General features: G+C 35.9%; 1 protein-coding gene across 1 annotated transcript; it reads right to left on the bottom strand.

Moving 5' to 3' along the window:
* Nucleotides 1-18,974: 18,974 nt before the first annotated feature.
* On the bottom strand, nucleotides 18,975-95,254 carry Gabrg1 (gamma-aminobutyric acid type A receptor subunit gamma1). The gene is made up of 9 exons (XM_028862545.2): nucleotides 94,981-95,254; nucleotides 66,697-66,845; nucleotides 54,260-54,327; nucleotides 43,060-43,280; nucleotides 41,543-41,625; nucleotides 38,625-38,762; nucleotides 38,350-38,502; nucleotides 36,346-36,557; nucleotides 18,975-21,444 (listed from the first exon to the last, which is right to left on the bottom strand). The coding sequence occupies exons 1-9, from the start codon at nucleotides 95,085-95,087 to the stop codon at nucleotides 21,175-21,177; spliced, it is 1,401 nt and encodes a 466-aa protein (XP_028718378.1). The 5' UTR covers nucleotides 95,088-95,254; the 3' UTR covers nucleotides 18,975-21,174.
* Nucleotides 95,255-144,179: the final 48,925 nt, after the last annotated feature.

The following is a 144,179-nucleotide window of genomic DNA, read 5'->3' on the forward strand; positions in this document are numbered from 1 at the left end:
CATATTACTGCTACCCTGTTAACATGGATTCCTGTTTAGCTACAAAGAATGCAGCTTCCAGAAATTGTAAGTGAAAAATTTACAGTCACTATTCAGATTTTGGTATTGTCATCACACAGTTTATTCACTCTTGCAGGTACATTGTGTGTATCTACTCTATATAAATATTAATACTGGGTAGTAGGTAAAGTTTATGGTTTGTGCATGTACATACAGCTTTCATGTAATGGATACCAATAGATATCTGCCTCAAGCTGTGTTCTATATTACATTAATCGTTTATTAATCTCTTAAAATAAACCAATAAAGCAAACCAGTTTCCTTTTTTTTTTTTTTTGCAACAGTCACATTCTTGAATTTGTACAGCAATATTTTCTAGAACTTCCTCTGGGATAAATATAATAAATAACTTCCACATGGTTCATGCCCCAGGGTCACATGATTCCAGGAAATCATAGGTTCTTAGCAGGATTCAGAATTGAAACAATACATGTCAGGATGCTTTATAAGTTAGGATCTTTACTTAAGGAAGATAATATGGTCAAGACAAAGGAGTGAGTTTTTGTTATGAAAATATGTCTAAAAAAGCTGATAGCAAGTATATTTGAGGAATAAAGAAAACAGTAATTGAGAGAAAAGTGTGAAATACATGAGTAGAGTACATACTATGTACCACAATACATCCTTAGTAACTAGTTATAGGTAAATACTTACATTTGTTAGTTTTCTCATCAAAAATCTAATAATATGATTAAAAATAAACAGCAAATGACAGTAAAAATATTGCAGTTTAGGCTATTCACATTTTTCTTATTATAACATTTATATATTTGTGATACAACTATCTGTGTGTGTGAGAGAGGGGGGGGAAGTTGGAAGAAGTCTATCATATATGCTAGAAACCAGTCTCAGGGTCTCTGTAGCAGTAATACATGCATATTACTCTTACTCATAACTACTGGACATGTCCCCATCCTCAAGAGAATTTTTTTGCATCAATAATTTCATCCAGTCTGTGGTGATATATTGCATAACCTAGTGAATTTGCCTGAAGATCAGAGAACAGAACAAGGCACTAGATTAAACACAGATGCCAGGCAGTGGAAGCCACATCTTTAATCTTAGCACTGGGGAGGCAGAGATCCAGACGGATTTCTGTGAGTTCAAAGCCACCCTGGACTACATGAGATTGGCTCAGTCTAGGAGAGAAACAGAGCCAGGCAGTGGTGGCATACATTTTTAATCCCAGTAATTGGGAAGCACACATGCCATTATTCCCTGCACTAGGAAGGAAGTGAAGGCTGGGTGGAGAAAGGTATATAAGGTGTGAGGAGACAGGAACTGAAGCCTTTTCAGGCTGAAGAGTCCTAGAGTAAGACGAGGCAGTGGCTTGTTCCTTTGTCTCTCTGATCTTTCAGCATTTACCCCAATATCAGGCTCTGGGTTTTTTATTCTAAGACCTTTTAAAATTTGAGCAACACTTGCCATAATAAATTGTACAGACTAGATGGGAATAACTACATTTGAATCAGTAAATCATCTCTGGTTTCCCATAAGCATTATTTGGATAAGACCAAGAGATAATAGGTGACATAGCTGATACTTCTTATAAATGGCAATCCTTTTTACTCACTAAATAGAGAAACAGGACACTAAGCATTCTGTCCAATGTTCTCTCAAATGCAAAGGTATCTGTCACTACCAAGAAGCATCAGTGCAAATTGCATATTAAAGAAGAAAGTGGAGTCGGGTGGTGGTGGCACATGCCTTTAATCCCAGCACTCGGGAGGCAGAGGCAGACAGATCTTTGTCAGTTCGAGGCCAGACTGGTCTACAGAGAGAGATCCAGGAAGGGCACAAAGCTACACCGAGAAACCCTGTCCTGAAAAAAAACAAAAAAGAAAGGAAGGAAGGAAGGAAGGAAGGGAGGGAGGGAGGGAGGGAGGGAGGGAGGGAGAGAGAGAGAGAGAGAGAGAGAGAGAGAGAGAGAGAGAGAGAGAGAGAGAGAGAGAGAGAGAGAGAGAAAGAAAGAAAGAAAGAAAGAAAGAAAGAAAGAAAGAAAGAAAGAAAGAAAGAAAGAAAGAAAAGGAAGGAAGTGGGCCATCTCAGTATGAAAGAGTTAAAAACCAAATAGTAAATAAATAAAGTCTGCTAAGTTTTTAGTTGAGAAATTTGGATGAGTCCTGGATGTAAAGTCCTTAATAGTGCACTGCACAGATCTCCCAGTCTGGAATTAGTGCTAATTGTAAATTTCTCTAAAGTGATTCACAGCTGCTGGATTAGGATGACAAGACCACCAATGTATTGTCACTCTTGAGTCTCAGAATTTTTCTAGCTAGATAAATGGTTTAGTATTCTTCTTTGGTGTTAACAAATCTTTCTTTGCCTTGCACTGCAATTTCAAGTTGTTCCAACCCATGTCCCCCCAGTCCGTTTCTTTCATAGATGTTCAACACCCATGGTGATTGGATGCTCTTCTCCTCTTGCTCATTTCAATTGGTACTTTTTGGGCCATTGCTCCCAATGATCTCTTGTATGTTTATTCTCATGGAGCTTCCTTGTATGTTATAAATCAACTATACAATTATACATTTTTCCTGCATCACACCATTGCATATGCACCAACAAAAAGCACTTACTTTGTAGAATAGACTTCCAGAATTGACCTCAAACATACACCCTATAAATATGTGAAATAATTTACAATGTGGAATGCAATAAGAGAAATTCAAAACTATTGGCCCTTTGGTCTGGTGAATTTATTGTGCTATTCTCAAAAGTATGTATTATATATGAAATTGCTGGGTTGTTGGATGTTTTATCTAAAAGTTTCAAAGTACATGAACATATTCCATGCTGCTTTTCTGTTAAAAAACAGGAACAGACCATCCCGTTCCCTCATGTTCTCTTACCCCATTGCCTCCCCTCTATCCCCCTGCCTCATCCCCAGTGTGGGAGAGCAATGAAAGAGATATCTTGATAGAGGGAGACATTATGGGGTAAGGGAGAAACCTGGTGCTAGGAAAATTCCCAGAAATCCACAAAGACAATCCCAGATTAGATTACCAGAAATAGTGGAGAGGGTGCCTCAACTGGCCTACCTAGCTAATCAGATTGGAGAATACCCTAACTGTCATCACAGCACCTTCTTAACTGATGAAAGCAGATGCAGAGATCCACAGCCAAGCACCAGGCTGAACTCCAAGAATCCAGTTGAAGAGAGGGATTATATGAGGGAAGGTGGCAAGATCATGATGGGCAAGTCTACAGAGAAAACTAAACCAAGCTCATAGGAACTCATGAACTTTAGGCCAACAACTATAGAACCTGCCTGGTACCAGACTAGGCCTTCTGCATAGGGGAGACAGTTGTGTAGCTTGGTCTGTTTGAGGTGCCCCTGGCAGTGGGATCAGACTCTATCCCTAGCGCATGAGCTGGCTTTCTGAAGCCCATTACCTATGGTGGGACACCTTGATGCATGGGGGAGGGTCTTTGTCCTGCCTGAACTAAATGTTGACTCCTCATGGGATGCCTTACCCTTTTGGAGGAGGGTATGTGGAGAGCAGATGGGAGCAGGGGAAAGCTTAGGGAGAATGGGAGGAGAGATGAGAGGGGGAGCTGTGGTTGGTATGTAAAATGGATAAAAAATAAAAATACAACCCAGAAACATGACCATAAGAAGCTTGTGGAAGGAAGGGTTTATTTGAACTTGACTTCCACTCAGTCCCCATGAGGGAAATCAGGGCACTTATCCAAGCATTAACTGAAGCAGAAACTAAAGAGTAATACTGCTTACTGGCTTGCTAAGCCTGGCTTGCTTTCTTATATAGCCCTGGCCCAGTACTCACTAGCTGAACCCTCCTTCATTAAATAGCAACTAAAATGTCTCACATGCATGCACATGGGCCCATATGATGGAACCAATCCACTGAGATTCCCTCAGAAAACTCTGGGTGATTTAGAGTTGACTATTGAAGCTAATGGGGAGAGAATTAGTTCCTGTTTTATTGAAAGTGGTAAATGGGCTAGTCATAACCCCATCTGTGAGGCTTGGTGAAAATAGGATTTCCTACAACCTTCTGGCCACTCTAGTCAATTAATGAGTCCTGGGCTCAGTGAGAGGCCTCTTAAAACTATGAAAGTGAGAAATATGCAGAAAAACACCTGACACTGACCCTGTGTGTGTATGTGCACTCTCAATGTGTGTACCAACACACATAGTACACACACTCAGGAACATGCACTCACTCATACAATATATTCACATGCATACATACAATGATAAAGTGTATTTATTGTAACTTAATATTCTAGATGAATACTTTTTTATTTGGTGCTAATGGGATTTTTTTTCCCAGAATTCTATAAAACTTCTAAACATACTACATATCAAATAATTACTGTTAATAGAAGTATAATTACTCTTATCACTCTGGGTTTAGGAATATAAACCAACACAAAACACAAATGTAATCATCACAACATTGGGTTTCATTCATGAAAATTCAGGGGATAATTTTATATTTAACGTTTAGTATTGCAAAAGATCCATAGGGAAAGCTAATGAAGGCAATAGAAAAAGAAGTGAGTTGAAGGATTGTGTTTATTTATTTGTCCATGTTGGCTGACCATCTCTAAAAGTCATTGCACAAAGAAGCTAAATGTAGATTATAATGATTTTAATAAGAATTAAAAGTGATATCAAGATTATTCAAATATTTAATGCTTATTAACATATCCTATCCTTTTCCACTTCTCACTAAGAAATTTAAAATTTGTTAAATTACTGTCTTTGTGTGTGTGTGTGTGTGTGTGTGTGTGTGTGTGTGTGTGTGTGACTTTTAAAGGTATCATTTCATTAGCAGCCATTCTCACCAACCCTGAGGCTAATCTACCTTCAATCTCTTACTTTGTCCGTGTGCTTTGGAATTGATGGTATCTTCGTGTTTATAGTTGTTTGATAATTTGGAATAAGATATCTTTCTGAAATAATATCATGTAGAAGAATAATGCATTGTTCACATTACTACTGTTTATTGAATCTTCCTGTTTGTCGTAGTTTGAATGTAACTGGTCTGCATAATCTCACAGGGAATGACACTCTTAGGAGTGGGAGTGGCCTTGTTGGAGGAAGTGTGTCACTGTGGGGTGGGCTTTGAGGTTTCCTATTGTCAAGATACTGCCCAGTGTCTCAGTTGACTTCCCTACTACCTTCTGGATAAGTTTTGTAGCACTCTCAGCTCCAACACCATGTCTGTCTGCATGCTACCATATTTCCCACCATGATAATCATGTACTAAACCTCTAAAGTGTAAGTGAGCCCCTTCAATTAAATGTTTTCCTTACAAGAGTTGTCATGGTCATAGTATCTTTTCTCTGTAATAGAAACTTTAACTAAGACATTGTTTCCAATGAGGATGTACAGTCATTTATTTTGCTCTTTATAGTCCATGAATTTTTAATAGAAAATATTTTCACTTTATTACACTTTGGAAAGAATTTGTTTTTGAGAATTTCACACATGAGTACTTTATTTACATTATTTGCACCCACCCATCCTTCTCAAATTCACCTTCTCTTCAATAATTAATATTACATATATACATACACACATATTACAATTATTTTATAATGGTTGTCAAATGACAGATTATGGGGTATAGAGCAAAGAAAGTGGGTATGGTTTCTGCCATGAGGTTAACTCCAAATACAGATCTTACTTAACCTCTTACTACCCTTAACTGATATCTCTGGTACCAAAGATTTTGTTTCTAATTTTAGAAGATCACCTTCACAGGAAAGAACTGAAATAATGAAGTGAAACGGTGAAGTAATATTCAAACCTGTGAAACAAAGTGCTGTTTCTAGGCATGGTTGTTTTCTACCTTCATCCTCATTCCTCATTGCCCCATTAGACATTTTTAAGAGATTGAACCAAATCATCCACAGATAGAGTTCATGTGTTTAAGATGACTTTGAGAAATAAAAATGTAACTTGCTGCATGAAGCTTATCTATGGGAAAGAAAATTAAAGAGTAAAATTTTAAGGTTTGATAATTAGTTTGATTTAATTTTGTGAATGAAAAATATATCTTAAAAATCCATTAAAACATGTCTTTACTTGCTTTTTTAAAATTTAACAGTTATAATATTGTCTAAAGTAAAGAGCAAATTGGATTTATATAATTTTCTTTGAAATGCTAAAGGTAAATTTGTAAATGAACATATATATTACTATTGTATTTTCTAAAACTTTAAGCAAACTAAGCTTTTTAAAATTATTTCTCTTATTTTTTGAAATTATAATATAAATGAATCATTTTCCTCTTTAGTTTCCTCTCTAGACCCTCCCATATGCCCTTGCTTTTTAAAATTTATGTCTTTTTCATTAATTATTATATATACATACACATATCTCACATAGTCACAACCTGCTCAGTCTATATAACACTGCCTATATGTATATCTTCAGGGATGACCCTTTGGTATTGAATAACAAATTGTTGTGCTCTTCAATGGAGAAGACTATTTCTTCTCTCACCATTTCTTCGTTGCCTATAGTTTTTTATGTATAGTTGAGTCCTCTTGGGCTTTGCTCCATCCAAGTTAACATGTCTATTATTGTCCTTGTTGAGTTCACATTTAGTTAGTCATGTACTTGAGACTTTAGGATTGTAGCTTTTGATATTCCTAAACTTTTACAGAAAACTACAACCAATCAAAATACAGAGTTATAGAGCCCAATCCTAAATATGTACTTCAATACACCTTCTGCACCTAAGGCTCAAGGATCATCATAGAAGATAACGTGGAAAATTATAAAAGCCAGACAAACAGGGGTTTGCAATTAGATTGTGTCTTCTGTGAACAATATGCTTTTATTTGTCATTGTAAGTGACAAGTTATCTCAGTGGGTAAACACACTTACTGCCAGGCCTGAAAACCTGTGTTAGATACATGAAACACACAGAGTAAAAGGAGAGAAAGGACTTCTGAGAGGCATTTTTTTCTTTTTTTTTAATTTATTTATTTTTATTTTATTTTACAATACTATTCAGTTTTACATAACAGCCACAGATTCCCTTGTTCTCTCCCTTCCTGCCCCCCTCCCCTTTCCCACAGCCCACCCCCCATTCCCACCTCCTCCAGATCAAGGTCTCCCGCGAGGACTGGGATTGACCTGATAGACTCAGTCCAGGCAGGTCCAGTCCCCTCCTCCCAGATTGAGCCAAGCATCCCTGCATAAGCCCCAGGTTTCAAACAGCTAACTCATGCAATGAGCCCAGGACCTGGTACCACTGCCTAGATGCCTCCCAAACAGATCAAGCCAATGGACTGTCTCACCTATTCAGAGGGCCTGATCCAGTTGGGGGCCCCTCAGCCTTTGGTTCATAGTTCATGTGTTTCCATTCGTTTGGTTATTTGCCCCTGTGCTTTATCCAACCTTGGTTTCAACAATTCTCGCTCATATAAACCCTCCTCTTTCTCACTAATTAGACTCCCAGCGCTCCACCCGGGGCCTAGCATCCAGATTCCTCAGTCTTTGGATGGGGTTTCTGGCACAACTCTTAGGGTCCAGTCATCCTTGTTCCACATCTAGCATCCTCCTATGAGTGAGTACATACCATATTTGTCTTTCTGAGTCTGGGTTACCTCACTCAGGCTCACAACCAAAAATATAAGAGTTCTGAGAGGTATTTGCTGACCTCCACAAGCCTGCTAAGGCAGCTATGTGAACACACACACACACACACACACAAACACAAACACACAAACACACACATAAACACTACACTATATAAAATCAAAAAATTTTTGAAAAGTTAAATCATCATTTGCATGAGGTGACATGTTGAATATTCAATCCATAAAGTCAGAAATCTAGCCTCAAGAAAATGTCTGGGGAAGCTACAGCTTTTTGATCTCTATGAGTTATTGCTGGTCACAGACTTCTTAGTTGTCATTCCAGAAGATCATGGTAATATTTAGGCCGCACTTTCCCCGCCATGAAATTCTATTTGATACATTTTATTTGATGGAATTTTATATAAGGATGCATTGCCTACATGCATTAATGCTGCAGCATGAAGCAGAGTGAAGTTTCCTTAGATCTGTTTTTTTTTTTTTTTTCTCTTATGTATTTTAGGAGGCAATTCCCATGACAGTTGAGTTGTTTAGTTTTGAGTTCTTTCCTAAGATGCTCATGGAGATGTAGTAACAACTGTTGAATTTATCTGGCCCCAGTGCCCTTGTCTCTTGAATGCACTGCTGTTGTTACTGCCCCAGTTAATGCTGTCCCATCATCCCTAGATCTTCCACCTTTCTGTTACTGATACTACTGGGAAAAGCATTTCAGGTCTCTCTGGTCCAACTGCAATGCTTTGACATCCTTTTAAGCCTCTCCAGATTTTGAAGAAGCATCCCAGGTCTGACTTGACAGGAGACAAGCCAAAGTCCTACTGTTAGAACATACGCATTGGGAAATGTTTTCTGTAGCCATTTCTGGAAATTACACTGGAAGATGCTAGTTAAGTAAATAATGAGCTCTGAAATATGATAGGGTCCATGTGTCTTTTAAAGAAGCAGAAACATCTTTACTTCACTGAATACCATATTTTAATTTAAATGCTATCTTAATTTTCATCTTGGAAAAATGAAATCAAGGTCATGGTTGAGAGCCACACCATTTAAAAGCCATTAGGAAGGACACATATTCCAGGAGAGCAGAAAAAGCATCTGAGGTTTTCATTAGCTTTTCCCATGATGAATTATAAAATGAATCAGCTTTACACTAGGAAGTCAGCATAGCTCAATAAACCAATCAATGAGCTAAGACTTGAGCATATGGCAAGGACATTCTACTCTCCACAAGATATTTTAAGATTCATCAAAATAGTCCAAACCAGATGCACTTTGAATATTTTTAATGCAACAGTGAAATTCATAACCAGGATGATTTTTTCAATCCCTTTGGCAGTCTTTACATTATATTTTCATGATCTTGAATATCTATTTCCATAACTTTCCAATGACTCAATCAGAGTCTATTGGCAATGTGATAGTGTAGGCATGTATAGGAGACTGAAAAGGCAGATCCTAAGTCATCATGATGATGTAGTAAGATGGTGTCATGAAAATAAGGGCAGACAGCAAAGGCTGGCAATGTGACTAATGAGCCTAGGTTCACTATCCAGTACAACAAAGACAAAAAGCAAAATAATTGGTGGGAATAAGCTCCAGGGAAACTGACAAAACCTATGGTACTATTGGCATTTCATGGCACTATGAGTTAAGAGGTCAATACAAATATTGACCATCACATAATTACAGGTTTCTTGTGAACACATTTTCTCACCAGTGCTCAGCACTAAAGAATGTGAAAAATAAAGCACCTGAGGGGCGCCTTCCCCAAGCATGCCTGTCTGCTGTGGATGTGAGTTACCTGAAAAGTGCCTTCGCCTAGCATGCCTGTCTGCTATGGATGTGAATTAAGTCACTATGCTCGATGCTCTCGACCTTTACTTCTGTTAGTCTTATAGACTTCTACTATTTCAAACACGTATTACTTTTTATTTAGCCCATAAAGACAAGAAATTCTAAAATAAGCAGTCTAAGGTTTAAATGGCACTTACAAAGTAGCTAAATTTACTCTTTCACCTCTGGGGCTTATGTCTTAATTCTAGAAAGAATGAACAGGTAAGGCAAGAGCAAAATAAATTTATTAAGAAAATTGATAAACACTTGGTAAGGAGAAGCCTAGATCTTGCCTTATGTGCTGTTATTTGGTACTAGATTGTGTACTCATCCTTATACAGTAAAATTGTTTGTTTCCTTTCATTTTAAACATTTGTGTGTGTGTGTGTGTGTGTGTGTGTGTGCGTGCATGTGTGCGTGCATGCTCGCTCATGTGGAGGTGAGAGAAACATTACAGATTTTGGTTTTAACCCTTCACTATGTGAGTTCTAAATCAAACTCTGGTTAGTTGACAGCTTGTTTTCATTGGTTAGTTGGTTTGTAATTTATGCCATTTGATTTGATTTTACTTTTGGAGACAGGGACTTTATGGCTCTGGCTGACCTCAAAGTAACAATGTAGTTGTAGAGGGCTTTGAATTTCTCTTCATCCTATGTTTAACCACCCAATATTGGGATTTCAAGCAGATACCACCACACATTTTATGGAAGCTAGGATATGCATGCAGGGCTTTTGAGATGCTGGAGGAACATTCTTAAAACAGAGATTTACCACAGTGGCCAGGGAGAGATTTAGGAGATATTTGATTTGCTTCCGTTTAGAGAAAACCAGGAAATGTATTTCTTAGGCCTCCATGTACAGTATCCATCCTTGGTGCTGACTGAACTACACTTCTGAATCAAGAGATCACTATTTCCAAAGGTCTCCTTTTTCTAACGTTTATTATAAAAATCAGCAATTGTCCTTGAAATCTTTGAGTGTCTGCAGGATGCTGAACATTTTCACAAATATTAGCTTTTTAAAGTTATCAGGAATATATATTACTCAGGTTTAGATGAAAAAAAAAAAAAAAAAACACCAAGATTGGAAGGCTAGCTGATTTGTTTATAGTTATGTAAATAAGAGAACCAACAAGAATTTCACTCTGCAATTTTTCAATTTTGCTTCCTATAATGGGATATCATGGGTATATTATGAGGACAGCACTTGCTGAGTAATCACAAAGTCATGAGTTCACGCTAAGGTGTGGGAGAAAAATGAAGCAAAGCAAAGTTGTTTTCATTTATGCTACACAGCAAAACTTATAATTTTACTAAATACAATAGCTAATCCAATTTTACTAAAAATAATTCTTGATTGCACATACCTACATCTAGTATGGAAATAATATGGATATGACTATATATATATATATGCATATCTATATACACATATTTCAATGTATGTATAAAGCTAGGCATGGTGACAGAAGTTTTTTTTTTTTTTTTTTTTTTTTTATTGCAGGACTTTAGGAGCCTGACACAGATGATCATGAACTCAAGGCGAGCCTAAACTATATTAGAATATTCTGTCTCACAAAGCAAAACCTGAAACAAATAAAATATATAATGTATATCTTGCAAGACTGAAACCTCCAGCATATCCCCTAGCAGCTCCCATTTGCTTTTCAATTCTATAGTTTGACTACATAGATCCATAACGTCAATAGGATTGCCCACAGATTTTCTTTTTGTAACAGAATTAATTACTCTAAATACTGGCTTCAACATTCACTATGTTGTCGCATGCATCATATTGTCTTTCTTTGTAAAGAAATAATAACATTTCATTGCATATATAACCCACATTTTGGTAATCTAATCAGCCTTATATGAGCATTTGGAGTACTTGGAGAGTCTGACCAATTTTCCAGTGAATGCAGGTATACAGTATCTTTTTGATATTGTGCTCCATATAAGCATACACGTGTGTGTGTGTGATTGCACATACACACACACACACACACACACACACACACACACACACACACACACACAAATATGAAACTCCTGAAACACTAAAGAGGTCATTTTAACTAGCTACAGAATTTAAAGCCAGACTTGATGTCTCTTGCCTGTAATCTCAGAAGAAAAATGGCGAAGGCTTTAACTGAGAAAGGGGAGGAGAAATAACACTAAGGAAATTTTAAAAAGCCATAGGGAAACATATTTTATAGGCCTACATAAAACTACAAAATGTGTGTGTGTGTGTGTGTGTGTGTGTGTGTGTGTGTTTTATAGAATTATGTCACATGAGTGATAATGCTCCTGTCCAAAAAGACATAGACTGCCTTAAAAAAAAAAATAACCCTAATGTTAGCTGTGATAAACTTCTACAGTTATTGGTAACACAAGAGACTTCCAAAAACAATACCAGCCATTGCTACTGCCCTTGATTACCTTCCAGAACATGAAGATAAACTGTCATTGTTGAAGGTATTACACACTTTGGACACTAAGGTTGGAGCAAACAGACTGAATATGTCCTGAAAGCCTCCTCCCTGAGAACTGGCTCTCATAGTATCTGAAGTTTCCAGGCAAGCTCCCAAGGGACAGTAGGGATTGTTAGTCCTAGGCAGACATAAGTCCTAAGAACTACAGCTGTACTTTAACTCTTCCTCTACCTTCTTTCTGTCCTTTAGGTCTATGTCCCAATTTTTTATATCTAACATGTTTCTAGACTTCGAAAATTCTTTGTGTAGATTTCCTAACTCCTCCCTATATCTTCTAAAGTGTGTGATTTATGAGTTTCAACTCACACAGTTTCAGCATCACATGGCACTCCTGAAAACACATTGAAAGCATTTTGAGATGAGTTTGAATTTTCTAATGTTCCTTACTCATCCTTGAGTAGCAAATTCAGGGAGGGTGGGATGAATAAAGCAAAGCCCTACACCCTTACATGCAATGGTGTGTGAGACCTCAGGCTCCCTACTTGTTTGGAAAATGAACTACTTCATATAGGTTCATTCTATCCAATAGATTAGCTGATAGTAATGTGAAATCAGTAACAGAAAAAGCAAATGTATTAAAACACTTAACATTTGTGATTAATATTTTATGTAAAAAGCATTTCAAATTCTAAATTTTGAATTGTAAGTAAGCTTTGAAAAGACATGATATTCGGGGAGATAGGGAGGAACTGAGAGTAATAGAGGAAGCAGAAATTATAATCAAGATATATTGTTTAAGAAAAGAGTACACACACACACACACACACACACACACACACACACACACGGTTTCTCTGTGTAACAGCCCTGGCTGTCCTGGAACTCACTTTGTACACCAAGCTGGCCTCAAACTCAGAGATCCACCTGCCTCTGCCTCCTGATTGCTGGGATTAAAGGCTTGCATCACCACTGCCTGGTTAGGAATTTATTTTCAATAAAAGAAAAAATGTAAGTAAATAAACTTAAACAAATAAAAACAAAAGACAAGTGAAGGAAGAAGCATCTTCAGAGAAAGACAGATAAAAGTAGGGGTTTATTTTAGACTTTATATCTGGTTTTGACATAAACCCTAAATATTTTTTTAACATTTTAAGATTAGAGGTAGTTTTTTAAATGCCCATTAATTTTTGTAACTGCCAGTTTAATTATTTTCCATAATTTTGAATTTTAATTAAAATATTTGTCCATTAAAAAATTTGCCAACGCAAAACTACACAGAGAAACCCTGTCTCGAAAAACCAAAAAAAAAATAAAAAATAAAAAATAAAAAATTTGCCAAGCTAGGCAGTGGCAGTGCATGCCTTTAATCTCAGCATTCAGGAGACAGAGGTGGGTGGATCTCCATGAGTTACAGATCACCCTGGTCTACAGAGTGAGTTCCAGGACAACAAGGGCTAAATAAGAAACCCTGGCTCAAAAAACAAAACAAAAACAACAACAAAAATTGTCAAATTATCTGAAGCCAAGAAGCTAAAAACAATACAAATCTAAGTACTACATTGGAGCAGACTACCTAACTTACAGCATTAATTCAAGAGTGTCTCCTACTTTTTCATAATGGTGTTCTCTGGTGCACTCTTTTGTGAATATTTGAAATGTAAATTGGATTAATTAAAATATTAACTAGTGAAGTGAAGATAGAAAGCATGATGTTGTACAATATGAAATGAATATTATGTCAAAAAAGTTGTTCATATATAACTGCTTGGATTTTTACTGTTGTGAAGAATGATAATATTTAATAGATATTGTCATAAACTATTTTAATGACAAAGACTTTATGTTATCTCAAGGGAGAAATCATAAAAATAATATTTATAATTATCACTTACATTTTATTTAAAGAATCTTGTGTCAATTTAAGTTGCAAAGAAGTTGTAAACCCACCTCTAGGTTATCCTACTAATTTATCTAGGTCAAGTAGTATTGAAATAATTTTAATCAATCACTTGTTCCTATTAATGAAACAGACATATATGTTGATTTACAGTTCTTTTCAAAAAGATATAGAAGTGATTAATCAGTCTTTGCAAGATGAATTGAAAGGCAAGGGGGAAAAAATCAATTGCACTGCTTCCTTACAGGAAACTCAATTTAACCAAGATCTTTAAAAGTTTAAAATTTAAGAAAAGTAAAAATAAGTTATATTTTAGATATGGCACTTTGTAATTGACACTGTAAATCTGTTGTGAAATGGGTATTGGCAAAGTTCTTTTGTAAGTTGATAAAGAGTAAGTAATATTCTAGTTGTCTGGTCTATTTGATTCTGGTGTACCCACTAAAATCTCCTTAAGGCCAAGTAGCTGCCTGGGTGTTATGTAAATGAGCAGTTGTTTGTATATACCTAAGAAATTGGTAGCCTGTATTTTATAGTGTCTTTTTCAAAAAGTCATAAAATCCGTATTTTGTTTTGGTTCATAGTATTTTTGCTTTTTATTAGTTTATTGGTTTGTTTGTTTCTTTATTTCATTACAGGGTCTACTTGGGTAGCCCAGTTGCCTTCAACCTCATGATCATTTTGACCCAAGCTGTCCAGGGCTGAGATTCAAGGCATATGCTACCAATCAGTCTTTCTAAAAGCATATTCACTATAGGTGGATTTCAGCTGAAACAAAATGTGCTTTGGAAAATAACAAGGGAATAACAAAGATGCTCTTATGCTATCAATGAATACCTTGGGATGTTGGTTTTACCCTTTGAACAGAATGGAGCAGGCTTCTCTTTAACTCACTTCGCTTTTGTAAAAGCAACATGTTCAATTGTTAGAAAATGAGCAATCACTTTGCCATCAGGATGATTCCATATAATTGAAAGACAGTTTATATGAGCAGAGTTACACAAATTAAGTTTTTCTTCCAAGTACATGAGCTTGGAGACCTGATCTTCCATTCTGAGCCTCTGTCTGCTCATTGTGAAACTGATCTCTTCTCTTTGGAAATTAAAATACTATCACCCAACTCTTTCAAGGTTCAGCACCTTTATCAGAAGATACCTGAGAAACACCACACCCTGCTTCCTGCCTTTGGATTCACCTAGGAAATTCTTACTTAAATCAAATCACCAATTGTTAGAATAGTCCAGAAATACATACTTAGCAATGCCAATCATGAACAAATATGTTTACCTCTTATAGCTCAATTTCTTTAAAATTTTTCTACCAAAAAGTGATTGGTTTTCTTGATTGAGAAAACTATGGAACAACCTAACCTGGATTTGACTTTGTGCTGACGTCACCGGAGCAAGGGAAGCATGTGCGAAACTATCAAAAGGACACATTTTAGGAAAATGCAACCTAGAACTCTTTATGTCATAAAAAGTTACTGAATTTACTTTATATTTAGAATCAGAAAGGTACAAAATGTTTTCAAAAATTGCAATTTTTTTGTGAGGCATTTGCAAATGTTCCCTAAAATGAGGAGGCAGAAGCAGAACAAAAGTCACTGTAATCACAAGCCTGCTACTTTATTATGCGAAGTGGCTGTGCACACTTAATGGATGCAAATAACTGTTATTACAGTGACTTATCAAGACACAGACTAGTTTCTTTTAAGTAAATTCTGCTCTACAATCTTTGTATAATCCCCATTTACTTACCCACTTTCCAGTTATCTCAATCTTCTCCCAGACTCACCAAGTCCTTGTAAATTTCACTGTCTAAGGATGAAATATTCACTTATTTCTTGTGACAAATAATCAGAGGTTGTTTGTAGGCTATTTTTTTTAAATCCACTTCCTGGATTTATTAGGTCCAATAATGGCTTATTTACATATAAAGCTATGTGTGCTTACGTGTGTTTGTATGAAACTGTATGTGTGCATTTGATGTATGCATGTGTCCATGTGCTTGTGCTTGTGTGCTTGTAAGTGCATGTGGGGGGTGCAGATGTCTACACCAGGTGTTTCCTTGATTGGGCTTCACCACACTATTGGAGACAGGCTTTCACATCTACTCTGAAGCTTCCTGATTTGAGCATACTAACTACACAATAAATCTCAAGGTTCTGCCTGTCTCTGGCTCCCAACATTGTGATTTACAAGCATGTACCACCATGTGTAGTATTTTACAAGGGTGCTTGATGACCAAAATCAGGTCATCAAGTCTGTGCAGTAGCCACATTACAACCTGACACACAATAATATTTGCTTTCTTTTTGTCCAAGTGTGTTTGAGGACCGAGGGTGTATTTCTTGGTTGTAAAGAAGTGATATTTGGAGTGGAAAACATTTAATAAGGAAGACATTTTTTAAAAAATAGTAATTACATGGGTAGATCACCTATCATTTATATTTTGGGATATAATCCTTTTTATTCATCCATAATGAGACAAAAATAGATTATGTAAATTAAAATAAGATTGAAGTACAATAGTAAACCAGACTGCAGTACACCCGAAATTTGCTTTAGTATCTAAACACAAACATGCAAGTACTGAACTTAAGATGTTCATGCCAGGCCCCAAAACACACTATATCTTAGTTAATTAGGTTTATTATTTGAAATTTAATATCTAGCCTTTTTCTCTTGTATTCCATGCTAACTACTGCTGTGGAACAATCCTTTTGTATACTGTGAAGCTTTGTCACTCCGATTGGTTTAATAAAGAGCTGCCTGGCTGGTAGCTAAACAGGAAGTATAGGTGGCACAATCAGACTTAGAAGAGGCTTGGAAGAAGGTCGGTGGAGTCTGAGGAGTTGCCAGCCAGTATCCAGGAGAGGTAAATGCCATGAGCCTCTGGCCAACACAAAGATTAATAGAACTGGGTTCATTTAAGTTTTAAGAGCTAGTTAGCAATAAGCCTGATGGCCGGGCGCTGGTGGTACATGCCTTTAATCCCAGTACTGAGGAGGCAGAGGCTGGTGGATCTCTGTGAGTTCGAGGCCAGCCTGGTCTACAGAGTGAGATCCAGGACAGGCGCCAAAACTACACAGAGAAACCCTGTCTCAAAAAAAAAAAAAAAAAAGCCTAAGCAATTGGCCAAACATTTATAAATAATTTTAATTCTCCATGTCAGTTATTTGGGAACAAAAAGTGCATCTACAAACTAGCCATTTACCGCTGATAACTTCTGTCAACAGTGTGATCTCCACCTCTCAGTCCTACAGTGTACTTCATTATTTTTCTGTCCCTCAAAATCCATGCACACCTGTAGCATAACACCTCTGCAATTTAATTAATGGCACTTTTGTACTCAAACATGTCAATGCAATGTTAATTAATCTAAAATTAATTAATCTAAAAATTAAATTAAGTTATTCTAAAATGAAATATTTTTTAGTTAAATCCCTATAGGTTAAAATTGTTTTAGAATAAAATATGGATTAGCATATCAGAAAATTCAGTAGGAAGACAGGAAAATTCTCCAACTAACCTAAATAATAAAGTTTTGATGTAAAAATTAGATAATTTATTGAAGACACTTTAAAATTAAAGAGAGAATTCACTAATACATTTTTAAAAGTCATCAAATATACTAAATGAGTTGAGCAAGTAAGCAAAAAATTCCTTTTCACTGTGTTCCCATATTCCAATAACTTTGTTCAGTGATAAAATGGTTGATTCTATTTTCTTAAAGAACAGACAACATAGAAGGTTGCCTTCTTGCCAATGGTTCAGCAGCAGAAGAACAGAGAATAATTTCATCCAAGAGAAACCTCTCAATAAACGTATTTAAAGTTAATACATTTTAGGGTTTGACTAATTATGATCTATACTTTGATTATACAAGAAAATAACCTTAAACTGGATCAGTAAAATTTAAACTATTAACCGGTGATTGGATAAACAGCAAAATAGCAAATGTGTTTATGCCTGTAGTCACATAATCTGTATCTCTCTCTCTCTCTCTCTCTCTCTCTCTCTCTCTCTCTCTCTCTCTCTCTCTCTCTCTCTCTCTCTCTCTCTCTCTCTCTCTCTCTCTCTCTCTCACACACACACACATATATATGTATATATGTATACACACACACACACTTAACTAATTTCTGTGACAATGCTTACTTTCATCCTTGCCACAACTTCTGCAATAGGAAAACCCAATTATAGCTATCAAATGGTTATAAATTTGGGGTTGAAATGTCACAACAGCCATTTTAAGATATTTAGCATTTGTACCACTAGAAATTGGGAGTAATTTCTTCATACTTTTTTTCTGTACATCATACATACAAAATATTCAGCTCTTCAGAGTCCTACTATACAAAGGGCAGACCCAGTTGGCATTGTGTTTCTGATTGCCATCATTTTATTTCAGTTGCAGGATGGTATGGGCATGTCACTTTAAGTTGAGAGAAAAAACACAAGTCTTTCCCAAAGGTCATTCCAAATGGCCAGGCTTTGCTAGCAAATGTGAAGCCAACGCTTCTTTTGTTTGCATTTTAACATGTGTGGGGCACATTACTGTTCAAAATAATGTTCTGGGTACAAAGGGGTAGACAGAGAAAATCACTTAGGATGCAATTCCACAGAATATAAAATGCTGTGGATAAAATACTGCTATGCACATTCTGCTTTTCAAAAATTTTAAATACTGGTTGTGTAACTAGAAACTGGGACTATACGAATTAACACCCTTTCAAGTGATTTTTACATCTCCCTGTTTAACATTTACTTGTTATTCCTGGTGGCTATGTTTCTGGTTTATGCTATTATTAAACATCATTTTCCCACGAGTGTAGGGGGGGAAAGGGTCCACATGAACCTAATAAATTACTTCAACTCATGTAGAGAAAGAAGATATATTTATTTAAATAGTTCATCATAGTTGACTTTAAATTTGAAAATAAGAAGAAAAAAGAATTGGGTTTTATTCCCTTAAAAATAAACTTTAAGCTCTATCTGATTCCTTAAATATCTAAATAAAATTTTATCTTTTTGTTACTATATGTAGAAGAAATTAGGTTTGCATGCCTCTGTTTCTAATTTTACTATTTAAATGCAATACCACTGGCTTTAAAACAAAGTGCTTATTTCATGATCTATACATATGCAAGGAATATATGTAAAAACATAATATTTTTAACAATTTTTATTTTCACTTGTAAATATTGTCAACATCAATGAGAAACTCGAGGGTACTTATATCAAGCATTTAAAAATATTTTAACAAGTAGTCATGCTTAGATACATTTCAAAGAGCCCCGAAATTAAACACCGTTAACAATGAGCAAGCCACCACTACAAATATGTAAATAGCCATAAAAATATAGTGAAGCATGTTATGCCTTAAGGGATGCTCCATACCTCATTTATCCCTTAAATGAATGTTCATCTTATTGACATCTACTAATATTTAATGCTGTCAACATAAATGAGTGGAGTATCTAAAAGTTAATATACACATAGTCAAAATTTTATATTTGGCTCTTCGTATTTTTAAAAAAGTCAATATTTTAGTGTCCCTCAAATCCTGTGTGTTTTTAAGAGGTTTGTGAGAAAGATGAAAGAGTTGTATTTAGCTGGGGAACACACGTTGTTTTACATTTGAAGCTTCACCCCGACACCGCTACACCACGTGGAGCAATTACTGAAATAAAAACGTGTGTCAAACGCTCACATGACAGCTTCCTCTTCAAACTCAACAAGCCTTTCCTCATGAAACCTTTCATTGTGATAGCTACTGTGAACCTTGAGAATGTCCTCCTTTCTAAGATTTATTTATTTTTATTGTATGTAATCTCCTGCATGTATGTATGTGCACCAATGTCCATGCACTCTCAGCCACACCAGAAGAGAGCTTCAGTTTCCCTGCATTACAGATTGTTGTAAACTGGGAACTGAACCTGGGTTCTCTGTAAGAACATAAGATGCCCTTGTATGCTGAGCCACCTCTCCAGACCCACAGTGAAAATGTGTGCTCTTTATATCCAAACTGAAGCCTCTGCTCACAGATGTAGCACTGGCAACTGTGATGAGCTTTCCCTACAGTGAGACTCTCTAGAATCTTTCTTCTCCTCTCTGGAGGGATTTTGAGATGTCCTCACTCAAGTTCATTACAGATGCCACTCACAAAGGCCATTTGTAAGATGAATTTTGAGGCTTCCCACATTTCTAAAAGAGAGAACACAGTGATTGCAACACAGTTGTAAAACTCACCCCGGAAATCAATGGGTATATTCCCAAACATATCTGCTATATGAAATGTCAATAGAATATATTTAAGTCTATCTTCAAGACAACCTGCAATTAGTTTGCCAGATGATTCTTTAAGCACTGTTAAATCAAGCACTTTAACTTAATGCTTTTTTGAACTTGTGACACTCTTTTGTGGCACATAATGAAAAAACAGAACATTTCCCACTTGATTTCTTTGTTGTTACATTGTAACATTTAGCATTAACCTCTTTATACCTCGCAAATCCTACAAAGCAGAAAATAACTTTCATTTTTGTCCACACCTTGCATTGCAAACAAAAATAAACAAAATGGCTTTAGTATTTTCTATCGAAGTTTGAAAATCTTCAAATTAAATGTGGCTTGAGTTCTGTTTAACCCTTGAGCAGGAAATCAACTGGATTACAGATAAAACTGGTCATTTAGAAACTGTAATTGTCAAGTAGATTGATTGAATTGTTTTACATTTCAAACATAAGACATAACAGCACTGTTTATTCTGTAAATCCATAAACATGTACAATTACAAATTAACAGTTCACAAGGGAAATTATTTAAAAAGGAATTAATACACATATTATTTTCTTCTTGAGAGTTACATATCCTGGAAATAAATCAGAGAAAACCATGGCTTTGTTTCAAACATTCTATATCCCAAACAGGGCAAGTAAAAACAAGAATTAAAATCAAATGAATGACTAATCTAGGCAAAGAACACTTTAATATTAGGCATTAAGTTCATTATAAGCAATAGTTATATTTAAATAAAATATGTATTAAAATTATTTCATATTCAAAATATGTCTCACAGAAGTATTAACTCCCAATATTAATAGTATACAAGCAAAATAAAGAAAAGTAAAGTAAAAATATATGCTAAGATTTCAATGTGTTATACCTGACAATCAATTTCATGTCCACTTAGATAAGTTAATCTGAATACTTCTGTCTTATTCATGTATGAATGCCCTAGTCTTTTAACAGTACCATTCAGATTTTTACCAATGGACTCCTTCATTTTAAATTTAAACTTCATTGTTACTGGAATACAACTGAGTATATTGGACTAAACCAGGCTTTTATTTATCTATGAGTAGGATTTATAAGTAAAGATATCCAACCCAGTAAACCAGATTGAACAAGGCAAAAGCTGTTGGGAAAAAGATTCTCGAGTAGGAATCAATTTTGGCTATGCGTATGTGTATCCGTCCTTCCCTCCAGGACCCTGTCCTGCAGTCTTCAAAGCAGCAGAAAAAGCTAGCACAATCTTTGCCCTCCAAACACTGGTAGCCATAATCATCTTCCCCTTGAGGCAGAGAAATACTGTTCATGGGTATCAGCGTAGATCCAGCATGGAGACCTGGTGATACCTGAGAAAATGATAAATGAGACTGTAAGACCAAAAAAACAGAATCAAGGAAGCTAAATATACCCCTGCCAGAGATGCAGGAAGCAATTGATAATGAATTTAAAGACAAACAAACAAAAAACTTGCTGGGCTGTGGTGGCACACGCCTTTAATCCCAGCACTTGGGAGGAAGAGGAAAGCAGATCTCTGTGAGTTCAAGGCCAGCCTGGTCTAAAAAAACAAAACAAAACAAAACAAAACTTCCAAATATTGATTACGTTGAATTGTAATATATTTTTTAGACTTTAATTTACTGCTATAGTTAACTTTTTTTCTATTCCAAGACACATATAGAAAAAATACACTTAGAAATAAAACTTCACTATATTAACTTTGTAGAAAGTTAATCTACAAAAAATATTGTTGTTGGGTGGTGGTGGTACATGGCTTTAATCCCAGCACTCGGGAGGCAGAGACAGGCAGATCTCTGAATTCGAGGCCAGCCTTGTCTAGAGAGCAAGATCTAGGACAGGCACCAAAATTACACAGAGAAACTCTGTCTCGAAAAACCAAAAAAAAAAAAAAAAAAAAAAAACCAAAATGTCAACCATCAATCTAAGTATAAAATGACAGTAAACTTAATGTTTCTATGGTGTTGAACACTCATAATCATAATGCCACAAATATTTTTTGATGTTGAATGTTATATAATTTAGTTATTTTAGTTATAATGAGAATAAATAACAAGAAGAGATATTCTGATAGAATAGTTTGAAAAGCCAGAAAGGACAGAAAAAAATATAGTAAAATAGGAGTAAGTGCAAAGAGCCACATTACAAGGATTTTAAAAACTCAGCTTTCTGGGCAATAGATGTACAAAACTAGGCTCATTTGAACAATACAGCAGTCCTCCCTGCGGATATCATATCATAGCCTACGTAAATTTTATAACATAATATAAAAAAATCAAACTCTGTTTGATGATACCGATAACTACTATTTTGAGATAAATATCAAATTAACATTTCATAATAGGTTCTGAGTAAGAATTTTATTGTACAAGATCACTTTGTTTGTGTGTGTATTTATATGCACGTGTGTAAGAATGAACATGCATATGTTGCAGGACAGACGTAAAGTTCTTCAGGCCTGAGATTGAACCCAGGTTGTCAGTCCTTGTAGCAAGTATCTTTACCTGCTGAGAAACCGTACTGACTCAGGATCTGGCTATTCATCAGTGATAAAAATAATATTTGAAAATACTGTAGCTCAGGCAAGAGTCAAATGCTGTGTAACATATATCCAGCACTTTAGAGTCAGGTGCAATTGGGAGAGACGTCTCCCAGGAAACAGTGCTTGTGTGAACTTGAACAGAAAATGTGTCTGCTCCTCTGCCTCTGAGATGCCTGCTACACCAAGGTGAAAATTGCAGTACTACAGGCCAGCGTGATGGATGGGGTGTGTACAGCAAGCATTTGGAGACACGTGAACAGCACTTACTGCTGGTCCTTTTCTGTTGTCATCGCTTTCTGAAAATTCCATGTCACAGCGGACTATAAAATTCACGGTAAAGCACACATACGCACATGGCTAACAAGAGGGGTTACCAGAAAAAAAAAAGAAGAATCCTTTAAAATGACAAGAGGTCTGCAGCTTTAGTCATCCTTTGTCCTTCGGGACTTCTGAATGTCTTGGTTTAACTAAGCCATCAGATGGAAATCTCACTAAAATCACTGCTACATTGTCATCTAAGCAGTGAATTAGAAAGACAGGACTATAAAAAATCATTTTACTGAGCTCCATTCTTTCTAATGTAGATAGTTATTCATTTTTCTTTATGTTATGTTTTAAAAAGCTATATCTCACAGACATGAAATATTTTATGGGAAATATTGAAAAATGAAAAAGATATCAAGTTATTAAAATTTGAACTTTCATTCAAAGCTACTGCACTTCTAAATAGTGAGAAAATACAAATAAATATGAAAAGTCGAGAACATGTAGGTTGAGAAACAGATCGGTGGACAGAGCATTCACGCTTCAAGTCTGAGCAGGAAAACATAGATTTTCAGGATGCAAGCAAGATGCCAGTCAGGTGTGGTGGCTTCTGGTGACCACAGAGCTTGGGAGGCAAGAGACACAGGGCCCCCGGGGCAAGCTGGCTATCCCTGCTAGCATACTAGGTGAGCCCTAGACGAGGGGAAGACCTCGTGTTAATAAAGTGGAGGGCCCCAGCTTTTTATCTTCTGTTCTGGAGCACATGGAAAAGTTAGGTTACTAGAAATGATCCATGAAAGGGGATTCAGTCAAGGAAGATGGGGAGGGAGAATTAAAGGGAAATGAAAGTAGAGAGGAGGAGGGGCAGAATGATTCAAGCTGGTGGGAAGATGATAAGGATTATGCAACAAGGGGTGAGGGAAGGCTTAACAAAATGAATTTTGTATAAGAAAGCTAGATGGAAATGTGATTTTTCCCCAAAAGTAAAATTCATGAAAAGATGATAGAACACATATGATAGGTAATCCAGGGTCTGGACAATATTGGGGACTGGGGATTTATGTAGGCATGAGGGCAGGAGTTGGGAACAGGGACAGGAAAAGAGAAGGAATGGGCTAAAGAAAAGGTAAGATATATGAAGAATCCTTAAAAAAAATCCTTCCAGTTTGTAAGCTAATTAAAAATATACTTAGAAGGAAAAGATGACAAAAAAGAAAACCTGGACTGTGTGGTGCCTAGGAAATCAAAATATGTAATTAGTGTGCCTCTTCACCCTCATCAGTGAAGCCTTCTTTTGCAAAGACTTAACAAAAGTTCAAAGGGCAGAAAATAAGAGCTATAGAAGTGGGATCTCGCACCCACCTTCAAGGCTCAGGAATCTTTGTGGGAAAGGGGGAGAAAAGGTTATAAAACCAGAGGCAGTGGACATCTGCTATGAAATGATTTCACCAAGTGTGACAGGGCTGTTGCACACAGGAATTCACAGAACCTATGAATGAGTGCACAACACCTGTACAAGATGAAGCCTGCTAATCCCAGGGTAAAGTGGAGAGGGCCTCATGAGGGCCCATTCATATCTTCAGGCGTGTGGTCCAGTCAATGGCCATACACCTCTGCACATATCAGTAGCACCAGTACTTACTAGCAGACTCAATGAGTATGATAAAAGAACACACAGAGTTAGGAGAGAAAATGGTCGAGAAGCATAGCATAGAATGAGATGAGGCATTGGGGACTGACCTGATCAAAATGGACAACAAACTGGTCTTTATTTATTTATTTTTTTACATTATAAAACATGATAAAATTTAGAGGTAAGAAGAAACAGAAGTGGCATTGGAATTGTTCATAAACATAAATTTAAACTTTAACCAGTAGGGGAAATGCTATGTATTTTCATATATATGGATGTGTTATATATTTCATATATATATATATACACAAACACACACATATATACGTATACATATATATACGTATATATATGAAAAGAAGATGGTAAAAAAGCCATCTTTCATATAAAATAAGTTTTTTCTTTTCTATCGTTGATGTTTTGAAATTTTCTACACTTATATTAGAAATAAGTGAAAATATCCTTGAGAAGAAAACCACAAAAAATAGATATAATTTTAATTCTGAAATCTGTGACCAAGAGTGCTAAGCAGAGTGGGCCTTCATTCCTCACATACACTCTATTGTTCTGTTTTTGCCCCAACTATATTCAAATACTATGAGTATAAATTTAGATTTTTAATGAGAGTCTTATTTAATCATCAATCTATCTATTTAGTTTGAGAAGAGTAACATGAAAGGATGCTACTTTGACAACAAAACAGAAAACTCGCTGTGAGTGGCCTAGTCGCACGCAAAAGCAAATCACCTGTTTTTGCAACTGACATTTACTGATTACTGTCTCATAAAGCATCCCACCATCCACTGACATTTTTATAATTATTTAAGCAGCCCTTTTTTGTTGCACTTTACATATCACCAATATCATAAAACACCTCCCAGGAGCTTTGTCAAATACCCTTTCAGAAAAAGAAAATCTTTTATGATTTGTGAAATTGCAAATTGACACAGGTGTTTGTTATTCCATTACATCCTCTGAAGGATAGATGAATGTTTATTCTTGCAGACATGTACTGGCTGGGAAAGATATTAGCCTTTTATGGAAAGGAGACTGAGAATTGGAGGCTTAGGAGGCCCTTCCAACACATTATCCTCCCTTGAGGTTCCAGTTCTTATTTTCACTAGTACATTGTTTCCCAAGCTATTACAGTAGTCTCCGAATTGAGGCCCCACCTCCTCCACAATTTAAGACTACACACTGCGTACTTATCTCTAGTTATCTTTACAGTACATAGATGCCGCTATACCATTCTGTTAAGAAATTTCTGTGACTCACTAGAGTGGAAAGGACAAAGGCTATAGTTTTAACATGACGCTAGTGATGCACACGCTGTCCACAAACTCTGGTCTATACTCAACATGGATAATTTTGTCCCTAAATCTCTTGTGTTGTAAGCCAGTGATTTCCAAGGGAACTTCAAAAATATGGTGTATTGATTATGGCCAGTATATAAGTCACATGTGGCTATCAGACCTGGCACACGTGGTACAATAATGCTATGGAGATATTATGTATTGAATCTTGTTCAGCTTGTATCAGTTTGACCACCTAAGCAGTTTTGAACAGCTACTGCATTAGATATAATATGGATGGACATAAGCTAGTCTTCCCCAATTCCAATCTACAAGCCTCAACTCAGTTCCTGTGGTTTTCTCAGTTTTAAATATTCTCCCAAATTTATTCTTCTGAAAATGTCAACTTATTCTCCAAACTACTGCTTGAACAGTGAAATACTGTTTCTGAAATTTTTCTCTACCAAACTTCCTTTAGATTTAGTTTAAATGCTTTACAAATGGATTCTTTTCACTTGAAATGAAAGGAAAACTTTCTGAGTGCTGTGTGACCCACATTCGCATAACCATCTTTTCAATACTATTTGTCGATTAATCTGTACCTCACAGACCATGTGTCACAGTATCTTCTGTACTCCATGGATGTTAGATATAGTTAGAATAGGCCCAGATTTGTGGTGGTTGTCTGTTTCAGGAAGAGCAGCTCTCATGCTCTTTTAAAAATAACCTTTCACCCTGAATAGGCTTGATCTGTTTGGGAGGCATCTAGGCAGTGGTACCAGGTCCTGTGCTCATTGCATGAGTTGGCTGTTTGAAATCTGGGACTTATGCAGGGATGCTTGGCTCAGCCTGAGAGGAGGGGACTGGACCTGCCTGGACTGAGTCTACCAGGTTGATCTCAGTCCTTGGGGGAGGCTTTGCTCTGGAGGAGATGAGAATGGGGGGTGGGCTGGGGGGAAGGGGAGGGGGGCAGGAGCAGGGAGAACAAGGGAATCCATGGCTGATATGTAGAACTGAAAGATATTGTAAAATAAAATAAAAGGAAAAAAAAAGAAAATATTAAATGAAATAAATAAAAAAAAATAACCTTCACTTTACTGGTATTTATTTTACTTAAACACCTTGCTTTTGGAAAACATTTTAGAAACTACAATTCTTATTGATAATTTTCTCATAGCCAATAGGATTACTTTCAATCTGTAAATTATTATTATTTTATGTGGAAGTGTGCATATGTTTACACATGGATACACATGAGTGCTTAAATGAATGTGCACGCATAATGTGGGTCCTAAATTGGCAAAATAGGAAGGGCGATAAATTTGGAGATATTGTAATAGCTCAAGGAACAATGTGCTATTGAAAATAGGAACTGAAGCAGAGTGAAGATAATGTGGATGAGTCTCCCAACCCTATAAATGACAGTCTCCATTCTGTGAAAAGCTGATGTATGTCTGTAAAGGAGCTAGAGGTCAATCTTGAGCTAATGCATATGAGCTATCTACCTGTTTCTTTTTCAAACAGCATCTTCCACTGGAGTCTGAAGTAGGTAAATGTGCAAGGCTTCCTGAGACAGCAGTACTATGCCCAGTATTTACATGAATGCCAAGACTAGAACTCTGGACAACACGCTGTCTGTGAAGCTTGTCTACACCTAACTCTAAACACTCCTGGAAGCAGAGTACACATTCAATATCTTTTTGTCTCCCAATTACCTTTACATTGATGAAAATAAATACCTGTCATGTTACACTTAACAAATTTGAGAGCCTAAAATTAAGCAAGTATTGTCTTCAGTTTTATACATCAGTCTCAAAATGTAGGTATTTCATGGCTTGATGAGATTGTGGATAACCTATACATATTGAAGTTTCAACATAAAATGTTCATCATTGGTGATGTGATGGCAGGTTTACTGATACTATAGTTTTTACCTCTTCCACAAGAGTCCTGATTTTACAGTCCAGCACTGTTAACCTAAGATTCTTCTTTCAATAACTGTACCAAATCATTTAATAGTGCCTGTTATTAAGAGATAAAACCCCCATATTCCCTCATATTTAATGGGATGTGCATTTCTTTAGATGTCACTGATAGGCAGAATAAAAACAATAATTAAAGAAAAAACAGAAACGAGAAAGAAAGAAAAGAAAGATTAAAGGGAGAAAAAAGAGAGAGGAAGTAAGACAGAAAGATAAAATCAACTACTTAATGTGAAAAGTAGAAGACATCTTAATTAAATTGCATAATGTTTTTCAATATATTGTACTCAGATGTCATCTCTTTATACAGAACTATACATTCATATGAATCAATACATGCACATAAATATATAGGTGTATTTTCATATACATATATATACACACATATATTCAGGGCAGTCTAGATTTCTCATCATAAACAATTGAGAGGGAAAATGGTGGATTACAGACTATTCAGACTTTTTAGCATCTTAATGAAAGCACAATCTTTTATGGAAGGAGAGAGAGAGAAGGGAGAGCAGTAATTCTAAAGAAGACAATCATATAAGCATAAGATTCAGCAGGAGCTCAGTCTGGGCTGCATTGTTGGGTTGGGAGAAATGGAAAACACAGATCTCACAATGTGTTTTATGGAAAATGTGAGACAAAATGGATGGATGGACAGAGCTGTCTATTCTCAATTTCAGTGCATTAGATTAACAAGACCATGTGGCTGAAAACAAACCAGGCAGGAATACAAATTTGATTGCTGGTCCCAGTTTTTCAAAGTGTCATTTAATGCTGTAAGAGCTAATGAAATATGTATCTCAGCAAGTATGAAAGACAGAGAAAGGTTGTATTGAATGTCTATAAAAATATTTAACACACTCCAGTCAATTAATATGTCAAGTGTGAACTATTGCTATTTGCCACTTAATACGTCAATACTGTCATCTCGTTATTTCTTTTCCATTTTTAGTGTTTAATTTGCTGAGGTTGTTGCTAAAATTAACAGACTAAACATATGATTATTGTTCTTGCATAACTACAGTAAAATTATGTCTAGACTTTCATAGTTCTTAATATTGTAATTTTAAGTTTCCAATTTTATGCTTCAGCTCTCCTGAGTCGACATTACACTTGGAGCTGTGCTCTATATTTTATGACCTGGGGTTGTACTGGATAACTGTTCAAACACACACAAGGTATGTTTTGGTTAGTAATACAACTGTGTTATATATTTGTGTAGAGAAACTATAAAACTCACATGGCTTTATATATTACATGTGTGTTAATATCAGTTATTTTTTTTATTCTGAGACTCTCTAACAAAAATTTTAAAAATTAAAGACAATTACTACACACAGTTGTGGGCATTTAAATTTTAAAATTAGGAATAAATGATGAAATGGAAAACAGAGAGGAGGTTTGGTCTGAGTTATAAGAAAATAGAAAAAATGTCCAGTTTTCTTTCTTTAAAACTTATCAGCAAACAAGCAGCAAAAATGGCTCAGTGTGTGAAATTCTTGCCTTGGAGACATAACAATCTTAGTTTGATTCCCAGAAGGAGGAAACCCACACTGTTTTCCTCTGACCTCTTTTTTTAAAAAATTTTATTTATTTATTTTTCAATACTATTCAGTTCTACATAATAGCCACAGATTCCCTTGTTCTCTCCCTTCCTGCCCCCCTCGCCTACCCCTAGCACACCCCCCATTCCCACCTTCTCCAGATCAAGGTCTTCCCCGAGGACTGGGATCGACCTGATAGACTCAGTCCAGGCAGGTCCAGTCCCCTCCTCCCAGATTGAGCCAAGCATCCCTGCATTAGTCCCAGGTTTCAAACAGCTAACTCATGCAACGAGCCCAGGACCTGGTACCACTGCCTAGATGCCTCCCAAACAGATCAAGCCAATCGACTGTCTCATCTATTCAGAGGGCCTGATCCAGTTGGGGGCCCCTCAGCCTTTGGTTCATAGTTCATGTGTTTCCATTCATTTGGTTATTTGTCCCTGTGCTTTATCCAACCTTGGTTTCAACAATTCTCGCTCATATAAACCCTCCTCTTTCTCACTAATTAGACTCCCAGCGCTCCACCAGGGGCCTAGCCGTGGATGTCTGCGTCCAGATTCCTCAGTCCTTGGATGGGGTTTAGGGCACAACTATTAGGGTATTTGGCCATCCCATCACCAGATCAAAACAACCAACAGTCCAATTGAGAAATGGGCATTAGAACTAAACAGAGAATTCTCAACAGAGGAAACTCAAATGGCTGAAAGACATTTAAGGAATTGTTCAACATCCCTAATCATCAGGGAAATGGAAATCAAAACAACTCTGAGATACCACCTTACGCCTGTCAGAATGGCTAAGATCAAAAACACTGAAGACACTTTATGATGGAGAGGATGTGGAACTAGGGGAACTCTCCTCCACTGCTGGTGGGAATGCAAGCTTGTATAACCACTTTGGAAATCAATATGGCACTTTCTTAGAAAATTGGGAATCAATCTCCCCCAAGATCCAGCTATACCACTCCTGGGCATATACCCAAAAAATGCTCAATCATACCACAAGAGCACTTGCTCAGCTATGTTCATATCAGCATTGTTTGTAATAGCCAAAACCTGGAAACAACCTAGATGCCCTTCAACTGAAGAATGGATAAATAAATTGTGGCACATATACACAATGGAATACTACTCAGCAGAGAAAAACAATGACATCATGCGGTTTGCAGGCAAATGGATGGATCTAGAAAAAATCATCCTGAGTGAGGTAACCCAGACTCAGAAAGACAAATATGGTATGTACTCACTCATAGGAAGATGCTAGATGTGGAACAAGGATGACTGGACTTCTACTCACATCACCAGTGAGGCTACCTGGAAAACGGGACCCCAAGAAAGACACGGAGAAATGGATGAGATCTACATGAACAGCTTGGACATGAGTGGGAGCAATGAAGGGCGACAGTCGAGGGAAAGAGAGCGGGAGATCCTAGCCAGATCAAGAAAAGAGAGGGAGAAGAAGGAATAGGAGACCATGGTAAATGAAGACCACATGAGAAGGGAAGGAAGCAGAGAGCTAGGGAGGCCCACGGAGATCCACAAAGATACCCCCGCAAAAGACTGCTGGCAATGGTCGAGAGACGGCAGGGACTGTCCTCTGACCTCTTAATGCATCCTCTGGAATGTGTGAGACCACACCCCCACATAACCTGTATTCACAATGATAATGATATTTATTTTAAATCTAGCAGTGATCATTCAAGTGTAAATCATCATTCTTTTGTACTTTGTCCATTTAGGCAGGATATCATGTCATCTACTTGATCTTTTAAATTGATGCAAAGTTGTGACTGACACAGATTTGTGGGTTGAAGCCAGTCCTTATATTTTTACATCTAGCAATGTCCTCTTTGACATTGAACATCATAAGACCTGAATGCAGTTTACTAGGCTTTAACTCTTAAAATATAAAATGAAAAATAAAAGGAGAATTAAAAATACATCCAATTTTCTAAAGTGAATAGCATAAAAAAGAAGAAAACAGGACCAAACATTGAGCCCCCAAACTTAAAGTAATTTGATCCCGTGAACCTTATGGTGCACACATTATAGCAGTTTTTCAAGCTGCTTGTCCAGGATGGATGTCTTATGTGAGTTTTGGCATAATCTGTCCTGAAAGTATTTACTGGCATCAGTAGCATACTGTCACGTTGTCAATATTGGTAAAATGAAACCCTACTTTTCTAAGTGCTTTGAACAGAGGAAGATGTTAAAATGAAGAGCAGAGAGCTGTAGCTCTGGGCTCCCAAAAGACCTGCGAGTGACATGGATCACCCCAGGAAGGGGAAATAGATGAGATTTCCTGGGTAAACTGGGGGTGGGGGTTGCAATAGAGAGGAGGGAATGGAGGATGAGAACATGAGGGAACTGGATGGTAGAGCTGGGGGAGGGATGGAGTGGAAGAGTAATGAAAGAGAAAGCTCGATAGAGGGAGCCCTTATGGGGTTAGGGAGAAACATGGTGCTAGGGAAATTCCCAGGCATTCACGAGGATGACCCCAGTTAAGACTACTAGCAGTAAGGGAGAGAGTCCCTGAAGTGGCCTTCCCTTGTAATAAAATTGATGAACACTCTAACTGTCATCATAAAACCTTCGTTCAGCAACTGATGGAGGCCTTACCCTTTTGGAGGAGTGGATGTAACAATTAAATAATTGACTGTAATTTAAATTTATAATAACAATTATAACAACCTGAATGCGATATCTAACGTTCATTAGGGGTTCCAGGTAGAGCTGAGTATTTTACATGGTTTCATGTAAACCATGTTCAGTGATTTTTACAAGGATAGTTTTGTCAGTATTAGAATTATTAAAATCAATTTTAACGTTGAATTTGATGCCATCTGAATGTTAGTCACTGTGATTGGGAATGTGGAGTGAAGGAGTATAATTCTACAGAAACCAGAAAAAAATGTAACAGCTAGTCTGCTCTTTCTGAGTTTTAACCTTAAAAGATCCATTACTCTCTAAAAGTAAGTTAATTGTGTGTTCCACTCATTACTGGAAATCCACATGTACTTGTGAAATAGAAATTAAAGAGAAATCTTTGATGTATTAATATTTTGTTTGGTTGTACTGATGCAAGGTCTTATTTTATTGCTCAGCACACATGACGGTCCCCCTACCTCTGCCTTCCAAGTGTTGGGATAACAGGTGTGAAAAAACACAACCAGCTTCAAAAATATGTCTTAAATAAATTTAGATACTATTTCACTTATAGAAAATTATGTAGCATTAAAGAATCTTGCACTAATTGATTATAAATGGTGAGAACACATGTCTTCTCCCTGATCTTAGTGGAAATGCTTTGAGGTTTTCATTTAGAAGAATGTTTGGCATGTGTTTGTTATACATACCTTTTTTACATTGAAGCATGCTCCTCCAGTCTTAGACTCTGTAACTTTTATCATGTAGAAATATTGAATTAATTTTGACAAAGGCAGTTTAAGTGCCTACTAAGATGATCATGTGATTTCTGTCTTTGAGTCTATATGAATGGATATAACACATTGATTTACATTTGTTGAACCATGCCTGTGTCTGGAATAAACAGAGGTCTTGGTCTTGAGGAATGATCCTTTCATATAATCTTAGATTTTTTTGTCAGTATCACATATTAATAATGGAAGTACAAACTAGTTCAGCTACTCAGAAAACCAGTAGTCAGGGTTTTCCAAATGTTAAAAAGAGATCTACATATGACCTAGCTTAAATCACTCCTGCACATACACTCAAAGCAGTTTATATGTTACAATAAAGATATTTGTACTTTCATATTGACTGCTGTTTTATTCATAATAGCTAGGAAATGGAATCAATCCATATGTCCATCAACTGACAAATGAAAATGTGATGCATAATGTGGTACATATATACAATGGAATATTACTCAATTCTAAAGGAAAATAAAGGATGAAATTTGCAGGCAGAGGATGGAACTGGAAATGTTATACATGATGAAGTCACCTAGGCCCCAACAGACAAATATTGCATATTCTCTCAGTTATCTTTCTCTGTAAGTTTAATATGTAGCATGTCTGGAGACTAAGAAACATGAGGAGGGCTTTCAGTGTGGGAGATGCATTTAGAAAATGGGGTGGTAGAATACATTTGAAATGAAAATAGAGAAGAGGAATTCTTGGGGCAAAAATACTAAAGCACTTAGTGGATTAACAGGGATTGTAGACAGGAGGCCTATGGGAAGCCTTAACCAAAATGAAGTGTGCATGAAAAGCACACTGGGAACCTATGGTCTTGCAAATCAAGTAAAAATGCAGTAAGATAGAATAATAGGAAACATAACAGAGAGTCTCAATAAAGGATTAAGTGGGGATGGGGGACTGTGGCGGCTTGAATAAGAATGGCCCCCAAAAGGCTCATAGATTTGAATGTTTCCTTCCCTGTTGGTAGACTGTTAGGAAGAATTAAGAAGTGTGGCTTTGTTGGAAGAGACCTGTCACTGAAAATGTGATTTGTGGTCTCAAGAGTCATGGCAGTCCAAGTCTATCTGTCTCTGTCTCTGTTTCTGTCTCTGTCTCTGTCTGTGTGTGTGTGTGTGTGTGCTGCCTGTGAACTAGTTAAAGCTCTTAGCTACTGTTCCAATTCTATGCCTCTCTGCTTCCTGCCATGATGATCATGTACTAACCCTCTTAAATTCTAAGCAAGCTCCCAATTAAACGTTTTCATTCATAAGAGTTATATTGGTCATGGTGTCTCTTCACAACAAATAGACCAGTAAATAAAACAAAGACTGAGGGGGTAAAGGGGTAGGGAACGGTTTAGCCAAAACTAAGGATGTAGAAAGAAACCTCATGAAACATCATCATTCATTTGTAAGCTAATTTAAAAATATATTCTTTTAAGAATGAGTTTGAACAGAAGCACTCCACATTAGTGGACATTACTACTCCAAGCAGAGACAAGTTATTAAAATAAAGTCTTAGTTGAAGAAATGAAGTTATCTCCCTAAGAGTTTTGGTCAGGGAGGCCTCAATACCATCCCAAACAATACAGTCTTATGTCATTACTCTTGGTTGTTCACCATAACTGGACCCTGTTGTAGAAGAAACCATATGCATTGGTGACGTTTACGGAGAAATCATTCCTGAGCTGGCCAGGAAACTCTACCTGCTGCCTATCTTTCATAGCACTGCAAGGTGTTATGCAGACTGGTGGGGAAGAAAGGACATGGGTGGGCTTACATAACTCTGTTACTGACCTTCTAAACAGGGCCTGTGCACTATACAATAATGAAATTATATTCATGGGGTAACCAGCTGGTCTCTTGACTGGACTTGAAGCCTGTTTCTTAGTAGAGGCACTGAAAACAGGCTCAAAACTCATGGACAGGGAAGTACTAGACTGTAGAGGAAAACTTATTAACGCTGTTCTCCTAAATGATCATGTTCTCAAACTTCCTTATAAGTACTTATATCTAGATCTGTAGATTTGCACTGTTCCCAACTTTTGTCAGAGAAGTTCCTTATTTCAGTGGGTAGTGGTCACTATTCAAAGTGTTGGGAATAACCATAAGCGACTACATCACCATCACACCCAGAATGACTACATCACCATCATCACCCCCACAAAGATTCCTGGAACATTTCAGGAAAATGAGGCAAAAGAATGTAGAGTAGAGGTTGTGTTGAAATGCTTGTCCTCTGGATGTGGCTTTTCCACACACGAACTCACAACATCTGTGATTACCTGCACAGGATCCAGCCAGTTAAAAATTCTAGCTTGAAGCAGTTTGTGGCTTCTAAACCCACCCACTAGATGAGGAATTATTGTGAACTGATGGTTGCCAGAAAAAGAAGGGTCATTTTTCCTTAGGTCTATGATCATTAGAAAATTATCTAGGCCACAGTAGATGATCCCATGTATGTGTGAAAATGGGCCAGACTAATAAGTCTAAGCATGTTAAAATAAATCAATAGTTATACAAGAACAAGGAGTCGGGAAGATGATGTGATGGTAGAATCTGGGGGTGGGGGAGATTGAGTAGTAGAAATGAAGGATGGTAGCAGCAAGATTGGATATCGTATAAAATATGTTTAAAAAAAATAAATGTCAAGTTTTATAAGGAAGACCTAATAGAGTTTATTGGAGACTAAAAACAAGGTTTTCTGACTGGATAGTTATAGATAATCTAGTTTTAATTTAATTTTATGTATATTTTATCATAGTTTCTCAAGCATCCCATTTACATAACAAAACACAGGGTAGATATTAAGAAAAAGATATCTAACTAAAATGAGGTGTTGATACGGTATCCACAGTGGTGAATTAATGCCAGCTCTACATAAGGGAATTAATTCATGGTGGTGATATAAATGTAGCCATCTACCAGTGGCAGAAGAGTTCATAGACTTGAGAGAAAAATCTGTTATTCTGTTTCCTAATCTAATATGATTTCCAGTCATTTTCAAAATATCTATCCTTATACCCACAGAGAAGTGTAACTCTCCCTGCCAATCAAAGAAACTTCTTTTTGCTGGAGATGGAGACAATTACATAGATATAGAAGTAGTGGAAATTCAGAGAATAAATGACTATGGTATGCCCAGCCCCAATGCTTCTCCCAAACCTGAGATTAAGTGAAAGTCATGGAAGAGGGAATGGAAACATTGTACTATACAGTGGCTGAGGATGGCTGTTGAGAGATCATGTCCCCTAGACACGACAAGGAAATACACCTATAAATTATCAACAACCTACTTGCCTGATCAAGACTATCATGCCAACACCAGTTGACATGCCAAAGCAGACAGCAGAAATTCTACAAGGTCCCACCTCTTATACCTCATTACATCCAACATGTATGGCCATGTAACAATAATAATTAAAGTAAAGATTGTGAATTTAGAAAGGAGGGAGGAAGAGGAGGAAAGGAAGGGGAGAGAATGATGGATATACAACATTTCTGTATGAAATTCTCAAAAATACTATTAAAAATTAAAATTAAACATACCGAAGTCCTGTTTTTATGCTTCCTGTCTCTGGTGGTTTTTCCTTTATTATTGCTAGTAAAATAATGCAAGGTTCCATATTCCATCAGTGCTGCAAACACAAAAATAAAACAAACAGAGACAAAGAGATCCATTGCTGTCACATAAGAAACCTTAGGTAAAGATTTCCTGGCAATTGTACTGAGGGTTGTCATAGTCAAAACCGTAGTGATACCTGTGAAGAAAGGAAAAAATAATAGATGATTAAAAGTAATTTAGCAGAACATTTTTATTCTTTTGTCTAATTTAACAATATTGTCAGCTGAAATACACAATGGAAACAAAAGGATATGATTGCCAGAAAGAATTGCTAGTAACCATGGCTACATTATATTCACTGTGTTCTTTGTGTAGGAAAGTTTAATGATTCAAATTACTATAGATTTCAGGTTGGCTCCTAATATTCACTTTTCCCTTCCTCCTTAGTCAAAAAATAAATATTTTTAGTTGACAGGAGGTTTTCTTAAAGAACAATTTCATTGGCCACTTCCTCTGCAGCAGAGTGTGATCACAGGTTATGATACTGCCAGGGGAACAAAGCCAGGAATTAATGTTTAGAGGACTCAGCGGTGCTAAAGATGCCTTGGTTCTTTTCCCTTCATCTTTGTTCTACTCCAATACCGTGACCAGAAGCCAGTAGCCACCTTAAACTGTGAGATGACCATGGAAACTCAAGTCACCCACAACGCAGTTGGAAACTAGATGTCCATGAATTCCTCTCACCACCACGTACACCACCACAGGGAGCCACCACCTCTGGACGTGTGCAGTGAGAACAAGCACTTTTCAACTAACTTGAAACAACAGTTACTGGAGGGGATTTTGTTGTTGTTTTGGGGGTTTTTGTTTGTTTGTTTGTTGCTTTGCCTTACACAGTCAAAGTAACTTAAACTAATATACTAATGTAACATTTTCTTATGTGATAATGTGAACTTTACATGTTTTAGATACAACTATAACTGCATTGTGATTCAACCTTTACACTGAAAATGAATCAATTAATTAATAAGCTTTCCTTGTGTAATACTACAAAGACAATAGATTGTCATTTTCTTAAAACACATATAAAATCAGTCCTTAATTTTCTTGTCTAATGTGATCACTAAACACACTATTTTAGGAAGATCATAATCTATTTTTCAAACTATGAATTAGAAATTACTCTTGTAATCACTGTTATTGCACAACAAACTCTAAAAGTAACAGATTAATTCCATTGTTTTTGATGTTATAGGAACCAAGAAGCTCCTGTTCCACCCAGATATCTGTCTTTTGGAACAGCTAGGCATCAGTCTTTAATTCCAGTATTAACTAATAAGTGAATTTTCATGACTTGTGATCCTACTAAAGCATAATCAATTTTTGTTTTAAAGCAATTAAAATATTTATTAAATGAGATTCAGATATTTTCCCTTCTCTGCTTTTTTTTGCATCATTAAACATCTTTACATCATTAAACAAATATTCCATGGCATAAACAAACGTGACACATCTTAAAATAAAATAATACAACAACATACATTTCCTTTCCCTCTTAACCCAATTGTGTTGTGACAGAATTTTCTAAAAAACAAAACAAAACAAAAGTCTTACGAACCCAGGCTGACCTCAAACTACCCAAGTAGATCAGGATGACCTTGAACTTCTGATCTTTCTCCTGAGTGCCAAGACTATAGATGTACACTATCACACCCAGTTTTATGTGGTTCTTGGGTTGAATCTAGGGCTCTGTGAATTCTTATATATATTTAAGTTCTGTTTACAGGAAAAATATGGGTTTTCTAATGTCAAGTTCTTTACTATGTGAAGTCCTTTACTATTTTAAGTTCTTTCATTTTGGTATAAACTAAACTTTGTTTTTATACATTATCACGTCGTTGTAGTCTAGAGAATATTTCTAGCATATGAATCAATGAAGTTTTATTTATTAATCTTTAAGTTCTTATGACATAGTAGCACAGTCTTACCCAGTGATGTTCTGGCTGGTACTGCATCTTTATTGATCCAAAAAGAAACCCAAGAAAGAACAACTGTTAGAATGCATGGAATGTAGGTCTGAATCGTGAAATAGCCCATTCGTCTGCTCAGGTCAAAAAATATTGTCATGATAATATAATCTCCTATAAGAAATAGATATATTTTATAGTGAGTAAAATATATAAAATGTACATTCTACTTTATATATCAAAGTAACAATGGCATTCAAAACCAGTGTTATTCATTGGCTTCTGTTCCTCCTTACCAGAGATTGTGTGAGAGATTTCAGTTGAATTTCGTAATCCTACAAATGCAAACTGATATAATCTCCAGTACTTAGGATCAGCCACTTCCACAGAAGGCTTTTTCCACTTGTACTCAATTTCATTTTTAGGGTATCCATCTAGAGAGAAAATTGTAGTAAAGCATATGTAGCTTAGCAAAATTTATACATATTGCCATTACAATACCAACAAAATCCAAACAATGGCTATTTGAAATATTTCTCTCATTCAGTACTACACGGTTTGCCAAATATAGAAATTACTGACTGAAATTTGCTTTGTGTGTGTGTGTGTGCTTCAAGGAATTATATAATAGTTATGTTGATTACAGATATGAGTTTTATTTTAGCACAGAGTAGTTTGAGAATGAGGGAAACTTGTTGATATCACCCTATTGTTCTTATTCATAAATCTCAGTTTGTCTCAATCATTATTTACCTGGAACTTGGGAATGGTCTCAGACTCATGTGCTAGAATTACAAGTCTACACTACTGTGGTCTGGTAATTGCTATATTCTACTAGATTTCATCCTCCAAATATGTCAAAACCAACACAGGATATTAACATGTTTTTAAAACCTCTTCATGTCTGGGTTGATTGCAAGCCTACTTTTCTGGTTATATGGTTTCCCATGGCTAAAATCTTTTCCTCTTTGTGATCATTTTTAATTTGGGGGAATATTTTAATAAAAATGAAAATTTTGATTGTTTCTACAGAAGAGTTGGGATATAATATTACATAATCAATGTTCACTAATCACTGTAAATATTTTCAAATAAATGCATTGTTTTGCAGGATATTCTGTTAAGTCAATAAAATATCTGTCATCTCTGCTGATCTATTTAAGAGTTTCTCTTTCATTTTCTTCTTTTGTCTCTTTCTCTTGTCATATTGTATTTTGCTAGCTAGCTCTTACTCATGTAGCATGAATTGTTAGAAGGTCTTACTAATAAAATCAAACCTGAAGCCAGGTATTGGGGTGAACGCTGAAAGATCAAAGAAACAGAACAAGTCACAACTTCCTCACCTCGCCAATTCCTCAGCTGATCCTGTTTCCTCAGACTGGAAGCATCTGTGTTCTCATCCAAAATGAATCTCAACTGAACTGCTGCTCAAAAGCCTAAAAGCTTAACCAGGTTCTAGTGCCTGGTGCTCATGCTTTACGTACCTTTCTGCTTCCTGCCATCACTTCCTGGGAGTAAAGGCATGTGTCACCATGCCTGGCTGTTTCCAGTGTGGCTTTGTTTCGTTTCTCTGGTCTTTCAACGTTCACCCCAATACCTGGCATCAGGTTTGATTTTATTAATAAGACCCTCTAATAATTCATGCTACATAGTCATAGGTACAGAAACTATACAACATAGTCACAGAGTTTTGTGAGATAAACACAGAATTGTGGCATTGAGTGTTACTATAAGGCTATGATAGAATCTTCTGTATTTTGCCATGAAGTGCTACTGAAAGTGAAAATTTAAATTTCCCTTGTAGATTTATATAACCAACCTGAAAAACTGTGATACAGTCAATATGTTTGTGCCATTGACACCCAATTGCCTTTATAAGAGTTTAGGAGTCTCTAGTAATACCAATCAAAGCCAGGTGAAGATCACACCCAGAGTTAGGGATGGAACCTTAAACAATGAACAGTGAGTGGGAAATCCTTAATATTTGTCTTGAGCACTCACAGTAATCCCATCTAGGCTGGGAACTAAAATTTATCTTCCTGAGACAAAGTTTGGAAAATGAAGAACTGAAATCTGAGCTGGTTAGTCTGGAAGTGAGTTGTATGGCAAACTTATTAATGCATTTCAAGAAATTAATGAAGTCAAAAGAATTTTGGAGATAAATAGGAAGCAACATTGGATAAAACTTGGGAATGTCTAGTTCATACTCTAGGGGGCAGTGGCTCAGACTCTGAACAAAAATCATGATTTCTAAGAAGGAAACACCCTAGGTAACTTATCAATATATCCAATAGGACTTTCAAGATGACTACATATCTCTAAGACTTGGTGATTATATAGAAACTTACATATTTATATAAAATATAATGAATATAATTGTATTAATAAATATTGAATATAATTATTTTTTCAACAAAAAATTCCAACTATCACACAATAAGAAAACAATAGATTGGGTTTTTAATCTTCAAATTATTGAGATTTAAATACTTTTCTTCATTTCACTAATTTTCTTTATTTAATAAATTAATTAAATAAACTTATGAGTACCTTGGATTTTCCAACTCATTAAAATATTCTAAATACTTACTATTTACATAGTAAACACTTTTTGCTGAACCATTTTTGAAACATACTTTAAAAGCCAATCTTACAAAGTTAGATATTGCATTAGGAATATTTATATAGTTTGAACTTTTTTTTATTCTAGTTGTGTAAAAACATTTGAATGCAAGCCTAGATTTATAATTCATTTGAGTATTTAGAATGAGAAGAACGAACATTTGTTTATTTTTCTTCTCCAGTTTATTTGTTTTATCTTATTTTGTTATTCATTAGATGCTTGTTTGTTTTCAAAGAAGATATAGAATGGGTTTGATTCAAATGGGAGGGGAGATGGGGAGCAATTTAGAGGAGTTGTGGGAGAGGAAACTGTAATTAGAATATACTATATAAAAATCTATTTTCAATAAAAGCAAAGTAGAAAAATAAAGTGAAAGGCATTGAAATAAAAATTACTTTGTAGTATGTATATTCACTATATATTTCATCTATTTTTTCATTTAATATCAGTAAACAAGTGTATTATTTATATTTATTTAACTTAAAAGTTGAATAATATTCAATTTACTTCAAGAATAATATTTTGTTTTTTTGTATGCTAATAAAGTATTTTTAACTCAAATTTGTAAAATTATCACATGTTTTCACTTACAGCTTGAAAATTCAAGTGGACAGGAATGCTCATCCATAGGAAAGTTATGAAGTTGAAGATAGCATTCTGCATTAATTGTTAATCTATTTAGACAGAAAATAAATATTACATAAGGCAGAATTATTTTAAAAAATGAAAAACCACTTATCTGATTTTTAAAACATCATTTGGACATTCTGTAATGGATTGTGGTAAAACAGAATACAACAATAACCTCAAAGTTTAATGATAAATATTACATCATTCACTATTGAGAACAAAATTCAAACATTTCTTCAACCAACTAAGTAGCTACTTTATAATCTCTATATTTACATGTAAAAAAGAAAGCTTCAGGAACTTCATGAATATATACATATGGAAATCCATGTTCATAGGCATAGGAAAGCAATACATTATACAAGGCCATGCATGATTTTTTTCTCTGAATTTAGCATGATCATTTTCAAAGACGATGCCAATAAACATGCCAAGGTCAAAAAGGAAAGTCCCCATGAAGCCTCAATCCTACACAAAGAACTACAAACAACTGAGGAAAGCTGGGAGCAGGAGAGGTGGTCTACCCAGAGAACAGTACACTCATTGGACCCAGAAAACAGTACACTCATTGGACCTAGAGAACAGTGCACTCATTGGTTGTCCCATGACAAATGGTAAGCCCTGAAAACATATGCAACATGATATGGACTGAGCAGGTTATATTTAAGAATATATATGTATATGCATATTCATATACATATAGAGATGCACATAATTACATGCACACAATAACAATTAGTGAAGAAAGAGGCCTTGAATTGGAAGGCGAACAGGGAGGCCTATATAGAAAAGTTTAGAGAGAGGACAGGAAAGGGAGAAATTTAACTATAATATAATCTCCAAAATAAAAATAAAATAATAAAAATAAAAAAGTGACTTTCAATAAGCATATTTTGAAGGGGATAAATTGAGTAGATTTGAACTCGTGAATCAATCTTTCCACAGCGATGTTTTACAACAATGCTAAAAATCATAATAATAATAAATTACAAGGGGAAAAATCACATAATTTCCATTTAATACTTAGAAATATTAGTCAAGGATGTGTAGATGACTCAGGAGCTAAACACTCACTGATATTGCAGTTCCCAGCACCCACATAGTAGCTTACAACCATCTGTAACTCCAGTTTCAGGGGGCCCAAGTCCCTCTTCTGGTTTTCACCAGGCATGTGTGCAGGAAAAATACAAGCAAAATTCATATACATGCAAAATAAAAATATTTAAATGATCAAACAAATAAATGAATAAAATTTAAAAAATGGGTCAAAACCTTTTTTTCCTTCCAAATAGAAAATCCAAATATTTTCCCCAGACCTTTCATATAATAGCAACTCTGAATATAAAAATATATCACCAAAATAGTTTACCATTTTAGATTTTAGCAAATGAAAGGGGGCCCTTGTGTCTTGCTCTGCTGGTGTGAAGAAGGTTTATTTGGTAACTGATAATGTAAGAGCAGTTTATAATAAATATTACCGTAGAGTGTAGAGAACTCTTCCGTCACTCCAGATCCGCAGCAGGCGATTGGGCGTTGTTATCCAATGTGCATCAGACTTCCTGGAGTTCCTGAAGAATGTGTCAGGAATCCATATCTTCCCCACCATGTTGCTGTTAAGCATAAGCACCTTCATGGTGCTATTGAACTTCAAACGGCTGTCAAACCAGGTTTGGGCAAAAATTATATCTATGGTGTACTCCTACAAGATTAAAAAATGATGACGTTAATCAGGTGATCATTTCAGATGTTTTCCTCATAAATTTAAAAGTTTATAGCATAAATTTCTTATAAACTAATAGTGCTTAGGTTCAGTCATTTGGGAGAAAATAACTCTGGTATTTTAAACTTCTTTTAAAGTGATTTTAAATGACCCATGTAAAGTGAAATCTGGTAATTCTAGATGCCTTCTGTGGCTTTAACTTTTACTCTTTTTTTTTAGTTTCATAATTTGTCAGTTTTAGCAATTACCAATTACCTTATTGTGAACCACGATAAATTAGGTTATGTTTATATCATACCTCCATAACATGTTCAAAATTAAGGAGTAAATATCCATCCAATTACCTAAAATTACTAAAATGTCTTTAATCTGAAAATTTGATTTCTATTATTTCAGTATAGTAGAGTTAAATTTCTTTTATTGACTACAAAGAAACAAACTAAGCAATTATAACATGCTAAACATCACTTTAATGGTTCTATATGTTTTCCTGTTATTAAAACTTTCTACCACTTTGTGAAATATATGTCACAATAATAAATATTTTGCAAAATCATCAAATGGTGAAAGATAAAGAACTCTTCCCCATGTCAGAGTTCATAATTGCCAAAGGACATTACAAGGCTGAATGTTAAATTCATATTTCAGGTCTCATAGTGAGGACCTAGGTCTGAACACTCTGCTTATAGGGTGGCAAGCCATATAGTTAAGAAAGAGCCCTTAGATCAGGTATTACCCACTTTTACATCCCAACAAAAAACCTGGAGTCTTATAAGCATTACAATTTTTCAAAAAACTTAAAGGAAGTACAACAATACACGGTATGGAGGAAAGGAACAGGAAGAAAAATGGTCTCTGTGTGACAGTTTGCTTGCATGTGTATACAACTCTGATATTAAAAGGAAGCAGAAACAATTTAAAAATATGAAGTACCATATTGGCTACGTGTGGCAGGGAAGATTGAATCCTCTTTCTTGATGTGATATTTGCAATTGGTCAGTTTTCCAGAAAGTAAATGTTTACCATAAAGAATGGAAGCATGACTGTGAGTTTGGTTAATGAATATTTAATATCTATTTTTTAAGCCAGAAAGACTAATGAGTAAGCAGGCTGGGATTCACCTTATCAATAGGGAAGTTGGATCAAATCCTAGATTGCAGCAAGAATATTTACCATTTGGTTACTGGAATCTAGAGATAAATTGAGAGGGGAGCTTCATTTTATCACATGCTTGTGATACAGATTCTTAAAGACCTTACTGAATATTATCAGTGGCATGCTACATAATCTCTGCATTTGTTTAGCAAGGCAAATGTTGCTGGCCTGACTGATGCATGAATCTGATGGAAAATGCATAGACATATATCATCTTTATTTACATTTTTCTCTATTCCTGGTCAGGACAAATGGCACATAATAAATATTGGATATCAACTGAGATTTATTTAAATGTCCTCTTCACATACTCAAATGATTAACTCTTTTAAGCCCAACAGTAACTTTGCCAATGATGAAAAGTTGGTTTGTAACATTAAATATGAACAGAAAGAAGGACCTGAACATGCTGGAAAGAGAATATAGCCAATATTACTTAGTGGAATAAAATCATACATTTACATGGGGAAATACAGCAGAAAATTCATAAGAAACTAGGCAGGATTGTTGCCTGGGAAATAACAAGCATTGACTAATATAAGGAGCATCATGACACCTAAGTATACTCCACTTCAAATTCCTAAGATAGCACCAAAAGAGGGATTTGAGAACTATTTTTTCAGTAATAAAATTTTGAGAACAACATAAATACCATTCAAAAGCTTCAAGGAATCTATTAATTCCAATGCTTGGCCAAAAAAACCCAGAGCTTTCTACCTGCATGTCCATATGCTCTGCACAGAAATTTGTGTCATAGTACATAATTCTAAATGTGCTGTTGGAGGGATTAAGATTTCTAAAAGCTCAGATTTCCCTAAATAGAAAATATTAAAGAAAAGTGAAAGGTTTCTACTCACAATTAATCTATGGTCAAAAAAGAGAGAGAGAAAGAGAGAGAGAGAGAGAGAGAGAGAGAGAGAGAGAGAGAGAGAGAGAGAGAGAGAGATGCAGAGCATATTTCTCAATAAGTTATCCTTCACAAAGCCTTGCAGGAGCTGTAGTCCCAAGCCCCTTTAAACTGCTAATCCTTAATAAATGCTTTACTTAGATAAGAAGGTTATTAAAGTCTGTGCCATTTTATGTGTAATCATAAAATCCAATTTTGTTTACTCATTCATAGTAGAGTAATTTCCAGAAAATGATCAAACTATGTTCTTGTACTTCATGTTCCTATTTAAAGATTATAATCATCTGCATAAAAATAAAAAAATCTGAACTGGAATTTCTATTGACTCAGAACAAGTACAATAGCTTCTGGAAGAAACATTTTGAGATAAGGAACAGTACATTTGATACTTGAGGTCTGACATGACTTGTAAACTTTACTGTCTCCTTGAAATTTAACCAACAAAATGAATAAATGTGAAAAATGTGCTACTCTGATTTATAAAATAGTCCTATAAAACCTTAAGTATATATTGCTACAGTAACCAAAGTTGTATAGTGCAACTATGTACCCCATCTCACACTTAAAATCATTAGACATTTCAGAATTGCAGGTGGGGTTCTGTTTGCTTTTGGAATGGAAGAAATGCAAAATGCATAATCCCTCTAAGCAATTAATATAGATGAATAACTTTATTTTGCAGCTTGATTGATTCTCATCTTGTGTGTCTACCTTCATGTTAATATCTACTAAGCTACCTAATCAAATTGCCAAAATAAAATTATAAATTAAACCATGGTCAGATGCATGCTATAGAAAGATACACACAGGCAGAAAGATGTATAGTGAACTCATATGAGTGTTAGTGAACAACTCACAATTAACAAAAATATTTTGTTCGAGTACTGTGAAAACAGAAGCTGCTTCAGAATATCACAATAAATAAAATATCTGATGAGTTTTATTTTCTCAAATTTTTAAATGAGAACACTGAGGTCATGTGACAATACAATGAAAGATAATCACTAAATTCCCTTGAATCCTGTATTCAACTGCGACTATGAATCTGGGGTCTGTTTCTCTCTGTGAATGGAGCTTGCAAATATCACACAATATCATGCCTATTAATTTCCTAACAGGTTCAGCAAACAATTTTTGACAGTCTAGTTACTGTGATCTTTCAATTTTTTTGCTTTAAGAGGACAACAATGGAAACCTCTTAGATATGAATGTGAGCTTAATAAAAACTTGAAAATCAATAGAAGTCGGCATAGGTATACATAAATGGAAATAAACTGGTAGAGATTATTTTTAGCTGGGGGAAATTTCAGAAAGACTTGTTTATATAAGGCACATGCAGTCAGAAGCTTGGAAAATACAAGGCACTGTTATTAATAAATTGTTCAGAAGACTCTAAAATGCAGAACATATTAAGATGATGGAGTGCCAACCTCACAGAAAAAAGAAGTGGTCTTGGTTTTGTGTGTCAGAGATGTGCTTTCCTCAAATACACAGGAAATTTTACCCCTGTAAGCTTTTGTCAATTTGATATAAAATTCTCAATTTTTCTGAGATATAAATATAGCTCTCAATCTAGATACTACTAAAATTGGGGTAAAAGAACCCAAATTCTTTGTTTGTTTGTTTGTCTTGCTTTTGTTTTTTCAAGACAGGGTATCTCTGTGTATTTTAGAGCCTGTCCTAGGACTCGCTCTGTAGATCAGGCTGGCCTCAAACTCACAGAAATCTGCCTGGCTCTGCCTCCTGAGTGCTGGGATTAAAGTCGGGCTACACCACTGTCCAGCAGAACCCAAGGTCTTAATAGTTCATTTGTTGATTTTCTGTATCATGATTAAACATATATTTACTATCAGGTATAAGTTTCATGATACTCTGCTTGTAATTTCAAAAAGTAAAATATCAAAATTAGTATGGTCACAGAACAACTAAATTCTAGCCATAATATCAAAGACAAGAGCTTCCCTGGCCTTAGGGATACTCTAGAAAAACAGGGTGGCCAGGATCAATACATAGTCTAGACATTAAACACTCAGATCTTCACAAAACTATCTCCATGGATTTGTATATTTAGTCAGTTTGTCCAGAGAAAGAGCAAATAGGCTAGGTGGAGAGGTGAAGGAGAGTGGCCACTTATATAACACCACTTTCTGTGGTGTTATAGGTATGAGTAGTCTAAAATCTGCAGAGCCTATAGGCAGCTAGAGACCAGGGATGACCAGGGATGACCAGGGATGACCAGGGATGACCAGGGATGACCAGGGATGACCAGGGATGAGGTGACACTCGAGTCTTAAGCTTGGCACTCAGGAGGCCAAGTCCCTCATTGAGGAACTGAATTTGTTCTCTTAAGTTCTCATGTGCCTGTATGATGCTCACCTATATTATAGAAGCTAGCTTGCTTTATTAAAAAAAAAAAAACTGCTATAATGTATGGTAATAACATAAAAAATTTTCACAAAAGACAGTATTTTGGACAAATAACTGGTAAGCTTAACCAAAGTGAGATAACCCAGAAATCCCCATCATGGTGCCATTATACTGGAAATGGCTGGCTTCCTTTGGCTTTGGAATAGATAACAATAATTATCCACCTCTCTATTTTCGGACAGGAGAAAATGGGTGTATTTGGTAATAAATAGAAACTTATCCTGTTTTCTGAGTGTGTTCATCACTTGCTTTCATGTTGTCTCATCTCATCTTTAAAGCCAGTTTTGTGTCATATTTCTTAGTTGAAATAAACTGAAGATTTACATATATAGGATCATGTTTGTATTTTCACTGTAGTCTGAGTTTTACCTAAATGATCTCAACTCTAGAAAGAAATGAGCAAACCTGAAGAGGTGTTCAGAGATGCTCAGAGACATTCCTAGAAAATTAAACTTGAAAAGCCATTAGGATTCAGATGTGGGTGTGTGAAACACCATTTGTAAGATACAAGTGTATTCATATACATATTTCAATATTTCATTGCACAGATGACTAAATATAATTTTCCGCAAAGCATTCTCATTTTATTTCTAGTGTCTCTAATATTTTTGAAAATAATTATTCTACATTTTCAATCTCTGTCTTTTCATGCTCTCATGATTTTTCTTGCCCAAATTATGATGCAAGGAAGTATCTTCATAAAGGCCTACAACATTTAAGAAGTTTTGACCACAACTGCCACATCTGTAACTTCACAATTACACAGCTGGTTCCTTCCTCCTTTCCTTCCTTCCTTTCTCCCTCCTTCCCATACTTTCTTCATCCTTACCAGATTTACTGGTGATTGAACTACTGGGCTGAATCACACCCCAACATCTGTTTTACAATATAGGAAAGCTAGTTATTATCAAATTTTCTTTATTAACAAATGGCACTGGGCTCGCCAATACCATTTTTAGTCAATATGGATTCATACATAGATCTTGATATCTATATATCTATCTACTTGCTGAAAAATGGTTCTCTTTTTTTCAAAATAGGGCAGTTTTCCTGCTTATTTTTTTTAAATTTTTTCCATCTCTCGTAGAAAGAGGTCTTGTATTTCTGAGAAGCAATTGCATGAAAATTTTTAAGATGAGCAACAATAAATATGACGAACTCTAATAAAATAAAAGCATTGAGCCCGTGTGATGGATCATCAGGTAAAAGTCTTGCCCATGTCAGTCTAGTGACCTGAGTTTCATCCTCAAAATCCAAGGCAACAGGTGGAAGAACAATTTCCACAAAGTTGACCTCTACACACACATCATAAACGCCAACAAAACACTTTGAGGATATATACAACAAAGCCGACAAAACAACAACAAAGAAGGGTTTTTCTAAGGCAAGACATTTTAAATTTGGGGGCACTTAGACATTAATACAATTTTGATATAATAAGTAAGTGCATGCCAGAGCCAAGAGGCCAAGAGAAGGAAATGCTACTCATGTATAACTTTGATTTTTTTTCTTTGCTAGTGCTATATTAAAAATGTGTTCTCGTGTTCTAAAATAAGATGTGTGGTAAAAAGCCGATTTTAAGTAATTGGGGAAAAATTAATATGGGTGTATAAGTACGGAAGTTAATCTATGGTGGTAAGACTTTAAGTATCATAAAACCAAGGAAATAATAAACTTAAAAGGCAAAAATTCAGGTGTGTTTCTTCATACACCACTGTTCATCACCCCCCCAATTATCAAAATCATTTTTTCCACTCTACAGCACATGCAACCTACCTAATCTGAGAAGAAGGAAAAAAAAAAAAACAGGCTTATTCTTGTGCCATATTTCCTGTCCATAATTTTTCAAGTTAATGTACTTGGCACAGTGACATTTTCTATTAATATAGTAAAGGAGAAGAAAATATTTTCTTTGATGTGTAAAAACTTCATCTTGGCTCTTTCTTCTTAAATGCCAAAGTAACTGAGAAGAAGAAAGGCGAGTCAATGAGGTGGGAGTCAACAAACAGAGATTAGAGGCAACAACATTCACCATTCTTACTCAAAGGACAATATGGTGAAAATCAGACACATTAATTAGTTATTCTCAGCACAAAGATACAGACACAGACATGGACACATACATAACCTCCCTCCCTCCCTCTCTCCCTCCCTCCCTCCTTCCCTCCATCTGTCTCTCTCTCTCTCTGTCTCTCTCTCTCTCTCTCTCTCTCTCTCTCTCTCTCTCTCTCTCTCTCTCTCACACACACACACACACACACACACTCATCCACCCCCCCCCACTCATCCACCCCCCCCCCCACAAAACACAGCTTTGACCATTCCCCATTCCACTAAATATGTGAAAAACAAAACAAAACAGAACAAACTCTCTTCCTTGTGCTTGAAGAGGGCCATGCTCTATCTCTGTTCCTTTTTAAACTGTGCTTCTGACTTGGCAGCTCTACATATACATCTGTTTTAAAATTTCCCTGGGTTTCCTTTTCTTTTAAAACCAATTTGAAAATGATCCTGTTTGCTAATTATTTCTATATTGACTAATATAATTTCACTTTATTTACTCAATTGACCCAATCCTATTTGTACTGTTGGCCATGTAGTCTAATCTGGTAGTTCATTATTTTGGAACACAGTTACACTGACTCTCAAGGTTATCTCTGAATTACGAATCTCACATCTGGAGTCCTGTTCCTCCGCCCTGTCTCCCTTAGCAAAGCCAGCTAGGCATTTTAACTAGAAGGGTCCAGCAGTTTCAGAAACTGTATTCTGTCACTACATGACAGGCCACTCTTGTGACTAGGATAGCAAGGATTATGTTAAGCAGATGTGGCCTGGGTTCTCCCTCATAACATGTTTTTAATGGTTGCTTCTCTACTCTCTTTCATTTTCAGTGTTCCCACTGAGGAACTCACATCCAGGGCATGCCTGTAATCATCAACGAGACAGTGTTTACACCTATTAATCTTCTGCTGTAGACACCTGTAGGTGTACATGAGATCTTCCACTTTCTAGATGCTTCCTTACTCTTGACTTCGCTGGAGGAACTGCTTTCACCCTTGATGATTTTACCCACTAGTCTGAGGGTACCTACGGGACTATAGGTGGTCAATAAAGTAAAATCATATCTGCTTCCCAAAGACTGAAAATTCACCAGGAGGAAAGAAAGTACTTCACTTCCACTCTACCCTCATTTGACATTATCTTATCTTCATATCTGGATGCATCTGCTTTCTTACTTATATTTAAGCATTTTAATTAGAATGTAAGCAAACTAAAATGCTTCTTCCCATTACTCAGTTCTTTCCAGCCTTCAATAGTATATTCTGTAATCATTTTAATATAAATTCTCAATATAAGAAATAAAAAAAACAATCTATTAAATGATCAATTCATGCAGCTAATATCAAATACCCCATTTTAATAGAGATATGATATTTCAAATTTAAAATCCAGACCTGAAACAATGGGAAAAATCTGTACCCAATTATGAAATGAAGTTTTAGTTCTTATAATGTATCTTCTAAAAGAAAGAAAACATTTTTGCAACAAAGAAAATATCCTGTCTATAAAACAGTTAAAAGAGTACATGAATGTTTTTGTTCTCACTGGAATTGGATGGGCAATTAGTGAGAAAAAAATTTGAAGCTATCCTCTTGTCTGTTAAATTGTACTCATGTCCCATTAGTTGACTACACTCACAGCAAAGCAATTTTGTTCATTTTATGAAATGTGAGTTTTGTTTGTCCTAAATTCCTTAGTTAAAATTGTCTTCTGCCCAGGCTTCTTATTAGTCCCTTTTATGACAGTGTTTTTCATATTCATTTTTTTCAACATATTTTTGTGTCAGTAGTTTCAAAAACATTTTCATTTAATTAGCTTAAAAAAAAAGAAGTTAAGATAATTCTAGGCGAAGATCTGGTTGTAATCCTGTCTTTCTCCTGATTGTTATCACATAATTGAGACATCTTCTAGGCTAGTCCAATAAATTCTATTTATCAAAATCCTGTTTATACTTACTTGGCTTAAGTTGACTAATATGCCAGTTGTGGTACAGTCAAAATGCTGACATTATAGCCATCAATTCACACAGCTTTAGTGCCAGCCATAAGAACACCATATTCAGAATAGTTATTCAATTTTATTTTATTATTTGTATGTATGTACGTCTTGTCTGCATATACATTCATGCATTATTTGTGTGCAGTTCCCCTAAATAGAGGGTGCCAGATGCTGTGGGACTTGAGTTACAGATGGTTATAAGTTTTCATAAGCATGTTAGGGATCAAACATAGGTCTTCTGGAGAGGCAATCTGTGTGCTTAACTGCTGATCGAGGAGAAAGAGAAATTAATATGGTGTAGTAGTATTCAGATGAGAAGAAACAGGCAATTTTAAGCATATCATGATAGTTGTCTACTTAGAAGTGATTAATGACATAGGAACATGGTTCATTTGTAGATCACTTGACTTGCATGTTTGTGACTCTCAGTTCAATCTCAAGTAAGTACAATACATAAAAAGCAATTGTGGATATGAGTTTGAATGTATATGTGATCATAAATCCATAATTGCTTTATATATGTAGTACTTGTATGTGCTCATATCCATACATGCACACAAAAGACAGAGAGATAGGCCCATGAACATGTGCATGGACACACATACACACACACACACACACACACACACACACACACACACACACACACACTTTTTTTCAATTTAAACTTTGGATTGGATTGTTTTAAGCATTTCACCCATGAATATTGTATTTATATCATTTCATTTACATAATTTTAAGGAGAAAAGCAAATCTTTAAAAACATACTGAAAGACCCCAGGAACGAGCAATCAGAGAGAAGCATTGCGAGGCTCTGGGGAGAAAGCACCCATGAGCAATGCCCATGAAGAACTTGTATTTCTTCCCCCAACAGTTTAGAAGTGAATTTCCCTGGGTTAGGCCTCTATTTGTTTATAGTAACCCTAGAAAATTAAACACAATGGCAGTTAAAGGAGCTATATATTACAGCACATTACTGAACCCATTAAAGTGTGGCTCCTAGATTGGAGTTCTTGTAGCTTCCCTAGAATATTAAAAAGTTAATTTTTAATTAATAACTTTAATCAATATTGCTGCTATAAACTATGTCTCTTTTGTTAGGTTTTGTTTTTGTTTTTGTTTTTGTTTTTGTTTTTGTTTTTGTTTTCCTATCATGTCTTTCAATCTCAGGCTGTTGTCCCAATGGGCTTTCTAATTTTTCTTTGTAACATGAATTGCTAAAATGATCTTTTTAAAAAAAATCCCAGAGCCAGAAACTGGGGTAAATGCTGAAAGATCAGAGAGACAAAGGAACAAATAACCTCTTACCTCTAAGACTCCTCAGCCTGAAAAGCTTTCCTCAGCCAAAAGGCTTCACGCTGAATGAGCTTTCCTCAGCTGAAAAGGCTTTAGTTCTGTCTCCTCGTGCCTTATATACCTTTCGCTGCCCACCATATCACTTCCTCCTAAGTGCTGGGATTAAAGCCATGTGACTTCCCAAGCAGAGGCATGAGATCTCAAGTGCTGGGATTAAAGGTGTGTGCCGCCACTGCCTATCTCTGTTTTCTCTCCTAGACTGAGTCAATCTAATGTAGTCCAGGGTGACTTTGAACTCACAGAGATCCAGATGGATCTCTGCCTCATGAGTGCTAGGATTAAAGGTGTATGCCACCACTGTCTGTCCTCTATGTTTAATCTAGTAGCTTGTTCTGTTCTCTGATCTTCAGGTAAATTTTATTAGGGTACAGAAATATCACCACATTTCTTCTCCCAGAATTCTTCAGAGATTGACTTTTGATAGATCCAATAAAATCATTTACTCATTAGGAAGTCAATCCATTAGAATAAGAGGTTACTAATTCTTCCATAAGGAGTGTTTTCCACTCACTGGCCAATGCTTGACACATAGCTTTCCCAGATTGTGTTCTATTGCAGTAATAAAAACCACAACCAAATTCAACTTGATGAAGAGTGTGTTTATTTGCCTCGCAGGTCACAATTCATCATTAAGGAAAGCCTCAGCAGGACCTCAGGCAGGGTAAAACCTTGTTAGAAGGAACTTAAGCTTTGACCTTGGAAGAATTCTGCTTACTTGCTCCTCCTGCTTTCTTATACAACCCAGAACCACCTGCCCAGAGGTGGCACTACCCACAGTGGGCAATGGGCTTGGTCCTCCCGCATCTATCTTTAATTAAAAAATTCCCCACACACACTTGCATCCAGGCCTATCTCATAGAGTCATTTTCCCTCAATGGAGGCTCTCTCTACCCAGATGAAAATGCTTTGTGTTATATTGGCAAACTAACTGGTACAATAGTAATTGCAATCTTAAAACAATTACTTCACAATAAGCTATTGTAAATCACACACTTAATCATTCTCCTGTAAGACACACACTCAGGAATCCTGTATTGCAACAGTTTTTACTCACCATGTTTATGGGATCAACTGGCCCAATGCTATTCACATAAACGTCAGTTTCAATTACTGTGGGCCTCACTGCAAAGTAACACAGAATGGTCAATGATATCAAGTACTGTTCTAGAGAAATCTTAAATTTAGTAGTGAATCACATTTTATTATTTCAGTCATAATATATCTCATTATGAAATGTGGAAACAGTCTGTTATAGAATCATAAACTTTTCAGTTTGAAGTCAGTTATATAGATATAAATTCATGAGGTAACTATTTCATGGGTACAACCTACAGATATTGTAGATGTCTAAAAATTGCCCAACTAAATAAAAGACTTTAAATTCAATAAAAAAATTATCATATTTTTTCACAGTTAGTTCTAGGCCTTCAGTATTAGAATATAGTTTTGTATATAAATAATATTTAATGCTAATGAAGATTGAGTTTGTTGGTGAGTGCAAAACAGCCTTGCTCTCAGAGAGTAAGGTGAAAGGCCTTGATTTCTAACTTCTGCTGATTTCTAAATGGTTAATTATTCCCAGATGGCTAATTTAAATATACAATGTGAAGTCACTAAACACAGAGTTAAAAAGATATATAATAAGTGTCTACTGAGAGCCAGTTCTGGCATATACTGAAACCTGTAGAATGGGTATGAAAGGAGGCAATGTGTGTAGGATGCTGCTTCTAGGACTGAACACATGAGGACCTTGTAAATATCCATTCATTCCTCCTTACTTTCTCTCTTGGTAACAATACTCCTTTATCTTGTTGATAGTCGGATTTTACTGATCACTATATAGATATTTCTAGGATCCATATTTACTTTGCTTTGTATGTTGCCATTAGGAATTTCTCAGGTAGTCTTCACATGGTACATCTTTGTATAACCTATCAAAATGTACCTAAATGACCAGCATTTTAAAAAATGGTTACAAAGTGATATTATTTATTAGGAAAGCTTATCCAATACAGTCCCATATGTGATGGGATTGGGGTCCTTTGTTCTCTTTTAAATTTCCCTCTAATGAGATTTACCAGAATAATTACAATGTTCCTTTCTGCCATGAAGAATAGTTTTAGATAGTTTCTTAAACTCTACTCATAACCTCCACAATATAACATGCAGAGGGTCATTTAATCTTTGGCTCAATGGCTTCCAGTTGAGGAACAGACATAAGGTATGTACAAAATGGACATGAAAGGACAAGAGTTGCAAGGGGATCCATTATGTCTTCCTGAGAACTTGATAAAGAAAATGCATGAGGAGAAAACTCTCCTTGTGGTTAGAGGTTTGTGTGCATCATAGTATGGTGTTAGAGAGGTTTGTTTCACCGTTCTACCATGGTAAGCCTTGTACGCTTTTCCTTTCTGACCTGATATTCATCACCCATGTTCAAGGGCTGTGCTAGCCTTCACTGGATGCCTTTCTTGTCTACATAGGGCTGAATCTGTCAGTCTCAATATTTTTTCACTTGTGATTTACTGGTATATACAGCAAAGCCTTCAAGCAACAAAAATTCAGCGGAAATTGGTAGTCATTTTGAAAAACGGTGCCCACAAAGCCGTGATGTTTATTTTTGAATCTCTTGCAATGATTAGCATCTGTACTTGGGGTCTCATTCATTCTCTATATAGATTTGTTTATGTGTTCCCTCAGACAAAAAGAATTATTAAACGGTACACATATTTACTTAACCAGAAATATAAATAAGTCATTTTGAATTAGTTGAAAAGAAAGTTGAGTTTTCAAACTGACAAAGCACAAGAAAAGGGAATTTAACTTGCTAGCCTCATGTAATTGTCTTAAATAAAAATAGGTCACATGATCCAGAGGTTTGAATTTTATGTGAGAGTGATGACTTCTGAGATGAGTGCCTTTAATTGTCATTTATTTCTGCTAACTATTTACTGGAGGCAATAAGTAGATAATTAAGCTAATTACAGCCAGGATTTAAAGGATAATTTTTATGAAGCCAATTAGCAACAATATAACAGGTCCCTTATTTGAATTTGTAAGTATATTTATTGCTATCTCTAAGCAATTACAATTGATGTAAACACATAACTCTTTCATAATCAGATTTTTTCATTTATACTCATAAATCAACAAATATTTGGTTTCTGTGTTTAATACTCAACACTTAGAACTGGATACTGCCTACAGTAAAAACAAATAACTCTTCAAGGTATTTATTTTATAAGACATGTTTATCATATTAAAATGTAGGAACTTCTATATATTAATGAGTTGCTCTGACTCCATAATATCAATTTTCTGAGCCTATTAAAAGATGAAGCTGTATATGTTAGCCAAATATTAATTCTGGTGTTAGGACTCATGCCATGTGACATTATGTTACTGGGAGTATTGCTGACCAACACAATAAATCAAGGCCACTGATGATCCAAGTGAAGGATCATTCTTAGTTCAAGATAAAATATTTGCTGTTAATAAAGATATTCTGATTCTTGTATTATTATTTTATTAATATGTAAACTAATTGTTTATTGTATACAGAAACAAAATTTGTATAATACATGTGCAATGTATTTTTAAGAACTGTGTTTGCATAAGACTACAAAAAGGAAAAGATACCAAGATGAAACTATTACTAATAAGAAAATAGTCTCACCGGGTGGCAGTGGCACATGCCTTTAATCACAGCACTCAGGAGGCAGAGGCAGGCAGATATCTGTGAGTTCGAGGCCAGCATGGTCTACAGATTGAGATCCAGGACAGGTACCAAAACTATGCAGAGAAACCCTGTCTTGAAAAAAACCAAAAAGAAAAAAATTAGTTTCCATGTTTATTTATAAAAAATGGGAGACTTTCTGTTTATTCTACTTGTTTTTCAGTGTTGACAAAAATATTCAATTAACAATCACAAAATATATATTTCCTAACTATGAGTCCATTTTATATATCATAGGTAACTCTTGCATACTGGTATTCAATCAGATCTTTTCATCTATAGCCCTACAGACGATGAGGAAACATAAATGTGAAAATTAAAGAAAATGTTTCAGGCTAATTTGGAAACCAAGCTTAATGTTTATAAGGTACAAAATACAGAATTAGGAAAAAATATCAGAAATTTGTAACTGCTTTATCACATTGACTCACTGCCCCTATGATTGACTATGAATATTATTTATAGGCAAAATTACTCAAAGTTAAAGGTTTTTAAAAGTTGGAAAAATACTTTTTCTTGGCATCATGCTATTCATCCAGAGTCAGGTGACTGTATCACAGCTTGTACTACCACACCAAGTTGAAGAGTAAAAGGAGTCAGTGCTGTTGAGACAGCTAGGGTTCTCTGCAACAAGAAAAGGGACATGGAGCGTTGGTTGGAAACTCTGCATGAAACTTCTTCAGGGATCTGTTGTCCCGAAGTTGTACATGTGATACTGACAAATCGAATATAAACAGCTGTGAAATGTATGTGAGAATGAGGAAAATTTTCAGTTACTTCAGAGATAATTTGTGCCAGGTTCTGAACCCATAGCTGAAGGCTAGCAAATAAAATCACTATTGCTCAGTAGAAAAAAAAATCCATTGATAAAAATACTTTGGAAACACTGTTTAATTATTAAGATTAATCAATAATCATTAATTCCCCATATTTCCCAGAAGAAATTAAAGAAGATTAATCTCTGTGTGGCCAAAGAATTGCTTAAAGAAATGTGTATAATCTGCCTTAGGTTCCAATATTTCCAGCAAAACAGTAGTCTAACAAAAAGGAACAAATAGTAGTACAGAGAAGACACCTATGTTCAAATTCCAAAACAACTATCTGGAAAAAGACAGAAGGAGAGATAAAGGAGAAAGAAGTGGGGGAGAGAGTGGAATGAGAACAAATTCTGTTAGAAATACCTCTGGCACAGTCTCACTCTGTGTAAGACGTTTTCTTCTATCAACAAGGTTGAAATAAAGTTTGTGAGAGAAGGGAGTCAGTAACAGGCTTGAGATTGATGTGAAAATCCCATTAAAGTGAACCTGTGTGTCATCAATCTGAAGGTACTTAAAAATGTGTTCTGAGACTACAACAAATAGTAAAAGGAAAGGAATCTATGACTAAATGTGTTATAAAAGAACATTCTTCAAAACAAGTTGTTTCTGGGCAAAGCACAGTGTCAAAAGTGAAAATAGAAACATGCTTTAAAAATTGAATGGAAAAAGAAAAGTAGCAAAATGAGAATTATATATTTCTACAAGAAATAGAATCCAATAATCTGTATGTAATTCACTCCTTTTCCAACACAGAAGAAACACCACCACCACAGCCACTAAATCCACTAAAGCTGTGCAAGTGGCCATATGAGAACATCAATGGATTGAAAGTATGAAACTATGGAAAAATGTATCCAGATCATAAAATAATTGGACAAAAGAATTATTGCAAAAATAATTTTTAAAAAAACAACATCATAATCCAATTATGGAGAAAATGCTTACAGACAAAAAATGCTTACAGACAATGCACAGTAGAAACCTCACAGGAAAATACTCAAAGTAGTTTCCTCTATTCAAACAAGAATTTGGAAAATTAAGACTAATCACTTTGAACCAGAAATCCAGACAGTAAGCCTGGAGTGTAGTTCCTGTCCTTTAAACCAAGAGGCAGAAGCCAACTACAGAACTATGTGAAGCAAGACACAAAGATGGAATTACAGATGACCAATAGTAAATACAGAAGAAATTCAGTAATAGGTTGTAATCATTATAAAAAGTTAAATACAAGATAAATACAAGGCATGCAACTGTTATTAACTTATCTATAATAGAATCAATGAAGATATCAATACATTGGGATAGAAATAATAATGCAATAGTGTGAAATAAATAATTTTTCCTTGCATTAAAAAACAGTTGAGCCGGGCGGTGGTGGCGCACACCTTTAATCCCAGCACTCGGGAGGCAGAGCCAGGCGGATCTCTGTGAGTTCAAGGCCAGCCTGGACTACTAAATGAGTTCCAGGAAAGGCGCAAAGCTACACAGAGAAACCCTGTCTCGAAAAACCAAAAAAAAAAAAAAAAAAAAAAAAACAGTTGATTTTATTTTAAATTAAGTGGGAGGGAAGTTAACTAAGCTGAATGGTTCTTAGGCATTTGTTAATAAAGCTGTTCTTTTGAAATATTTTTGAATTTTCAGGAACCCTCAGAAAAACTTAACATCTAATAAGCTACAAGAAATAAAGCATTGGATTGTCATTACACTTTTCAAAAGGAACAAGCCAAGTGTGCCAGAGGTGAAATACCATACCAAGAGAAAACTCTGTAAAGGAAGAATGAACCCACGCTTTTACACCTGTATGTTCTACACATAAAGACCAAGTCAACAGAAAAGGTTTTCCACTCATAAATGATGTAAGGAAAATCTATCCACAGAAGTAATGACTCAGAAAATTTCAACAACAAAAAAATGACTAATATGATAAAAAATTAAAATTTAATACTGTAGAAAAACACTAAAATATAGAACAAAATGAAAACAATTTTGAAAATGTTGTTTTCTGTGAGGTAGCAGAACATATAAAGACTAGACTACTACTGAATATTATTGATACTGAATGTTAACTGACAAAGCTTAGAGTAATTGTATAGATTCTGATAGCATATTTTGAAAATAATGTGTAAAATAAACATCATGAAATGGTAGAATATGTTATGAAATGTAATGGAAGAGAAAACAATGCTTGCAATATTAAAAATATTAAGTAGAGTACATGTAAAAATAAACCATATGGGAAGCATGGAGATCACAAATTAATATGAAGAAATGAAGAGTCAGTCACATCATTTTATTTGACAATGTCATGTTAAAAAAATGACAGTTCTCTCGAAGTAAATTTACAAATACAGTATAATTTCAATAAAACTCTTAAGAGTTTTAGGACCAATATATTGTAGTAAAATTGGTATATTCAAGCATAAATGCAAGAATAGCCCAGGAAACATGGAAAATTAATAACACTGTAAAATTATGAGATGACATTTGCTATAAAATATATTAATATAAATATTTTACTTCCATATTATGCTTATTAACCTTGGTTAGTGCACTGCTGATGTATGTAAACAAGATACTAGAGAATAAAAAAATAATTAAATATTTAAATATAATATATAATAAGAAAATCTCAAGTAATAAAATAATACATGATACTGAGTTAACACAATAACAATTTGGAAAATGTAGTTAGATTCAGAATTTGTACCAAATACAGGAAATAATTCAAAATGTATGAGTAAATTAAATATGAAGCATACAATTCTATGTTACTTTTTTATTCATTAGGAAAGTTGTTTTCAGAGATATATATTGTGCATAGAAATTCATTAAGTTCTGAAATTATATGTCTTTATAAGGATTGACCAAATATGAGAATACATTGTATAGACATGAAAATCAAGTTCTCATTGTTGGAGAGGGAAGCTGTAAAAAGAAGGAACTGAGGCCTAGAATGAAAGTTGTAATGTTTGTATATTAAGTCAAAACAACAGTACAAAGTCATGCCTCATAGTACATGTATAAAAGAAAATCAGTGAGTATTGAAGCCTATGAATATGTGTAGAAAATTCCTATTGTAATTCACTGAGAAGAGAAAAAAAATGAATGAAACTAAGTAGTGATGAATACATCTGGGGCTTAGATCTTAAATTCCAAATGTCATTCTAAAAATCAAATGAAAGTACAAAGAACTCAATGTCCTTGGTGGATGAGTGAATTCTAGTTCTGGGTCAAGATGAGCTAGAATGTCCGATGTGATCAAAGAAACCAGGAGTTTATAACACAATAGGGACACAGACACAGACAAAGGAAACAAATTATAAGAGGCTCCTGTGGCTTAATGTTTCACACTGCACAATACAATGAATAATGACAATGATGGATTATGAAGTGTAAAACAAAATAATTGCTCGTGGTCTTTGATGATGCTAGTAATAATAGGTAAACAACTGTAAGAGAAAGAGCCATTGTACCTTATGGTAGAATTACAGCCAATATGTGTGGAATGAATAACAGCAATATTGAGTCTCTTTGGAAAATAGAGCAGTAATAAATGTCACAGGTATGACTCACTGATAATTCTAGAATAATGGACAGGGGTGTGCTGAAATACTTTTGCATAGTTTCACACTATCACTTTAAAATATATTAATCAGAACAGGGAAAAATAATATCTTTAATTCAATTAAGTTGGAAGACTCAATACTTAAGCATATAAAGAACATTAATATCACAAGTAATAAGTTGGACTTGGACAGAGCAGTACCACATCCTCATGATGCAGTGGGCTGAAAAGGGATTGCATTACTCTTGTGATACTCTAGGCAAAAGGATTGCAACTATAATAAAGCTATTATGCAAATTCAAAGTAAAGGGCACTCAACTGGACAATGCTCTTTCTCTCTCTTTAAATTAAGACATATTACATAATTTTCCATTTTCTCTTTCTTCCCTCCAATCCCTCCACTGTACCCTGCATTGCTCCCAACTGAAAATCATGAATGAGATCTCTCCATCAAATCCAGACACAAGAGGGTTAGCAAACATATGCACAGGGCCAACACTGGTCTGCACCAAATGGGGTTTTAGAAGCAAGAAGGGAACACTGGGCTCCTTCCATAAATCAAAAGTTACCCCTCACTGTTAACTACTTGCAAATGAATTTTTTTTCTCTAGGTTAGTCTCACTGGGGAAACAAATCACTCTTAAGGAAAGGTCACATATCCAGCAGTAGATGGCCAACATAAAACAAAGGCAAAGGCATCTTTTGAGGTTCTTTATCTCATAATGTTAAGTCGTGTGGGTTTTTTTTAAATTTCATTACAGGTCTTTGAATATATATTATAGCATGCAGTTTGGGATTTGTATGGGATTTCTATGTGCGCAAACATGTGTGTCTCTGTGTCTATATTTGTTTATTGTGCTTTATCTTTGGCTTTTTTTCTTGTTTGGTTGTTTTGTCATATTCTGATTTGTTCATTTAATTTAGTATTTATTTTGATATTATTTAGTATGAGTCCTCACATTAAGGTTTTCTAACAAGATACAGAAAGAGTGTGGATCAACATGTGTGGTGATATATTGTGTACCATAATAAACTTGCATGAAGATCAGAGGACAAAGCCAGCCACTAGATTAGACATAGAGGACAGACAGTAGTGGCACACACCTTTAATCCTATCATTCAGGCGACAGAGATCTGTCTGGATCTCTGTGAGTTCAAGGCCATTCTGGAAATAGAGCCAGGCAGTGGTGGCACACACCTTCAATCCCAGTACTGGGAAGTACACATGCTTTAATCCCAGGAAGTGACAGCAGGGTGGAGAAAGGTATATAAGGAAAACAGGAACTAAGGCAGTTCAGCCGAGACCCATTTGGATGAGAACTCAGATGCTTTCAGTCTGAGAATTCGTGGAGTTGCTCAGGCTTAGGAGTTGGTGAGGTAATAGGTGGTGGCCATGGCTTGCTCTGCTTCTCTGATCTTTCAGCTTTCACCCTGATATCTGGCTCTAGGTTTCTTATTAAAAGACCATCTTAGATTCGAACAACAAAAATGGAAAGGGAGGGGTGGAGAAACTTGGAGGAGAAGGGAGAGGAGAAGCCAAAATCAGAATGTATTGTATTTAAAAAAAAGGTATTTTCAATAAAAGAAAACAGAAATCATTAATGACTTTTTCTTTTATTGTTATTATTACATTATATATAAATATAAATATAAATATAAATATATATATATTGATATGTATGTGTGCCTAATTGTATAAATGCATTCTACTTAGAATGTTTAGTGTTTGGTCTTGCATATCAATACATATGTATACATATGTGATCATGTATATGTATATGATTTGGGGGCTGACCACTTGGTCTTGAATAACCAGAAAATACCATTTCCCTTTCTCTATTAATTATTAAGGTCATATAAACACAAACATTGTGGGGTGTCAGAGGGGCATGAAGTTAGAAGATCTAAGGATCAAATAGAAGCCTTGTGCCAAGGTTCTCTTCCTTTCTCTTAGATTGGGTTTATAATGTTAACATTACAGATTACTGAAAAGCACATGTAGATATTTTTAATGTCTCAATTTTAATTTTGACTAATGGAATAAAGCAAATATTTTTACAGCAATGAAATGGCTGTGGAGGAGAAGGAGAGGGATAGGGGATCAGAACATGAGGAAATGAATTTGATGATCAAGTAGGAAGAGAGAGAGAGAGAGACAGAGACAGAAACAGAGACAGAGACAGAGAGCAATGAAAGAGCTTGATAAATGGAGCCAGTAGGGGATTAGGGAGAAGCCCGATGCTAGGGACATCCCCAGGAATCTACAAGGATGACACCAGCTAAGACTCCTAGCAATCATGGAGAGGGCTGAACTCCTAGGCTTCAGATGAAGAGAAGGAGGAAGGATTGTATGAGCAGGGTGGGTCAAGATCATGATGGGGAAACCCACAGAGACTGTTGACCCATGCTAATGGGAACTCAGGATTCTGGATGGAGGGCTGGGGAAAACTGCAGGGGACCTAACTAGGCCCTCTGAATGTGAGTGTCAATTGCCTGGCTTTGTCTGCTTGTGAGGCTCCTGGTAGTGGGACTTGGATTTATCCCTGATGTTGGAACTGGCTTTTAGGAGTCCACTCCCTATGGCGGGATACCTTGCTCAGCTTTGATGCAGTAGGGAGGGGCTTAGCCCTGCCTCAACTTTATGTGTCAGACCTTGTTGACTCCCCATGGGAGGACTTATCCTCTTTGAAGAGCAGATTGCTGTGGGATAATGCTTTTGTATGCTGGTTTAATAAGATGCTGATTGGTCAGTAGCCAGGCAGAAAGTATAGGTGGAGTGAGCAGACAAGGAGAATTTTGGGAAGAGACAGGCTGAGTCAGGAGATACCAGACTGTTGTCGTCCAGGGAACAGCATGTAATGGCACACAGGTAACACGTGGCAACATACAGACTAACAGAAATGGACTGAGTTTAAGTGTAAGAGCTAGTCAGTGGAAGGCCTGAGCTAATGGCCAAGCAGTTTTAATTAACATAAGCCTCTGTGTGTTTACTGGGATCTGAGGGGCTGTGGACCAGGCAGGACACAGAAAAACACGAGCTACAGTGGACGGAGGGTGGGGTGGAGAAGAGGTGGGGGGAGAGGGAGGAGAGGAGGGAGGGAGAACTGTGGTGGGTATGTAAAATGAAGAAAATTAAAATAAAAAAGAAAATTGGCCAAGCAAAAATTGGATTCTATAACATAAGAATAAAATTTAAAAGGCTATTCAATGTTGTTTCATAAATAAAGGAACAGATTGTTAATAAAAAGAATAAAGAGAAATAAAGTTAATAAAGAGAAACGTTGAAATCATGGGAACATTAAAAACAAAAGTATAATATAAACTATTTAACTTGGGTAATTTAAAAATAGAGCAAATCCATTGTACAGTTTATCATCAAAACTTGGAAAAGAATTTTAAAAGTTGCATGTAATTACATCTACTAAAACACTTATATATTGTAGATTTTTCCCACAAGTCAAACTCTAACCTAACATGAGTTTCCAAAGGTTGTTTTTTACTTTAAGGAAGTATTAACATTGATCTTAAATAGACAGTGACGAAAAGGGGGGTAAAGTGCAACCTGTTTGCATATGTCACTAAAATCACTTTTCAAAACACATAGAGAGCACCAACAATAACATGACTATTGGCTGTCCTCCATAAACATAGGTGGATTCTTATAAAGTGTATTATGTATTATACATTAATATGTGTGGTTTATACTGAGGTAAAGATGTGAATAGATGCATGAAGAAGCTTCATCCTAAGTATGTCCCAGGAAAAATAATACCAAATATAATGTAATGGCAGCTTTTAAAAGTTACTTTAGTAAGTTCCATGACTAAGCTTTGAAAACATGAAAACTTGGCTTGGGGCTGGAGAGGTGTCTCCGTGGTTAAGAGTACACGTTTCCTTGGCAGAAAATAGAAACTGCTTCTGGGTAGCCATGTCAGGCTGCTCAAAACTGTCTGTACTTCCAGCTCCAGGTGATCGAACCCTTTTCCAACCTTAGGGACATTGCACTAAAGTACACAGATCCACAGTCAAAAGCACATTTACTTCTAATAAAAGTAAATCAAATCCATTTAAAGTTTGACTAATGTTGTTAAATGATTGAATCTTATTTGTAGAAGAAAGACCATATAAAATACTGACAAAATATGATCTATATCAGAAGGTATTTGAAGTTTCAATAGAATAATAACACTTGATATACACTAAGAGAAAGTAACAAGCAGAGTGTCTTAAAATTATGTCATAGCAACTATCATTTCAACATACCAACGAATTGTGAGTTAGGTCTCTGATAATCAAAAACAAATCAAAACTATTGAACTTTGTACTATAGTCCTGCCAGGGCACTTTGAATGAAATTATAGAAGTAAAGTATTCATTACTGATAAAATAATCACATCTTTATATTACTAAAATAAATTCAGAGTTTTCTCACAATAAATAATGAAGGTTAATCAACTTTGAGTAGAAATACAAAATTGGTTTTGTTTATATAAGCTAAATTTACATTTATGAAAATATGATTACTGTTCATAAAACTTAAACATATCTAAATATATTTAACAATATTTATATTTTTATATTTATAGCAGTATCTGTACATCTTTTATCATAACTTTTTTATTGAATCTTGGGAATTTCACATCCTGAACCCTAATTCCACTCAGCTCCCAGTCCCTCCATATTCTCTCCTCACTCCTGAAGTGCCCCTGAGAAGAATATTTAAAAAGAAAATCAAACCAAAACAAACAAACATCAAAACCAAAAGACAACAAAAAATGTTATTCAAGGAAAAATAACTTACATCATTAAATATATTTTCACTAGGAAATTTACATATGTAAAAGATTTCATTGTTAGCTGTAATCTTAACAAAATATCAATTAAAATATAGATTTTTGTTTACTTGGTTTTGTTTTAAGGTTACTATGAGAAATTTGCCAGTTCATTGTGCTATTAAATGTGTACATATTTGCAACGGACTTAGAGACACAGTCTTGAACAAAGTTGATTACTCTCAATAACTTTGCCGTCACTACATATAATTCTATGCTAATTAAATGTGTGCTGCTGCCACCAAACTGGAACCTTCTATTTTCTTTTCAACACCATCCCTTTGATGAGCATCTTCTTAGTCTTCCAAGCAGTTTCATCAGAACTCTCTGCTAACACTTCTTATATTACCGGTTGACAAAGAACCACATTGAAAGTATTTGTTTTCTGTGTCTTCTCAGACTGTGACCTCCTCAAAGACAGTGACCACTGCAGTTAACCATCCTCAACCATAACAATCTGTAGAATGCATTGGATAGGAGAAGACACTAAAATAGCACCAGTGAGGTCATCAAAATCCCAGATGGATACATCAGACTCACCTCCTATGTCTGGACGAAGTTTGTTATCATAACCTTGAAGTAATGAGTTGAGAATTTGTGTGATGTCTCCTTCATGAATTTTTGGTGCCAAGACCCATGTTTTATTCATAGTTAAATCTTCATCATCTTCATCGTCTGCTTTATCAACGCTAAATGATTCAAAGAGAATGTTGTGTAGTAAAAGTTTCATCAAAACCTATGCATTTAAATATGTAAGTTATTTCAAAATTATTCTAACATATGGTAGTATGATCGCAGAAAAAACATATATATATATATACATACATACATATATTACTTTAAATTGTATTAACTAAGGTAGTATTAAAATAAACACATTAAAAATTTTAAAAAATAATATACATGCTAAAACAAATATTGAAAACATCTCAAAAAAGATTTTCTGATTATCAGATCAAAACAGGGACACTTGCCTTCTTAATACATTTTTAAGGAACACAAAGAACCTTGAGTTCTAAATGTTAAGAATTTAGTTTCTAAGTGAGCAACTGAATGCCATAGGAAACAGATAAAGATAAATCGCTTTACCCACAAAACTGGGAACACAACTACAAAAATATTTTAATATTTCCTAATCCAGCTTATGTTCTCTTTAAAAATGTTTATTGATTCTTATTGCTTCTTTTTAATTTTATAAAGTGTAGTATAAAACTTTGCAAATAAATGAAAACATCACACACTAAAGTTAACCAGATTTAAAGTCAATACAACTCAGTGAACTTCTATACAGTTTGAACAGTCATTCACAACAGAAGCTGTGTAACTTCACATTAAATTTTATACTTTCAGTAACATATATATTTTAGGCATTTATCCACCACCAAAATCAAAACCAAAAACTCAAAGACAGAATTAGAACTTGACGAACAATTAGCTTTATATCTTTTCTCCTAACTCATGCCCATTACCTACATTCAGTCCCTATTCATCTCCTTACCTTTCTTCTTCTCTTTTCTTCATGTTATACTGTACATATATTTGCATTTGCTTGCATCTATGCAGAGAAACGCAGCTACATCCATAATAAATGTGTGGATTCAGTTTATTACCAAATAATTGTAGAGCATTGAAGACAGATACAGACAGAGTTACAGATATTTAGATATATAACAAATAGATAGTAGTTTCTTTATCATGAAAACTTAATCACCGCTTTCTTTTTTAGAATAAATATATATATATACTTTTTTTTAAATTTTACATACGGACAATTTCCCTTCTCTCCTCTCTTCCAGTTCCCCCTCTCTGACTCCCATATACTCCCCTCTCCATCCACTCCTCCTCAATCTCCATTTAGAAATGGGCAGGCCTCCCATGGGTTTGAACAAAGTTGAGGCAAGATTGAGTTCCTGCCCCTGCATCAAGGCTAGTAATGTAAGCCAGATAAGTACCAGTCCTGATTTCACTATTAGGAGCCTTACAAACAGACCAAGCTACACAATCATTCCATTCTTACTTGATGATAATCGTTCTAGACTTGGTGACAAACCCTATTTTATTGTCTTTATTCACTGAAAAAGGTCTGAATCTAAGCTTACTACTGACAAACTCAAGGAAATTAACTATTCTAAATTATATGAATTTCATTTTAATATATTTAAACGATTATGCACTATTATTTCACATTTATTCCTATCACCATGGAATGTTAGAAAATGTACACCCTTTCTCATATATTGAACGGTTGTGTTTGTAGATTGTGTATTAAGTGTTGGCTGATGACTCATGAATAAAATTTTGGTCTTCAGTCTGTGGAAACACAGAAAGTTAGTATGATCTTTAAAGATGGGTTCTAATGATGCAAAGTTAGGTAATTGAAACAGGCTTTTGAAAGGCATGTTGGGACATCATTCTCTTTGTCTTCTGATCTTCTTGCTTCCAGACTTCCAGGAGGTAAGCAAGTCGTCCAGTCTTGCCTTTACCTTTCTGACATGTGGCTTTTCCTACTGAACATAATGGGACCAACAATGATGGGATGAAACCTCCAAAATCATGGACTAAAATGAGATTTTTCTCCACATACATTGTATCAGTTGTTTTTCACATTACATAAAGCTGAATAATGCAATGTTAATATAATAACAAAGCTTAAATTTACAGAATTTTATTTCTTAGCTCATTTCCTCAGTGATTCTGATATTTTGAGCATATAATGAGTTTTTTTCCCTTTTCAAGTCTGTTTGTTCTTCTCTATCCAGAAATACTTATCAGCCCACTAGCTTCTAATTTCACTATCCATTCTGCAAGTGGATTACACAAATCTTGGCCTCTTAAAGTCATATTTGACCCTTTAAATGGTTTTGAACAATAAATCATTCATCACTGCCAAGCAGAAAGTTTAATATCACACAAATGTGCAATGCTAGATGACTATTTACACTTAAGTACTTCATCTGTTCAGTCTAAGGACGAGGGTGGAATGGACAAGCCACACCTGAACTATAGTGGTCAAGTAGCCTAGGTCTTTAAGCCACAGATATTTCAGACTAGTTTGTTACCACAATACTTTAACATTGTATTTTCCTATTTTATGTATAGGAAAGTATATTTGACTTTCATTCCCTATTTTAGGAAACAAATGGACATGCACTAGTTACTCTTCCCTTGAACTGACTTAACTAAACTCTCATCAGTTCCTCTCACCAACGCCCCATCAAATAAGCAGGGAGCCTGAGTAAGCTCTTTGCCCTTCTATTTTCTCTCTTTTAAATGATGATGAAAATAAAATAAATAGGACGCACTTTTTGTACAACCCAAGAAATATGCTCTGTAGAGTCTCAAGGTCATTGCCAGGCCACAGTATCATGCTTCTGACACATTATCTGTATTCTATTACATTATAGCCTGGGAAAATCCCCTGAGGAATTAGTCAGTTTGACCCATGAAATATCGGTGATTCTGAGATTCTGACACTTGCACTGCTCAGTAAAGACAATGAAATACTGCTTTAATTGTGGGAAATGTTTAAATGAAGATGAAGGCTTTCCACTACACTTCAAAGAATGCAATAGTTATCACAAATGACAAATTACCATACACATGTAGGGACAAGAATTTCACAAAGTATTTCATTTCTTGAATTGTTTTTAAAGTATTTAGTACATTCTCCTCATAGAGCCCTGTGGTGATAATGTTGTTTATAATCTAGGAAATAAAGCTTGCCTGAAGATCAGATGACAGAGGTAGCCACAGAATTAGCCATAGAGGTCAGGCAGCGGTCACACACACCTTTAATCCCAGCTTTCGGGAGGCAGAGGCAGAGATTCATCTGGATTTCTGTGAGCTCAAAGCCACACTGGGCTACATGAGATTAATCCAAACTAAAAATAAAACAGAGCCAGGCAGTAATGGCACACATCTTTAATTCCAGCACTTGGGACCACACACCTTTAATCCCAGGACTAGGAAAGTTGAAACAGGAAGTGATATGGCTGGGCAGAGAAAGGAATATAGGACGTGAAGAGACAGAAATTCACACTTTCTGGCTGAAGAGTTGGTGAGGTAAGAGGTGGTGGCTGTGGCTTGCTCTGCTTCTCTGATTTTTCAGCTTTCACCCTGATATCTGGCTCCAGGTTTTATATTATAAGACCAGTTAAGATTTGTGCAACAGAACCCTATATTATTTTCTTCAATATTTCTCATTGTTTTCTCTAAAGTAAATAAGTACATATTTAGGTAAACTAAGACACCAAAAGCACTGAAATTTTGGAATCCAGGCTGGTGAGCCACCCTGGAATATTATTATACCAATTTATATTGACTGAGGCATTGTTAATAAGCTATATTTTAGATTTCCTTTCATCTCTCAATTCCTCCTGTACAGAAGGAAATATTGGTAGATGTGGAAGAGCCACTGAATATATAAGCACTCAACCTTCTATTGAAACATGATTGTAGTCAAATTTCTCAATAAACTGAAGTATTTCCACTGTAGTTTGTATGGTAGCAACATTTTGATGAAGGAAAAACCACACATTCACAGTGAGCTGTGTCCCCCCTTCCCCAGGCAACACAGAAAACTGACCTTGGTAACATTACAGAGCTATCTTTCCTGATTTTATCTCATCACAGAAAGGAATTTCATTAGTGATAATTTCTTTACATCTTCCTTCCAGCTATCCAAATCAGTTTCAGAACACTTGTTACATAGTTTATTATCATATTGGTTTTATTTGGATAATGAAAAATACCAGTTTTGACACATAATTGTTACACTCTACTGGATATGCAGATATTGCAAACAGATAGGAAATTAGTGTAAAATTGACAGGTTTTGGACACCTATTCATTTATAAGAATTAAATATTCATTACTAATTTTTCTTTACTAATACTAAAAGTGTTTCTGGATTTATTGTCAAAAACGTCTATAAGTAATTTAAATTGATGCAATTATAACCTCAATGAGTCTTTCTGTCTTGATTACGTAATTTTCCTAATTGTATCCTATAATGACTGATAGTTTCATTGTTATTATCAGCAATTGTGCATAGCAAATACTGATGGTTTTAAGGAACTGTGCCTACAAAGTATTTTGTGGTGGTTCCTTCCACATATTATATCATCTAAATTGCATTAATTTTTGGGAAAATGCATTCATATCATCTCCATTTCATAAATAAGAATGGACTTGTTTTACACTACATCATTGGTTTAAGAATAGAAATAGAAATTTTTTTCTTTTCTAAAGATTCATATAAACTAAAAACATGTTCCTTATGAAGTTTCCCTGAATCATCTGATTTATCTTTACTGCATAATCCAGATGGTGGGATATGGGTTTGCTACTTTGAAGGAGTATAACATATATGATATTTAATTAGGAAGCTTGTTAGATTACATCAGTCTATAAAACTTCCTTCATTACTCATCCTTCATTTTTTGGCTCCCATAAGGTAAAATAACAACCTCAAGGGATCTCACTTCTGAAAGTGTGACTATCAATGAATTAAGCCTTCTCTGTAAAAAAGTCTTTCTAAGGAACTCGGTCTCCCACACAGAATTTTCATTCATTTCTGAAGAAATTACCATTTATTTAAAATGTATGAAGTTCTGGAAATGCAAAAACAAATAATGTGACATTCCTGATCTAATGAAGATTTTCTAGAAGAGGGCAGATCTGTTCAAACAAGTGAGATTGAGAAACATCAAACACAAAAGTATTTCTTGAATTAAGAAACAGTATATATATATATATATATATATATATATATATATATATATATATTATTTTACAATAACATTCAGTTCTACATATCAGCCATGGGTTCCCCTATTCTCCCCCCTCCCACCCCCTCCCCTTACCACCAGCCTACCCTCCATTCCCACCTCCTCCAGGACAAGTCCTCCTCCGAGGACTGCCATCAACCTGGTAGACTCAGTCCAGGGAGGTCCAGTCCCTTCCTCCCAGATTGAGCCAAGTGTCCCTGCATAAGCTCCAGGTTTCAAACAGCCAACTCATGCAATGAGCACAGGACTTGGTCCCACTGCCTAGTTGCCTCCCAAACTGATCAAGCCAATCAACTGTCTCACCTATTCAGAGGGCCTGATCCAGCTGGGGGCCCCTCAGCCTTTGGTTCATAGTTCATGTGTTTCCATTCATTTGGCTATTTTTTTTCAATAATTGAGTAAAACTGAAATTTATTATATGCCACAGTCCTCCTAGGGACCTCCATGCTATATATATAGCCTCTATGGCTCTATGGGTTATGGTCTGATTGTTCTTTATTTTATATCTAGAATCCACCTATGAGTGAGTACATACCATAACTGTCTTTCTGGGTTTGGGTTACCTCACTCAGGATGATTTTTTCTAGTTCCATCCATTTGCCTGCAAATTTCATGCTTTCATTGTTTTTCTCTGCTGAGTAGTACTCCATTGTGTATATGTACCACATTTTTTTCATCCATTCTTTCGTTGATGGGCATCTAGGTTGTTTCCAGGTTCTGGCTATTACAAATAGTGCTGCTATGAACATAACTGAGCATGTATCTTTATGGTATGAATCAGCATTCCTTGGGTATATGCCCAAGAGTGGGATGGCTGGGTCTTGAGGTAGTTCGATTCCTAATTTTCTGAGAAACCGCCATACTGATTTCCACAGTGGTTGTACAAGTTTACATTCCCACCAACAGTGGAGGAGTGTTCCCTTTGCTCCACATCCTCTCCAACATTGGTTGTCATTGGTGTTTTTGATCGTAGCCATTCTAACAGGCGTAAGGTGGTATCTCAGAGTCGTTTTGATTTGCATTTCTCTGATGATTAAGGATGTTGAGCATTTCTTTAAATGTCTTTCAGCCATTTGTAGTTCTTGTTTTGTGAATTCTCTGTTTAGCTCTTTAGCCCATTTTTTAATTGGACTGTTCAGTACTTTGATGTCTAGTTTCTTGAGTTCTTTATATATTGTGGAGATCAATCCTCTGTCAGATGTGGGCTTGGTGAAGATCTTTTCCCAATCTGTTGGCTGTCTTTTTGTCTTATTGACTGTGTCTTTTGCCCTGCAAAAGCTTCTCAGTTTCGAGAGGTCCCATTTATTAATTGTTGTGCTCAGGGTCTGTGCTGTTGGTGTTTTATTTAGGAAATGGTCTCTGGTGCCAATGCGTTCAAGAGTGCTTCCTATTTTCTTTTCTATTAAGTTTAGTGTAACTGGATTTATGTTTAGGTCTTTGATCCACTTGGACTTGAATTTTGTGCATGGTGACAGATATGGATCTATTTGTAATCTTTTACATATTGACATCCAGTTATGCCAGCACCATTTGTTGAAGATACTTTCTTTGTTCCATTGTATAGTTTTGGCTCCTTTGTCAAAAACCAGGTGTTCATATGTGCATGGATTAACGTCAGCGTCTTCATTTCGATTCCATTGGTCCGTATGTCGGTTTTTATACCAGTACCAAGCTGTTTTTATTACTATAGCTCTATAGTAGAGTTTGAGGTCAGGGATGGTGATGCCTCCAAGGGTTGCTTTATCGTATAGGATTCTTTTAGCTATCCTGGGTCTTTTGTTTTTCCATATAAAGTTGAGTATTTTTCTTTCCAAGTCTGTGAAGAATTGTGTTGGGATTTTGATGGGGATTGCATTGAATCAAGAAACAGCATATATTTTAAACAACGTGAATATGTTTTAGCAAATAGTAAAATATGCACATAATAGATTGTACATATTTAATCAATTAATGTTTATAGATAATCTGAAAAAAAAAAGCCTAGTAACTTAGCAAAGCAGTTGGGACCTCAAGTACTTGTCTAGCAGGCATAAGTTCTGGGAATCAGTCTCCAGGGTTGCTGTGGAATAATCCTTTTGTACATTGTGAAAAACGTGTTGCTCTCCATGTTAATAAAAAGTTGATTGTCCAATAGCTAGGCAGGATTTGTGGGGGCAAAGAGAATGTTAGGAAGAAGGGCTGAGTCTGAGGAGTTTGAAAGATGGACTTGCCGTGTTGAAAGAAGGCACAGCCATGTGGCAGAGGGTAGATAAGAAATAAGGATTAATTTAAAAATCTAAGAGTTAGCTAGTAACAATACTGAGCAATTAGCCCAGCATTTATAATTAATATTAAATCTCCATGTAGGTTATTTTGGGAACTGGTAGGTGGGAAATAAAAGTCTCCTACATAGGATTACTTAACCAAGTCTATACAATATGATATTACGATCACAATATCATATGAAAAATAAAAGTAAGCAGTTTGTCTCTATCATCATTAATGTGTAAAATGATTATAAATGTTTGGCAAGAAAATACTTAATATTCTATACAAATAAAGAATATATATATATATATATATATATATATATATATATATATATATTTGGTTTTTCAAGACAGGGTTTCTCAGTATAGCTTTGTGCCTTTCCTGGAACTCACTTGGTAGCCCAGGCTGGCCTCGAATTTACAGAGATCTGCCTGGCTCTGCCTCCCAAGTGCTGGGGTTAAAGGCATGCACCACCACCATCCAGCTTGAAGCCTTTTTTTAGTAGTATTATACAGTTTTCCAGTATATAATTTGTAATGTTTATGCACAGAAAGGAGCTAATATAGTAGACATCATAGCCTGAAAATGAACTGCTACTTCATCTATAACTAAAACTGTTCTGAATTGAATTTGTAATCATAAAAACATAAATAATTAGATGGAGCCTTTCATTGGGAGACACAGAACATTATTCTGTCAACAAAATTGTCATGACAGTCCTGAAATTTGCTGCTAGCTCACTTGCTTGGAAACATTGCTCTTCAGCCCATCCAGCTTCTGGTACTAGGGAGCAGCCCTGAGATTATACAGATCCCTGCTAACAGCAGCTGCTTTCAGGCATTAACAGAACATGAGGGAGCAGTAGTGAATCCATTTCTGCCTGATGCCTCCCTCCTCTAAGGCATCCTGGTAACTAGGCCTTTCTTAGAAGAGCGATGTATTCTTGAGACATTTAGTCAAAGCTTCCTCTTCCCTCTCAAAGCGTCTCTCTTCTAATGGCCCCTCCTCCCATTAACTTTTCTCACATCTTTCTCTCAAATATCTCAAATATGTCTTTTCTCATTTTGGCATCTGTATTACACTCTGAAGCTTCTGCTTCTACAGTTCTTTATAACTAGTCATTCAAGAAAGTTTTTGAGTCATATGTATCATGTCTTATGAGCTCTTACTGTAATGCACTACAAAAATATCTCTGATGACACATTATTGTACATGAAAATACTTTGATGCTATATTACTTATTTTTTCATAAAATAAGTGTTTTTACCTGGTATTTAAGAGAGAATTTAAGTAAGGACAAGTGAACCTCACCATACAGCCAGGAAAGGGGCCATGTTTATCACTCTGGTAACATACATGTGCCTAAAACAAATCAAGAAACTACCACAGATCAATTTTCATGCATAAGATGAATATTCTTTTTTTCCTCATTTTTCTTTATTAAGAAATTTTCTACTCATTCCACATACCACCCATAAATCCCACCTCCTCCCTCCTCTTGACCCCCAGCCCTCTCTCCCAAGCCACCCCACATCCCCAAGATGTTTAAGTTTTCGCAGGACGGGACTATTGTAGACCTGTTTCCCTGTAATAATTTTAAACACCTCCCTCTCACTTGCAGATGACCTAGTTTAGATGATGAATTATAGAGTAACTCTATAGATAGTTCACATAAAAAGGGCAATGTGTTCTGATTCTGACACACGAGGGAACCTCTCCCATTAATCTACAAGGAAACAGGGTGTAATCCAGATCAGTTTAATGAATTGCCTAAGGAATTTCCTTAAACTCTGAAAGCCTATTGATCTGCCTTCTTCCCATGGTTTGAAAGAAGGTTATAATTTTAAGTGACATCCCACTGACAGGGCCATAAATTTCATATAGGTATTCCCTATATATTTTCTGGGAAAAAAATCGGCTCATTACTGCCTATTGCATTGAGTATATATGGAAAAATATCTATGGGTAATACATATAATAGACATTTTCTAACTGTTACTCACACTTCAACACTTTGAGACTAATTAACTGATTATTACATCATCATAAGAAAAATTCCTCCTCCTCCTCCTACTACTATTAATTTTATTAAAATATCAAATTTGGTAATTTACATTTTCATTACTATTTTTTTTGAGATTATACTAACTTGGCTTTCCAGAAATAAGAATGAGTAATAGACATTAAATGATGCAGGATAAGTATACTTGGACAAATCACCTGAGTTGTCACCATTAAACATTTTCAAAGGAAATAGTATACTTAGATATTGTGACTACAAGTTTTGATCTTATTTTACCATTATTCTGTACATTTAATTAGATTAATTTTTGAATCTTAAATACTGTTAATATTAATAAATAAAGCTAACTAGAATATTTGGTATAGTCATTAGTGTTGGTTTATTGAGCTGAGAAAGAAGTTGTGATTAAATACCCTTTCAAAGAAAGGTGAGTATCAAAATAAAGGGTTTTTTCCCATATTTTACTATTTCTATAAAACCTTCAGTAAATAAATTCAAGTTGAGACTTCTTAATTTAATTTAAGTGATAATTAAATATAAGACACAAATAATTTCTCCAAAGGTCCTGTAGGTGTTAGATTGTCAGCTCACAGAGTTGGGGGTAATCAGTGGGTAAAATGTTTGTTATGGAAGTGTGAGGGCTTGATTTCAAATAAAGACTGACAGAGTTATATAAGTCTATAGGCCTAGCAATCATATGTGAGATAAGAGGATGAGATTGTTACTTCATCTTTTAGGAATTTTAGAACTCATTTTGGAATTATAACACCATAGATACTAATACAATTTTCAACTATGTATGAACTCAACAACCATTTAAGGGGTAAAACCATTTGATTTACTCTCTCTTTATTGTCAGGATGTTATAGCAAATTTAATAATGTTATAGCTATTGCATTTTACTGTATACATATTTATCACTAGATGACACACACACACATATATATAATATATTGATAGATATAATCACATAATTCATTTTGTAAATATAATGAATATGAAATACTACATAATTCCCTTGAATGCTAGGAAAATAGGTTACTGATAATAATACATAAGTAAAGTAGAATAACGCTGAATATATGGCACCTATTTATTTGGGCAAATTTGTTAGACAACTGACCTTCTGTGAATCATAGTCTATCTTCAAATTTAATGCTACTTTAACAAATGATGATATATTATTTACAATAACTATTGGGTATTAATTATGAGCTTAGCATCTTTCTGAGTGATGAGCATATAAGGGTGAATAAATTAATACCGGTGGAAATCTCATAGAAGATAGAAGGTTTAAAGTCTGTATTAGTATTAATCTTTAAATGAAATTGTGAAGCTTAAACAAGTTATTAAAAGTTTTTGATTCAGAGTGTTCTTATATTTTATAGTTTATATATTTGAAAATCTTTAGGCACTGGACAAACACTGCATTCTGAAAGGGTAAAGTAATATGGTACCCTGTGTTTCTCAGAAATCAATCAGAATGAGGTGGGATAGAGTCTCCCAAGCACCACTATTGACTAGCAAGAAGACTTCTAAAATGTGAACAATACAATAAGCAAAGGAGCTGCACACATCTTGGGATCTAGAAGGTGTTCCCTTCTGTCGTCAGGGGGTAAACTCTCCATGAAGACTCAAATAGATGTACTGGCAGAAGATGTGGGTCCTTTTTGATACTGACTTGCATAAAACAAATGAAATGAAATGAAAGTCAATTCAGTGAGGCTGAAAGAACAGCAAAGGATCAGAGCCGTCACACACACACACACACACACACACACACACACACACACACACACACAGCTGTCTTTACTGAAGCAGGGCAGGTGCTGTACTATGAAGAGCCCCATAGCTGCCTAACTTTGCTGTCTGCATGCATAAGTCGTGTGGAGAGTAGCTGGAAAAAAAGACGTAATTGTTTTCTTGTAGGAATTTTTAAAGTAAAAATTGTTAATCTTGTTTCGTTTTTAATTTTTGTAGCTATATACATTCCTTTTGACCGTTTTATTGAAAACTCTTTCTCCTCCTCAAATACCCCACCTCCCTTCCCATTCAAATCCATGCTCTTTCTGTCTCCGATTAGAAAACAAACAGGTTTTTCATGGATAATAGTATAATACAATATAAAAGATAAAAGCAAAACCTAACACACTGGAATTGGACACAACAAACAAACAGAAGGAAAAGAGTCCAAGAGAAGGCATAAGAATCACAGACCCACTCATTTGTACACTCAGGAATCCCATAAAACCACTGAATCGGTAGCTGTAATATAGACGAAGAGGACCTGGTACAGTTCTGAGCAGATCTTGAGCATGTTGACTTAGTGTAAGATGAATTGCTAAACGGTCTTATTAATAAAAACCTGGAGCCAGATATTAAGGTAAAAACTGGGAAGCCAGACATGTTCTTACTGCTAGAATGCTTCAGCCAAAGAAAGCTACTTCCTGCATACCCACACCTACATGCCTTTCTGTGTTCTGCCATCTCACTTTCTTTTTCTGCCCGGCTACATCACTTCCTCTTTCTGCTCAACTCTACTATTTCTTGTCTGTCTATACAGACCTCTATAGTTACCTAGTGCTGGGAATAAAGTGTGTACCACCACTCCTGGCTTTGTTCCCAGTGTTGCCTTGAACTCACAGAGATCTGAATGAATCTCTGCCTTCTGAATGCTAGGATTAAAGGCATGTGCTACCACTGCCTGACCTCTATGTTTAATATAGTGGCTGGCTTTTCCCTCCGATCCTCAGAAAAGCTTTATTGGGGTGCACAAATAAAATATCACCACAGCTTAGTCTCTGTGAGTTCTTTTATTTTAATTATTTTGTTTTCATTTTACATAACATCCCCAGTTTCCCTTCCCTCCCCTTCTCTTGCCCCCCTCAACTTCCTCACATCTCACTCCCCCCATCCACTCTCAGATAAGGTAAGGCCTCCCTTGGGTAGTCAACAAAATCTGGCACACCAAGTTGAAGTGTGAGTAGGGCCTAGCCCCACCCTACTGCATCAAGGCTGAGGAAGGTATCCCACCATAGGGAATGGGCTCCAAAAGCCAGTTTGTGCACGTGGGACAAGTCCTGGTCCCACGGCCAGGGACCCCCACAAACAGATCAAGCCACACAACTGTCACCCACATTCAGAGGGCCTAGTTTGGTCCCATGCAGGTTCCCCAGCTGTGTGAGTTCTTAAGAGCTTTGATACTGTTGATTCAGAGGGCCTTGGTGTCCTCAATCTCTTTGGCTCTTACACTTTTTTGACCTCTTCTTCTGCAAGTTTCTCTGGGCCCTAATGGGAGGGATTTGATGGAGACCTCTATTTAAAGACTGAGTGTTTCAGGGTCTCTCACTTTCTACGTAATGTCTGACTATGGGTCTCTGTATTTATTCCTATCTGCTGCAGGAGGAATCTTCTCTGATGATAGCTGAGCAAAGCCAAGAGAGCATAGTAGAATGTAACTAGGAGTAATTTTATTACATGTTTACATTTTTAAACAATATTTGGTTTTACCCCAGGTCCCTGAATTATCTAGTCTTGGTTCTTGATCACCCAAGTATTAAATAAGTTAGCATTGTCATAATTCATGTAAGTAATATATCTAGATTTGATCAATATCACAACATTCCTCCCAGATACATACACTGCCAGTTTTAGGAAAGTACATATAAGTGAATTTGTATGTAATTGTTAAAATTAAACAGATCCTGCAAAAGATCAAATGTAAACAAGGAATTGGATGGAATTTTTTTTCCCTCAAGAATCTATAGCAGCTTGTTGTCATTTGCCAAATGGCTAATGCTTTCTTTCACTTATTACATAAAATATATTTGGATATATCATACTTTTGCCCCTGCGCCAAGTCCTTCCAAATCCTGCTTTTGTCCAAACTCACCCAACTTGAGTCTTACTCACTCTTTCTCTCAAAAACACAACAAAGACCAAAAGAACAAAAATACCAAATATGACAACAACAACACTCATGCACACACACAGCACACAGACACACAGACACATACACACAGAGATCATATAGTTCATTCTGTGTTGGTAAATAGTTCACCAACACGAGGCCAGTCCTGGAGTGTGCTGATATACCCAAAGGAACACACTGAAGAAAAGTGATTTTTCTCTTACAAGAATCTGTCAATTGCAATAGCTTCTTGGTTGGAGTGGACCTTTGTGCCTACTTCCTCTTCTCCATGCTGGGATTTTTGTCTGACTTGACTAAATTTGTACAAGTCTTGTGCATGCTACAGCCCTTGTGAATTTGTATGCACATCAAACTTGTTGTGTCAGGAAGATACATCTCCTCTTCTACATGGATCTACAGGAAGATGCATCTCCTCTTCTACATGGATCATGGCCATATACTTGGCTTGTTTCATTTGCTTGAATGCAGTTTTGTTTTAGGGTGAGAATAATTATATATTTCAAAATACATTGACAAACAAAATTAAGGGAAAAAAGATATGTGATCCTTCTTATATTTACTGGTAGGAAAGAAGCAAAAAAGACACAATTCCAAAACACAGGGGAAACTAACGAATGGATTTCCTAACACATTCTGAGCATTCATTGAACATGTAAATATTTATCAAAAGTAGTGTTTCAAAGGCTCCTTATTTCCATTGTCAATTGGAAATATTTAAGCAAGATTTTATGTACACAAAAATAATAAGTCTGGAATAAATAATTACTCAGAATCTTTTACTACTGTGGAAATATTTAGGTAGAAAAACAAAGTGAGGTCATGTTTTCATATATATTTCTTAAGCGAATTTTAACAGATTTAGTTCTACTTTGCTCAACTGAATTAATCTAGGCATAGTCAATATTTTATGCTCAACAATTATTAGGTGTCTAAAGTTTTCTTGTAGATGGTTTTACTCAAAAAAAAAGAAATTATATAGTCCAAGTAAATCCAAAAATTTAAGGTACTATTTTTCAAATGTGCCATGATTTGTCAGGGTAATCTTATTTATTACAGTAAATGTCTGAGGAGCAGTTGTAGAATCTGGCTTTGTAACTGCAGGCCAACATATTTCAGTCCATATCTTCTTGTTCTAAATACTACACATAATTAATTAAAAACTTAATTTATATTTAAATTACGTCAAAACCTTGAGGCAAAGAAAATAATTGATGCATGTTTATGCTGATATATATATATATATATATATATGTCACATATACATTATATGTATATTACTTTTTCCACTTACTGAATATCAGCTCCAAAATAACAATTAAGGTGACAGATCACTTATAAATATTTGAGCAAATTTTGTTGAATACATACATTTGTATCTCCTCTATAGACCCCACCTGTGATTTGGCTCATGAAAAGCCAAATAATCTTTATTTTATTTTCATTTTTATTAGAATTTATTTGAAAATTTTAAACAATGGTCATATTCAACACCCTCTCCTACTTCCATGGAGATTCACTTCTTTCCTTACATATATAACTCTTTCCTTACATATATAACTCCTCCTGCCCACTTGCCACTTGAAGTACAAATTGTACTACTCACATTCTTTTGGATGTATGACCATCCACTGGAGTACAGTCTACCTTCCAGAGTCAACACTTATAAAAAAGCTGACTTTCCCTCTTCCAGCAGCTACCAGTTGTCAATATCTCCTCATTAGGTGTGAGATTTCAAGCTCATCTTCCCCTTTCAATGCTGAGTTTTGTCAAAATTCATCTTCTGCCTGTTGTCACGACAATTAGAGCTCTTATGTGCAAATGCCCCATTGTATCTGAGTCAAACACCCACTCCAGCATTTGTTATCTTTCTGCACCTTCTTCCACAATGTTTCTTGAGCATTTAAGAAAGAATGTGATACAGATGTCCTATTTATGACTGAATATTCAACACTCTTTCATTATTTACATTTTGCCCAGTTGAATCTCTATGTTAATCACCATGTAATGCAAAATATTCCTCTCCAATAATAGTTGAGAGATGCACTAATCTATGGGCTTAATAAGTCATCAGTATTTGTCTTAATAACTTGTCCATATAGCAGAATAATAGCAGATTGTTCTGCCATAGTTCCTATGACCTGAGTAGCTATATACCTGTCTACCCAACAATAGTGCTTGGTGTGCTTTTCATCTGATGGAGTGAGTGTTAAATCTAATCATAAAGTGATGGGTGTCTAGTCCCTTGACAGTTGTGATGCTATTATACCAATAAACATTTCTCACACTACAAGTCATTTTTATGGATTGGTAAGACTGGTGATAATTTTTATAATCGGGCAGTATGCATCGGTCTTCCTAGCACTATGAAAGCTAGCCAGTACATGTGAATGTTTCAGATAAGTTCCAGTTTGATTTCTCTTTGTTCTATGACTCATGCATGGTATTGTCAGTAATAAGGTCTTACTAGAAATTTCTAAAGGATAACCAAGAGCATTGGCACTAAGCTGTAATATAAGGAGGACTATGGGACCTTACTTGTTAACAACTTCAAAGAATAGTAACCCATTCCTGACACTAGACTGTTAGACTCTTCCCTACAGTAATAGCTTTGTCATCCAATAACAAGATAACTCATTTAAGCTTTTTGTGTTTGTGTGTATGTATTTTAGGAATCTCCTATAGTAGTATTTCCTTGTGATTTTTTTTTAAAAAGTCATTAGTTTTAATTTTTCCTTCTTTATTCACAAACATTAGAAATATTCCAATAAGTAGATTACTCAAGTGGTAGATTTCAAGGAGGATATGTAGACTTGTTCTCACAAATATTTCTCACGAACGTGGCAAGAGGCTCTACTCTCAACTGAGGATCCTTTGGCTAGTGAAGACTGCTAGGAGAAAGCATCCATTTTCTTTAAGGAATCATTCCCTAGAAGGGATACTCATGTTCAGGTAGATGTTCCTACAACTGTGCACATACTAACTGCCAGTGCTGAGCGGACATGTGGAGAAAAGAGAAATCTAGAACACATAAGGGTAGAAGGGAGTAGAGGTAGAAGATGAGGTATGATTTGGAACATGAGGAATGGAGGGTGAGCTTAATCAAACACACTGTATGTGTATTTATTACCTTTCTACTGCTGTGATGAGACACCATGACCTGCACAGTTTGTGAAAGAGTTCATTTTGGCTTACAGTTCCTGAAGGATAAGAGTCTATCATTGCAGAAGGCATTGCAACAAATATCAGCCATGAAAATAGGAACAGGCAGCAGAGAGCTCAAAATACCAAACACAAGCAGGAAGAAGGGAGATTGAACTAGAAATAGTTCCAGGCCTTTAATCTTAATGTGTGCTCCATTGACTTACTACATATAACAAGGACATACTTCCTAAATCTCCCCAAACAGTGGCACCAAGTGGGGATAGTGTTCAAAATTGGAGCCTATGGGGACATGTCTTATTCAAACCACCATCCTGTGCATGTACTAAATTCTCAAATAATAAAAAATATTAAAAATAAATTCTAAAAATTCTTAACTCAGCAAAACCACAATAAGTCAATGAATCAGATTCAAGGATATGGACATTTGGTGAATCAAAAAAAGTGACTAGTTCATTTAGAAATAAAATAATGAATATCTAGCAAATTATGTTCAAATTGTGATTAAGTTCTAATAAATAAAAATCAGATTTATAAAAGAAAATTGCAGATACAGTTAATTCCAAAAAGAAATAAACTGATAACTATTAAAGAAAATATAGAAAAGTCAATAGGAAGAAAGTTAAAATTTAATGAGAGAAAAATTAAAAGAGATATGTGACAACATTCAGTTTAGATAACACTAGAGACAAGAAAGTAATATATATCACAATAGGTATATGATAATTCAAAAGGGTGAAAGGCAATTCAAAAGTGGAATTATGTTAACATTCATTGTTGGTAATCAATAATACATTAAAAATCCACAAGGATGACATTAGCTAAGACTCTTAGCAATATTGGAGAGGGTGTAAGGACTTGCTTTCCCTTATATTCAGATTAGTGACTACCCTAATTGTCATCATAGACCTTACATCCAGTACGGAATGGAAGCAGATGCAGTGATCCAAAACCAAGCACTGGGCTGAGTTCCTAGACTTCAGTTGAAGAGAGGGAGGAGGGATCACAGGAGCAAGTGAGATCAAGAGCATGATGGGGAAAACTACAGAGACAGCTGACCCAAGCTGGTGGGAGCTCATGGACTCTGGCCTGACAGTTGGGGAACATGCATGGGATTGAACTAGGCCCTCTAAATGTGGGAGACAGCTGTATGGCTAGATCTGTTTGGGGAGCCCCTGGCAGTGGGACCAGGACCTATCCTGGGTGCATGAAATGGCTTTTTGGAACACATTCCCTAGTGTGGGATACCTTTCTCAGCCTTGACACAGAGGACAGGGGCTTGGTCCTGCCTCAACTTAGTATGGCAGAGTTTGTTGATCCCCCAAGGGAGGCCTTACCCTCTTTGAGGACTGGATGGGTGGGGGGTGGGATGGAGAGAGGTGAGGGGGGTAAAAAGGGAGGGGGAATATGGATTGGTATGTAAAATAAAAAAAAAGTTTTTTACAAATAAATTTTAAAAAGGAAGACAAAAAAATTAACAAAACTTTTAAGCATAACACTGGCAAACTATTAAATGGTCCATTACCAGTGAGAAGATGGATAAATGGCATTTTACAACCATTAGTAGAATATGAGTCTCACTGTGTGAAGTAATTTGGAAATATTGATTAACATATTGAAGTAAAATTCATGTATATTATTAGTATATGCACATATATACACAACAATTATATTAAAAAAAACTGAAAGTCTGCTAAAGAGTATCTCAATAAACCAGAGTTCATCTGTAATATAAAATACTAAACCATTAAAAAAGGAGTATATTAAATGCATTGATCTATAAATATGCCACTTTTCATACTGTATGTTTAATTGCTGTTGTTTATCTTGCATTATTTTATATTTATTTGGAAATCTCACACACTTAAGTGTATTTTAATAATAACCACACATACTACCTCACTCTTCCTTCCCATAGTGCCCATTCCATACCCTCCCCTGTTTCATGTCCTCTTTTTATATTTTGTTTTTATTTTTAGCAACCTTTATGTCCTATTAGTGCTATTCTTTTGCACATGGATATGTTCTGTCCAACAGGGAGGGCTTGAGCTTCCTACTGGCAGCCAGGGAAAGTGAATCTCCCTCTCTTAGCAACTGTCAGCTGCCCATAACTTCTCCTTTAGGGGTGAGGGCATTGCTATTTTCAAAAAGATTTTGGACAATTCCTAAACTTCTGAAATATAGTTTATTTAATCAGATTAGAGCTATAACATTGAAAACTTTTCCACTAATGAGAAAGAGACAGAATAATAGCAGAGTTTTTAAAAAATCATAATGACAGACACACACACATATATATATATATATATATATATACATATATATATATATATATATATATATATATATATATGAAGATGATAAAAAGAAAATGTTAAAAAAATACTTTTCTTAATATTTTGGATACTAATTTTGAAATCTGTATTTTCTTTACTGATCCATAATGTAGCTACAAAAAATGCTAACAAAACACATATCTTACCAACATTTTGATTTTTGTCCGTGTTTTATTTATTTTCCAGGTTAACTTTGTCCTTTAAAAGAGAGATTATTGCCGGGTGGTGGTGGTACACGCCTTTAACCCCAGCACTTGGGAGGCAGAGGCAGGTGGATCTCTGTGAGTTCAAGGCCAGCCTGGGCTACCAAGTGAGTTCCAGGAAAGGCACAAAACTACACAGAGAAACCCTGTCTCGAAAAACCAAAAAGAGAGAGAGAGAGAGAGAGAGAGAGAGAGAGAGAGAGAGAGAGAGAGAGAGAAGTGGGGACACACAATCACAGATACCTATGGAGGACAGAACAGGGCAATGTATACACTGGATTAGAGATGGAGGTACAGTTACCAGCCACTCAATGTGAATTCTAGAAATTGAACTTTGATCTTCTGAAAACTCTCTGCCTGCCTAAGTGCTGGCCTACTTCCTAGGCCACTAAAAGTGACTTTAGAAAACAAAGCAATTAAATGTCTTATGAAAAGTCTTTCAGGATATGGTGAATACCCAAACATTATAAATGTCTTTGGTAAATACTTTCATGTAAGTATTATGGTTTTTTGTTGTTGTTGTTGTTGTTGTTGTTTTTAAGGAGGAGAAAGCTAGCATTAATCTTCAGTACAGCATATTTTTGAAATGGCCACTGTGAATAAATTATATTAAAATGAACAGCCAAGTCACCATTTCACTTTATATCCATGGAGCCTGACAGGACATAAATTAGATTGTTATGTGACACAATCCTTTGAGAAATTCACATTTTCTAAATCTTTGATGCCTTATGCATCAGATAAATGCTTTAAGTCTGCAAGAAATGTGTAAAGTAAAGGCATCATGTTGATTTTTATTCAATTATAGAACACTTTGAAATATCTTAAAAGTGAAAGAATGGAGCATGAGTACATCCAAATAAGAGGCCCATACTATTTTCTTGTCCTGGGTTCTAAATTCATTAGAGTACAATATTCATTAGCATAAGCTCCTCTTGGAACACTCCCTTCCGAAGGCAAAGGATACAAACGAGTGTAACAGCAACAAGCAATCATTCTTTCTCCTCAATGCTAATTGTGACTAAATGGGACTGTTAGAAAGGAATTACTCATAAGCAAATCCTGGGAATGAGCATTTGTTCATAAATCACTTGCACAAATAACAACCTACCTTATAGAAGGCAGTTGTCTCAGTGAGATCATATTCAATCTAGTCAACATGGCTTCTTTGTGAAAAATGTACTCCTTGTTGAAGACCCTGAATTACGTCTTAGATGAGTGTTCTGGTGAGTACATGCATCTAGGATGACTAAGGAGCAAACGCATCCATGCTTTAAACAATTCACATATTACACAAACATAAGAGATCAGCTCAGAAGTCCACACAGTGATAGATTAGTGGCCAGAAACCTTCATTCTAACAGGTCTAAAGCTATTTCCAAAACTTGATCACACCAATAGTAAAATGTAAATATTAAACGTAACTTATTTTAAGCATTGATTTTTCTAAGCTATCCAAACGGTTACAAGTTAGAGTCCAGGATCTCAAGTGTGTTTTCATGTCCCTGTGGCTTGGTACAGTCTCTCAATATTGCTATTCACCTGTTAAAACATAAAGAGAAATGTCAAATCGCATACTACATTGTCTCTGAGAGAAAATGGTTCCTATCATTCAGAACTTCATTGTGATAGGAAATTAAGGAACCTTTACAGAAATGCTGCTGCTACTTAATGCTACATGAGATGATCAAAATAAAGTTTCCCCGAGCTACCAAATGTTCTAATATCACACCTCACACACAAGCTATCATTCTATACTCTGGCCTGAATTCACAGCTCATAGAATATTGTCTTTGCTTGGATTTGCATTGACGGCAGAGTATTTACCATTAATACTTCACCTCATTGAGCATATGGAAGACAATTTACAGAATGTCATTGCATTTGGTTGTTTATATTAACAAGCCTCCAATATACAGAGCAAGAGAACTCGGGCTCAATAGTAATACTACATCATATCGCTGTGTATCCAGCATATGTGTCATATCTGTGTCCTTTTTATGCCTTACTAACACAAGAGGCCAAAGGTTTTTCTAGCTTACCACTTTAGCACCAGGTTCCAAAATGCTGGTTAACACATGGTGAGTACTGAGTAAATAGTTGTTGGATGAAAAATGGGTAAGAAGTATTCATTGACTGGATTAATAGCTAAGGCTATTTGTTAAAGCATTAGAATTCAATTGGCCAAACTATTTTAGTACTGAGAAAATTAGATACTGCTTAAAAATAGATAAAACCCATAAATCTCATCAGCCTCCCACTGAGTACAGGAACACTCTAACAAGCTTCTGCTTGAATAGGTCTGGTGATGAGCCATCCTTTATCTCTTTGTAGAGAAACTGTGGCTTCCTGTGACTTTCATTATTGGTCGTAGTGTGTGGTATACCCATGCATAATAAGTTTCACCTTGATTTTTCTATAGAACCTTGAAAAATAAGTAACCATTCCTTAAAACAAATTCTACCTAAACTGTAAGTTCTTGCTTTTAATCTTTTCTCTGTGGTCGATTTTTAATGATTGAATACTCCAGATTGTCAAGTGTTTTCCCTAAACAATGAATCTAGCACTGCATAAGACAGTCAGTGAACTATGTGATAGGTACACACAAGATTTTCTACTTACTGTGTCTGCATCAATGAACCCACAACTACACTGCCATAAGTTTCCATTCCTCTCTCTTTTGTTCTGCCTTTCCTACTTCTCTCCCCTTCTCTCCTCTTCTCCATTACATCACACGTCCATTGTTTCTTTCTTCCCTCTCCAGCTCCTTTCCACCCAGAACCACGCCCATTGATTTGACTTAAAATGCATCTGTGATAAAAAAAAATGTTTGGTATTAACAATGTAGGTTCTATGCCTGGTGGTGCTGGTGCATGCCTTTAATCCCAGTACTCAGGAGGCAGAGCCAGGTGGAGCTCTATGAGTTCAAGGCCACCCTGTGGTACAGAGTGAGATCCAGGACAGGTACCAAAGCTACACAGAGAAACCCTGTCTCTAAAAACAAACAAACAAACAAAAAAGAATGCAGGTTCTGGTCAGAGAACACACATGGGTTTCTTGAATTCAGCACTTAAGAGAAAGACAACCCTTTATATGTTCTAAAAGTATCTGTGCCTTTCTATTTCCTTTTTAAAAATGAGGCAAATAGCAGTATCCAAAGTTTGGTCTCTTTCATGTTTGATTTTTTATCATAAGTATATAGCTAGGCTTTTCATAATTAGAGAGGTCATAAACCTTACAACATATATGCATATCTCATTGAATTTATTTAATATTGCTCTTATGTACAGTGGATGAGCAGTCAGATTAGATAAGCTAATGGAAATCTTTCCTGGAGAAAACTAATTTTCACTGACTTACTTCCTGAACAGAATACCAATAACATGACACTAAGACCAACAATTAATAAATAAGACCTCATGAAACTGAAAATCTTCTGTAATGAGAAGGACCTCATCAATGGGACAAAACAGCAGCCTACAGACTGGGGAAAAAAATCACAATTCCATATCTGACAGAGGGGTTAATATGCAAAATATATAAAGAACTCAAGAAACTAGACATAGCAAACTAAATAGTCCAATTGAAAATGTGGTACAAATCTAAACAGAAGATTCTCAACGGAGGAATCTCAAATGACTGAGAAACACTTAAAGAAATGCTCAACATCCTTAGCAATCAGAGAAATGCAAATCAAAACTACTCTGAGATTCCATCTTACACCTTTCAGAATGGCTAAGATCGAAACCATATGTGATAGCTCATGCTGTTGAGGAAGTGGAGCAAGGGGAACATTCCTCCATTGCTGGTAGAAGTGCAAACTTATACAGGTACTTTGGAAATCAATATGGCAGTTTCTCAGAAAATTGGGAATCAATCTACCTCATGTTCCAGCTATTTCCAAAGAATTCTCTGTCCTACCACAAGGACACTTGCTCAAACATGTTCATAGCAGCTTTATTTGTAAAAACCAGTACCTGGAAACAACCTAGATTGCTGTGGGATGTTCTGTATGGCAAATGTGTTGCTCTGATTGGTTAGTAAGTAAAACACTGATTCGCCAGTAGTCAGGCAGGAGGAAGTATAGGCGGGACAAAGAGGAGAAGAATTCTGGGAAGTGGAAGATTGAGTCAGAGACACTGCCAGCTGCCACCATGACAAGCACATGTGAAGATGCTGGTAAGCCATGAGCCACGTGGCAAGGTATAGATTTATGGAAATGGGTTAATTTAAGATATAAGAACAGTTAGCAAGAAGCCTGCCACGGCCATACAGTTTGTAAGCAATATAAGTCTCTTTGTTTACCTGGTTGGGTCTGAGCGACTGTGGGACTGGTGGGTGAGAGAGATTTGTCCTGACTGTGGGCCAGGCAGGAAAACCTAGCTACACTAGATGTCCATCAACTGAAGCATAGATAACAAAACTTTGGTACATTTATACAATGGAATATTAGTTGGTCGTTAAAATATATATAGTATCATGAAATTTGCAGGCAGATGGATGGAACTAGAAAAATTATCCCGAGTGAAGTAAACCAGACCCAGAAAGACAAACATTATGGAGTTATAATGCTTCTTATTATGGGGTTATAATGTTCACCCCAGTAGCCACAGACTATCTAACAAAACCCCCAATATCAGTCATGAGATACTGCCTGTTGAGTTGTTGTTGGTCAAGTGGGTCAAATAGACTCTCAGGACAATAAAGGGTATTACCATTGCTTTTGGCTGCCTCCCAGAATTCAAAGGTAAGACCCTATTGCTCAAGAGAACACACAGTTCAATCATAGGACTTGGAGCAACCAAGCTGAGAGTGTTTTGAAAGCTTCTCTGAGTACTAGCTCCTGTATTATCAGAAAATGCTGTTAACCTGCCAAGAGAGAAAAACAATTGTGATTCCTACCCATCATAAAGCCAGTTAACCACAACAATTACCAACTGATGAAAAACCACCAATAGTATAATAATGAAATGTTTAATTGGAGGGTAACCAATAGCTGTCTAATGATACTTAAGGCCTACTCAATAGGAGGGAAGTAATGACTGATTCTGCAACCTAGCCAACTACCCATGACTAGAGACATCATAAACCCTAGAGGAGCATTTCCTACCACCTTTTCCCTAAACCAATATAATTGTTAACTGTATTCTCAACACTTGTTTTTATACTCAGAGATATGAGTAGCTCTAACCTCTCATCAAAAAGCTTGTTTTCCCAACAAATACAGATAATTGCAGAGATCGACAACTGGTCCAAATGCAGAGACCATGGAGTACTCATCCACAATTAACTCACCCACAATGCCACCATACACTTAAGGCTAAGAGAAAACTGAAGAGGAAGAGGTGGAAAGATTGTACATGCCAAAGGATCATGACACCTTGTGTAAGACAGTGTCTTTTAGACATGACAGAGACATGACAGAGAAGTAGCACCCATGAAATCTCAACAATATACTTGCCTCAACAAGACTTAAATGATAAAATCCCTTTAATAACCCAACATAGGTGGGGGAAATTTTACAAAGTCTAACCCTTAAGTGAAGAACTATAAGAAAGATATTTTTCTTTAATTCCCCACATATAGAACCAAGCAAAGAAACATGCTCCATTTGGATAAAGTTTGTGTTTACCTTATTTGCTAGAGTAAACCTGCCATATTTAACTGTTTATACCCGATTAGTACTCAATAAATATGCTTGAATAAGTAAATGGATGATCTCATCAAAACTTAATTGATGCTTAATAATATCTAATGATTCAATATTCAATTCTACTGTATTTCAAACCACTTTAACAAAGACAAACAATATTAGAATTATGATGAGTCTATAGAATGTTTCTTACTATGTCCCTCTTCTCAAATTATAATATGATAGGTCCTCTTCTCAAATCGTTTTAATGTTCTTGAAGTAACTTGGGGAAATAAATTCTCTGTGCTCCAAAAATTTTCCTGAAATCACTCAGGATAAAGTCACACAGTTGGAAGTAAAATTGCAATTGAATGATGAAGACCAGAATTCTCATTTGGTACCTCCCAAGTAAAATTGTTCACCTGAAATCTTTCAATTAACTTGTTCCCACTCATTCTCTCTCATCTAGGAAGTCACTTACCACTCATGGCCTTCATTTTCCCAGGACCCTAACAGTCCTTATTCGGTTTTTTATCATACTTTGCCTCTATTTCTTTGGGGCTCTACTTTCATTCTTATATTCCTAAACAAATTTAATCACATGTGTATAGATGCAAAATATCTATGAAACTTGAATTCAGTATGAAGCATTTCCTTTATTGCTCAGTCAACAAGTATTTCAGTCTATGGAATGGAAAGTAACTGGACTGTATTCTGTGTCAAGGTAATCTAAAAGATTCTCTGTTGAGGATATTCATCAATTATGATGATGATAATCATCTCAAAATCAGTTTACCTCTGGGTCCTTTGAGCAAGTAATCATGTAGTATTTACATTGGCTTTTACTACAAGAAAAAAAAAAGCTAGAAACACAAGAAAAAACACCCAAAAACTTATTTATGAAATGACCTGAAATAATGCATTTTAAAAGTAAGTGCTTTTGAATAGATTAATGTGGGAAATTGAATGTTACAATCATATTTTCTTTTAATCAATGGAAAATTTTTAAATATGTTATATTTCCTTGGCTTTTTAAACACATAACTTCTCAGACAAAGGTTATTATGGGTTACTTTTTAGAACAGCTAAAATCTCAAGACACTTTTCCAACTCTTTCTAAACTTTATTACACTTTCATTTGTTTTAAGATTACGAAAAGTGAGATCAAGTTGATGAAATATAAACCGAGTTGTCAGAATGCCACAGACTCTCCTGGAAAATGAAGCACAGGATCCATGACCAGAGCTTTTAGATATAACAGGAGGATCTGTTTTCATAATTCAGCAATGTGGAAAGTCAATACACTGTCTCCCCTTGCTCCTGATGCAAACTAATGAGGAAACAAGATCTCCCCATTGATTTTATATAAAAAGTAATAGAATCCAACTTAGTAAATCTCCAAATAGATGACATTGAATGTATATTTTAGAAACTAGTATGACATTGAAATTCTTTCAGACAGAATTGTCAGTGATTTGTTCTGAAGAGAAACCTCAAATAAATGAACAAAGGGAAAAAGAGTAATATTTATGACCATACATAGTTTATAAGTATTGATGGCAATATTCTCCAAATCTATACTGAAAGAATGTAAAATTCATCACAAATTTGCCTGCTTTATAAAATGAAATTATAAAAGCTCATAACCAAAGCACTCAGATCATAGTACATTAGCAATATTTAGATTTGTTTCAGTATGTATTTGTTCATCTGACAAAGAAATCCTGTTTATCTATATAATAAAGATAAAATAAATCATTTCTAAATTTGAACCTTGTAACTTATTTTCAGTCTTTCATACATACAGTAAAAAAAAGAAGATGATAGTCACATTAGAATTTTCCTCTTCACTACTCAGACTTGTGAAGAGACCCATAAACCACTGCATATTTCATTTCAAATCTCAGATGTATTGAATTTGAACAGTTGAAGCAGTCAGAATGGGCTACAATTTATTTTGCAGATGGAACTACTGTATCCGGTGAGTTTAAAGAGCTGTGGCAGGTAAGAGCATGCACCCAGTGAGTGTCCAGCCCACTGCACCGCAAAGCTCTTTACCCCTTATCATCTTGATGAGAGCTTGGGAGCCAGCTACACTGAAGACAATGTAAATCTATTCCAAATGAAACATATATCAGGATAGACAATATGCTCTTTGTGAGACAGTATCCCTACATGATTGAAATAGAAATTTGCAGCTATAAAGACAAAAAGAGCATGCAGGTTGTTACTCCAGAAAACCACTGGGCCAATCTGACTTTACTTTTGCAATTGTATAAAGATACCTGTTCTAATCAAATATCTTCTATAAAATGTGATATATTCAAGGACATAAACCATTACAGAGCATTACACAGAGTAAATCATTCATTACATTGTCTGTACATAGAGAACATTTAAAATCCTAAGGCAAAAAGACAAATAACACTGTGATACCCAAATGAAATATAAACATACCAAATATCAAAATTTAAATCCAGAAAGGCCAGTATTAATTATGCTCTTATACAGTGGCTACGTTCTGAGTATTCACAGACTTCTATCTACTGGTAATGAGAAAAAAATCTATATACAAAAATTATCTTCAGAGTAATTTGCCCTTACCACAGTTCTAAGCAGTTCTAAAGCATGGAATACCCTAACTTTGAATGTAAATATATATAAAACAAGTGATTTGATACATGTATAATATATAAAAAACTTTTAAAGTATCTATGTCTTAAACAACATGACAACTTCTTTCACACTCTGTCTTCTCCGAGTCCAAGTGTGAGTATTTTCTTTCACTATCAGCATGACTTCAAAGTTTTTGAAATAGTTTACAGTCCAGTCTTGTTCCTGTCAGGCTGGAGAGTTGTGCTTGTTCATATCACACAAAAATGCAGCTAAGACATTCATAGGATTTTGCATTTTAATTAATAGGCAACCAATTACAATGAGGACTTTGAAAGTTGATTCTAATAAATTACAAAGCTTTTTCTGACACATATATATGTATCCATATACATATATGTATTTCATAGCTGATAGATACGTGGTCACATATAGCATATGAAAGATTGACTTAATCAAGGAAGTTACCCCAAAATGAATGAGAGGAAAAAAAAAATCACAAGATTGGCTTGTATACAAGTAGTATCACATACATCATGCTATGTAACAGAAGTTTCTGAAATAACTTTAAAATGCAGAATCACTCAGAAAGTTAATCAGCAGCATTCACTTCCAAATGCAGTGCGCAAGTCATTTCTACTCCTAGTTCCCTTTGGGGAGATGGAGTCTCTATTTGTTTATCATCCCATAGAACTCAAAAACAAGTGAACTAAGCTCCATGCTTCAGAAACAGGCTAATTTCACGCTGTCTCCAAGTAAACTGATCAGAAAATACAATGATGACCAACATTACACGTTTCCGGGAGAAAGGCAAATTACTTAGAATGATTTTTGGAAAAAAAATAAATAAAATAAAGGAGATAGTTTCCAGTCCATGAATTTACTCACCAGTTTCCCAAATGCAGGGTTAGTAACAGGAACATCAACCTCACTCCCCTAGTTTGACTCCACAGGAGGTACGGAGAGAAGAGGAAGGCTTTGCGAGGAGAACCCATCAGGTCGCTTTTATGGTCTCTCCTCTTATCAGCTGAGTCCCTCAGCCCAGAGTTTGCCTCAAGCCTCAGCAGTCCAGTGAGTACAAGCGAGTGTGGAAAGACAGTACACCTCCTAACCAGGTAGGATGCGACTCCCAGCTGAACTGAGCTGGGGAACCAATCAGACAGGGTGGACGCGGGCATAAATTATCTCAAGAAGAGTTGGACCAATCAGTGCTCCAGAAAGGCGGGGTTTCCCATACTAGAAATCAAGCCCACTGGGGAAAAGGGCTCTCCTTTTTTTTTCCTTTTCTTTTCTTGCTTTCTATCTTTTTTTTTTTTAAATAAAAGAAAAATAAACCTCTTCTCCCTCCAAGCCCCTGAGAAACATTGGCGTGGCCTTGATAGTCGGCGTCCCAAGGGAAACGCTGTTTCTCCGCTGCCCACCCGTATGTGGGGTATATCTGGTCATTACTTCTCTCCTCTCCTGAGCTAAGAATCATTTATTTATTTATTTATTTATTTATTTTTAAATTTGTCTTTAAAGAGAGAGCTCAGGGAACTGTCCCCGTGTGGACAGAGCCTCGTAGACTTTCTTTGGGCTTGTGAGAATCCTGCTGTTTTTGATTAATTACCGTTAATTAATTTTGATTCCGGCACAGTGTCTTGTTTCTCTTTTCAGAGGTAGGACCTGACACAATGCCCTGCACAAATGAGCTCTCTAGAGATGGAAAATGTAAAACTCCAGTGAATGAATGAGCCGTCTGGATACATTCCCTTTAAGCACGTTTCAGTCCCCACCCCCTGCTACTGCCTGCTCTCTGGTGTGCCGAATTGCAATATACTTCTCCCATCACTGGAAGAAGACAGTAATGAAGAATACCAGGCAGGGACTCTCTCATTTTACAAACACAAGACCCACAAAATGGATTGTACTAGCTTCCGCAGTCAAAGGCGTCGTAGCCTACGACACGGGTGATCTTGTTGTGTTTCCCAGGCTCAAGTGCATTTCATTTGCATTTGTGGAGCTCCTGTGTTTGATTCCTAACTTCAGAGGCTCTGCTTTGAGTTCTCCACAGAGCCCAGGGGTTTCCATGGCAACCAGAAAGCCTTTGGCAGCTGGAACAACTGTACTGCAAAGACCGTGGCTATGGAGAAAAGGGCTCCGTGCCCAGCCATCTTCTGCCTTTACGCCTTGCTAAATCGCGACTTCCCAGGGGTGTCACCCAAGGATGGGGTCCTAGGCTGCATCATTAATCACTCCACACCACCTGGAATTGCTCAAATTCAGAGATGAAATGAAATGTACCATGGAGTTACTTGAGAAGCAAACAGTTCAAAGCAGAAGTAACTGTTTATGCTTGCACGGCAGCAAGGGAACTGCTGCTACAATAGCCACTGAAATCCATTAAAGGAGCCAGATGAGCATAACGGGGTTACAGACTGATAGACTTTCCCTCTTTGTCTTTCTCCTTTCCTTTCCTCCTTTCTTTTCTTTCTTGTTGCCCAGAATAGCAGATATTGCAGTATTTTTTTCTTTTCTTTGACTCCCCATCATCTGAGAATACGAATTGACCTTCCTTGTTCCTATTCTCTTACTCCACACTATTTAGCATTTTTCTCTTCCATAAAGTATGTTAATTAAAGCAGCTCATATCTAATAATTCAAATAGCAACCTAAGTACATTATAATAGATTCTAAAATGAGTGCATTTAGGTAGCCCGTGAGGTCAATATAAATCTAAGCTGTTTTTATTTATTTTTTCTATGTCAGTTAACAATGCGTTTTGCATGGATTATTTAACTATTTCACAGGGTGCACACACCAATTCAAAGATCTGATTAACCAGTGAGGTAGGAATTAATTCACCAGAAGTACCCAGTGAATTTCAAATACTTTCTGGTTACCCTTTGCCTTTCCTAATATTAATTTTTTTCACATTTTTATGGAAATATGATACAGTCTAACTAACATTCTACAACAGTAATCTTGAACAATCTCATCAATAGCTTTCAAAAAGGTTTTGCTCTTATTCTTCTCATGTTACTGGAAAGTACTGACAGCAGTTACAAGAAGTTAATGAAAAGGAAAAGTCACAAGGTGACTTGGATAGTCACAAGGTGCCTACTTACACTCATAAAATGGAAAGGATTATAATAATGAGAGTTTTCTATATTTTCCAAATATAATTTTCCCAATATGTGCTGAGGTATTCTTCTAAAAAAAAATTTCACCCTCTATAGCTAGAATGGTCAATTACAGTTCACTCTACACTATATAATATGGATGTAAGCTATCTAGTCTTTTTCTTTCAGATTACAAAGGGCTATGACTTGATCACTTGACCCTAACAGTTTTTCCTGTTGGACAAGATAAAATAGCTATATGCATATGGTGACTAGTGACTAGGGAGCTTCATTTGTGAATAAATACATTAAGCTCCACTGTACCCATCAAACAAGCCACCTTTTCTCGTGAGCACACACTTGGGAAGAACAGGCCACGTGTCCTAGTGGATTCAAGGTTAGGGGGCCAGAAGCAGCTATAGGTGAGGAACTGGAAAGAGCTCATTGTGGTGGTTATTTTCATTTAGGGACAATTTTGCCCCCATGAGATTTGGTAATGTTGGGAGACATTTTTTATTGTTGCAGTTGTGAAGTGAGGAAGGGTCGCAGTGGACTATTAAATGTCAGTAAATAGAAACTAATATTTTGTCTATACTCGGAAATAGACAAAAACTCCTCCAACAATGAAGAATTCAAGTGTAGACCCTCAGTGGTGCCAAGGAAAAGAAGGACTTTGCTACAAGTAAAAGAGGATGGGTAAGAATACTATACCACAGTTGTATATTATTTTTTCCTTGACTGTAATTAAAGTCACTCTTTATTCATTTGAATAACTGGGTCACAATCATTACCTGTTAATTTTTTATTTAAACACATTTCATACAATATATTTGAGTGCATTTCCACTCAGAGATCATCCGTATTTCCTTATCCACTCAACTTCATGTTTTTTCTTTTCTCAAAAGTAAGACAAAATATCACAACAAACTAAACAAAAAAGTTATGCACACTGTTATATTTTAATTTTAAAAAAGAAACATGGAGTCAGTTTTGTTTTGGCCAACGGTTACTTGGCATGAGGCCTGACCTGGAGCACGGTTGATATACCTAGTAACACTACATCAGACAACATTGATTTTTTTTTTTTTCTCTCCTAGCAGCTATCAATTGAAAATAGCTTCTTGGTTAGGGTAAGACTTTGCATCTACTTCCCCTTGTCTATCCAGGAAATCTATCTGATTAGAGTATGTACAGGTTTTGTGTGTACCCCCACGATCTCCCTGAAACCTTATGTTCATCAGCTTTTTTGTATCTGAAGTTTCCTTGGAGTCATCCACCACCACTGGTTCATGCAGACTTTCTGTATCCTCTTCTGTATAGATCTCTGAGCTTCGAGGAGATGGGCTTGATAAAGACATCCCATGCAGGGCTGAGTGCTCCAGAGACTCTCAGTCTCTGCACTCTGTCAACTGTGTGTCCTTGTCTTAATTACCCTCTTCAGCAAAATAACTTTCAACCACAATGAGGGTTGAATGATTATCTAATCTTATTTTGCTAAAAGAACATAGCCATAAAATAACTTCTAATATATTACTTTACTCATACCCAATACATATCTTAGTTTTTTTTGTTGTTGTTGTTTTGTTTTTTTTTTTTTTTTTTTTTTTTTTTTTAGCTGAGGATTGAACCCAGGGCCCTGTGCTTGCTAGGCAAGCGCTCTATCACTGAACTAAATCTCCAACCCTTCATATCTTAGTTTTATATGTAGTCATACTACTTTTCATTTTAGAAAGGTTTGTGGGTTGTTTTTCATTTTGGAGTCACTTTAGAATAAAACAATTGTTATTCCTACAGGGGGCAAAAACCGGGCTTCACTCTGGACCTAATGGGTTAAGTATGAGAGTAACAACCATGTAAGGTTTTCACACACCAGAATTTGAGAGCCATTGCCAATCTTTCATCTTGTAAAAATGACTAGTGATACAGCGGCTTGATGATGTCATGTGCAGCCCTGACACTAGCAGGCAAGAACCACAAATGCTCCAACCTGTCATCCATAAACCATGATCCAAGTAAAAAGGCTGATGTTAAAATAAGATGATAAGAAAGGTACAACTCTGTGCCTTAGTTTATTTCTTTTGTTGTTTTAGTTTTCTGTGGGGAAATGTTGTTTTCACATGATTGTGTGTGTGTGTGTGTGTGTGTGTGTGTGTGTGTGTGTGTGTGTATTTGCACATGTGCATGTGTGTGCAAGTGTATGTATATATGCACATGTGGAGACCAGAGGTCAACATTAGATTACTACTTCCATCATTTTCCACTTTTTTTTCCCCTGAGGCAAGTTCTCTTACTAAAGAGGGATATAACTGATGGAGTAGCCTCACTCACCAGTGAGACCCTAGGATTCTTCAGTCTCTGTCTTTCAGAATGAGGTATATAGGCATGCCAACCTGCCATGTTTGCTATTTAATGAGATTGTCAGGGGTCCACACTACAGTCCTCATGTTGGAAAGGAAGCACTTTATCCACTGAGCCAACAGCATAGCCCACGCTTTGGTGTTTCTCTCGCTGGTTCACTCTCTATTGCTCTCTCTTCATATCAATCTAAGATCTATCTCTATCTATCCATTCTATTTATCTATCATTTATTATCTATCTATCTGCTCCTATATATACACATATCTACATATGAGTTTATGGATGTGTGTGTGTTTGTGTGTGTAAATTCTACCTACTGTACAAATTGTTTTCAGGATTACATTGAGTGGTATACATAATTAATTGCTTGGATAATAGAAAAAACTCCAAATGTTAGCTATTTATTCTATACGGTTCATGGTATATTTCAAATATAAGTAAACTTGTCAAAGTGACAACACAGTTGAGTCTGAAGTCCCAGAGAAGATGAATGAAATCTCATAATGCCTTCAACGTTCTCCCTGTATCTGGCTTCTTCACAGAAAAGGTAAATTTTTATTTCATTTTTATCTGTATTGATATGTTTCTATTATGAACTCCATAATCCTAAACTTAACTACTAAATAGCACAGTATTAGCTTTTATCACATACTTAGCTCTTAGACTATGGTACTACCACCTCCATTGTCTGCATGGCACTTCATTTTTCTGATTGCCACTATTCTGAGAAATATTTATTGATTTCTCACTGACTACTGTTCTGCAATATGGGGCAGGCCTGTGGCATTTTTGAGTACTGGATATACATGTTCAGTTGTGTTAGTATTTTTTCTGTACTATAAAAATAGTTTACAAATGACAGCAAAAAGAGAGAAGACTGTCTGGTTCATAGCTTTTGAGACTGTGGTCCATAAATAGCTGTTAAAAAGTGGGGAAAGAATATCATTGTGTTTAGTATAGCAGAGAAATATTATCAATCCATGGCTATCAGAAACAAAGAATGGGGAGAGGGTGAGTAAAAAAACATAAATAGCATAAAATTCACAAAAACAAACTTTAGGAAAAATTTTTCATGTTCTTGTTTATTTAAATTTTATTTTTGTAACTTAGATTTATTTCATTTTTATTGGTGTGTATTGGGTTGGGCTTTTTATTAGTTTTTTTATTAGTATGCTGACTATCTTTTTTGATTTTTGTTTTTTTGGCTTTTTTTTTTTAATTAGTGTGTTGCCTATTGGTGTCAGAGAACAAATTTTGGTATTAATTACCTATTTCTCCTATAAGTTCCAGAGATCCTAAGCAGTTCTGTATTCCTTTATCTTGCTGAGTCATCCCACCAAACCTTTACTCTAACTCTTCATTTTTATATGAATAAGCAAGCACATTGTTACTATTAAAAGTTACATCAGGGCCAGATTGCCCAGTTGGAAAAGGTGTTGCCATCGGGTCTAATTACCTGAGTGTGATCCCTGAGACCCACATGCTAGAAGGAGATAACCAGCTCCAGCACAAGTATACTAACCTCCTTACCTACACTATGGCATGTACATGCCCCACAAGAAATAAATAAATGTAATAAATAATTTTCAAAAGACACATTTTTACCACCAGGATAAAACATACAAAGTTACCACTTTGTATGTTTTACAAAGAGAGTTGGGAATAAGAATCTAGAATCAGAATATAGTCTTCAGGTGTTGGCACTCAGTAACCAATTTATTAAACCAGAGTCAACCATCTAGTACCACAAACCCCTAATAATCACATCAGATTATGTGTCTACCAGAAGAGTATTTCACTGATTAAGCCCACGGGTTTCAGTAATCTTTTAATGGTTACATCCACAAACCAAGGGCATAGTCTTCAGCTTGTGAACTTTGGGGGGTATGTGTGACTATTTCAAATAACATTTTCCTTAATTCTTTGAGTGTTTCATATAATTGATTTTTGTGTGTTTGCGTGTTTATCCTATCATTCAACTCCTCCAAGATCTACCCCAATTCCCTACTCAGCAAACTTCATGTCTTCTTTTTTTTTTTGTCTTAACCTACTGAATCCAATTTGTGCTGCTCAAATATTCTTTGATGAGGGGTTGCTTTAAGGCAATGCCCTTAAAGAAAACTCTCTCTCTCTCTCCCTCTCTCTTTCTCACCAGCTATTGCATACCAATAGCATCTCAGACAGGGGGTGGATTCCAAATCCACCTCTTTTCTCCATGATAGAATTTGATTTAGCATGATCTTGCTCAGGTCTTGTGCGTGCTGTCAGCATTGATGCATTAATTTGTGAAACTGTAACTTTGGGGCAGAAAAATCTTGTTTCCTTGAATTAATCTTCCACCTTTTAAAATCATTTTGCCCTCTCTTTCACAATATTCTTTGAGCTCTGCGAGAGGGGATGAGTAAGGTACATACTATTTAGGACTGAAGACCCTGTTCACTCATTCTCCACACTTTGACCAGTTGGAGATTGCTGTGCTAATTTCGATCTACTGAAGAAAGAATTTTCTCTGATGAAGGCTGAAACAAGCACTAGTCTATGGATATAGCAATACAGCACTAGAGTCATTTTAGTACTATGTCCATTAACAGAATAATAGTTCTAGACTTTCCCCTAGGGTCTATGATCTATCTAGTCGTAGATTCTTGAAAATATAAATGATGTTCTATCTTGTAGGGCATGTCTTAAAGCAATTTTTTTTTTTAAAAAAGTGTATGTTTGCTTCCATAACATTTCTACGACTAGTATTACAGAATAGTCATTCTAGTAACTCATAGGGTTCAGTGATGGGTAAGATTGATGATTATTTTTATCCTACAATAGCACTCATAACACCTTCTACATTGTAGAGAAAAAGATTCTTCATCAATTCCAACTTGATTTTTCTATGTTTTATTACTTGATTATGTTGCCTTCAGCAAAGAGATGTTACCAGTAATTTCTGGAGGGTAATCAATAACATTGGCAATGGCCAGTGAATTTTTGAGAGCTATGGGAACCCACAACTCAATCACAACAGGCCAACAACTCAATCAGAGATAATCCATTCCTCTAATGGGTTTTTATTTGCTATTACATTATGTCTAGCTGAGGTGTTGACATGGGGTATTTTATATATAAATGTTCCTTTGTCGCTGGGCGATGGTAGCGCATGCCTTTAATCCTAGCACTCGGGAGGCAGAGGCAGGCGGATCTCTGTGAGTTCGAGGCCAGCCTGGGCTACCAAATGAGTTCCAGGAAAGGCGCAAAGCTACGCAGAGAAACCCTGTCTTGAAAAACCCAAAAAAAAAAAAAAAAAATGTTCCTTTGTGTCTAATTATTTCACTAACATGCAAATAGGTCCTTGTGTACACCATTAACATTTGCATATATACTTTAGATGAGTAGATGAGTACTTGCCTTGATGAATTTGAAAAAGAATGAGGAGAGATAAATGGCAGGGTTTGGAGGGAGGAAAAAGATGAAAGAAATGAAATTATATTATAATCTAAAAATTAAAAAAATAATCTTTGTCCTCTGTCATCACAGTTTGGCTCTCATCCATAACTTTCCTTTCCTCCTGCTTCATCTCATATTCACTCACTAAACATTCTTTTGGCTTTTGTTTCTGTGACAATAATGCTGCTCTGATGATAAAACCAGTAGATATTCCGATATGATCGCTCACCTACATTTGAGCCAGCTGGCAATCTCCTCATTTTCAAATTCCTGTCTTCTCCCCTCTCTGCATGTGTTTGGCTATGGTTTTAAACTTCATTAAACAAACTTATGTCTTCTTAATATTAATATTTTTATCTTCATGAAATATCAGTTCATCTTACTTTCTTATTATATCGGCATCTTACCTTTTCCAATAATACCCATATCAATATCTGCATATACTAATACTAATTATGAATATTTATCACACAACTCTTTAGACCTCTATTGAAAATTACTTGAAGTGGCTTCAGCTCCTACTGAGTCATTTACAATCACTGTTGATTTCCTATTTTGTCTCTTTATTTGTTAGAATATATCAGTAAGTATATTTATTTTGAAATTAAAAATATGAATTTTTTATTTTGCTTAAAGTACTCTGTCATTTCCTATAACTCTTAGAATATGTCCTCTGAGAAACTCTGGCTTCTCAATGTGAATTAATCCTCCAGTTACTACATTTAATGGTACTCAGCACTTTTCCTTCCTGATACTACTGTCTGATAATAATTCATTAATTCAATTAAGTCAAGAAGGCCACAGAACACCTGGAACTCAAGAACTCTTTAATATGCTAAAGATACCAAAATAAACAAAATAATCATTCTATCAAATCTATGGTATTTATTATATTATGCTGTGTTTTTACTTTAAAATAGATTCGTGATTATTCATTTAACCTATATCTATTCTCTAAACTATTGCTATTTGATGATTAGGAATTTTGTATTATTTTTCCCTTTCATAAATCTAATCTATCAAGAGCTGACAATTGGGTAATACTGATAGTTCACTAAGGATTGGTTCTTCTACTTGATTTGGATAGCTTAGCATATTGAAATCTTTTCAAACTTCTATTATTATTATTATTATTATTATTATTTCCTTATTCTGCCAGTGAGAAATCTGAGGACAGAGAGTTAATTTTCCTGGGTTATTAAGTGACCAGTAGAATCAGAATTTGAAGCTAGAGAGTAAGGTTTCTGAATTCAAGTCTGGACTTGCTACATGATAATACCCTCTACAAAAGAATTATGGCACATGCATCTAAGGAGATGGTCCATATTTCTTAGAATTCCATCTTTTTTCCTCTGGTTAACCAGTACTGTTACTTCAGTGACTACATTTTAGACAATATTTAACATGAAAATCTCTCATATTTCACTTTAGAGGGTCATTGCATAAAAATGTCAAAAGTGAGAAAGGATTTCTGAAGAATGACTTTCAATCAGCTATTTTTCAAAGGTATGCAGTATTCTTTAAGATACAGGACACTTAAAGGAAAGAGGTCTAGTTCTGGAAGATTTATTGTAGCCTGACATTTAATGAAAACCCTCAGGGTTTTGATGGAGCTTTATTATATAATTACTCAACTCACCTCGTATATAGCCTAATATATTTTATTTTCAAAATGTCTTACTAGTAGATCTGCATTGAAATAATAGCCCCTAGGGCACTTCTGATGGGTCCTATCCAGTACCTAACTCCCTACTCATCAGGTTCATAACCCATAATATGTCTCTCTATGTGACTTTGACTAGCAGCTGAAGAATAACATAATTTCTCATGACCATTATAACAGAGAGTGAAACGGAGCAACCGAGAAAGGAAGAAAAAGATTCTACTTTATATTTCCCTCTCATTTGTTCTGCCATTGGCCCACCAAGAAACATAAAAATTGCATTAAAATTATATTGACATACTTGTTATTATCAAGTCCATTTGTCCATTAGGGAGATGACATAAACACCAAAAGTGTTGATCATCTTTACACACAGAAATCTGGGAAGTTCTTATGAGTATTACTTCTGAAAGTGTTTAATCAACATGGAAGGATTATAATATTCAATTGATAAATGTATTGAAGTGGTGAATAAATGGAGGAGAAAATCTGGATTTGATATTGTATTATTTTTGTGTTACTGGGACAAAACAACTGACTTAAACAACTGGAGGGATATTTCTTTTTGCTCATGATTTCAGCAATTTTAGTACTTAGCCCTTTGTTCCATGGACATTTCCCCTTCGGAGAGGCAGAATATATATCACTGTGGCAAATGTGTTAGGGGGACTGGGATCTTCACCTTGTGGTGAAATGAATAAAATACCAGATTGATCCTTCCCTCTAGGGCATGCTTCAAATTACCCATTTCTTCCACCTAGATCAGACTTCCTAAAGTCTCCAGAGCATCTCAAATACCAACACAAGCTAAGGAATGTGTTTTCACACATGAATCTCTGGGGGAACATTAGTCCTGAAAACATTTTAAAAAACTGTTAAAACAAGGAGTAAGAGTGTCTCTTAACAGTTTTATGTTCCTAATAGTTTTGTGGTAACCTATACTAATTAAATTGAAATACAATTGGACACAATGTTCATTTCCAAAGTTCTAAGGAGGAATGATTAAATTTTCAAGTTCTCTAAGACTTGCTAGGCACCCCTATGTACATGCTTGAGTTTTTGAAATATCTTAGCCTAAATGTGTTTATGAAACAAGTCTCACCAGATTCTAAAAACCCTGTAACAGTTATTGCCAATATATCAAGATTGCCAATGGGAAATACTTCTGAGAGTCAACATAAAAGCATTTCCAACATTTATTGGAATGATGATGTTAAAGCATTGCCAGAGTAAGTAGCAGAATTTACCAGAGCAAATGTGTGTTTGATTGCAGCGATGTACAGCAGAGCCCACAAAGCAGTCATCATAATTTGAAGAACAAAACTCTTTCATATAAGGGCTGTGGATATAACTCAGTTTGTAGAATGTTAATCTTTTATGATGATGCCCTGGGGTTGATCTCTAGACCTATGAAGAGTCAGGCAATACCACAGTGTTTGTTTTTGTTTTCCCTAAAATCCATTGATTTGAAGTTCTGACCAATTTGTTGATATGAAAAAGATGAATGATTGTGATGTAACTAGGTTGTGATGGTGGAGCCATTGCAAATGAGATTCCTGCCTTTGCAAGGAAAAACATGGCAGAGAAAATTCATCGTGGTCATAGAGGGTTCAACTAGAAGATAGGCTGTTGTCAGACAACAGATCAGATATCTTCATTAGCTTGTATTTCCTAACGCATAGAATTATAAGAAACACATGACTGATGTTTAAATTACTCACTCGTTCTGTGATATTCTGCTATACAAACCCAAACTATGAAACTATTATAGTTTTTTTGTTCATTTGTTTTTAGAACTGAAGTAAATGATCATACTATTTTATGAATACAGGAGGAAAAGCATTATCACAGTATGATAATAAAATTATCATCTGAATTACTATAATAAAGTCTAGTACATTTTTACCTACTTCTGGTACTAATTAAAGGAGACATGATGCAGTTGCACAAACAAAAACATTATGCTGTAGATATACTCCCTAGTCTTTTTTTGTACAAAGAATGATGCTACCATTTATTAGATGTGTAGATGGGGTTAAACCAAAATGACACACTGACTCTAACAATCAAAAATTCCTTGGAGAAAAGTCATATGAAGTCTGTAAGATAACTTTAGTAGATTCGTGGGAGTTTCCCTTGTACCAGCTTTCTACCTGACCCCAAAATTCCACCCCCATCAAGACATCTTTTTCATTACTCTCCCCCTCTATCCTGACTCCAAACCGATCCCTCATGATCCCATCCCCATCTGCCCCTAGTTTACCCAGGAGATCACTTCTATTTCCCCTTCCTAAGGAACTCCATGCAACCCTCTATGGAAACCTCCTTTTACCTAGCCTCTTTGTGGCTGTCCTTCTGGATCTGGGTTAGCTCACTCAGGATGACATTTTCCTAGTTCCATCCATTTGCCTTTAAATTTTCTGTCATTGTTTTTAATAACTGAGTAATACTCTGTTGTGTAAGTGTACCACATTTTCTTTATCCATTCTTTGGTTGAAGGACATCTAGGTTGTTTACAGGTTCTGAATATTAAGAATAACACTGCTATGAATTTGGTTTTGCAAGTGTTCTTGTGGTATGATGGAGCATTCTTTGCATATATGTCAAAAATTGGTATAGCTGGGTCTTAAGGTAGATTCCCAGTTATCTGAAAAAGTGCCATATTGATTTCCAAAACAGCTGTACAAGTTTGCACTCCCACCAGCAGTGGAGGAGTGTTCCCTTTGCTACACAACCTCTCTGGCATAAATTGTATGTAGTGTTTTTGATCTTAGCCATTCTGACAGGTGTTAAGATGGAATCTCAGATAATGCAGGACTGAATTCTAGGGTAAAATCAAGTTTATTAACAGGTAACCAAATAGGTACACTCACGACAGAGAACAAAGCTGAGACACCTCACTGATTCATCTGTCACTGTGCTGCCATTCCACCCAGGGGAGAGGGAGCTGAACTGCTAGGCATGCTTCGCCACTACTCCCTCCTGCTCTGACCAGCCCAAGACCCTCTCCTCTCAAATTCTTAAAGGGTCAGGTCTCTTCAGAGAAAACCATGCCCATAGGGCCAAATCGTTCCCATAGGCCATTGGTAGGAATGACAGAATTCCCAAAACACCCAGAGTCATTTTTATTTGCATTTCCCTGATGGCTAAGAATGTTGTACAATTCTTTATCTTTCAGCCATATGAGATTCTTCTACGTGGAGAATTCTATGTTTAGATCTGCCCCCTATTTTTAATTGGATTATTTGTTTTTTTATGTCCAGTTTTTTGAGTTCTTTATATAGTTTGGCTATCAGCCCTCTGTCAGAAGTGGTGTTGGTGAAAATATTTTCCAATTCTGTAGACTGCTGTCTTGTCTTATTGACAGTGTCCTTTGCCTTACAGCGATTTTCAGTTTCAATTTATTTGTTGTGAATCTCGGTGTCTGTGCTGCTGTTGTTCTATTCAGGAAGTTGTCTCCAGTGCCAATGCATTGGAGGCTGTTTCCAACTTTCTCTTCTATCAGGATCCGTGTAACTGGATTTATGTTGAGATTTTTTATTTACTTTGACTTGAGTTACATGCAGGGTGATAGATATGTATCTATTTGTGTTCTTCTGCATGCCAACATCCAGTTTTGCCAGCACCATTTGTTGAAGATGCTTTCTTTTTTTTTTTGTATTGTATGATTTTGACTTCTTTGTCAAAAATTAGGTGTCCATTTTTATGCCATTACCATGCTGTTTTCATTGTTATAGCTCTGCAGTACAGCTTGAAATCAGGAATGGTGATAATTCCAGAGGTTCCTTTATTGAGTAGGTTTGTTTTAGCTGTTTTTTTCATATGATGCTGAGTATTATTTTTTTTGAGGTCTGTAAAGAATTGTGTTGGAATTTTGATGGGGATTGCATTGAATCCGTAGATTGCATTTGATAAGATATCCACTTTTACTGTGTTAATCCTACAAATCCATGAGCATGGGAGATATTTCCAACTTCTGATATCTTCTCTAATTTCTTTCTTCAAGGACTTAAAGTTCTTGACAGACAGCTCTTTCACTTGCTTGGTTAGAGTTACCCCCAAGATGTTTTATATTGTTTCTATTGTGAATGGTGTTGTTTCCATTATTTCCTTCTCAGCCCATTTATTATTTGCATATAGGAGGGCTACTGGCTTTTTTTTTTTTTTTTGTTTTTGTTTTTGTTTTTTTTGTTTTTTTTTTAGTTAATCTTGTATCCAGCTACATCACTGAAAGTGTTTATCAACTGTAGGAGTACCCTGGTGGGAATTTTAGGGGGTAGCTTATCATCTATCATCTGCATATGCTATCATAATACCTGCAAATAGCAATGCTACTTTGACTCCTTCTTTCTAATTTGTATCCCCTTGATCTCCTTTTGTTGTCTTATCACTCTAGCTAGAACTCTGAGTAGTATACTGAATAGGTATGGAGAGAGTGGATATCCTTCTCTTATTCCCGATTTTAGTGGAATTGCTTTGAGTTTCTTTCCATTTTATTTGATGTTGCTTGACAGCATACAGTGTATATGGCTTTTATTATGTCTAGATATGTTCCTTGTATCCCTGATCTCTCCAATACCTTTATCATGAATAGGTGTTGGATTTTGTCAAAGGCTTTTTCAGCATCTTGAAACAATCATGTGAGTTTTTTTTCTTTCTTTCATCTTGCATAGAGGGCAGATTACATTGACAGATTTTCATATGTTAAACCATCCCTGCATTTCTGTAATGAAGCCTACTTGATAGACTCCAAGTAATAGTAGACAGGTATCCTGACTGGCCATCTTCTGTTATCAGATTAATGACTACCCTATATGTCATCAGAGAGACTTCCTCCAGTAACTGATGGAAATGGATGCAAAGATCCACAGCCAAGCACTGTGCTGAGCTCCAGGAATCTTTTCAAAGAAAGGGAGGAAGGATTTTACATGCCAGGGGGTTAAGGTCACCACAAAGTCACCCACAGAGACAACTAACCTGGGCTCATAAGAGCTCACAGACACTGTACAGACAGCTAAGGAGCTCATCTGGGACAGATCTAGGCCCTCTACATATGTGAGACAGTTATAATACTTGGTTTACTTTCATAAGTCAGCAGTGGGAGCAGGGCATGTCCTTCACACATTGACAGGCCTTTGAGAGCCTATTCCTCATACTGAGTTGCCTTACCAAGCTTTAATATGAGGGGAGGAACTTAGTCCTACCACAACTTGATATGCCATGCTTTGTTGACACCCATGGGAGGCCTGCCCATTTTTGAACAGGAGTGGTTTCTGAGAGGACTGCAGGCAGAGGGAAGGTTGGGAGAGGGACTGGGAAAAGAGGAGGGAGGAGAGACTGCATTCAGGATGTAAAATAAATAAATTTGATAAAAAAAAATACTGAAAAAGAAAAAATACATCATAAAAAATGTAAAGCTGAGTGTATTTAAGATTGATGAAGGAAAAATAATTTCATGATTTCTATTATTAAAGATATAATACACTTATTCATTTGGTAAATATCTCAAGTTTAAGAAATAAAACAAATGGAAAAAGATAACTTTAGTAAGCAAAAAACATGCAAATGTATCATTTTTACTAATTATGGATTTGAAATATATAATATTCTTCATACAATATGAGGTACCCATTGTGAAGTGATCTTTTTCTGACCAACATATCATAAAAATGGCATGAACACAATTCCATTGTCAAGCAAGTTATGCATCATGAGTATTACTATATATTTAAAAAAATGAATCAAATGGACAAAACAAGCTAAAATATTGTATTCCTTTTACCAGCAGCAAGCTTCTATCTCTAGATAATACCTAGAAATCACTGATGTAATCCCTAACTGTATAGTTTTTCATATGTAACTCTGCACTACAGATGAAATCATAATTTACTCAATGCTATGCACATATATATTTAGCATAAATTGAAGATTTTTTTATTATTAGACATCATCAATATATTGATCATTTTATTGATAAACAATTTTGTATTGCATAGATACTCTAATATACATTTCTCTTTTCAACAATAGCTTGACCATTGGCTACCACATTAGTGTTATAAACATTTGCATATAAGTCTTTTTGTGGACAAATGCATTGTCCCTCTTGGGTGGATGACTAGTAGGGAAATTTCTAGGTCACATATTATATTATCACATGGATATATTTTATACATTACATATGAACTACTGAACTACTTTCCAAAGTGACTTCACATTTGGGCAGCAATATGTAATATTTCTCTGAATCTACATTATCACTCAGCATTGCTATATTTTAGATAAACTTATTTGATATAATGAAGTATCTTTTGTCTTTTATTTGCATTTTCTTTATAAATGACACTGTTGAATTTCTGGGATATACAATTTACCATGTGTACCCCTTTTGTAGTGAGCTATATGTTCAATTTATTTTTTACTATAATAAGCCAATATCATTATTATTACAGAATTATGAGTGTTTTATATATTCTAGACATATTTATTTTAATGGATTCATGGTTTAAAACTATTTTTCTCAATCTGCATCTTATAATTGGAGTAGATAGTTTAATACATGCCATACAAAAAAGAAGGGTATTGTGGGTCAAAGTTGAAGTGTATATGGAGACAGAGAGATAGAGAAGAGGAAGGGGGAAATGATGTGTTAACCTAAACTATGGATGTATGAAAAAGACTTTTTGTAAATCTACTAATTAGTAATCTAATTCAAAATATAATTTGAAAGTGTAGTCAGAAGGTTTCTCTGGTCCCACCCAGTCCAGCAGCCACTCAGCCTCAAGCAAACACACAGAGGCTTATATTATTTACAAACTGTATAGTCTATGGCTTTCAAGAAGGTGGTCTTTTTGGAAGAATTTAAAGGGATTGACATATTAAGATGGTGATGTGTGAGGTTACTGCATAAAACAGGCTACTTCACTCTTTGAACTGTTTATAGAAGCTCAATTAAGCACTCAAGAAACAGCTTTGTTGAACCATAGCCATCTCATGTGAAGCACTGTATGTTTGTGTTAAAGACTCAAGGTGGTTGTATTTTACTAACAATAGATGCATTCTTCATTGCTAGCAGATTCTTCAGATGTGTAATTAAGCACACTTTTCTATTGCCAATAAAACAAGTGAAAAAACAAAAAGAAAAGTTTTTGTCTCACAAATATGGTGACCTTAGTTCTAATACTCATGACCCAAGTAGAGCCAGATATATAGGTAACAACACAAATATATGCACACCATCAAACACAGCACACAGTAAATATATAAAGTATCTCAGTGTTTTAACAATTATACTGTCTATTTTTCAAAATTCTGAATTGCTACTCCTACTTCAGTTCAAAGATCTGTAACTCTTTCTTACTCAATTGCTTATCTCCACAAACATAAATCTGGTGATTAATTTTCTGATTAGAATGTTTGTTCAACCATTCCCTTTCATTTGGTTGAATAACTTTTCTTCTTGACACTAATATATCAAAAGTTAAGCTAAAATTTGTGAGACCATTAGAAAAGACTCTGCCTAACTAAGATCACAGAAAATTGATACATAGATCAATGGTGATATGGGTAGATGTAGTTCAACACTGGTCATTAAACACCTCAGCTCTGTCTACAAAAAGTCTACAGTCAAAACCTTACAGAAAGATTTTCCCATGAGGTTTAAAAGAAATTCCCTAAAAAACTCTTGATTTCAAAAATTGTACCAAGAGATTGCTCTCAAGAAAATAGAAAATACTTAATATAAAAAGTGACAAAGGAATCTTGAGTAACTTTTCTATAGAAAGAATCAAAGTTACATGTGACCTTTGACTATCTAGGGGATATAGTTAACATTTAGTATTAATGACAGAATTTGCTTTCTAATTTGAAGGTAAATATTTTAATTGTGCTTTCTTAAAACGTATCTCCATATTTAAAATTCTTCAAAATGTTTTTTACATCACTTTTTACTATGATAAAATATGCTTTATCATAAAATGCAATAATGCGTTTGTTATAGTGAAAATGCCTTTATAATGGCACCTTCTTTCCATGTCCTCACAAACTTAGGATATCCCTGCAGTGCTGGTTTAGCACTCATTTTTTGCCTTTCTAGTTTTACAGCATTCTGTGTGAAAATAAAGTAATCTTCAAAATTGAAAGTCAAGTTTGAGAAGCAAGAAGAAAACCAGTTCTGAACTGGACTCGCCCTGTAATCAGATTGGTGAATACCTTAAATGTCATTTAGAGCCGTCATCTACTAACTGATGGAAGCAGATGCAGAGACCGACAGTCAAGTACCAGACTGAGCTCTGGGAGTCCAGTCAAAGAGAAGGAGGAGGGATTCTATGAGCATGGTTGGTCAAAATCATGATGGGGGAATCTATAAAGACAACTGAGCCAAGCTTGTGGCAACTCATGAACTCTAGACCAACAGCTGTGGAGCCTGCATGGGACCAAACTAGACCCTCTGCATGTGGGAGACAGTTGTGTAGCTTGGTCTGTTTGAGAGGCCCCTGGCAGTGGGATCAGGATCTATCCCTGGTGTACTGAGCTGGCTTTTTGGAGCCTATTCCCTATGAATGTCTATGAATGTGAATGTCTTCCTCAGCTTTGATGAAGCAGGGAGGGGCTTGGTTCTGCCTCATCCAAATGTACCAGGCTTTGTTGACTTCCAATGGGAGGTCTTATACTTTTGGAGGAGTATATGGGGCGTGGGTCAGGGAGGAGGCAGGGGGTGGTGAGTAGGAGGTGGGATGGGAGAGTGAACTGTGGTTGATATGTAAAATGAATAAAAAATGACTAATTGAAATATTCCAGAATATTCTAAATAATCATCACTGGTAGTCAGTAGATTATTCTAAAATATTCACAATCAAAACAACTAAAGATTTAGTATGCCAGTAGAACAAAATAATAATAGCTGTTATTAAAGTGACAATTGCTCTTGATGGGATCTGTGTTGTTTTCTTTCATAGGTTTATTATTTTCATCAGTCACTGGAAAGATATTGTGACATTATTATAATAATTTGTGGATGGAGTCATGGAAACCCAGAGAAGTTGAATTAGTCGCCTAAGGTTACACAGCATCTAATAGAAAAAGTAATATTTAAATCTCTGACTTTCTCACTACAGCATCCTACTGCTTTCCACCATACTTCAAAGGATTGAAGAGGCTGCTTAAAGCTAAGAGCACATTTGCTTTATTTAAGTAACATGATGCTAGAAAAACATCAAAGAAGAAAATTGCAAATTGGATATTAATGGTACAGGAAGCATCGATTTCTGTAATCATAAAGAAATGTGGGACTTGAATACTTAAGCAACTAAAACTACTTTTGCCATCTAAATTTTAAGGATAGCTCCTCCATGATTTCCTTTGTTCGTTCTAATTTGCTTATTACATGCATGGGTTAGTTAACAGGCCTCTATGATTGCAGATTAAATTCAGGGCATCAGAATTTATTAATTAAGTAGTCAGTCTCACATAACATCAGTTCAAGTGTCTTTATTAGATTCTCTCATCAGAGACATCACAGGCTTACTCAGAGACAAGATTAAATGGTCACTGTGTTTTAGAGATGAACATAATTTATCAAGCACAGAAATACAAGCAGTAAAGATGACTACAGGGAATAGTACAAAGAAAAAAATCAATCATATAAGCAAATATTAAACTATGGTCTCTGAAGCCTTAAGCTACTCTGTGGTAGTAAAAAACAAAAGCCTGATAATATCTCAGAGATATTTGAAGCTAGTGTTATGTATAATACGAAACAGTGAAGACTGTCAGTTGTAAGATTTCCCAGCAGGACGGGGTTCCCAGTAAAATCTGATGTATTTTCTGGTAACTTAAATTTACATTGAATTTGCCCTTGCATGTGGTCCATGTGCTATTGACTGAAACATGATTAAAGGGTCAGTTATGAAACATTATTGACAGTAACCATGTATCTACCCTCTGCACAATGTGGGCTCCATGTGATGTAGAGCAGAATCTTATAGCAAATGAGACATGAATTAAACCCATCATCCACACTCTTTTTATGTAATCTTGACACAAGATGGAGTCATTTGGGAAGAAGGAACATCAATTGATAAAGTGTCCCCATCAGACTGGCTTGTGTTTCATTTTCTTGATGGATGGTTGATATAAGAAAATCCTCACTTATAAGTAGATATTAGCTGTAAAGTAAAGGATAATTATGATATAATCCACAGACCCAGAGAGGCTGGGTAACAAGGATGGTCCAAGAGGGACACACAGATATCCCTGTGAAAAGGAAATAGAAGAGATTTTGTGGGTAGACTTGAGGCAGGTGGAGATTAGAACATGAGGGATCAGGTGGGGTGGGGTTGGGGAAGAGTACTGAAAGAGCTGACTGGAAAAGAGGGGAATTTGGGGGTCAAGCAGAAATGTGGTACAAGGGAAACTCCCAGAAATCTACAAGGATGGCCACAACTAAGTAAGACTCCTAGCAGTTGCAGATATGTAGTCTAAATTAGTCATTTCCTGTGACCAGGCAAGACTTTCAGTGGAAGGATTGGGACACCAACTCACCCACATAATCTTCAACCTACAATCTGACCTGCCTATGGTGTGTGTTGGAGTAAGGGTGCCACAGAGATTGTGGAAGTGGCCAACCAATGATTGGTCCAACCTGACACCCATGGCATGAAAGTAAACCCACGTTTGACACTATCTGAAGTGCCAGGAACCAGATGCTGGATGGCACAAGGACCTAGGATAGAACTAAAAAGAACTGGAGGGAAAAATGCCAATGTAATGATGCCTAAATGATATTTTGCTATACTTACAGATTGCAATCTAGCCCAATTGTCATCAGAGACATTTCATCCAGCAACTGGTGGAAACAGATTCAGAGACCCACAGTCAAACACTAGACAGAGCTCACAGAATCCTGCAGAAGAGGGGGAGAAAGGATTGATTGTAGGAGCCAGAAGGGTCAAGGACACCACAAGAAAACTCAGAATTAGCCAACATGACACATAGGGGCTCACAGAGACTTAACCACTGAAAACTAGGGAGCATGCATAGGACTTATCTAGGCAGTCTTCATATATGTTACAGTTGTGTAGCTTAGTCCTCTTGTGGGATTCCTAACAATGGGAGCTGGGTTATCTCTGTCTTTCTTGCTGGCTTTTGGGATCCGATTCTTTATACTGGGTTGCCTTGCCAGCCTTAATACAAGGGAATCTGTGGCTGTTATGTAGAACTGAGTAGTATTGTAAAATAAAATCAATAAAAGAAAAATAAATAAATAAATACAAGGTGATGTGCTTAGTCTTATTACAACTTGATATGCCATGTTTTGTTGATATCCATGGGATAGCTGCCCTTTTCTGAATAGAAATGGAGGAGGAGTGGATGGGGTTGTGGAAGCAGAGAAAGGGTGTGTGTGTGTGTGTGTGTGTGTGTGTGTGTGTGTGTGTGTGTAGGACTTGGAGGATAGGAGGGAAGGAAAACTACAGGCAGAATATTAAATACATACATACACATATACATAAATACACAAAAAAAGCCCAGTTCATTGTGGACAGTGCAACCCCTGAGTTTATGTTTCTGTGTGTTACAAGAAAATAGGCTGGATAAGTAATTTGGAGCAAGTCAGTGAGCAGCTCTTCTCCTTGTCTCTTCAACAGTTCATGCCTCCAGTTTCCTGCCTTGAGTTCCAGTCTTGACTTCATCAGTGATGGAATGTTTCCTGAAGTATAAACAAAATTAATTCTATTTTCTTGAAATTTGCATTTGGCCATGGTGTTTTATCACAGCAATAGAAATCCTAAGATACCCATCTTCAGCTGGCAGGCAGAAAATGATACCCGAGAGAATATACAGGAGTGACAATTATCCATACTGACGCAGAAATATCACTACTATGTATTTGGTAAAAAAAAAAAAAAAATTAAATTTCAGCATAAACCAAAAGATATGCAAAAGAACCCCATGCTATTTACAGGGGAAAAGAGGAGGAGGTAAAATCTGGACCACAGGTTTTGTTTTTGTTGTTTTTTAAAAATGTTATTAATTGGTACATATGAAGTGCTAGATATTAATAACAGAAGATATTCTTTCTCACAGTTCACCATAGATAATATTGCAGCAAATTCCATATAGATTTCATAAATGAACAAAAGTTATTTTTATCAGTTTCAAAAAGTTTTGAGTTAAGACAAAAATGAGTATATTCAGACACTGTTGCATATTGATGTATGAACCACAAGGGACTTTTTTGAATGTAAGAATCAAGATCTGCTCTCCAGAGTGAAAAAAAAAACCAAGAATAATTTTGCCTTCAAAGGCTTTAATTCTATTTGAGTATGCTGAAGTAATTCTGTTTTTAAAAGCCTTGATTCTGTTGGAGTATACTGAACATCACAGGAGCATTTGCCACTGTGTTTGAAAATTTATATTTAGCTCCTGTCTTCTAAGTAAACTGAGAGTTTGAGGAGAGAACTGAGCACTATTCATCTTTATGTCTCTACATTGTGCATGGAATACAGCTGGGGCTTGATGCCTTTAAAAATAAATTGAATAAAATATGAATGAATAAAGACAATCACAAAGAAAAGCAATGTGGTGCCTCATAAAGAGGAACAGTTCATAAAAGAAGAAATGGTCTTACATGATGTTTTTACCATTAACCCAAGGACTATTGTGGACTTGACTTACCTCCCTGAAAGTGTAGGCCTTTAACTATAATAGTCATTTAAAAATATTCTGTTAAAATAGTTAATTGTTCTCAATTTGTTATGAAATTTTATACTCCAAGGTAAACTTTTCATGAATCTCAGTGTACAAGATGATAGAAATAGACACTTGAACTGACTGAAAGAAACTTACAGGTAACTGGACCTGATTTCCCCATTTACTGCTGTTCTTCTTACTTTACGGTATCTGTCAATCACATTCATTAATGACCTTTTCCCTGAGATTTTCCCTGAACTGTTTATAAACCACAATTCCTTTAAATAATGCTTATGTGTGTGCCTATATGAACATTTAAATAATAAATCATTTGATATCTCACATGCCAGGACCATATCCCAACCCTGATAAATATTTGCTGCTATGATTGAGGTGTGGTTAGAATTTTGAGGAAAGATGTATGTGTAGTTAAAGCAAATACAATGGATCAGTGAGGTATTAAATGTGGAAACTTTTCTTGACTCTTTCAAAAACAATTTTGCTATCGTACTTACAATTCTGCATGGCTTTTTAAAAGCACCTCAATTTTAATGAATAATGTAGTTATAATTACTGAAGTATATAACATTTTAGAAGATAATTAAAGATTAAGGACTCTATCACAAGTGTAGTTCTTTCTGAATTCCATATTTTCCTCTTCAGTTAATTCGAAAGATAATTTCTTAATCTAATTAAAATATCAGTTAACTCACGCTGCCAGTGATGAATGCACAGAGAAATTGTAGAGTAAAGCTTTTCTATTAAAATGCTCAAAAATATTCATTTAAATGTATTTAATTTGTATGACAGGATTTTCATTCCTAAATGTGATATAGATTGAATTTATTTTCTTACCCAGGCATGTGTATTGAGTGTTGACATGCATGGTAGCTTCCATTCTATTGGTATACTTAATATTCTTAATGTGTCTTAAGGGCCAGTTCAAATTTTATAGAAATTGAAGCTAAGCATTATTTTAAATTTATTTATTGCTAAAGAAATACAATAATGCCTCAGCTTTATTTCCAAATGTACAACTCAAACCTGACAGTATGCATTTGTGAATAAAAGCAATTTCTCAGAGTATGCTTTCATATGTTGCTATGTGTTTTGATATGTCTATCATGATGTTTGAACAAAACACTGAACTAGATAAAGTCTGCCCTTGTTTTCCTAGAAGCTTTGCAGGATGCAAAAAAAAAAAAAATCAATGAATGATAATACCCTTTTCTTAATCAGTGATGTTGTGTTAGGCACCATTTGGATATTTTTAGGATGGTAAATGAAAAGAAATATCAAAAAAGACTCAGTGGTAAACCTTTAGGAATGACTGTCTAACCTTCTGTCGGTAATGAATTGAAGGATGAGATAGGCACTAGTACAATCATTGTCTTCAAGAACAATTGCCTGTAACAATTACAAACCGAGAATCCTTCTCCAGCATTTGAAGCACACAACTATATCCATAATTTTTCAACAGCAAAAGAGAGAGAGAGAAAGAAAGAAGGGGGATGATGTTTGGACACCTCTTTCTTTATATTATTTCCAAATTCAAATTTTATAGCAATTAATCTTGTTGGCTAAGGTAAACAGGATGCAAGCTCCAAAAAAAATGTGGGAAAATGTAGTTTTATCATGTTTCTAGAAAATGATTCCATAAAAAATTAATCCAATCCCCTATATCAACAAACTTGATAATGATTGCTTTTGTGTGCTAAAATTATAGATTCTTGTTACACGTTGCAAATATCTCAAAACCTGGATCACAAGGGCTTGAGAAAACCGTTCTGTCTCTTCAAGTCATAAGTTAAAACACATGCTGATGCAAAATTAGTTAAACAAAAACAAAAGATGGCAGGTACAAAATTTATGAATCAAGGGAATGGAAGATCTGTACATGTAGCATAAAGAAATCAACAAAACTCAAACTCATACTAAGAGGAAAGAGATTCAAGGGTAGAGTACCTATACTTTTCCTCAGTGTTTTTATTTTTTTAATATGGAACATCTGTGGCACATTCTGAAGAAATGTCTATGTAATTTACAGTGCCCTACTGTGGATATCGTTCTGTATAAATAAAATGCTAATTGGCCAGTAGCCAGGCAGGAAGTATAGGTGGGACAAGCAGAAAAGAGAATTCTGGGAACAGGAAGGCTGGATCAGGAGCCACTGCCAGCCACTGCCATGAGTACCAACATGTAAGATACTGGTAAGCCACGAGCCTTGTGGCAAGGTATAAATTTATAGAAATGGGTTAATTTAAGATAGAAGGACTAGATAACGAGAAGCCTTCCATGGCCATACAGTTTGTAAGCAATATATGTCTCTGTGTGTTTACTCAATTGGGTCTGAGTGGCTGTGGGACTGGTGGGTGAGAGAGATTTGTCCTCTCCGTGGGCTAGGCAGGACTGGAGAAAACTCTAGCTACACTGTCCAGCTATGAAAATCATAGCATATTACTGGACTAGAGTAGAACATAACCTGTTCTATAGATAAGCCATCATGGTAGGCCCATTATCATAACAGAAACAAAAATCAAGCTCAAAAAGAAAACATAAGGCTTAGCATGGACAAGTCTTCAGCACACAGATTGACACAATGATAGCTATAATCTAAGGATTAGGAAATACTAAGAAGAAGCTAATATTGGGCCTTATCTATAAAGTAAAAGGCAACTCAGAAATGGTATGTTTTTATTTACTTGAGAATAAGCTTCAGTTATTATTCTGTTTCACACCAGTCACAAACTTGTGATCTAGAGTACCAGCAGCCTTAACCACACCATCCTATATATAAAATATATACTATTATCTTCTCTTACTATTATTTATCAGCTTAGGAATTCCAGTAGATGTTTCCAGCTGCGATTCACACAGCTACATTGGCAAATTTCCATTTGTCTTAGTTTGATGTTTCTGAAACAGCAACTGAAAATAATTTTTTTTTTCCGGTTTTTCAAGACAGGGTTTCTCTGTGTAGTTTTCCTGCCTGTCCTGGATCGCACTCTGTAGACCAGGCTGGCCTTGAACTCACGAAGATCTGCCTGGCTCTGCCTCCTGAGTACTGGGATCAAAGATGTACACCACCACCCGGCTGAGGTTGTTTATTTGTTTTTTTTTCTGAAAAAAAATATTTAAAGTCACATTTTATTTTAAACATTTTACATAGCAGCCACGTAAATGCTATTTATGTCACTACCACCTTTGTATTTCAGTTGTTTTATCAAAGATGAATTATGACTCTGGGAAATGTAGAGATCTTGCAATAAACATTCCTCTTTACTGCTTTAAAAGGAAGCAAAAGATAGTGCTGGTAACAAGCAAAACTTGTTGAGTGTTTCATTAGTCATTATGACAAGACTTGATACTTCACTAGAGAACTGATTGGGGGCATAGCCAAGGGTATTTGTAGTTGGGAAATAAAAAAATAAGCAATAAAACACAGCACTGTGCTTGACGGATTTGCTGTGGATTATATAGGAAAGGAAAGAAGGTAAGAGGGTGAGCTGCCCAGTGCCTTTGTGTGATCTCATATGGTACCACAAATTCATATCCAGACCAAACTCTAGGAGACCTCATTTGAAATCTCTTCCCTGTTAGGCTATAATTATGATTCTATAGTATGGAGATAACAGTCACTAACAAAAATTCTAATAGTTTAAGGTAATGTCCCTCAATCTTCCCATAAAGAGCATGAGAAAGTTCAAGGTTACTCAAATAATTTGTTGTTAATTCCAGTCATGACTTGTAGAAACAGCTTCTATCCCCCAATCTCTGTAGGAAGATGGAGTCTTGACCTCCATGATCACTGCCTGGTACTGGACATCTGGCCCAAATATATTGAATAACTGTGCAATTTTTCATTTCTCTCAGTGGTTTGCCCCATGTTCCTTCTCCTTTTTTTCCCTGTAAATATCCAGCCACCTATGGATAAATTGAAGGTTGGTTTAATTTACTCTTGACTCTTGTTTAAATTTTCTTTTGACTATTGCTGATTAAAAAAAGTCTTTAGTAATTTAACTGGAATCTGGAGTTTTTATGCTGAGTAGACGAATTAAGTCAAGGGTAAATGTTAGGGTTTGACATACAAAAAACGACAAGGAGTCCAAACTGGTATACTTTATAGGCATGATATCAAATGACTGAGTATGTCTTTAAGGGAAGATAAAGATTACCTCTGTATGCTGGGTATCAAAAAAATCTGAACTGTCAGCAGATTAATTCAGTATAGTTGTACCCTGAATTTTTATTTGTATCTTTTGTTTATATATTTAGACAATGAAATTTGTTTTTCCAACTCTCAAAAATATCTCAAAATTGATTCAATCCTTATGGAACCAAACATTATACAAATATTAATCTGCAACTGTTAATCTTAAAATGTGACCCAACAGTAAGAAGGGCCTTGCTTGACAACTTTAAGAATCGAAATTTTTTTTTCTACTTAATTGTTGGATCCTGAGTCTTTGTAAAATGAAATTCTTTCCTTCTTGTGTCTAGGCCTCTGGATTCTCAGAGAAGTGAAAGCACTTTCACTCTCATAAATCAACCAGGCAGGTTATGTTTATACATTTGTACAATAATCAAAGAAATAGAGGCTCTCAACCTGAGAGAGGAGCATTAGAGAGGTTGGAGGTAGGATTCGTAAAAGGATATGGAGGGAACAAAGTGAGAGAGGACATAAGTATATAATTTTACTTCAATTAAAAACATTTTTATGTATACATGTACATGAACACACACATATAATTATTGTGTGTGTATGTGTGTGTGTGTGTGTGTAAAAAGTAATAGTGAAAAATAGCACATGCATTTAAAGAGAGTATAGGTCTTTATATGTGAGGGTTTGAAAGAAGGAAAGGGAAAGGGAAAATGATGTAATTATAATCTCAAAAAGCTAAAGAAATGTTTAATTCATAAGTTTATATTTCCTAATTATACATTTTTCTACTTGATAGCTTTACTGAAAAGAAGAGAAAAGCAATATCCTTCCTCATGTTTTATTTCATGTCACCCACAGAGTGATATCTATATTCCTTTCATGTTTGATTTCTCCTCATTTCCACTGCTGTTTATTTGGAGTTTTAGATCTATCTGGAGGCCCCCTTTCTCATTGTTTCACTGGTGCAGAGATTCACTCTGCTGTGAAACACACGCCTCTCACGACTTCACTTCTGCTGCTTCTTTTGAGAAAAGCAACATTCCTCAATGCTTTTTTTAAAGCATTGTTTCTCTTCTGCAAAAATATGTCTATACCTCAATTATGCTCCTCTGTAATATTACTGCAGTGAAATTGAAGACACCTGGTTGAGGGATGATTTATAAATGTCAAACTGAAGGTTAGATATTAGAGAAAAGACAGTAATTCTCTTATTTACTGCTTATGCCAAAAATGTAACTTGAAGGCTACCAACATTCTGCACACTTGAGATCATGAAATCTTTGTGTAATTTTAATAGTTAAACATTTTTTTTCAGTAATATTGTTCATCATTCATGAAAGTAAACCTTATAAATTCTTGGTATTATGGTCTTTTTCATTGTTTTATAAACAAAGTAAGTATATTGGTAATTAGAATCAACAATTAAAAATCTACTAATTGCTTAGTATTCTGGCAGGGCACATTACATGTGACTTTACTGATTTCACAGACCTCATAGAAATAGCATATGGGAACAACACTAAGGTGTTCATAATACTCCACCACAAAAAACAGAGAGCAATGATGTTTGTGGTTTGATATTGTTAATTACACATAGGGAATCAGAATCCTAATATTATGGTAGATAGCCTGCATATAAAAATGTAAACACAGCCTGGCGGTGGTGGCGCACACCTTTAATCCCAGCACTCGGGAGGCAGAGGCAGGCGGATCTCTGTGAGTTCGAGGCCAGCCTGGTCTACAAAGTGAGTTCCAGGAAAGGCGCAAAGCTACACAGAGAAACTCTGTCTCAAAAAACCAAATAAATAAATAAATAAATAAATAAATAAATAAATAAATAAAATAAAAATGTAAACACTTCCCAAGATTCACATCATCAACTGTTTACTTTGGTGAAATAAATAAAGGTGAATTCAAAGTGGATTTTATTCGTATTAATCATCACTTGTTCATATTTATGAAATAAACTGTGGTAAAGCTATAGAAATACATATTTTTCAATGATGAAATCAGGGTAATTAGCATTTTGGTGTCCTTAAAATACTATATATATATATTTTCTGTTTTGCTAAATACATAATAATTGTGCTTACATAAGGGTTCTCTGTGACTATTTTTATACATGGATGAAATCAGCACAGTCAATAATTCTACTTCCTTATAATAGCTTTGTGTTCGGTATCTTTGACTTTCTCCTTCCTAGCTAATCAATCATAAGATATACGCTAGGTGATTGTGACCTATCACCTTCTCACTTTTATGTAGAACATGAGGACTTATTTCTTCTGTCTGTGTTTTCAAAGTTATTTTCTAGTCTCCCTCTAACTCATTTCCCCACCTGCCCTATGCACTAGTAATGATGATTAAACTTTATATCATCTTTTTTTCAAATTCAAGTATGAGATAGAAAATGTCATATTTTTTTCTTTGAATGTCTGGATCATTTCATATAAGATGATATCTATCCTTTATCGTCCTGCAAATTACAACATACCATTTTTCGGTGGAGAAATAATATTCCACTATGTATATGTACCATACTTTTGTTTGCCTCTTATCCTTTGCTGATTATTTGAATATATTCTCCTTTGTAAGCATTTTGGCTTAAAAACTTCAGAAGAATTATGATGTTGGCCATTGTGTTGACTCCAATGATATGCTTGGTTTACTTCTGTTTTGTCTGATCTGTATAGGATATTACAGTTGGCTTACTTTAGTGAGTCAGTGTGCAATATATCAGAGGGTTAGAAACTGTCAACAATAAGTCTGCTCTAGGAAACTTTAGTCATTTGTGAAGATCACAAATAAAATGGTAGTATAAGAAAACATAGTAGACATTTGTTATAATGTGAGTGGTTTCCAGATAGAAATGACAAGGTTCATCATGGAAAAGATTTGCAATATGTGATGATACTATTTTAATTAAAGTATCATCATCATTGTTGTTGTTATTTCCTTCATATTTATGAGTTACAAGGTATTTAGAAATTATGTTGTTATACAAAGTAGGCATATAGTAGACAGAATGGGCATTTCTAGAACAGTAGCACTGTGGCATACCTAATTCCAGCTATACTAGTGAATATATGACAAGTATCTTGAGTGTGTGAGGGCATGCTGTGTTATCTACTAACCCTGACATAGAAGTACTTTGGAGTATTTATAAACATACAACTTATGGTTACTATTAAATTCTGGCCAAAATCAAATCATGCAAATACATCAGCCCATCACACATGATTATTTTATACTTTATAAATAGATCACTGTTAATTAAGAGTTGTGTGCTTTGATTAAAAACACTAGCCAGTGAAAACAATGGCCAGGTTTTTATTGATGTGACAGTTTAGGAATTCAATTATTCAAGTTTTGTTTAATTTTTTTTTAATTTTACATACCAACCACAGTTCCCTCTCCTTCCCTCCTCCTACTCCCCTTCTCTGGCTCCTCCCCACAAGTCCCCTTCACCCCACCTCTCATCCACTCCTCAGAGAAGGTAAGGCCTCCTTCCCTTGGGGAGTCAACAAAGTCTAGCACATCTAGTTGAGACAGGACCAAGCCCCTCCCCACTGCATCTAGGCTGAGCAAGGTATCGCTGAGCAAGGTATCTCTCCATAGGGAGTGGGTCCCACAAAGCCCGTTCATGTACTGGGGAAAAATCCTAGTCCCATTGCCAGGGGCCCCACAAACAGACCAAGCCACACAACTGCCATCAGCATTCACTGGGCCTAGTTTTGTTCCATGTGGGCTCCCCAGCTGATAGTCCAGAGTCCATGAACTTCCATTAGCTCTGGTCAGCTGTCTCTGTGGTTTTCCTCATCATGATCTTGACCCTCCCCCATTTGCTCATATAATCCCTCCCCCCCTCTCTTCAACTGGCTCATATAATCCCTCCCCCCTCTCTCCAACTGGACTCTAGTGCTTGGCTATGGATCTCTGCTTCTGCTTCCATCAGTTACTAGATGAAGGTACTATGGTGACAGTTAGGGTAGTCACCAATCTGATTACAGAGGAAGGCCAGATCATGCACTTTTGCCACTATTGCTAAGAGTCTTAGCTGGGGTCATCCTTATGGATTCCTTAAATTTCCCTAGCCCTAGGTTTCTTCTCCCTAACCCCATAATGGCCCCCTCTATCAAGATATCTCTTTCATTGCTCTCCCTCTCCATCCTTCCCCAAAGTAGACCATCAAGTCCCCTCACGTTCTCAACTCCCATCCCCTGATCTCTTCAGTTTACTCAGATCTTATCTATTTCCCCTGCCCAGGTTGATCCATGCCTGTCACTCTTAGGGTCTAGTTTTGCATTGATAAGTTAAGTTTTAAATTCTCATCTGAAAAAAAAGTATAGTTAAGTATTTAACCAGTTAACAGTTAAAGACAAATAACTCTTTTCAATTGCCCATTATGTGCTTCAAGGTGGTAGTTATAGTTAACTGGAAAATTTCAAACAATTCTAAAAGTTATATCTAAAATAACTTAGTAATAATTCACAACCATTAATTATTTTTGCAAAAAAAAATAAACCCTACTTTTGTTTGGATTTTAAGAGAAAACTAAAAGCCATGGGCCAGTATTTTGGCTCCAGGGTAAAAGCATTTGTCTGACAATCTGAGTTACATCCACAGAGCTCAGGTAAAGGGAAATGAAGAAAACCAACATGCAACATGCACAGGGTTTTGTTCTTACCTTCAAGAATATCCCATGCCACATAAATCCACTTACCTGCTACACACACACACACACACACACACACACACACACACACACACAAAATAAGTAAATAAATCAATAAGTAAAACCCACACATAGACACATATACACAGAAGCAAAATCCTACAAACACACACAAAAAACACACAGATATATAAACATGTTGCTGGGTCCTAAGGGTTCCTTCAGGGGAGGGGTAAGAAGGCATGATATCAATGACACAGACACCAGGAGTCAGATGAAAGGCAAATGAAAGACACATTTATTCAGTAACAGGGGAAGCCTTATACACCCTCCTTCCAGCACCCAGTCTGTGTCCTGATCTGGTGACATTGCACAGTCATCCTCATTGACTGGGTACTATCAGGAGCTCCAACAGCACCTGCTGCTAGGCCCTCAGGCAGACTCCAGGTTGGCTCATAAGAAAGTGTTATATGTATGCCTTGACAACTGGTTTGAGACAGTTCCCTCATAACTACTCCCAACACAAACATATACAAACACATACAAATGTACAAACACACATACACAATAATAAGAGGTAGCTTTAAAAAACATTTCCTTTAGTTATGAGATTATAATTACATCATTACCCCTTTTGTTTCCTCCCCCCAAACCCTGCTATATACCCACCCACAGCCTTTTGATCTCTTTGAAACACATAAAATCTCACCAGCACGACTTTCTAAACAAGAGCTGAGCAAGGGCAACAGTGATAGGCAAGCTGATGTGCACAGGAGAAGCTCAACAGGCCTCAGTCTTATACAAAATGCTAAAGGCAAATAGCAGGGGAAATAGTTTCCCAAAAGGACAAGCAAATCAAATGGTTATTCAACACAAAACAATCAGCTCTGAAGACATATGCACAAGAAACATTATAAAGAATGAGAAAGTTGCACTTACATATTTAGGAATATAAATAAAAGCACATACATATACACACACTTCAGGGATAGCAAAAGCATGGATCTTGGAAGTCAAGCTGCTTTTAAAGTAAAACTAACATACTAAGTATCATATGTAAATAAATGATTTTCAAATAGCATGTATCTGCCAGAAGAGGGTCTGTTCTACTGCAGACACAATTGACATTAGAATTAGACAACAACCATATTTTACATTTATGCTTCATGTAAAGCACCAATCAGCAGAAAAGCCCTGCTTACTGTAGGTTCTCAGAGAACTGTGCTTACAAAAACTGCTATCTCAAATTGCCCTTATATTTATCATGTAAGGAAAATAAAATATGATTAATAATATTCTGAATTTCAAGGCTTCCACGCCAAAAAAAATCCACACATTCCATTAGCCAAAGCAAGTCACAGAGCCATAGTAAAGTTGAAGGACAGATAGAAGAATGTATGTCAATTATGAACATTACAATGACACACAGATAACATCTCAAAAGCTTGCCACAAGAGAGTTGCTAAAATTAATGTATTGTAACCTCAAACTTTAAAGAACTTTCATAATATGTTCCATCAAAGCACCCTTTAATTTCCATATTTTTGGCCAATGTATATGACAGTTGGCGGTTTTCAATCAGTGTGAGTAACACACTTTCTAAAGAAGTTGCCTCTGAAAAAAAATCTATTTTCTCTCTTCCAGTATTCACAAGGATGGAACCAGAATATGTTCAAGATGAGCACATATTACAATAAAGAAGGATTACTTACTAGCAATGATGTCTGAGAAATATGATTGGGTATTGCAATACAAGAGAATGAATAAACTGCCCCCAAATGGACAATAGGAACATGGATACACTGTATGAGGAAATCTGCTTCATTTGATAAATGCTGCATTCAAGCATGCATGAGTGTTAAGTCAATCATTTTATGCATCTCTTAACCACTGTTTATGTACTAACCTCATTTTCTCCACACCCAGAAGCCTCTGAAAAAGCATTCCACTCATAAAGTAATTTTATTCAGAGTCTGTGGGGAAAGCTTATCACAAGCACAATGAATACATAAGTTTAAGTCTGTACTTCCCACGCTTCAGGATAGAAGATCTTGTAACCTCTTTGATTGTTTATGTCCCCAGATACAAATTCAAATAATGTGAAAATTTATTACACTGCAATTTATGAGAAATACAGAAAAACTACAATGCTTTTTGTAGAAAGTTGTGAATAGTCAGATGGTTATAAAAGTTCACACACACACACACACACACACACACACACACACACACACACACACAAACACAGTCCTTCTAAGTCATCAGGAAGGAAATCCCACTAAATTATAAATACATGAGAAAGAAAATAGTCTTTTAACCCACATCATTACATACTCTAATACTTATATTCACAACAGAAGCAGTGTAAAGGAGGAGAGAACAGTATTTTGTTGACAGCTTTGTGAATTCTAGTCTATTAAGCAAAGCAGAAATGACAGAGCAGGTTAGCTCATGTCTGCAGGAGCTATGTTAAGGGCTGTTTCATTCACAGTGGGCTAGAAAGCACATAGAACACCAAGAAGCCAAGGACCACAGCCTTGTACTAGTCTTCAAAGGCCTACGGTTAATGATGGACTCTGTTAGGTAAGCCTCACCTCCTATATGTCCAACTGCCTCCCAAAATGGCACTACTGACTGAAGAAAAACATCCCAACTAAGTTTATAGGAGATAATTCATATTCAAACTAAATCTGTAGGAGATGTTTCGTATTCAAGCCAATATAATCATCGTAAGAATTTGTAGAATTGTTGAAAAATAAATGAGAAATCATCCTAACATCTGAAGAGCAAATAGAAGACAGTTAAAAAGAAGAGAAAAATGAAATTCGTACTTATTCTTGCTCACAAATGGGTTTTGTCAAGACGGTCATACAGGAAATAGTAAAATGTCCAACAGGTGAAAGAGGGTGGTGACAGACAGATGATAGAGAGATGACAGATGATCAGAGATAGACAGATGACTCATATATTGATACTTAAGTACATAAATATATGCTTGTAAATTTGGTGAGCTACTCTGCTAACTCGCAGTTATAAAAATATCTGGGATAATTAAATTATAAAGGACAAATGTGTATATTTTTGTACAGTTTTGCAAGGATTTCTGTCAGTGTTCTTTGACCCTAGAGCTTTAACTATATATGGGGAGCCACATAACAAAAAAGAAAACTGTCCATTTCATGGCCAGGAAATAAGATATGGAAAGGGAGAATTAAGAATTATGGATCAAGATTCCTCAGTCCTTGGATGGGGTTTCTGGCACAACTATTAGGGTGTCTGGCCATCCCATCACTAGAGTAGGTCAGTCCTGGCTGTCTCTCGGCCATTGCCAGCAGTCTTTTGTGGGGGTATCTTTGTGGATTTCTGTGGGCCTCTTTAGCTCTTTGTTTCTTCCTTTTCTCATGTGGTCTTCATTTACCATGGTCTCCTATTCCTTGTTCTTCCTCTCTGTTCTTGATCCAGCTGGGATCTCCTGCTCTCTTTCCCTTGACCCTCGCCCTTCATTGCTTCCACTCATGTCCAGGTTGTTTATGTAAATCTCAGCCATTTCTCCATCACTGGGCGATCCTCGTGTCTCTTGGGGTCCTGTTTTCCAGGTAGCCTCACTGGTAATGTGAGTAGCAGTCCACTCATCCTTGTTCCACATCTAGTATCCTCCTATGAGTGAGTACATACCATATTTGTCTTTCTGAGTCTGGGTTACCTCACTCAGGATGATTTTTTTCTAGATCCATCCATTTGCCTGCAAACCTCATGATGTCATTGTTTTTCTCTGCTGAGTAGTATTCCATTGTGTATATGTGCCACAATTAATTTATCCATTCTTCAGTTGAAGGGCATATAGGTTGTTTCCAGGTTTTGGCTATTACAAACAATGCTGATATGAACATAGCTGAGCAAGTGCTCTTGTGGTATGATGGAGCATTTCTTGGGTATATGCCCGAGAGTGGTATAGCTGGATCTTGGGGGAGATTGATTCCCAATTTTCTAAGAAAGCGCCATATTGATTTCCAAAGTGGTTGTACAAGCTTGCATTCCCACCAGCAGTGGAGGAGAGTTCCCCTAGTTCCACATCCTCTCCAGCATAAAGTGTCTTCAGTGTTTTTGATCTTAGCCATTCTGACAGGCGTAAGGTGGTATCTCAGCCCTGGGTGGAGCGCCGGGAGTCTAATTAGCGAGAAAGAGGAGGGTTTATATGAGCGAGAATTGTTGAAACCAAGGTTGGATAAAGCACAGGGACAAATAGCCAAATGAATGGGAACACATGAACTATGAACCAAAGGCTGAGGGGCCCCCAACTGGATCAGGCCCTCTGAATAGGTGAGACAGTCGATTGGTTTGATCTGTTCGGGAGGCATCTAGGCAGTGGTACCAGGTCCTGGGCTCATTGCATGAATTAGCTGTTTGAAACCTGGGACTTATGCAGGGACGCTTGGCTCAATCTGGGAGGAGGGGACTGGACCTGCCTGGACTGAGTCTATCAGGTCGATGTCAGTCCTCAGGGGAGGCCTTGCTCTGGAGGAGGTAGGAATAGGGGGTGGGCTGGGGGGAAGGGGAAGGGGGCAGGAAGGGGGAGAACAAGGGAATCTGTGGCTGTTATGTAGAACTGAATAGTATTGTAAAATAAAATAATAATAATAAAAAAGAATTATGGATCAATTTCCTAAAAGGCACAAACCTAATGAACAGAAAATCTCACACTAGACCCCCTTTCTTTTTTTTTTTTTTTTTGTTTGTTTGTTTGTTTTGTTTTGTTTTTCGAGACAGTGTTTCTCTGTGTAGCTTTGTGCCTTTCCTGGAACTCACTTGGTAGCCCAGGCTGGCCTGGAATTCACAGAGATCTGCCTGCCTCTGCCTCCCAAGTGCTGGGATTAAAGGCGTGCACCACCACCGCCCAGCTAGACCCCCTTTCTTAAAGTTTCAATGGCATTTCAGTAGCTCAAGCTATTGTACCACAGGTCTTTGGATAACTTTCCAAATACAAATTATTGCTGGTATTTTCCACTTTTAGTAGTTTATTTAAATATTGTTATTTATAAAATAACGATGACACCATCTTTATTGTATAAAGATTGAAAACATTAAAAGCATATAAGTGTTCTCTTCTTCTTTCTACATCAAAGGCCATGTGTTCTTACCTTTCCATCACCTAGCCTTTATGTACAGCACATGTTACTTTATGTAGGCCTGGAATTCCTTAAGTAATGAAACAAACATAAAATAACTGTGCATACAAAACATATATTTCTATGATTCAAAAAACACTTAATATGAAAAAAGCAAAATTGACCTTAAACCTCACCCTGCTATTGTGACTAGGACATTGACAGCTACCTGTCCAATGAAATACGTGGCATGTTTCCCTTTTTCTATTCAGAAACTTATAGCTACAACCTGACTTAATATTGAATAATGCCTAAGAATTCAATGGAGTAATTATACAAATAAAAGAAGTCTTGCTTTCCAACAACCAAGACTGACTCTCCCTGGAAACCCACTGGCCTGTAGACAGGGAATCAGGTAATCACTTTCCTTCCTGACTCTCTATTCCAATTTTCCAGTCATCTCTCCAGCTTTGGAGCAGACCACCTGCTGTGCCTTCTCTTTCTTCTCTGCCTCTATCCCCATGGAACTAAGTAGATCCTCTCCCACAGAATTCCTTCCTTAATCCATCCCTTTGTCTCACCCACTAATGCCTTAGACACTCTCTCACTATAATTCATTGGCCAATCTGGCCAGACCATCAGGTCTTTAAGGCAGACACAGAGTTTCTCCCTCCTGTGGATCCTTACAGATTCCATCTTCTGTCCCTTCTCCATACTGACTTGTAAGCTCCAAATACCTAGAAACAAGTTCAACCTGGGATCCCCAGGATCACATCTGACAGGGAGTCAGAAGCACTCCCTACTTGGTAATTCACAGTCACCACATATTGCTATATCCACCACATATCCAAAGATGGTAACAGAACCCAAGTACCTGAAAACCCACCCAACAAAGACAAGACCAGATACAAACACCTAAAATTAACATCAATACAAATATACATGTCTGTCTAGATGCCAGTGTAAAAACAAAACCAATAACAGCAAGAATACTATGTCTCTCCCAAATCCCAGCAACCCTATTACACTAGGCCCTGAGGAATGAAATATAGCTAAGCCAAAAGATGAGGACTTCAACATATCTGTTATAAATAATCAAGTTCCTTAAAGAGGATATGAATAAATACATTAATGAAACATAAGAAAATACAAACAAATATCTAAAAGTAATGTAGAAAACTATTCAAAACATGAAAGTTGAAATAGAATCAATAAAGAGAACTCAAAGGGAAAGAACCTGAAAATGAAAAGTTAAGAAACTTTAACAGGAAACCCACAGGCAATCCTCTCCAACAGAATCCAAGGGACAGAAAGTTTTTCAGGCATTGAAGACACGTCTGAAGACATGGATATATCTGTCAAAGAAAATGTTCAATTTAAGAAAATTCAGGTACAAAACATCCAAGAAATATGGAACATTATGAAATGGCCAAATCTAAGAATGATAGGAGGATGATGACCTGATCAAAGGCACAGATAATAATTTCAACAAATCGTAGAAGAAAATTTCCCTATCCTAAAGAAGGAAGATGCCTATCAATGTACAAGAAGCATCTGGAACAACAAATAGACCAGACCAGAAGAAAAATACTCCATGACACATAATAATCCAAACTCCAAATGTACAGAAAAATAAGGAATATTAAAAGCTGCAAATGAAGAAGACTAAGTAACATACAATGCCAGACCTATTGTAATTACATCTGACTTTGTAATGGAGACTCTAATAGCCAGAAGGGCCTGCAAAGATGTTCTGAAGCCACAGGTGCCAGCTAAGACTACTATACACAGCAAAATCTTCAATCACAGTAGATGAAGAGAGAGAGAAATTTCATGATAAAACCAAATCTGTCTACAAACTCAGGGCTACAGAAGGTACTAGAAAGAGAATTTCAACCTAAGGGGTTAACTACACCCAATTAAACACAAGGAATAAATAATCCCAGACCAGCAAATCAAAAGGAGGGGTGGCTGAAACCACAATAAAATAAAATAATGGGAACCAACAAACACTGTTCTCACAATCAGTGGTTTCCGTCTGCCAATAAAAAAAAGGCACAACTTAGGTGATTGGATGCTAAAACAGGACTCATCTTTCTGCTGCATCCAGAAACACACCATATTGTCAAGGATAGACATAACTTCAGAGTAAAAGCATAGAAAAAGATACTAAAAGCAAATGACCCCAAGAAGCAAGCTGGTGTAGCCATTTTAATTTCTGATAAAATAGACTTCAAACCAAGGTTAATCAAGAATGAGGACATCTGATAGATCTAGAAGAAAAAAGGATAAATAATGCCCGAAAGGAGTAGATGGGAACAAATAATAAACTCGGGGCTCAAATGAATAAAATAGAAACAAAATCACCACCAAGATTCAATGAAACAAGGAGTTGATTCTTTGAGAAAATCAGTAATATGACAATCCCTTATCCAAATTAACTAAAATGCAGAAGGATAAGGTCCAAAACAATGAAATTAGACACAAAAAGGAGGACACAGCAACAGACATCAAGGAATACCAAAGTACATACTTTAAAAAGCCCCTATAATCCACAAAATTCAAAAAAATCTAACAGAAATGGTTATTTTTTTATACATACCACCTAGTAAAGTTGAAACAAGTTTAGATAAGCAATGTAAGCAGACCTATGACTCCTAGTGAAATGGAAACAGTGACTAAAAGTATCCTAACCAAAACGAAAAGAAAACTCCCAGGGCTAGATGGTTTTAGAGAAGAGTTTTACCAGACTTTCAAAGAAGAATGAATACTAATACTCCTCAAATCATTCTGAAAAATAGAAATCGAAGGAACATTGCCAAATTCTTTTCACAAGGCTACTATTACCCTGATACTTAAAAGAATTACAGACTCATTTTCCTTAAAAACAGAGATACAAAACTTGTCATTAAATTTTTTCCCAAACCAAATCTGGTGTGGTGGTGCATGCCTTTAATCCCAATACACGGGAAGCTGGGGCAGGCAGATCTCTGATTTTTAAGCCAGGTTTGTCAACAAAGCAAAACAAATCCAGGAACATGTCAACAAGATCATCCACCATGATAAAGTAGGCTTCATCCCAGATTTGCAGGGATCATTCAATATATGTAAATCAATAAATGTAAGCCACATTACTCCCAGACCTCTGCAGGCCCTGTGCATACTTCCACAGTCTCTGGGATTGCATGTATAAAATGGTCCTGCTGTGTTAGAGGGCCTTGTGTTCTTGTTCTCCTCTGACTCTTACAATCTTTGCACTTCCCCTTCTACAGGATTTACTGAGCCTCAAGAAAGAATTGATGGAAGCATCCCATTTAGGACCAAGTATTCCAAGGTATGTCACTCTCTGCAACTTGTCCTGCTGTGGGCCTCTGTATTTATCTCCATCTACTGCAGAAGGAAGCTCCATCAGTCCACATTGGACATGTGATGCCCGACTCCAACAGAGTATCACTAGGGAACCAAACTACTCATAAGATCAGGCTCGGCAATAGATGCCAACACAAAATGAACTCAGTGATATTTCTGGAGTTTTTGTGTCTTCAGCGCTTTATCTGGGCATTTTGTTTGTTTGTTTTCTTACTCTACATGTCTTTTGTTTCCGTATTATGATTTCTGATAATGTGTTTTAATATAATTTTTGTGTCTGTTATTAACTATGCCTCTATGTCTTTGTTCCTTGTGCTTTTTCCTTGGCCTTTTGTTTTTCTGTTTGCTCGTTTGTTTGTTTTGTCCTATTCAGGTTTGTTTGCTTTTGTTTTATTTTTATCTTTTTTTGAGATCTATGTCTGTTTTCTAATGAGAGAGAGCTAGACAGGGTATGAATTTGGGTGAGTGGGGAGTTGGGGAGGATCTTGGAGGAGTTGAGGGAAGGGCAATCATAATCAGAATATATTGTATGAAAAAAATCTATTTTCATTTAAAATATACAAGAAGTAAAATGTCTATATTTGTCTACAATTTCTTTATTCACTCAAAAAATTCAGTTGTTTGTTCATGGCATATTGTTGACATAGAATTGACCTTACTGTAGTTATTCTTAAATCATAAAGGCCAATGTTATTTCTTTGTCAAACAGCAAAACGCAATTGATTGTTGATTTTTTAAATGAAAGTAAACTTCCAAACAGTTATACAAAACAAATATGCATTTTCAATTCAAGATATTGAGTATTGAACCAAAAGTCTATAATTTCAGAATAACAGTCTGAGGCCTGCAGGTACAGGGGGGCTAATGCTTAGCTTTGCACTGGTTATTCATTGCCTCTATTTTAACTCAAGTGCCCAATGTTGTTGATATTTTGAAGCATTTATGTTTATGTCTTAAATAAAATAAAATAGAAACTATACACTGGAACTATACAATTGGACAACTTGAAATTTTCTTTAGAAATTAAAATCTTATTAATTTCCTCCTACTGCAATAAATGCTATTTATTACTCTGGTTGTTGATACTAAATACTATCAAGTGAATCTTAAATCTTAACCTATTCCTGTCATCAGTTTAAGTAATTTAAAGCCTACTTATTAAAATATTGCTTAAAAAAACCCCACCAATGCATGTTGTTCAAGTTCTCAAGAGTCTTGACAATCTGCTTTATACATTTCTGACCACCTACATCTTTAAGCCATATGGTTAAAGAAGAGAATTTTTACTATTTTTCTTATTCTTTGTAATTTTCATACACACATACAATGCATCTTGTTCTTATACATCTGCCATTCTGTCTCCAATTGCCCCAAATGCCCCCAAAACATGTCCCTCCAAACTTCATGTCCTCTTCTATTTATGTATTTATTTATGTATTTATGTATGTATGTATGTATGTATTTATTTGTTGGTTGGTTTATTTATTTATTAATGACTAAGTCCTATTAGTTTTGCCAATGTACAAATTGAGGTGGCTTTATCCACTGTGACATTGCAAGATACCAGCAGCCACAGCCTCAGAAAAGTTACTTTTCCTTCCCCAGCAGCTATTAATTTTCAACAGTTTCTCAGCTAGAGTTTCTGCAAACACAGCCTGCTCCATGCTGAAACTTTCAAGTGGTTTGACCTTGTCCGGGTCTTGTGAAGGTAACACCATTGCTAGTAGTTCATGTGAACAACAGCTAGACCATGTCTAGAACACAACATTTCATATAACTCTTCATCATCCTCCAGCTCATTTTTTTCTGCCCCTTCTTCCCAAATATCCATGAGATGGAGATTAATAGGGTTAATACTGATGACACATTCTTTAGCTGAGCACTGCCAATCACTTAGTCTCAACCCTTTGAACAGTTATAAATCTCTACATGAATTTACCCACTTCAGTAAGTATCTTCTTCAATCTCCATGAAATCAACACAAATCTGCAGCTATAAACACAATATTTAGAAGTCAGTTTGGTAATATGACCATTTAAATATTAGTTTTTCCAGGTGCCTATGACATACATAATCAAGGTTTTGGACCATACTTATTGAAACAGGGGTCAATTCCATCTTGTGGAGCAAGCCTTTACTGATGATTAAGAGAGTAATTGGTTGTCACCCTAAACAGTCTTGACACATCTTGCCTGTGTGCATGCATGGTTTGGCACTGGGCAAACTCAATGATGTCTTTCCTTCCTAGAAGCCTGATATTGGCTTCCAGAGCTATGGGAGTTTTCCAGCAAGAAAGTTTCTTGATCAATTTACCACTGACGACTTAGGGAAAAAAAAGTTCAGGAATATTTTGAAAGTAACACATCATAAACATTGTCACTTCAGTCTCTGTGAGCCCCTATGAACCTTTCTTAGATGACTATGTTGACAGTGTTCTCAAGGTGTCCTCGACCCCTCTTGCTACTACAATCCTTCCTGCCCCTTTTCTGCAAGACTCTCTGAGCTTTGCCCCATGATTGCACCTGCTCCTATCAGCTGCTGGATGAAGCCTCTTTGATAACAACTGGCCTAGGCACTTATCCCTGAGTATAGCAGAATATCATTAGGAATCATTGTATTTATTTATTTTTTTTTCTTTGACAGTTGTGTTTCGTTCTATACTAGGTCTTTGGGATATCAAGCCTCTGGTTGCTGGCCATCCAAGCAGTGTTAGGCATGGGCTCCCTCTTAGGGAGTGGGCCTCCAGTTGGACCAGTAATTGGTTGGCCCTTCCCACAAGGTCTGTGCCACCATTACCCCAGCACATCTTGTAGGCAGACACATAGTAAGTTGAAAGTTCTGTAGACTGATGTGCCAGTCCCACCACTGGAAGCTTTGCCTGGTTACAGAGGACTGCTTGTTCAGAGGCTCTGTGCTCCATTACTAGGAGTCTTCACTGGGGTCACACTTTTAGGCTCCCAGGAGTTTCAGCTGCACTAGGTTTCCACATTGCACCCCCAATTTCTCTAGTGTGTTACTACTTTTTTTTTAATAAAGACTTCTATATGCATCTTCAGTTTTGGTGAACCTTCCCACTACTCTCTCCTTTTACCCATGTGCCCGCCTGCATCCCCAGAGAAAGAAATCATTTTAAAATTTCTCCCTTGTATCATTAGAGGAAGTTAAGCAAAATAGTTGTAAAATAAAGAAACTACTTTATCACAATCACAGAATAACTGTTGCATAGAATTCCAATGAAAAGAACATCAGAAGCTGTGTGGAAAGGAAGAGTCAGTCAATTGATAGAGAGGTTGAACATAATCCTTATTTTCCAGTAAAATCATTCTTTCCTTTTGAATTTTTCATGTATAATTGTGAAGCTTTCTGGTTAATAATTACACTTGAACAAGTCTATCAACACCAAATCTTGTTACTCTTCTTCTTCTCCACAACAAAGATACTTCTATCATAAAGTTATGATTCCCTAGTCTCCTCTAACCAGTTCAGACTCCTGTGCCTTTGCTCTCTCTGTTCAGACCATGTTTTCTTTGGGAATATTAATCTATCACTGCCTGGGAGCCAGTCTCCAGCAGCAGCAGCAGCAGCAGCAGGGCTCGAAGGGAGGCCACAGAGTGGGCGCATACTATGACTATTTTATCTGAGGTTATTAGGGAAAAGAAACTTACACACACTCTTGGTGGTTTCCTTCAGACCTTTTCTTTATTCTTCTTTTGTATTCTCTATTCTTTATTTTCCTGGTAATTTCCTTCTCTCATTCTTGATGTTTTCCTTCTAACTCTATCTTTATTCTTGATGTTTTCCTTCTAACTCTATCTTTATTCTTGATGTTTTCTTTCTAACTCTATCTTTATTCTTGATGTTTTCCTTCCAACTCTCTTTATTCTTGATGTTTTCCTTCCAATTCTATCATTATTCTTGATGTTTTCCTTCTAATTCCTTCTAACTCTCATTCTTGATGTTTTCCTTCTAACTCTCTCATTCTTTATGTTTTCCTTTTAACTCATCTTAATTCTATCTTTATTCTTTCCTTTATAACCCCGGTAAAATCTTTCAGGCAATATAAAAATTATAATGTGGTTACATTCTGTTTTTCAAGTGAATGATTACAATGAATACAAGTAAAAAGCAACATGTTATCCATATCTCTTACATGAATAAACATTTTACATATTACATGTGAAAAACAAATTATCCCCAAGAACCCATGTATATTCTGACCCAAGCAACTTGTTATAACAGATTAACAGTGTAAGCAAGCATTTTTTTTTCTCAGCCAGGTCTGCATTTTGCAGTTACAATGAAAGGACCAATCACTTTATTACTTATCTTGAAAGATAATCTTATAAGGAATCTTAAAGGAATCACAAACTTAAACTTTGATACATGAAAAACAATAAGCCAGCTCTATTTTAAATCTTTAGGGTGCATATACTCATCAATATTTTTTTTTACATCAACTATTTGTCAAAAACTTCTTAGTCTAACTTTAAGTTATTTTCAAGCTTTGTTTCAGCTAGGATTCACTCTGAAACCTGAGAATATATCTCCCAACCTAGAGGTTAGTAGAATTTAAGCTACCTGGGCTATTTGGACTCAGTTGTTTTTCTTAATTATCAACCTAAGCCACAGTCTACACAGTTCCTCAGTACAAACTCATGTGTTCCAGCTGTGTGACACTCCTTTGTTTTATATTTATCATTAAAACTCTAGTTAAACTAACATTACTATCAATTAGACAGTACAGCTTAGGAAGAAATCATCTTCATAACAATCTACATGTATAAGTGCCCAGTAGAACAGGGCATTTATTCCCATGAGATAAACATACTACAGTACAGGCAGTGGGGATCCCCCCACACCCGTTCACACCATGTCAGATACCAGAGAAAGATGGCAGTGGCAAACATTCAAAGGCACAGCAGAAGCAAAAGACATTCTTGTAGCACGAATCTTAAAAGGTCTTATTAATTAAAACAAACCTGGAGCCAGGTATTGGGGTGAACACTGAGAGATCAGAGAGAGGTAACAGGCCACAGCTAACATCACCTCACCAACTACTCAGCTGATCTTGTTTACTCAAACTGAAAGCCTCTGAGTCCTCATCGAGAATGAATCTCAGCTGAACGGCTGCTAAAATCCTAAAAGCATAACCAGGCTCTAGTTCCTGGTCCTCATGCCTTATATACCTTTCTGCTTCCTGCCATCACTTCCTGGGATTAAAGGTGTGAGTCACCATGCCTGACAGTTTCCAGTGTGGCTTTGAACTCACAGAGATTCAGATGGATCTCTGCCTCCAGAATGCTAGGATTAAAGGTGTGTGTGCCACCATTTTCTGGCCTCTATGTCTGTCTAGTGGCTGTTCTGTTCTCTGACCCCAGATAAGTTTATTAGGATGCACAATGTATTGGGGGACACAATATATCACCACACATGTCTGGAATCTGTGGTCTCAGGGCTTTGCCCATCTGAGATTCACCCATCGGGGACTTTCCTCCTGGTGGGCTGACACCTGGTCTTCAATTGTCTCCTGCTACTCTTCTGACATGGTCACCAGCAAATATCAGACTCCAAAAGATGCCTCCACTAAGCCCTGTGCACCCTATGAGGAATTTCTCCATCTTTTTATAAGCATTGTTAAATTGAGTCTAATGTCATATTCCAGTCTCACTGCTGCATTACAGCAGACCCAAGCACCAATTCTGCTTCTTTCTTTGTTGTAATCTTAGCATCAAAGGAAATCTGAAAAGCAATAACTAAATGTTTTTGTGATGGGTTTGGTGCTTGCATGATCTAGAGAGCATATTTATGTGCTCTGAATTTCTTGAATGTTAGCTAATGTAGTGGGGTACTAGAGTGTATATTCCACAGGCAAATGTATTATGAAAATGCTGGGACACAATCATGTGGGTTATATAATAAGATTTCTAACTTGGGTTTGGAAATTACAGATGGCTTCAGTAAATTTTGTAGTATTCAAACTAATGCATAACGTTAATAGAGATAGTGACCCTTTTTCAAGAAATCTTGGGTTCACATGTATTCATTCAGACCTCAGATGTTCTTATAGTTTAAAAAATAATAATAGAGTACACACATATTTTATTTAATGATAATACTAATGGGAATGGGTTCCATAGTCCATTATATTAAAAAATTCTATTTTAATATGAATTATTTATTCTAATTGGAAAATAATAAATAGTTGCATTTCAGGCCAAATCTTGCCTCCAAATGAGTACAAGTCATGATAGGTCTGATTTTTATTTTTGCTACACTCATTCCGAGAAATAATTCAGCTACAGAGTTTCTGGGATTTTGTAAAAGGAGTAAATATTTACTGAGCTCTTGCTTTTTACAAGCACTATGACTTCATGTACTTATGATTAATTCATTATTATAGCACTATAATGGGTTGTACTCTTTCAGGAGGCAGACAGAGGTTGAGTTCACAAACTTAGTGTCATGCAGCAGACTGGTTTCACCATCTTTCAACAAGATAGTCTGACATGAAAGACCATGTCATTAATAAGTACTATGAGACCTCTTTCTGTTAGTTACTGAAATGAAGAAGGTTGAGAAAGGGAGAGAATGACAAGAAAAGGGAACACATTCCAAACCAATGGGCCAAAGAACATCAGGAATGTTCTTCTAAAACAGGAAATGGGAATCCATTTTCCATTATTTTAATTGGTATGAATTACATAAAGGGACAGCAGAAGATAAGGTGCATGGAAACCAGTAAACTTTATTATATTTTCTTTTGTTACAGATCAGCTGCCTGTGATTTAACATAACAAGGCATTTCCAGAAAGTTGAATAAGTGTGTAACTTAATGAGAAAGGTTTGGGGGTCTTACAGAGCTGAGACAACCATCAAACTTGTAGTAATTGAGCCACACAGAGGAATTTTACCTACGTAAACATGCTTAAGAAGAGAGGGAAGAAAACTAAGGAAAGTAATAAATTTCCAGGAAGAAAGAATTGTGAAAAAAGCCCAGAGGAAGAGCCAAGAGAGCTGATTTAGCCCACATACGATGCTGTAAGTGTTCACTGTTACACTGTGAAGGGTGCACACATTTGAATGGCCTTATTGCCAGTTGTCCTTCCCCACAGTCCCGGCATGATCCTTCTCTCCCATTCCCTTCCCTATCTAATCCTCCTATTCTAGTTTCCCCTTACTTCTCCATTTACTACACTCAACTTTCTCTTGGGAGATCCACTCAAACTCCAAGTCCCTTAATTGGTACCTTATCTCTGTTATTATTCAGAATGTAGCAAAAATAATAAGGATTTAAAGCTAACTTTCACACATAAGAGGTAACATAAAATATGTATATTTTAGTTCTGGGTTACTTCACTCAGGATGGTCATTTCTGCTTTCATCCATTTACCTGCAAATTTTATAATATCATTTCTCATAATGCCTTAATAATATTCCATTATACAATTTTATCACATTTTCATTATCCATTCATCTCTTGATAGATACATAGATGGTTTCCAATTTCTGGCTGTTATGATTAGACTAGTACTAAGTGTGGATGAACAAATGTCTGTGTAGCAGGACAGAGTTTTCTGGGCATAATAAACTCAGGAGCTGTTTAGCTAGATCTTGAGGTGGTTCTATTCCCAGATCCCCGAGGAATCACAACGCTGATTTGTGTAGTATCTGTACCAATTGGCACTTTTACTATCAATGGATGAGTGTTGTCGTTTCCCCACATCCTCACCAGCCCGAGCTGTCATTAGTTTTACTGATCTTAGCCATTCTGACTTGTATAAGATGAAATGTCAAAGTCATTTTAATTTGCATCCTCCTGAGAACTAAGGAGTTTCTCAGGCATTCGTGTTTCATCTTTTGAGAACTCTCTGTTTAGTTCTGTATGATTTTTTTTTAAATTGGACCACCTTCTTGATGTCAAATTTCTTTAGTTAATTACATATTCTAGACACAAACCCTCTATCAAGTGTTTAATAGCTGAAGAATTTTTCCTATTCTGTAGGCAATTAATTTGTCCAAATGATCCTGTCCTTTGTCATACAGAAGCTTTCCAGGTTCACGAGGTCATATTTATTAATTGTTTTTAGTACCTGTGCTCAGAGTCCTGTTCAGAAAGTTCTTTCCTGTGCCAATAAGTTCAAGACTCTTCCCCAATTTCTCTTTGCTCATTCTCAGTCTATCTGGCTTAATGTTGAGTTTTTGGATCCATTTGTAGTTGAGTTAGTGGCAGGGTGATAAGTATGGATCTATTTGCAGTTTTCAACATTCAGCCACCCAGATTTACCCACACCATTTATTGAAGATACCATTTTTTCTCCAGTATGTATTTTTGGCTTCTTCATCAAAAATCTTGCATCTGTTGTTGTGTGAACTTTATCAATCTTCAATTCAATCTCATTGATCAGCGTGTCTGCTTTATACCATGCTGTTCTTTCTATTACTATAGCTCTGTACTACAATTTGAGATTGGGGATGGTGATTTGTACCAACAGTTACTTTATTGTTCAGACTATTTTTAATCTATCCTAGGTTTTTACTATTTCCTTATGAAGTTTCAGTTATTCTTCTGTGCAACAATAAAATTTGCTGAAAGATCACAGAACAGAACAAAACAAAACAACAACAACAACAAAAAAAACTAGATTAAACATAGAGGCCAAGCAGAGGTGGCATACATCTTTAATCCTAGCACTGGATCCATCTGGATCTCTGTGAGTTCAAAGCCACCAATCTCATGGACTACATGAGATTGACTCAATCTAGGAGAGAAAACAGAGCCAGGTAGTGGTGGCACACACCTTTAATCCCAGTACGGGGAAAGCACACATGCCTTTAATCCCAGGAAGTGATGGCTGGGTGGAGAAAAGTATATCTGGTGTGAGGAGATAGGAACTAAAGGATTTTCAGCAGAAGCATCTTTTTTAGCTGGAGCTTTTAGGTGAGGACTCAAAGGATTTCAGTCAGAGGATTCATGGAGTTGGTGAGGTGAGATGAGGCAGTGGCTTGTTCCTTTGTCTCTCTGATCTTTCAACATTTACCCCAATATCAGGTTCCGGGTTTTAATTAAAAGATCTATTAGAAATTTGTGATACATTCTTCCAATTTTTGTGAAGAATTGTGTTACATTTTTTTTAATGAAGATTGCATTGAATCTGCAGGATGATTTTGGTAAGATGGTCATTGCCACATTAATCATATCAATAAATGCTGTCTGAGATCATTCCATCTTCTGGCGTCTTCTTCAATTTCTTAAAGTTTTATTTTCCAAGTCTTTCATTTGCTTGGCTAGAGTGAAGACACGATATTTTTTGAGGCTATTGCAAAAGGGTACACTTTCTATTATTTCTTTCTCATTCCATTTGTCAAATGTATATAGCAAGGCTACTGTTTTGTGTGAATATTATACCCTGCTTATTTGCTGAAACCATATGGAGTCTGTGTTGGTTTTAATGAGAATGGCAACAAAACTCAGATATTTGGATGGTTGGTACCTAGCTGGTGGTACTATTATTGGAAGTTTTAGGGG

This window comes from Peromyscus leucopus, chromosome 10 (assembly GCF_004664715.2).
Source record: "Peromyscus leucopus breed LL Stock chromosome 10, UCI_PerLeu_2.1, whole genome shotgun sequence".
In the NCBI taxonomy this organism is placed as follows: Eukaryota; Metazoa; Chordata; class Mammalia; order Rodentia; family Cricetidae; genus Peromyscus; species Peromyscus leucopus.

Coding starts and splice junctions, on each gene's coding strand:
- Gabrg1 (XM_028862545.2), bottom strand. CDS start 95,087: ATGGGTTCTCCTCGCAAAGCCTTCCTCTTCTCTCCGTACCTCCTGTGG. Junction 66,846..94,980: donor ACCCTGCATTTGGGAAACTG/GTGAGTAAATTC, acceptor TGAATCATTTAG/CGTTGATAAAGCAGACGATG. Junction 43,281..54,259: donor CAGTTGATCCCATAAACATG/GTGAGTAAAAAC, acceptor TTAATCTTGTAG/GAGTACACCATAGATATAAT.